The sequence below is a fragment of the Adiantum capillus-veneris genome, chromosome 20 (assembly GCF_014529385.1).
Source record: "Adiantum capillus-veneris isolate H3 chromosome 20, ASM1452938v2, whole genome shotgun sequence".
NCBI lineage: Eukaryota > Viridiplantae > Streptophyta > Polypodiopsida > Polypodiales > Pteridaceae > Adiantum > Adiantum capillus-veneris.
In genome coordinates this window covers 53710755-53834862 of record NC_140950.1, presented here as the reverse complement: position 1 = coordinate 53834862, position 124108 = coordinate 53710755, and the positions used below count along the sequence as shown (strand labels likewise).

General features: G+C 45.4%; 1 protein-coding gene and 3 pseudogenes across 1 annotated transcript; 2 read left to right on the top strand and 2 right to left on the bottom strand.

Annotated features, from left to right (window-relative positions):
- Nucleotides 1–66: 66 nt before the first annotated feature.
- LOC147432528 (uncharacterized) lies at nucleotides 67–911 on the top strand. Its single transcript, XM_086491597.1, has one exon. The coding sequence runs from the start codon at nucleotides 407–409 to the stop codon at nucleotides 752–754; it is 348 nt and encodes a 115-aa protein (XP_086347723.1). The 5' UTR covers nucleotides 67–406; the 3' UTR covers nucleotides 755–911.
- Nucleotides 912–10986: 10075 nt separating this feature from the next.
- LOC147432527 (uncharacterized) lies at nucleotides 10987–12733 on the top strand (annotated as a pseudogene).
- Nucleotides 12734–26942: 14209 nt separating this feature from the next.
- Nucleotides 26943–27634, bottom strand: LOC147432526 (red chlorophyll catabolite reductase, chloroplastic-like; annotated as a pseudogene).
- Nucleotides 27635–28626: 992 nt separating this feature from the next.
- Nucleotides 28627–88591, bottom strand: LOC147432525 (uncharacterized; annotated as a pseudogene).
- Between the last annotated feature and the right edge of the window lie 35517 nt (nucleotides 88592–124108).

The window sequence follows — 124108 nt, the reverse complement described above, 5'->3', positions numbered from 1 at the left end:
AAGAGAGAGAGGTGAACAATGCGTGTAAATGTGCAGAGGGGAAAGAGGCCTAGTTTCAAGCAGAGGCGTGGGTTTTTGCTATAGGTGGTTTCTTTGATGAGGATATCGGGCACATTCAGCAAGCAGAAGTGTATGATCCTGACGAAGATGAATGGTCCAGCTTGCCTGACATGCCCGTACACATCCTCATTGACATGTACTTTGTTCACAAGGGGGTGCTCTATGTACGCGGCTGTGAGCCGGTGGAAAAACTCTCGGATTATGATTTGATGATGCTCTCATACAACCCATCATCGAAGGAATGGACGGACGAGCATTGGATGCTAGGCACCATATTTGAAAATGTGGGGCTTTAACCACAAACAGACTTACAGCCTTGCCGGAGAAAGGGGATGAAACCCTTTACATGCTTGAGGTTAAAGGAGAACCATATGATTACTATAGTGGAGAGTTTCCAGCATGTGTGAAGATTTTGAAGCTTGCACCAGATGCATTGGAGTGGGAGACTCTGTTTGAGAAGTTGGATGTGGCGCACAGGTTTATGGAGTGGCCTTGCTCTGAGGCATTTGAAACACACCGGGATGTGTGTTTTGCAAGCATGGGGAAGAAGGTGATAGCTATGGGCCATTTGCCGAGTGATTGTGATTATGAGGAGAAGGGTGAAGTGGAATTAAAAGCAACGGAGTCTAATGAGGTTTTCCACCTCTCTTTGAACTGCCCTGCAAATTGGGATGCCGTGGTGGTCAATGCCTAGTTTTTTACTCCAATCGTAACTCAATGTGGGTGTAATGGATGCAGGTTTGTTCAAACCCATAGCTTTTGATTGTCTAAAACACTTGCAACGTTTAGTCTTGGAATGTGCTCCTGTTTCCTTCTTCTTGACAATGTGCAGGATATGTTTTTCTTAGAAATGTTACTCTTGTGGGTCTTTAATCTGTCTGCACTTAAGTCTCTATGATGGGTAGTTCTGTGTTGCTTTATGGTGGTAACAATAATAGTTTCACACCACAGTGTTGTATGTCATTAACGTTAGTGTCCATAAATTTAATGCTCTTGCAAACATCCAACATTCAGATTTGTGCGAGAATTGTCCTTCGGTGATTCTGAGTGCGATTGGCAAGCAGGTTTATCTTCTAAATTATTGGCCTCCAAAGGAGATTGGTGTGTGTTATGAGAGAGAGAGAGAGAGAGAGAGAGAGAGAGAGAGAGAGAGAGAGTGATTGTGATTATTGTCTTTCAAAGGCTAATATGGCCATGGGACCGACCCATTGTTAACTGCTGATGGTGGCATCTCATATATGAAGTGTTTGAATAATAGTCTTTAGCTTGCTGAACCTGATTTCCTCAAGGATCCTCTTGGAAGCGGTTGAGTTGCTGTAGTGTAGTAAACAAGCCAAGTACCAAGTGCTATCCCACAAAGCACCGAAAAGCGGAGATGCTACGGGCCTGTCGGCTAGCCCTCAGCCATGTCCAAAACTCGGAAAGAAACTTCCTCGTGAGGCCACCGAACGGCGCCGTCACTGCTCTATAGCAATTGGAATGACTATGTCTGCTGGCTATCAAGATGTGTCTGCCTTGCCAGCAAGAGGTCGAGCCTTGTATGCCCATTTGTGTTAATCACCATCAATCGCTCTAGTATCTAGATCCATGAGCGACTTCCCGGCTGCAGTAATTGGAATGACTGTATGTCTGGCTATCAAGATGTGTCTGCCTTGCTATCAAGAGGTCGAGCCTTGTATGCCCATTTGTGTTAATCACCATCAATCAATCCGAATCTGCTGAAAGATACATCCCGAGACCAGAAGGAACGACTCCTCCACTCTGAAGAGTAGACCCTCCTCTAACCTCAATCCCTAACTGCAATCAAGATCTCAAGCTGTACGAACGCACCCATCCAAGTCAGATCAGCCTAGGGCTCAAAAGGGGTCTACCAAGACTAGATCGCTCATGCTAAGCCTCCTTCGGCAATTCAGAGAGCTCTAGCCAATCCCCATAACTACGAGCGGGATCAGATCTTGTTTGTGCGGATGAATGGTTACGACATTAGTGGCTTTCGGAGGCACTTCTCCATCCTCGGGACTATTTGCCTGTGATGGTAACAAGCCCATTTGATGGCATCAATGGTGCGTGAGTCGGGTGCGGAGAGCGAGGGCATCTCGGTCGGACACATGATGAGTCGCATGGCGGTGCAAGAGAGAGAGGGAGAGTATATATATATATATATATATATATATATAGAGATAGAGAGAGAGAGAGAGAGAGAGAGAGAGAGAGAGAAGGGAGAAGGGAGAAAGCTCCCTCCAAAAGCTCTCTCTTCTCAAACCTTTCTAAGCGAGCTTTTTATTATTATTGCTACTGCAAGTAAAAATCAGGAAAAGAGCTCCCTAAAAAGCTAAAGCTGCTTGGATTGAGCCAAAACGAAAACATGTTCATACATCAACCTATGCTAGGAAAGTAGATGTCTATATTGCTCTTAGCAATGAATGCACATATCCAAACTTAGAGTAAATCCCCATGATTGGATAATTTTGTGACACATTTTTCGCCATGTATTGAAGCTGGTGAGTTGAAATGGATTGGTATTGGACCTTTGACGAAGATTATCTTGGTTTATAAATAATTTTGTTTCTCTTTCGTTAGCATTAATTTTGATGTAAAATGATTTAGGTGTATACTTTCCCTTGTGTGTGGCATAGAGAGAGAGAGAGAGAGAGAGAGAGAGAGAGAGAGAGAGAGGGGGGTCACATCAGTAAAAAAAGTAATGAATAATAAATTAATAGTCTCCCAAATGCTATAAAATTGATAGTGCTTTCAGTTATTTTGTGTAAGCATTGAACAACTATCCTAGAGAGCTTCTCTATCTTGCTATAATGTCCAACGATCTTGAGAATAGCATCAAGGCTGCTTGAGATGTTATGGAGGCCATCCCAATGGAGACGCAACATATATAGCCGAATGGTTTAAAGAGGCTCACAAGGCAACGTTGGAGGTGTATCGTCTTTATTGATGCCGCAGAGAACTCAACATACGCTTGTTGATGACCTTGAACGAGAAGGGACAATTTGCATTCTCTTGTTGGAAAAGGGTTGGAATCATCACAGAGGACGACGAGGGGAGATATAAGGTGCATCTAGAGTGTGTGGTGAATCATCTCTTGCTTATAGAGGGCAACACTCCTACAAAGCCGAGGCTTCCAAAAAATGAATGTGGCCGCACTATATCAAGTGTTGCCTTATGTACTGCAAGCAACATAAATGTAATGTTCTTTATCAGTAATGGAAGCAACATAAATGTAATATTCTCTATCAAAAAAATAAAAGGTATTCTGTAATGTTCTTTATCAGTAATGGAAGCAACATAAATGTAATATTCTCTATCAGAAAAATAAAAAGGTATTCCTAATGGCTTCAAAATAAAATAAAAGGTATTTCTAATTCAAAGATCATCTCAAAAACAACAAAAACGATGTGTTACTCTATAGCACGTAGCAATGGGCAATGGCGAAGCACGTAGATTTGCAACAGTAAGCTGGGAAGGACGAATTCAACATTGAGAGAGAGAGAGAGAGAGAGAGAGAGAGAGAGGACACTTTGAAGAGAAGAAAACGCTAAAGGAAAAATAAAAGAGAAGAGAAACACCTCTCTATATGGACACAAAAGGTCTTTTGACTTTCCACTTTCTTCTGTCTTTTCATTTCCTAAACTCACCGTTTACTTATGCGCTTAATATGTTTTGGAATTTTTATTTTTTCTGAGATTGGGGAGACTTAATGGATGTTTGTCTTTTAAATAGCTTTGTTTTCAATGTCTTTGAAGCACTTTGAAAGTTGATATCTCTCTCTCTCTCTCTCTCTCTCTCTCTCTCTCTCTCTAAATCGTGCACACACATCTTCTCTCTCTTCCTCTATGTTTCTATCCGGGTTGCCACGATGTTATGTGTACTTCTCGGCATGCACCAAATTGTGTGTTGGTGGATATGACGAAGAGAGTAGGAGATCGAGAGAGAGAGAGAGAGAGAGAGAGAGAGAGAGAGAGAGAGAAGAAGAAGAATAAGAGAATTTTAACATCGTAGGAAACTATCCCAAGAGACCTTAAAGATCTATCCGACGAGCAGAGTTGAACTCAAGACTTGCTATTCAAGAGGGAAATGGCATAACCAATCTACCACACTTGGGTGATGAGAGAGAGAGAGAGAGAGAGAGAGAGAGAGAGAGAGAGCCTCCATAAGGAAAAGATGGTTTTGGATTATCTTGGATTAGAAATCATTCAGTCTCTCCATTTGTTAGCGTTAATCTTGGTGTTTAATGATTTAGGTATATACTTGTCCTTGTGTGTGTGTGTGTGTGTGTGTGTGTGTGTGTGTGTGTGTGTGTGTGTGCACGAGAGAGAGAGAGAGAGAGAGAGAGAGAGAGAGAGTCCATAAGAGAAAGGTGGTTTTGGATTATCTTGGATTAAAAATCATTCTGTCTCTCCACTTGTTAGCGTTAATCTCGGTGTTTAATGATTTAGGTGTGTACTTATCCGTGTGTGTGTGTGTGTGTGTGTGTGTGAGAGAGAGAGAGAGAGAGAGAGAGAGAGAGAGAGAGAGGGAGAGAGCGATGATGGTTGATCGAGGTGTGTTCACCAAGGGAAAAAATCTATGAGAGAGTGAGAGAGAGCCTCCATAAGGGAAAGGTGGTTTTGGGTTATCTTGGATTAAAAATCATTCTATATGTGTGTGTGTGTGTGTGTGTTTGTGTGTGTGTGTGAGAGAGAGAGAGAGAGAGAGAGATAGATAGATAGATAGATAGTTCTATTATCGTCCTGGGAGGTCAAATATGACCTATGGGACCAAATGAACATGTCACGTGGTGTGAGTGGAGTTCATAAGTGACTCTCGATGCTCAAAAATGGCTGAAATGAGCGTCGCAATAGAGAGTCCACATCGTGGTTGGGAGAGGAAGGTATGTAGGGAGAGATCATGGCTAAATATATGGGAAAAAGAGGACCTAATGTGGTCAAAAGCTGAGCACTCAAGTAGTGTGTGGTACTCACTCTCTCGCACTTGACGAGGACATAAGGTGCAAAGTCGATGACACTCCTCGCCAGTGCCCCAACGTCCTGTCTCGCAGCGTAGAGAATGGGAGCTAAGACGAATGGAGGCAATGGTGCGGATCGCACTCAACGGGATGGGCTCAAGGATGTAGGAATGGGTTCGGTTACCTCGTTCCGAGAAGAAGAGAGATTTGTAGTTTGGGGCAACGTGTGTGGTGTAATGGCTGAAGCGAGAACCTCCCGATTTCTCTCAAGCCGTGATACATTGGCGTTGTAAGAAGGCCTCATTAACTTGGGAGTCGATCGACGCATCCTTGACCAAGTGACATGCATCCCATCTTCCAAACCATTTCTTGATATCAAGCATCCACCCCGAACTTAGTATTTTGCTCTTGCATGTCTTTTGAACCATTTGACTTGTTTCATATGCGATTCTAGGAAGTCGATGCAAAGGGATACGTTGTGTCTTACGCATGTACTCCACAACCCTTTGCATGCCCAAGACCTCAATGGGAAGCAATCCGGACTCAAGAAGTAAGAGCATGTAGGGTGTTTGTGTCTTGACTTGGAGAAAGTTGGTGAGAAAACGCTTTTGGACATTCTCAAACTCTTTCCAAGTAGACTTCCCGATGCTTCCACCCCACACCTCCACTCCATAAAGAAGCACATGTGTCACCAATGTGTCAAAGAGGTACTTTTTGAGAGCCCAACACTTGATCTCTCCTGCATTGCACATGTTCTCAAATGCATAATAGGCCCTCTTTCCGGCTTCCAAGCGACGCATTGCACAATCCTTCCATTTATGATTGGATGGAACCTCAAGGCCAAGGTACTTGAAGTGATCTACCACTTCAAGTTTCTCATTGTTATTTACAATGCATGGATTTTCATCATTGAGGGTCTTTACAAGCATAACCTTGGTTTTGGATCCATTCACGATCAGCCCGCTATGTAGGCAAAAGCGTTCCAAGACACTCATAAGCTTTTGTGCATCTTCTAAGGTATGTGCCAAGAGCACTACATCATCGACATAAAGCAAAAGCATGATCACCGCATTTCCAATCTTAACCTCTTCTATGCCTTCTTGCTGCATAAAGTCAAGAACCATGCATTCCAATTCATCAATGAGTAGCCCAAAGAGGGTTGGGGAAAGTGGGCATCCTTGTTTGACACCAAATTGCTTGCAAAAAATTCTGAAATTCCATCTCCCATACGTAATCGACATATCACTTTTTGGTAGATGCGAAAGACTGCATACATAAATTCTCTCGGCACTTGAAGGCTTTGCATACGTCTCCAAAGATTTCCTCGCGGTACCATGTCAAAAGCTTTCTTGAAATCCACAAAGCAACAATACAACTTTTTTCCTTTCAATCGAGACGCTTCCATAAGAACTCGAAGAGTGACAAGGTGATCAATAGTGCTATGATGCTTTCGAAAACCTGTTTGGCCAAGTGCACGTTTGCCATTCTTTTCAGTCCATTCACTTATCTTCATCTCCATGATACATCCAAATAACTTTGCCATTAAAGAACCAACCATTATAGTGCGATGGTTGTTCACATTGTTTACATCTCCTCCTTTGTGCAAAGGTTTGATCCAATTTGCACTCCAATCATAAAGCATGCCATACTGAAGTGCAAGGTTAAACATATCGCATATCCAATATCGTGTTTTCTTGCTTGTCCATTTAATCATTTCAGCCTTGACACCTTGAAGGTCACCTGCCTTACGAGTAGCAAGTTTCTCAAACGCGCGGCATACATCTTCAATGGTAAAGAAGGGAGACATAAACGGAAGGGAGCTACAACACTCCATCTTATCAACATTGGGTTGCTCATAGAGATTCTTACAATGCATATACATATCCTCAAGAGTCAAGTCACCAAAGCTCTCAACGCGCTTGCCTTTTAGATTTTGCCAAAACTTGCCACATGCATGTGCTTTCTCTTGTGCTAAAAGAAGTTGTTTTTCGACTTCCCACCTTCTCCTCTTCTTTTGAACAAGTGCTTTGTATGTGTGTGAACATTCCAAGTAAACTTCCTTGTCTTTATAGCATGGAAACACCCCAATCTCTTGCAGTTGCTATTGAAGAGTTTTTTGCTACACACTTTGGCATGTCAGGAATCATGGCTTAGGTGCACATTGAGTTGGAAAACAAGGAGTCCCTCGCTCGGGAGAAAGACCTATTGTATGTACCATGGCTGATGAGGTAAAGAGAAAGATCATCCTTGACAATGGTTGGATCTACCTCAAAGGAACAGGTTGTAATGTATATGAGGATCGCACTATTATGCAACAAAATGTACGTCGCAAAGCATATGAGGAAAGAAGCAAGAAGGTTAAGGTATCACCTCAAGAAGAAAAGCCACTTAAGGAGGATGCAAGTCCACCCAACAAATAGGGACACATGATCTATGAGACCAACTCACGCTTGCGAATAAGCTTTTGGAATTGTAACGGGTATCCATGGAATGCGGGAATTGGCATTGATGAGCTTACCAATGACTCCGATGTGATACTTCTTGTCGAAACATGGGAGCATGATGCGCAACGAATTCTTGGATTTGACAAATACGATGTGCATTCTTTGATGTGGGCCAAAAATGCAAAGCAACGAAGAGACCAAGGAGGCGTAGCATGTATGACCAAAAAGGGTTTGAAAGATGTTTCCATTGTCAAAGAAGATAAGTATAAACGCTACTTATGACTGAAAATCAGCCCACCAAATGGAGAGAGAGAGAGAGAGAGAGAGAGAGAGAGAGAGAGAGAGAGAGAGAGAGAGGATGAGGCCGACGGAGGATCAAGAGAGAGAAAAAAAGAGCGGATCCTCAACTATGAAGGCTTGAGAGAGAAAGAAAATCTTTTTGGAATTTGATCGCCGGATTCCAAAAAGCACTTGTTGAAAAATGCTCACCAAAAAATATTCCCCGTTATACCTATAAGAGAGAGAGATTGACAAGGACCTAGAATTCACTTAAGAGCTACTAGCAACAACTCAATCTCTTTGAGATCACATTGAGGCCATGTTTTCTTGAGTGTATGCTAAAGAGCAGAAAAACTAGGTAGTGGTAAAATATGGCGGTATGTTCTAATGGAGTCAGTTTTAAGGCACGAGGAAGGTCATCTTGGTATAACGATGCCATCAATTTTGGAGAGCCTTGTGAAATTGAATGATCTTCACAAGCAAAATCACCTCCTCCCAATAATCAACAAAATAAAAATTCATTTGGTGAAATCAATAGTAATAAAAAATAGAGAGCTGGATGATGACTTGTTGCATGCACCTCAGTGAGTCTTCTTGGGCAAAGCTACTGTCTATAGATTTCTTCCGATTCAATCATGACTCTCATGAAACAATTGAGATGTTGGATTACCATGTGGCCCGGAGATAAGTGGAGCAGATTGTGAATGTTCCTCAAAGAGACTAAGGGGGCCAATACTATGATAGCCCCCAATCGTAGCCATAATAAAGTCTAATAGTAAGTCAATTTCCTAAGTGCTACATGAGTAATAGGCTAGCGTGTTGTTATCATGGCGCTCTTTGATAGGAGAGTAGTGTTCAAATCTCCTTTAGGACTGGCCCTGATGCCATATTACTCTTTTGGAAAGGTATTGCCATCGCACACCATGGATGAATCAAAAAACAATACGACATTTTTTGTACACATTAAAACAAAGTTCGCGAAGAGGATGAAGCTGGCAAAATGTGATGTATATAGCGGGAGCTAAGTCCATGAATTCACTACTCAATTACTCAAGGGGGATCTTTCAATCACACAGATACTCCTTGTAGAGAAGAGAGAGAGTCTCTAGAGAGAGAGCGTGTACAAACACACTATTTTGCACTCTCTCTCTACAGACACATTCCAACCTGCTTCCCCCTTTTCTATTTTTATCGGCTTCTTGTATCTAACCCTCTCCCTCACGTTGCAACTTCACACTCTTTACCTTTTGGCTGCTTCATTTGTTCTTCAGCGTGATTTCTATTTGCAATTTGTGTCTCCATTTGGCCTGTGCAGGCAGGCATCCGTTTGTGAGACAAAGGTTGTGCTTTCAATCCTCGCAGGTCTGCTCGTGCTACATTTATTGATTTTTTATTATTATCTCTCTTGTAGGAGGCTAGGATTCTTGTTTTCCTTCAGTTCTTAGTTTTGTTGGCCTAGTGTTATAAGTGTGGAGCCTATGAAATGTTTGCACATAATTTTAGGTTTTTTGAAGCTATTCTAAGATGCTGCTTCTGAGCCATGCTTGTAATAAAAATACTGCCTGCGTAAAAGAAAGCATAGCCGATAGCAAAGGAGACTCGCACTCTGGGCAAGAAGGAGCGCAAGGTATTATCTCTCTCTCTCTCTCTCTCTCTCTCTCTCTCTCTCTCTCTCTCTCTCTCTCTCTCTCTCTCTCTCTCTCTCTCTCTCTCTCTCTCGCTACGCTTGAATGCAAAAAAATGATTTTCTCTCTACGCTCGAACGTAAAAAAAATTGACTCTCTCTCCCCTCGTCGTAATTTCATACAACGTTAAAACAATCTTCTTCTTCTTCTCTCCTCGTTGGCTTTAAGGCCTCTTGAGATAGTTTCCCACGACCTTAAAAATACTCTCTCTCTCTCTCCCCGACGTTAAAATTCTCTTCTTCTTCTTCTTCAATAACCAGTCTTGAGTTCAATTCTTGTCGGATAGATCTTTGAGGTCTCATGGGATAGCTTCTCACAACGTTAAAATTCTCCTCTCTCTCTCTCTCTCTCTCTCTCTCTCTCTCTCTCTCTCTCTCTCTCTCTCTCTTAAAAAAAGAGAAAAATGGTATAACCTTTCTATCACCCAAGTGTGGTAGATTGGTTATGACATTTCCCTCTTGAATAACAAGTCTTGGGTTCAACTCCTCGTCGGCTAGATCTATAAGGTCTCTTGGGATAGTTTCCTACGACGTTAAAACTCTCTTCTTCTCAGGTGTGTGGGTGGGTGTGTGTGCGCGCTAACAAGGAGGAAAATGGTATAACCTTTCTATCACCGAAGTGTGGTAGATTGGTTATGCCATTTCCCTCTTGAATAACAGGTCTTGGGTTCAACTCCTCGTCGGCTAGATCTTTAAGGTCTCTTAGGATAGTTTTCTACGACATTAAAACTCTCTTCTTCTTCTTCTTCTCTACGCTCGAATGCAAAAAAATGACTCTCTCTCTCTCTCTCTCTCTCTCTCTCTCTCATCCTCATCCTTGCTGGGCATCTACAAGGAAGCTTCTCTCTCTCTCTCTCTCTCTCTCTCTCTCTCTCTCTCTCTCTCTCTCTCATCCTTGCTCGGCATCTACAAGGAAGCTTCTGTCTTTTTAATTAAAGAAGACAATCAAGTGATTACACACCAGTAAATGGGTCAACAAGAGAGTGGACAACAGAGACACGGCTTGCAACCAATAGCTACCTTTCAACAGGAAAAGAACCTATCGAATTCGGTACCTTGTGAAGCACAACACATACTGTCATACCAGGCCGGATGTTGAGAGAGCTCAATGGAGAAAGTACAAGGACTACCTTATAGGGGCAAAGATGGGCCAATCATGCAGTTTTGGGCGGCCCATCAACATGATTTTTTCCCATACTTGTGCACCTGCTTTCCCTTTTCTTCAAGTGAGTCAGGTTTACATATTTACTTTCAACACCACCATTACGTGTGTGTGTGTGTGTGTGTGTGTGTGTGTGTGTGTGTGTGTGTGTGTGTGTGTGTGTGTGTGTGTGTGTGTGTGTGTGTGTGTGTGTGTGTGTGTGTGTGTGTGTGTGTGTGTGTATATATAACTTGAATATTGTACTTGTCAGCATTAACTTTCTTGTTCAACCATAACTTTAAAAAAAAGACCTAGCAAATAAGAATCACATTAGATTGTACCTGTCAGCACCAATTCTCACTCAGCTCAAAGTTAAAAAAGAAGTCCGAGCTAGCAAGAATCACATTGGTTAGGTGGGGTGATGTGCACAAAGAAGTCCAAGTAAGTTTAGAGGGTCTGCTTAGAGACCTTGTCTTGTAGGCAAGCCTATAATATGTTTGCTTCATCTATCACAATTGTGGGAAGCATATCTTCTTGATGCTCCTGTAGATAGTTTGCAGCCACCTCTGCACATGAGGCTGGACACGTTTTTAAAATGTGAGATTTGCTTTGAGCCCTGTTTTGAGATGAATAATACCTATTGTAGTGCTAACCCTTTTCAAAGCCTTTTTGAAACACTTTCGAAGCCGACCAAATGTATCTGGAGCAATGAGCTCCCATTTGACTTCTTCTAGAAGACATGCTGCACTCGTGGTGTAAACTATGTAGAGGTTCAACATCACAACTCTCTCTTGCTTCTCCTTAGCAAACTGCTCAAGAATGACAGACTTCCCACAGTTGCGTGCTCCCACCAACAAAAGAAGAAGACCTCTTTTATGGACAAACCGTTTCAAGAAGGCCAGCTCTTTGTAGCGGTCAAGCACTGGCCTTCTTGAAACGGTTTATCCATAAAAGAGGTCTTCTTTTGTTGGTGGGAACACACAACTAAGGGAAGTCTACCATTCTTGAGCAGTTAGCTAATGAGGAGAACGAGAGAGTTGTGATGCTAAACCTCTACACAGTTTACATCACGAGTGCAGCAGGCCTTCTAAAAGAAGTCAGATGGGGGTTCATTGCTCCAGATGCATCTGGTTGGCTTCGAAAGTGTTTCAAAAAGGCTTTGAAAAGGGTTAGCACTACAATAGGTATTAATCATCTCAAAACAGGGCTCAAAGCAAATTTCACATTTTAAAAACGTGTCCAGCCTCATGTGCAGAGGTGGCTGGGAACTATCTATAGGAGCATCAAGAAGATATGCTCCCCACAATTGTGATAGATGAGCAAACAGATTACAAGCTTGACTACAAGACAAGGTCTCTAAGCAGACCCTCTAAACTTACTTGGACTTCTTTGTGCACATCACTACGGAAGCCCACCTAACCAATGTGATTCTTGTTAGCTCGGACTTCTTTTTTAACTTCTCGCTGAGTGAGAAAATTGGTGCGGACAAGTACAATCTAATGTGATTCTTATTAGCTAGGTCTTTTTTTTTAAGTTCTGGTTGAACGAGAAAATTAATGTTGACAAGTACAATATTCAAGTTATTGGTGATCTTCTTGAGCAAGAGGTGCGGGGCAAGCTTCTTTGAGTTTGCATTAGGACAGCCTTGACAAGATGAGCCTTAAGACTGCTTATACAATGTGTATAGAGTAGTGCTTTCCCTGCTTCAGATTGCGGAATCTATGCGATTACATGAATTAGGCTAGAAGGAAGAAGTTCTTCGTTTTATTTTCAGATGGAAGATCATACCAGCATGGGGCTTTTGCTAGAGCCAATGGATCCGCGGGTGCTTCTTGCTTGCTATATAGAGACGAGTATGTTGGCATTTTGACCAAAAAGACCGAGTATGAAAATGGTGTCACGCCATGGAATGCGATGTGGCAGAAGTTTGACCCACAGATTTTGAAGACCCTAATATGTTACAACCTTGTCCAATACCAGAGCAAGTCAATCGTGGCAAGGGATATTGCATAGCATAGTACAAGGGTTTTTGGCAGGTTGTGATGCCCCTATCACACATGCATTGGCTTGTTATGAAACAATTGGTAGCAAGGGAGAAAGATGAAAATCGACATGAGCATGCAGAGGAATTCGAGTGCAAGCAACTGATGCAGCTAGCTGGTGGTTAGACGACCAAAGTATATGGAGGTCAGTTATGATGCAGTCTATAGAGAGAACTTTCTTTCAGTGTGTGAATAGTTGCTTCTGGGTAAAGGCTGTGTGAAGCTTGATGTTAATGAGCTTAAAGACCGGAATTTACTTTTCTGGAGACTATGTTGAATATGTTTTGCAGTCTGCATGTAAAAATGTATATTAGCTAGCTTTTCTTGCTAGGTGTCCCTTGTGTCCATTTTTGTCAATACTTGTTACATTTACCATCTGTTGGTCCCCATTTTGTCTTCGTTGGTATGTTATTTGCTTCTTCGTAGAAGAGTGCAAGTGTTGCAAGTTGTGAAAAATCTATTTTAAACTTGAGTGAGAGCAAGTGTATAATGAGAAGCTACATAATAGGAAGTCTCTTGCTAAAGTATGAAGGGGGTTGAATGTGTCGCATCTTACGAGGTTTGGTTGTGCAACATACTTCAAGATGAGGATGTGTCACAAAACAGGAGCATACATGAGCACTTAGAAAATCTGAAAATTATAATTCTTTGAAAACATGAGAGAAGGGAGAAGATCGACACAGTATTGGGGACCAGAAGATGGGCTGGTCCCCCCCCGTTAAGAGTATTCTTTTATTCAGGGAGAACTCTTATACAAGCACGAGAACCCGAGGAAACCCCTCCATTCTGTAATCTTAGACCCGAAGGTCGTGCTTTCCCGTAAAGGGCTTGGACACAAGGCCGTTCCTTCCCGTAAGGGACTTAGGCGCGAAGCCGTACTTTCCCGTAAGGGACTTAGGCGTGAAGCCGTACTTCCCTTGAAGGGCCTTCTCGTAAGACAGGAGATTCCTGAAAAACAAACCACACAAACACGTGACAACAATTCGTATGGCGAATCCACAATAGATACCTGTCGCTCTTGCGCGGGAAAAGCGACTTCCGTGCTTCGTAGTCTCGCGATCTCTTGCGGCAAAGTCTTCTCTTGCTGACGTTGGTACCCCCTTTGAGTGAGGGCATGTGGTGCTTTTATAGCTCCCTGGCCACGGCACGAATAGCTACTCGCATAGAGATCGCGGCCGTTTTTTTTTTTTTTTTTTTTTTGCGTTGTTCTACCCGAAATAGGGAGAGAGAATTCGATGGCTGGTTTTGTTGCTTTATCTTCTAAGTGACTGCCCACTTATTAAGTGGGCAGCCGGCATATTTTAAAATTGGTCTAAACCTGCCCAAAAACTCAATAAAACCTTATAAGTTAAAACCAATGCATTTCACAACACTTCCCAGGCGTCCCTGGATGCAACCACATGCACGAATGCAATGCAAACATAGATTCCTCGCGGGAAAGCGTCTGCCTTCCCGCGATTGTTCCTGCTTTTCGTAAAAAGCTTCATTGAACCCATCTTTATTCTTGTGCTTGCGTTCTTACGCGTATTTTCTTACTCAGTTCGGATTTCCTCCTTAGCCTACGGGATGCCCCCTTACTGATGCACCCGTCACCCATCATGTGACGCATCAGGGGCACCAGTAACCCGACCCTTTCCACCGAACTTACGGAAACTCCTTCGCGATGTTTACCGTCACCCATCAAATGACACATCAGAGTTGTCCGTTCCTGATGGCATTTCCTGTAGCTACAATCTTTTAACAGTTCTTAGTGTACACATTAAAATACCCTAATTTCATAAAAAGAAATTAATCATTAAAAATAAGAGATAGTCCAATTAGCAACATCCCTCTGGCTTCTAAACAGTTGACCTCAACTGTAGTGCTTGGACATATACCTCCAGTATCTTGGGATAAGCTGCTAATTCCTCCTGCGTCATCCACTGAGCATCTAGATTCGAATAGTTCTTAAACTTAACCAAATACTTCCGTGTTATCTTTCCGGATTTGAGAGACCACTCCTGATGACTTACTATCTGCTCCGGTGGGAGTATTTCTTCTGTTTCCTCAACCTCAGGAGGTTCCTCAGCACTAGGCTGGCTTGGAGGCAGTCCCACATACGGCCGGAGTAAACTGACATGGAAAGCATTATGGATCTTCCAATTAGGCGGTAGCGCTAATCGGAACGTGACATCATTTACTCGCTCAGTGATCTTAAACGGCCCATAATAACGGGTAGAAAGTTTTACCACCTTCCCCTTATGAGACGCTTGTTTCTTAAGTCTTGCCTTCTCAAACTTGAGTAAGACTAACTGTCCGACTGTTAAGTATAGATTCCTTCTGTGCTTGTCTGCAGCTTTCTTATGCTTTTCCTGAGAGCGTAGAATAGCTCTCCTAACTTGCCCGTAGGCGGTGTCCAAATCCCGGACAAACTCATCTACTGCAAAGATCTTATCCTTAGTTAAAAGGATGGGTGGAAGCAAAGGCTTACCATAGAGAATCTCAAAAGGTGCTTTCCCCGTCGATGAGTGTATGGTATTGTTATACGCATACTCGACAAGAGGCAAATATTTCTCCCAGTCAGATTGCCGGTCTAACACATAAGCTTTTAACATATCCAATACTGTGGAATTGGCTATCTCACTTTGCCCGTCCGTTTGAGGATGGTAGGCAGATGAAAAATTCAGCTTCGTACCAAGATTATCCATCAAGGCACGCCAAAAATTTCCTGTCATGCGAGGATCTCGATCGCTCACAATAGACTTAGGCATTCCATGATGCTTAAAGATCTGTGCTAGAAAGACCCTAGCCATATGATCTGCTTTGATCGTTTTCTTGACTGGTATAAAGTGTGCTTGCTTGCTAAACCTGTCCACAATGGTCCAGATTGCGTCATTTCCAGTCTGAGTTCTAGGGAGGTCCATGATGAAGTCCATGGCAATACTTTCCCAAGGTTCATTACGCACAGGCAAAGGTTGTAGCAACCCAAGCGTCTTATGCCGATCATACTTCACTTTTTGGCAAACCAAGCATTCCCTGACATACTTATCAATGTCTGCTTTAAGGCTAGGCCAAAAGAAATATCTTTCCATTGCTAAGGTTGTAGGGAGAATACCCCGATGACCCGCATAAGGCGAAGCGTGTGCTTCATCCATGATCTTCTTTCTTAATGGTTCCGCCACACATATGGCCTGATGGTGGTAGAGATAACCGTCCCGAATGGAATAGGGAAACTCATTCTCTCCACGATGTAGCTTTTCCCAAATGGTGGAGAAGTTTGGATCATTCGGATACAAATCCGGTAGTGCTTCTAATTCTTGGTGATACACCGAAGTGATAGTGTTCACCCTTGGCCGCCTAGACAATGCGTCTGCGACCACATTCTTACTCCCAGCCGTGTGAAGGATCTGGAAGTGAAACATAGACAAAAAGTTTGCCCACCTCATCTGCTTCTCAGATAGTTTCCTTTGCGTAAGAAAATACCGCAAACTCTGGTGATCAGTATTGATCACAAAATCCGCTCCTAGAAGATAGTGCTTCCAGTTGGATAAGGCGTGAATCACAGCCGTGAGTTCCTTTTCGTAGATTGATGCATGCAACTCTGCATCCTTAAGCAGTCTGCTTTCGTAGGCCACTGCATGGCCTTCTTGGTTTAACACTGCTCCGATGCAATCGCCTGAAGCATCGCAGTGAACCTCAAATGGTTTCCTTAAGTCAGGCACTATTAAAATAGGTCCATGGCTTAGCAAGTACTTGAGCCGATCAAAAGCTCCTTGTTGTCTCCATCCCAATCTGAAAGGAATCTTCTTCTTTGTCAAATCATGAAGTGGTCCTACTACATGAGCAAATCCTCGGACAAACCTTCGATAGTATGAATATAATCCCAGGAAGCTACGTACATCATGTACCGTAGTGGGAATAGGCCAATCTTCGACCACTCAGATCTGGGCAGGATCCATACTCACTTGATTGTGAGAGACTATATGGCCAAGATAGTGTATCTCAGAGAGAAAGAACTCGCTCTTCTTTGCATTCACATGCAACTCATGCTTTCGCAATTCTTGAAACACTAAGTCCAAGTGCTTCCGATGTTCCTCTTCTGACTTAGAGAAGATGAGTATGTCGTCAAAGAATACTCCCGTAAAAGCTCGATACAGGCTGAAAATGCGGTCCATCATGCGATTGAACGTCGCAGGAGCATTGGTCAAGCCAAAAGGCATTACCAAAAATTCATACAATCCAAAGGTTGTGCGGAAAGCAGTCTTATGGACATCCTCAGGGGCGATCCATATCTGATGATACCCACTCTTTAAGTCTATGCGACTAAAGACACTTGCACCCTACAACTTATCAAGTATATCATCAATCCGAGGGATCGGAAAGCGATTCTTGATTGTGATCTTGTTTAAAGACCGATAGTCTATGCACATTCGAAACATGCCATCTTTCTTCTGCACCAGTAGAACTGGAGAGCAGTAGGGTGAAGCACTTGGCCGTACTAACCCTTTCTCTAGAAGCTCGTTGACTTGCTTCAAAATTTCCTCTTGCTGAACAAGACTTACCCGATAAGGGGGTTGATTGGGAGGCGAGCTACCCGGTATGAGATCTATGGGGTGATCTTCCGGGCGTACCGGAGGGAGTTCATCAGGAAGTGTTTCCGTGAAACAATCCTTGTACTTTTCAATAAATTGAAGACGCTTAATTTCCAGACTAGAGGGAGAGTCCCTACTAGTTTTATCCTTCTCACGTGCAAAAATCAAGTAAGCAGAAACACACTTCTTCATTTCTTTCTTAACGGAGATATGGCTTACAATTGGGAACTGCCAATCTCCTGCATTAGCATGAATCTTTATCTTCTTACCCCCATGATCAAAAGTGAGGGTCTTTTCCACATAATCGGGAATAGGTGTTGTGTGGAAGTGCCATGGCATACCCAAGATGATATCACATCCCTCGATGGGTGCCATCAAAAATGATTCGCGGTCCTTGTACTTGCCAATCCGAAGATTGAGTTGTCCTTGCACGGGAGTTGCATTGGTTGTCAACCCCTCGAATGCCAATCCGGATGTAACCGGTGTGCCAAGTTGAGTCGGTGTAAGGCACAAACGTTCTACAGTATCCAGGGAGATGAAGTTATCCATGGATCCTGGATCATAAAGAATTAGTACTCGCTGGTTGTTCAAAGACCCCCAGCCCTTCAGAAGTTGACACTTCCCTTTCTCTGTTCTATGTTTCCTTGAACATCTGGAATTGAGTTCGAGCTTGGTGGTGCGGGTTCCTTCCTTGCTTTCTCTTGCCTCGTAGAGGCTTGTTCTTGTCGTTGCTGCTTTAGCGGGTAGTCCGGTTTCATATGTCCTTTCTCGCCAAAGTAGAAGCATCTTCCTTCCTCTCTGAAAGTTTGAAGTTGAGTAGGAGAAAGATACTTAGTTCGCTTGCCAGTGCCCTCTGGCTTCTTAGAATGATCATCGTCCCTAGATGGAGGACGTTTTCTTCCTTGGCCCCCATGGTCATCGTAGACCCCTCTTTGTCTTGCACGGTAAGTGCTATGCTCCATCTTTCTGGGCGTCCCAGTTGAGTGCAAATCCTCAGCAATGATTGCTGACTCCATCATCCTCTTAAGAGTATCATGCGGATACACCTTCATACTCTTTCGGAGCTGCGGTTGGAGACCCGCTTCGAACTTTCGTTTCTTTTCCTCGTCGGCAATCTTCATGAAGGGAGTGACCTTCAGAAGAACCGACCAATACTTGTCCACATAGGTCGTTACTCTTTCATGTTCCTTCTGGGTAAGCTAGTATCATTCCTTCCGTATGTCCTGCTCGAAGTCAGGCGGAAGAAATTGTTCATAAAATTCAGATTTGAAGCTCTCCCAAGTTCTGGCCTGAGAACCTTCCAGAATCTTGGCTAGCCACCAATTACTTGCCGTTTCCTTGAGGTGCATCCCCACATGGCGTAATTTGGATCTTTTTGTGAAGTGCCCATTGGTAAAGGCGACTTCAAACTGTCTGATGAAGGACAATGCTTTGGAGATGTCTCTCCGTCCATTGTAGGTTTCGAACTTGATGTCCTTGTCGCCAGATTTGAAGACTCTCATGCGATGTTGAGACTTGCGACCATGCTTCTTGAATCGAGGCTTATCTTTAGGTTGATGAGGAGTAGTAGTAGTAGTAGCGGCTTCCTCCTTCTGACGAGATGATCGAGAAGTAGAAGTATAATCAAGAGAGTAAGATGGAGATGAGATAGAGATGTCCTTGCTCTCGTCTAGCAAAGAGAGCGCCTTTTCCTGGCCTTTCCTTGGAGTAGGCCGTTCATTACGATCCGAAGATCCTTTGTGCACCTCGGCACGTTCTTCTTCTCTTGCCTCCTGTGGTCTCAAGCCAACAGTGTTGTTTGGATGCTTGACTGCATCAGTTCCATTCGTTTTCTTCATTCCGCCCAAAAGCTTTTGGACATCTGGCAACAGTAAGATTTGTTGCAACTCCGCAAGCTGAGCTTGCACTTGTTGAAGCTCCTCTTCAACGCTTCTCCCTTGGCTCGACATGGTTCTTCCCGTTCTTCCCGGAATCGTCCTTCTTTGCAAAGAAAGAGAGGAGTACGAGCTCTGATACCACTGTCACGAAACGGGAGCGTACACTAGCACTTAGAAAATCTGAAAATTATAATTCTTTGAAAACATGAGAGAAGGGAGAAGATCGACACAATATTGGGGACCAGAAGATGGGCTGGTCCCCCCCCGTTAAGAGTATTCTTTTATTCAGGGAGAATTCTTATACAAGCACGAGAACCCGAGGAAACCCCTCCGTTCTGTAATCTTAGACCCGAAGGTCGTGCTTTCCCGTAAAGGGCTTGGGCACAAGGCCGTTCCTTCCCGTAAGGGACTTAGGCGCGAAGCCGTACTTTCCCGTAAGGGACTTAGGCGTGAAGCCGTACTTCCCGTGAAGGGCCTTCCCGTAAGACGGGAGATTCCTGCAAAACAAACCACACAAATACGTGACAACAATTCGTATGGCGAATCCACAATAGATACCTGTCGCTCTTGCGCGGGAAAAGCGACTTCCGTGCTTCGTAGTCTCGCGATCTCTTGCGGCATAGTCTTCTCTTGCTGACATTGGTACCCCCTTTGACTGAGGGCATGTGGTGCTTTCCCTGGCCACGGCACGAATAGCTGCTCGCGTAGAGATCGCGGCCGTTTTTTTTTTTCCTTTATTTTTTTTTTTTGCGTTGTTCTACCCGAAATAGGGAGAGAGAATTCGCTGGCTGGTTTTGTTGCTTTATCTTCTAAGTGGCTGCCCACTTATTAAGTGGGCGGCCGGCATATTTTAAAATTGGTCTAAACCTACCCAAAAACTCAATAAAACCTTATAAGTTAAAACCAATGCATTTCACAACACTTCCCAGGCGTCCCTGGATGCAACCACATGCACGAATGCAATCCAAACATAGATTCCTCGCGGAAAAGCGTCTGCCTTCCCGCGATTGTTCCTGCTTTTCGTAAAAAGCTTCATTGAACCCATCTTTATTCTTGTGCTTGCGTTCTTACGCGTATTTTCTTACTCAGTTCGGATTTCCTCCTTAGCCTACGGGATGCCCCCTTACTGATGCACCCGTCACCCATCATGTGACGCATCAGGGGCACCCGTAACCCGACCCTTTCCACCGAACTTACGGAAACTCCTTCGCGATGTTTACCGTCACCCATCAAATGACACATCAGAGTTGTCTGTTCCTGATGGCATTTCCTGTAGCTACAATCTTTTAACAGTTCTTAGTGTACACATTAAAATATCCTAATTTCATAAAAAGAAATTAATCATTAAAAATAAGAAATAGTCCAATTAGCAACAGGATGTATCTTCATTATTCTGTCTGTGGGAATGGGATCCTACAAGAGAAAGCACCAAGGGTGTTGCCCTATAGGAGGATGGTCCCATGGATGAGCAGCCAGTCCACTATGTGGCTATAATGGCATCCATGTAGCCATTTTTAATTGCACTGTGTGTTTGTTTGTACCAAGGATTGATAGATTCAATATGATTTTATTTCCCAATCTGAGACTCCAAGGTCTTCTTGGTGTCTAAAGTGTAAGTCTGTGACCCTAACAAATAGCACATTTCAGAAGCTTACACTCTTGTTCTCACATACTAGCCACATTAACACCCGATAGTTGCTTCTCCACAAAGTGTTGATCCCACGTTATGGCCCCCCACGGGCTATGAGTCCTCCAAGCCTCGGAAATCAAAATTGCATCAAGGGGCCGAGAGGTAGTGGAGGTCCCGAGTGTTAAGAGTTTTGGCATCTCAAGTGCACTCTCTCTCTCTCTCTCTCTCTCTCTCTCTCTCTCTCTCTCCTTGGTCTCTACGAATCCGCGTCGTCGACTTTGACATGGTATCAAAGCCCTTGGTGGAGCTTTGTGCTTGAAGAGCCCATGGTGGCGGAGGAGCAAGTTGAGAAGAAGACCGTGAAGAAAATCACCTCCCTTGTTGCTGTCGTTCAACCCATTGATAGCCGCATTCGCTAGCGTTTCAAAACGCTAACATTTGCTAGCATCTGTAGATGAAGTTCCCTTGGTCGGCGCCTGACACATGTTCCTACCATTACCCCTTTGTGCTTTAAAAACGCACCAGAAGGCAGCGCTTGGTGACCCGCCCATGTCCCATGACCTATAGCGTCGGTGTGGAGCGGCTTGGAAGAGGCGAGAAACATGGATGCTATAGAGAGCCCTCTTTTGGCACGGCTTGAGGACGAGTTTGGAGAACTTCTTGGAGATTTACTGTGTGGCCACCCTTGGAGTGCGAGAAGGATTGTCAGATTTCCCGATCTTGCAACTGCAAAATGGCCCCCCCTTGCTCGAGCGCCAAGGAAAAATTGAACGGCAATAAGTACACCGATTGGAACTTGATTATGAGACTCTAGTTCTCACGGAAAGGATTATGGGACATTGTCGATGGTTCGGAGTCCCGTCCTATGAGGGTCCCAACAACAGGTACACTCGCCTTCAAGATGACGAGTATCTCAAATTGTGTGTCGATTGGGATGGTCCTAAAGCGAATGTCCGCCATTGTGGAATCTCTTACAAAGGACATTTCTCCGGTCATTCAGACTTTGAAGACTGCCAACGAAATGTGGTTCAAGTTCGTTGGAATGTTTAATCGAGATTCTAGGATGCGAATAGCCACCCTTCTTGGACAGTTAATTGCCATCCAGTTTGCACGAGGAAGTTCCATGCAATCATTTCTTATGAAGGCTAAAGTTATTCATGATCGACTATCGGCTATGAAAAGTGCACTGAAGAGTACTCAATTAGTTGCTTTGGTTCTCACGAAGTTGCATGACGCGTATGAAATGGTGTCTAGGACACTTCGGCTACAAATCAAGAAGGAAAAGATGGAATTGATGATCTTAGCTCTTTTCTCATTGAGGAGGAAGCCGTGTTGATAACTCAAGGCAAAGTTCAAATTTTTGAGGAAGGTGGAGAAGCACTTGCTGCTTCCGATTCCATAAAGAAGACCAAGAACCGTGGTTACAATTGTGGAAAGTGTGGTCATTTGGCCAAAGATTCCAAATCCAAAGGCAAAGACGGAGATTGTATGAAGGACAAAGGTAAAGGCAAGCAACATGAGGAAAGCAATGATAGTGACGTAGGGAAGGACAACAAAGAGGGTACTGGTGTAGTGGAGACTACACTCGCACAGGCTCTCACCTTCTAGTCACATGGAGATTGACGGCATAGTAACATGGAGATCGGTGCCGCCACCAACTTCAGTGAGAGAGAGGCTTGTGAGTGGCAAAGAGGGGCAAGAAGTGCTCCATATAAATTGCTCCCTTGTGTTGGAGTTCAAGTTATTGGTGTTTGAACCCGTGGGTCGGAGTTCAAGGCACATGCATCTGGCAGGGAGCCAATCAGGCATATCTAAAACACTATGGATGATTGTACCAATCCATTGTTGTTGGTCAGATTATGGACAGGATGTGTTCCACAATTCATTATCTTTAAGTATTTTTGACATGATGTGTTCACAGTTCACGAATGGGGATTCTTGGACGTAGTGTGGTCTACATTTCAAATTTTCCAAAAGGCAACCGATGCTCAAGATGACATTCTTCTAAGGAACAAAGTTGAGGGTAGCAAATCCACCCAACAGTGGAAGGTACCTCTAATGGGGTGTCCATGGTAGCTTCTTCATCGACTTGGTTTCACTATTTATGTTCACTTTGAGTTGCAGAGAAGGTGTTAGAGTTTTGGCATCTCAAGTAAACTGCCCACAGTGATCGCATTATTTATTTTGGCTTTTAGGTATTTATTTTACTTATTTGTCAAAGTCTGGGTAGGGCAATTTACTAAGGTTGGTATATATGCAACCCCCTTGCCCCCATTGTATACACATTCAATTATTCATTGCCAAGGTTGATTGGTTTAGGAGACTCTCTCTCTCTCTCTCTCTCTCTCTCTCTCTCTCTCTCTCTCTCTCTCTCTCTCTCTCTCTCTCTCTCTCTCTCTCCGCGCAGGGGATCTCTACGCGTCTGCATCGTCGACTTTGGCACTGAGAAGTCCTCTGAGAAAGGGACCCGTAACACTCTCCCCTCCCCAAAAAAAAACATCGAGCACATCTATGCTATCCAACAACCAAAAGGGCTCATCCTGCAAAAGAGTTGTACCCTGTCTATTACCAACCCTATGCATATACCTCAAACCAACCTCGGACTCACTATAGATCCAGTCATAATAAACATATTGCTCATACGCTGCCTCTCGGCCATACAGCCAGCAGTCCCATATGACCCAGCCTCGTCGAGCAGTCGTGCACGTAAAAATTTCTTCTTGCCAAGGCGTCTAATTTTGATTACCATACTGTTTATTTGCAGTCTCGCATCCGAGAGTCCCATTGTCACAAAGTGATAACGTGGCATGACCAACTGGAAGAGAAATGGCCAAGCGGACAAGAGAAATCGAACCAACCAACCTGAAGAACTTAGAGCACTGGCGGTGAGGCCAGTAACCCTGAAAGACGGAAGCTTGCACTCTGAAAGAGTTTTTTTGTAAATCGCGCTGACATGCTGACAGATTGTACGGATGCTGATGTAGCAGGGCTATACGGATTTTTTGTGTTTTGCGTTGGTTGTGCCACGTGGCATGCGAGACTGATTTGCAATTTTTGCTAGATTTTGGAAGCAGATGCTTTTGGGGTTTAGTGCTTTTTAACTGATTGCTTTTGGGCATCCCTCGTAATGTTTATAAGGACCCTTGGGGCCTCACTCTTCAGAGCATCTGGACCTAGAGTCTAAGAGCAGAGGACCCTCGGGAGTTGTACTTATTGTGAGCAATAATAAAGAAATACCGAAAGGGGCGCTAGTCTTTGGGCCAGTGCTTCTGGGCGCAGAACTCCGTCGTGCCGTGTCGATTCTCTCTCTCTCTCTCTCTCTCTCTCTCTCTCTCTCTCTCTCTCTCTCTCTCTCTCTCTCTCTAAGTAAATTTTGAAGTTTCTGTTCGTGTGTTGCTATTGATTCTTGCTTGGAGTGTCCAAGCTTGTAATAGTGGTATCAAAGCTCAGAAAGATTCTTGTTCTACAGAGGATCCGATCCCTTCTGCAACACACATTGATTCTCGAGGAGAATCTTATCGACCAGACAAGCTGTTTTTTTCCTTAAAGAATATTCATTTCGCAACCCCGGACTTACTAGCCACTCCCACGCTTTGTCCATCGCGCATTGGGCGCACTCCCGTCTTCGTCGTCGCTCTGTCTTAAAGGGCATAAGCCATAATGAACCAAAGAGTACACATGGGTTCCTGCAGAGAATCTGACAAAGATAACATCTTCTCGATTGGGAGGGCAAAGAAAAGTTGAAATCCGGCGCGAGAATTGAAGAAAAGAATGAAGAATTGGGCAAATTTTTGGTGGGGAAGTTTGCGAGAGCGGAGTACAAACGTCAACTGCAGGTGGACACGTGTGTGAAAGATTAATGAAGTACTCCGAGAATCGAAATGTGAAGTAACTAAAGACTTATCCGATGGATGAGATTCACGCGAGATGGCGAGAGGCAATTAATTCTCCTCTCAGGTCGGGGAGAAAGTGGAAGTTCTACTCGCAGAAAGAGCTGGACAGAGCTCTTGAAAAGTAGAAGAACCAGATAATGAAAGACTTAAGCACTCTCGGAAGAAGAGGAAATCGGTGGATTTCCCCGGTCGAGTTTTGAGGTGGCAAGCAAATCGAAGAAGCATGCTTGTTTCAAGGATGACTCAGATTTTTCTTTGTCCTAAGAGAGTTCCGACAGTTCATCGTCATCTAGTTCCAGAGAGGATGAAAAAAGACGGAAGAAGCAGATAAAGAGCAAGAAAAGCAGATTTCTGAAAAAGTCTAGAAGGCATGAGAGACCATCTAGCAGTTCGGAGGAGAAGAGCTCGTCCTCTTCTGACAGTGAACAAATGAATAAGAAGACCAAGGAGTTCATGGAAGGAGGTCAAGCCGTTAGTGTTTTCAGGCTACCAGGACATCCATTGAGCCCTTGAGTTTGTACAACAGTTTGACACCGCCTTCTCTGGAGGTTGGTTTACAGAACACTCCAAGGTGCGAAGGGCGGCATCTTACTTAAAAAGGAAATACACAAACATGGTGGTCACAGTGGTCTACTCTGTTGTTACGCAGAGAAGCACCCATCAAAGCGAGCACCTTCTAGCTCGGCAAATCCAGCATCCTCGGCCCTGCAAGGCTTCCTGTAGGGCCCTCATCCTCAACCATGTACCTCTGCGCATACACGAGCGTCTGCTCTTTTTCGCTACTCATTATCTCCATCACAAACGACCTCGATGGGTCAGCATCAAGCATCTTCCTTTGGTCATACATTTTCTTTAACGCCACCGGTGACACCTACAGCCTCGCTTCCATAGCAGCATTTCGATTCTCTACCCGGCTCTCATCACAGCCGCTATCAGCCATACCATGAACATCGTCGGCTAATGTATCGGCATCACATCCGGCCCCCCACCTAGAAACATCTTTCTCAAAATACATCCGTTGAAGGGCCTTTGAAGTTTGTTGACCTATGTCCCACACATCCTGTACATCTCCTAACTCAATTGTATCTACACAAAACTCCAGCTTAGCATGGGAGGCCTCTAATGCCTCAACCTCGGCACACACTAACTGGCAATTCACCGCCTTGCACAAAAAAAATTCACTGTTGCCACTAGTTTCCTTCTGTTTCCCCATCAAATCTGATAGCAAAGGGGGCCTCCTGAGCATCGCATACAGTAGGCACCTCGCCAGGCACCTCCAAAATCTCTTCAAAAATTCAAATACGGTTAGATAGCTCACCCCGAACCTCCTCTGTCTCATTCATTTCTGGCCATACACCTGGTCCGGCCACTGCTTCCAAAAGTCCATGTTCTTCCTCTATTCTCCGAGTCATTTCCTCCAGACTAACCCCACGTCATGCGTAATCGAATCGGCGTCCTTCGGGCGAGGCATTCCCATATACAACTGCACTTCCCCAACACAAGGGGAATAAGGGACGACAAGGCCCACCTGATGTTCATCATTATAGCTCCCACTCGAGCAATCCTCAAAAACCACATCGGGTTCGCAGCCCTCGAATCCCTCATCCCGGGAAGCACAAGTATTACCACATGCGGTGACATTAGCTTGTCCGCCATCATCAGAAGCATCACATTCACTCGGAGCCATTACCTTGTTAGAACATATTCATCCATTTTCGTCATGCAAGACGCATTAACATCTCCTCATTCTTCCTCCAAACTACTTATCTTGCATCCAGACTATCTCCTAGTCTTGTCAACGAAATTCATCCTCCATGATCGCTTTCTTCCTTTCGAGCTCCTTCCTTCTCTTTTTACTTTCCCTTCACATTGCATTCACATACTTGTTAAAGACTTCCATAGTCCTTTGATGCATCTGAGTCAACTGCATAGCTTCCTGAACCGTAATCCAATCGCATGTGTGTGTGTGTGTGTGTGTGTGTGTGTGTGTGTGTGTGTGTGTGTGTGTGTGTGTGTGTGTGTGTGTGTGCGTGCGTGCGTGTGTGCGTGTGTGTGTGTGTAACATTACTACAATTGACAAAACAAATCTTCATTGCAAGTGATGTCGACATTAACCAATGGCATGACTCTTATTGGTGCTTGAAGGTGGTTTTGCACGTGTGTCATCACATTCCTAAGACCTTGCACAACCTCAAGAGATGTGTACTTCTCTCCTCATGGGAGAGAGAGCATTAAATATCCTCCTTTCATGAAGCACACTCATGTCTTAAGACCACCTCTGATGCTACAAAAGTGTATTGTCCTATCTGACTGTAGAGCATCACCCAACATTCAAACAAACACAGAATTATGAGACGGTTTCCCTTATGCAATTCTTGTTCTCAGAGGTATTAATTATATACCACCTACCCACTCTCTCAAAATATACAATTTGACACTGTCCTTTTGAATACAATGGCCCATTTAATAGTCATGCTTATGCTTACATGTATGTACATATGTGTGTCTGTGGGCGTACGTGCATGGTACAACTACTCCCCTTGTCTAAAGGCATCGATGACTCAATCGACTTTTTCTTGCCTAAAGAGTCTTGGCATGGTGGAACTAACATCCACCTCCAGAACCTGGGTCTTCATCATGGTGTTGTCACATCCCAAGAGCGGAATCACAGCTGCTTTGGGCACCTACTTTCCCAAAGACAGAACACCCTCTATCCAGACCTCGACCACTTTCTTTGCTTCCAAGGATACTGCCAATGCAGTCAATTGATCCAAGGGATTTTCTGCATTTCCATCGAACTCACACCTACTTCATGTGTGGTGATGTCAAAAACCGGATGTAGAGAGTGGGAGGCTCGTAACATTATGCCCAAAAGCCTTTTGAAGCTCTTGCTTGATGGACTCCAGAACCGTGCCTTCATAGAAGTAGTTCAGATACTGGTGTATCCACAACCAGATCCCTCCTTGGAAGGAGGTCCAACACGAGCACCAAGTTATTTGCACCCTTTGGATGAGCACAAATGACAGATGCGGGGCATCCGTCTCGAGGCTTCTCATCCCATTAGTGTTGCTATGTTTAGGGCTGCAAAGGCAGATTGCAATGCAGTCAGGATCCAAACACAAAATCAATCTATAAATGTCTAGTACAATAGTGCAACCTTCTAGAATGTTCTATCTATTAGGGTCACAGACTAATCAATTAGACACCAAGAAGACCTTGCAGTCTCAGATTTGGAAAAATCATTCGAAATCTATCAGAATCCAAGAACTCTTCGTCATAGTCCTTGGTACAAACATATCCACACAATGCAATTAAAAATGTCTACATGGATGCCATTATAGCCACATAGTGGACTGGTACAAACAAACATATCCACACAGTGCAATTAAAAATGGCTACAGTGGATTGTGCAGCTCATCCATGGAAACATCCTATAGGGCACTGCACATAGCACCCTTGGTGCTTTCTCTGGCAAGACACCATTCCCGCAGACAAAATAACAGAGATACATCCTCATCTTGAAGAATATTGCACAACCAAACCTCGTAAGATGCCACACATTCAAGCCCTCCATACATCACTCCTGCCTAAACTAGCCTACATGTCAGTTTTTAGAATCAAAACACCTTTAAAAGGAGACTTCCTGTCATGTAGCTTCTCATTACGCACTTGCTCTCATTCAAGTTTAAAATAGTTATGTCACGACTTGCAACACTAGCACTCTTCTGCGAAGAAGCAGATGACATTACCATCAAAGACAAAATGGGGCCCAATAGATGGTCGCGCAAATGCAACAGGTATTGACAAAAATGGATACAAGAGACACATAGCAAAAAAAGCTAGCTAATATACATTTTTACATGTAGACTGTAAAACGTATCTAGCATAGTCTTCCAAAAAGTAAATTCTGGTTCTTAAGCTCATTAACATCAGACAGCCTTTACTCAATAGCAGCTATTTACACAGTGAAAGAAAGCTCACTTTCTAGACTCCATCATAACTGACCTCCAGATAATTTGGTTGTCTGATCACCACTATTTTGCATCAGCTAATTCTAGTCGAATTTCTCAGCATGCTCATGTTGATTTTCAGCTTTCTCCCTTGTTACCATCTGTTTCAGAGCAAGCCAACGCATGAGTGATAGGGACATCACAACAGGCCAAGGGCCCTTGTACCATGCAATATCCCTTGCCATGATTGACTCGGTCTAGTATTGGACAAGGTTTTAACATATTAGGGCCTTCAAAACTTGTGTGTCAAACTTCTGCTGCATTGCATTCCATGGCACGACACCATTCTGATACTCGGTCATTTTAGTCAAAATGTCAACATATTGGTCTCTTGTCTAAAAAGCAGGAAGCACCTATGGATCCATAGACTTTGGCGAAAGCCCCATGCTGGTATGATCTTCCATGTGAAAATATGATTGAAGAACTTCTTCCTTCCAGTCCAACTCATGTAATTGCATAGATTCTGCAATCGGAAGCAACGGAAGCACTGCTCCTCCATACACACTGTATAAGCAATTCCAAAGCTCATCTTGGCAAGGATGCCCTAATGCAAACTCAAAGAAGCCCCTCGCCTCTAGCTCAGGAATATCACCAATTACTTAAGCATTGTCCTTTTCCGCACGAACTTTCTCGTTCAACCAGAACTTAAAAAAGAAGTCCTAGCTAGCAAGGATCACATTGGATTGTACCTGCCACCACCAATTTTCTCATTCAGCCAGAACTTCAAAAGGAAGTTCGAGCTAACAAGAATTACATTGGATAGGCAAGGTTCCTTAGTGATGTGCACAAAGAAGTCCAAGTATAGAGGGTCTGCTTAGAAACCTTGTCTTGTAGCCAAGACTATAATTTGTTTCCCACATCTATCACAATTGTTGGGGGCATATCTTCTTGATGCTCCTATAGATATTTCCCAACCACCTTTTGCAAATCAACATGAGAGAGAGTTGTGATGCTGAACCTCTGGAACAACAAACCTTCAAGGAGGTTGATGACAAGGAAGACCAAAAGGACCTGAAAACCACCAAACTTCGTACAAATGGAATTAGGGTAAACTTTTAGACGTGATGCAACCAGATTTCTTAGCCATTGCATGAAAAAGCCATGCAGTAGAACATGTTGAGAATGACCACATTATGCAGAAATTCGTCAAATTTGATTTTTAACGATAGTTAAAGGGCCACACATTGAGAAGCCAACACAAAACAAAAGGAAAACAAGAATCCTGGCAGACCTACGAGAGCACGAGCAGACTTGTGAGGATTGAAAGCACAACCCTTGCCTCACAGACGGATGCCTGCTTGCTTAGACCGAATGGAGACGCAGATTGCAAACAGAAATCAGGCTAAAGAAAAGAGGACGCTGCACACGAGAGAGAGAGGGTTAGACAAAAGAAGCCAGTAAAAAAATAAAACAAGCGGGATAAAAATAGAGAGTGCAAAATAGTGTGTTTGTACACACTCTCTCAAGATTGTGTATGTGTGTCTCTCTCTCCTCTACAAGGAGTGTCTCTGTGATTAAAATCCCCCTTCACTAACGAAGTAGTGAGTCCATGGACTTAGCTCCTGCTGTATCCATCACATTTCGCCAAGTTCATCTTCTTCGCGAACTTTGTTTTAATGTATACAAAAACATGTCGTAGAGTTTTCAAATTCGTCCATGGTGTGCGATGGAAATACCTTTCAAAAAGTGTCACGTGTACATCTAACCCTATATGCATGTGGACAAGCTATCTCAGGTCTAGGGTTCAGGTCAGCTTAGGAAGTGTTTTGGCACCTTTGTGAGCCTGTGCGCAGGTCGTGCATGTCCAGGCACTAGGTTAGTTGCATATTCTCGGGTTGCACACAACATGATTATCAGCATGACATTCAGTAACCATCATGAGCATTTTTCAGAGCATTAAGCCCTTTTTGATAAAGTACACATCTTTCACTTATTATGTAATAAGTGACTTTTGTTGGAAAAGTGAGTAGGGCAAATTGCTAAGGCACTATAAAAGAAACCTAGCGCTAGGCTCTAGCATTTTTAGCAGAAGAGACAGAAGAAGTTCCAACAACTTGCAGTGTTCTCTCCTTAAACCGGCCGAAGACAACCTAGCGTTTTCAGCCAACAGAAGCAGATAGCGTTTTTGGATGCAGATCCCTTAGCATTTCTGCTACAGATCAGCCTAGCGTTTTCAATTTGCAGATCTAGCCTAGCGTTTACAAATTCCGGCGCCAAATCAGCCCAGCACATCAGTCTTTTCAGTTTTCAGCACTTAGCCACAGCAGATCCAGCCCCTAGCCTCACAAATCTCACCTACCCGCAGCAGATCCTCACCGTACTATCGAGTCGGCCAGCATTTTCAGTTTCAGCCTGCTGTTTTCAGTTTTCAGCGCATCGTCGTCCAGTCGTCGTCGTCGCCGTCCTTGCCAACACAGTGTCAGAGATCAGCAGAAAGTCAGCATTTTGCAGATTTCAACATTTCAGCCCATCCTCGTCATCGTCATCATTGTCGTCGACATCGTCGGCAAGTCCATTGCATCTAGACCATTGTACCAGATTTGTGCAATCTATAGCATAGACCTCTCTCGCCATAGAGAGGGGGGCCCTTGGAGGGAGGGTTTGAGAACCGTCTGGTGTCGTATTCTTCTCTCTCTCTCTCTCTCTCTCTCTCTCTCTCTCTCTCTCTCTCTCTCTCTCTCTCTCTCTCTCTCTCTCAGCACCTTCATTCACAATAGCATTCACTTTGTTTGTGATTATTACACTCTCTCACTAAAGGAACGGAAGGCTCTCTCTTCCGTAAGTAAAAGGAACCCTTGAGCACAATTTGGAGCACTCATCTTGAGCAATATCAGCATTCACTTCCTCTGCACCTTAGATTGGTATTAGAGATTTGGCAGTGTTCTGTATCACTCAAGGAAAGAACCACAAGAAATTTTTTATTTGTTGCGTCGCACCTAACCCAAGTCCACGTGGGCGTGTCAATTCCTAGTCATGTTTTTGAAGAGTGACAGGTAACCCAAGAAAGAAGGGCTTGTCTAGCCTCCCCTTGTTCCTCTTTTCACTCATTGAGAGCGGACCGTGCACTTAGTGGCCGGCCAATCAACGTGAGGTGGAAAAAAGCAACTTTGGTGTGAGCGCAAGGCCGCCTAGGGATGCGCCCGCAGGGAAGAATCGAGCTCAGTAAGAGAAAAGCCTTCTCAAACACCGATTGCAAGCTACAGAACCTCAAGAACTCAAGAACCTCAAGAACCCAAGAACCTCAAGATCTCAAGTTCCTCGAGAACTTAAGTACCCAAGATCTCAGTGTATGGTCATCACCTGAAGTGGAATGGATACTTTGCGTCAAGGTGATGAGAGTGGAGGTGGTGACGAAGAATTTTCCCCACCAGGAGGATTTTTTTCCGACCCTCGCTCTTCCCCATCTACACCACGGGTTGCACCAAATCATATGGAGGCTTTGGTCAAGTCGATGATAGACATGATGCTACAACAAGAGGCGCAACGCGCCGCCTTGGATCGCGAGTGCGAAGAAAGAAAGACCACCTTGGAGCGTGAGCGTGAGCAAGCGCGCTTGGCGGCCGAAGAAAGAAGGGCAGCTATGGATCTTGAGTGTGAGCAAGCACGCGAAGTCCAATGCATAGCGGCCAAAGAAAGGTGAACGGCTTTGGAATTAGAGCATGAGGCGCAGAGCGACCAACGCATGCAAGAGTTGGTCCTACAGATACTCACCTCGAAATCCGAGCCGATCAAAGATGTGGGCAGTTCATCCGGTAGCACAAGTAGAGGTGCCGACTCCAACAATCCAGTCAGTGAGAAGTTGACATTCAGTAAGTATGACGGTAAGATGGATGTTAATGTTATTCATTCTTGGCTGCATCAATTTATTGCTTACTTTGCAACAACTAAGAAAACAAGAAATAGCAAAGTATTGACGGCAGCCATGCTTACCGGTGATGCCATTAATTGGTATCACGCATGGCAAGAGGCACAGTTGGCCACGCACCTAGAGGAAGCTGAAGAAGGCGTGCCCCTTTCTTTTAATTGGGCCGACTTCCAAGACAAGCTCAAGGCGCAGTTTATGCCAGCTTAGTACCTAGCGTGGTTGAAAGACGATTGGCGCAGTCTCAAGCAAAATGGTACGCCAGTTATGTCTTTCTCTAATTGTGTTTTTGTCACAAACTGGTGACGTGGCTGCCCGATACACACACATTCTCCCCTCAATGTAAATGTTGGCGTGGCTGTACATCACCCCCGGAAATTGCGGAATGGATGACACATGGCAGCTGTACGGACGCCTACAAATCACGGCACAATTTGCGGAAGCTTTTGGACTTGCTTTTGGCTGCTTTTTTTACCACGCGAGGAGATAGATAGATAGAGAGAGAGAGAGAGAGAGAGAGAGAGAGAGAGAGAGAGAGAGAGAGAGAGAGAGCGCTTTAATTTTTAAGCTTGCTTTTTTTTACCAAGAATGCCTTGAGAGAGAAACCCCTTTTTGCTTTATGAAGAGCTTTTGATTTTCAGCTTTTGGGCTCTGCTTTTAGCATCCCTTGTAATCTTTAAATATGCGGGCAGGGCCTCACAACTCAGAGCATCTAGACATAGAGTCTGAGAGTGAGCGCCTGCCTACACTCTTGTACTTTGAACACAGATTAATACAAAAAGAAATACCGGAAGGGGCACCAATCTTTGGGGCCAATATCTCTAGGCACGGAACTCCGTAAGGCCAGTGTCGAATCAATTGTGAACTGTGAACTGTTTTGAAGTGATTATTTGTGGTGTTGTGGTAGATTCTCGACTTGGAGTGTCCAAGTCTGTTATAGTGGTATCAGAGCGCGGCCGATTTCTCTCCTACGGGAAATTCGATCCTTTTTACGCGCCACCTATGGCTTCAAGCAAAGATCAGTCAACTTCCTCTGCATCCGAAGATGCGGAAAGAGATCATAACGAAGATTCATGCGAGAAGTACGGCCCACCTCGGTCTACTCGGGCAGAGCGTCAAGAGATGGAGCGTCGACAATTGATCGGCGATGCAACAAAGATGATGCTTAATTTTGCGAAGAATCCAAAATTTGCAAAATATATGAGCCAAACTTCTTTCGAAGAGGTGCACACTCAGTGGCGGAAGACCACAACCACCCCGCAAACCCGCTCTCAAGAAACCTCCTACTCCCAGGAAGTATACAGAGCAAGAATTAGAAGAGGTGGTTGATGCACGAAAATTGCTCAGCAATGAAATCTGTTCGCGTCATTATCTCCGGAATGACAAGGGGAACATTTTAGGACTATGCCGCAAAGTCAACTGGGCAACCAGTCAGGAGATTTTTACGCGGCAACCCCGAAACGGGAAATGGCATGTAAACGCACCAAGTGGCACATTTCTGTACACTTTCCTCATGCAAGAAGAAGTGGCGCTGAATTTGTAGCTAAGAGGCCTCATTTTGCCAAAAAGGTCACAGGTTAAGAGCTTTAGAGTACATACTTTCCACTCTATGCAGTGTGGTGCTAGGAGTAATGACCTACACACTACACATTGCTCTCTCTCTCCCCTATGTGCAGTTATGTGATGCCCCACAAGAGGGCTCTTCATTTGACTGATATACAGTTGTGTGGTTTCATGCTTTTGTGTTGAGGCAAGAGCCTCTTTGAGCAGGAACAGGAATAGCTAATTGCTACTCCAAAGCAAACACCAATGAGGGTCATAACCTCACCAAACAAGTGCGTTTTCAACGCTGTGTACGAGCTGTTTTAGGACTGTTTTGCAGCCGCAATGATACCAGAATCATTGGGAACCGTGCCCCATCGTTAGACGACAATTCGGAGGCTGTTTAGGGCTGAAAACAGATGAAAAACCAGTAATTACAACGTGCTGTAATTACTGTTTTTGCGCAGGAAACAGGGGGTTTATGCTATTGGAAACAAGTCGAAGCTTGGGAAACTATCCAGGGCAAGTTTTGGGGTCGTTATGCTGCCGAAATTTTGCCTGCACAGGTGTCATCTAGGTGGATGCAGGTGTAGGTCTCAAGGACTCTGGTTTTGTAGCTTATTCCTCATTCCTGAAAAGTAATAAAGAAATACCAAAAGGGGTGCCAATTTTGGGGCCTACAGGTTGTCAGTGTTTGCTCGAAGCATTCTAGCTTCCGAGCCATGTGTGTATCTAAGTGTTGATTCCCATCGCAGGTTCCCTTTACAAAGTACTCTCTCTCTGTGTGTGTCTAAAGCAAAGTAAAGAATTTCGGGTGAAAGCCAAAGCCTACCGCCCCACGGGCCGGTTTCAAGGTTTCATTGCCGGGATATCAATCACTTTTTCCTCAAGAATTGATCCTCTGTTGTTTTGGGTAAAGACACATAGTACAAGAACGCGGGATTACACTATGGCAGACAAAGGGAAGGGCATTATGGAAGAGGGTTCCTCTCCGAAGGATAGATAGGAAACTCCTATGGTGTTCGAGGTTGGCAAGAGCTCACGGCCACGTCAGTCAGTACCTCCTGTTGATGTGAATGTCCCTCCAGTACAGGGCTTTATGACTGGGCAACTTGAGGATGATGCGTTCATGACTCAGTTAGTTGCCGCGGTAAATGTGTTTTCGCAACTGGTGCAAAACTGGGCAACTTGAGGATGATGCGTTCAGGACTCAGTTAGTTGCCGCGGTGAATGTGTTTTCACAACTGGTGCAAAACCTTCTTGCAAGCGCCACCAGTGCTACAGCAAAATAGGCAACCTACACCGCAAACAGAGCTTGTTGAGGCTCAAGCCCAAGTACTTCATGCAACGCAGCACAATAGGGAACATTCGCATGTTGCGGAGTCAGGGGCTCCAAAACAAGTTCCTCCCGTCCTTGAACAGGTGGCTAGAATGCCTATTTCACAGGCTATGCCAGTTCAGCCCGCCACCTTTCAGAGCCCGCATGCTATCTTAAATGGACAGGGAGCTGGATACTAGGCAATGCACCCAGTTTTTCCACCACCCACAGTACATTCTGGGTATTTCGGAGGTGGATCTGTGTTCCAGAGTATGGTTAGTTATGCGCCTGAAAGTCAGCCGTACATGCCAGGAACAGTGTTTGGGGGTATACAAGGCATGATGCCAAACCCCATGTATGGTAGCATCGGCATGCAGCAAGGGTTTTAGAGCAACCAGGGCCAATTTGGGGTGCTATAGGCTCATTTTGGCATGGCTGGTTTTTCTAGACAGCAGCCAGATATGGCACCTCTGACGCAAAATGTTAATGGCCAAGATGTGCCGATGATGCCTACTACAGTGCCTATGTTGTAGACTATTCCTTATGACAATTTGGGGGCACTGGAAAAGCCGAAAGCTTACAAAGAAGGTGGTGCAGCCGTAAAGTTTACCACTTTCAGTGGCTTCGAGGATAAAGCAAAGACTGTGACTTTCCTCCAACAGTTTGATACAGCCTATGCAGGAGGGAATTTTACAGAGGCCTCTAAGGTCAGGAAAGCTGCCACTTTCTTCAAGGACAATGCACTTACATGGTGGACAACATTGTTAACGCAAGGACAGGCACCCGCCACTTGGGTCTACTTCAAGCAAATGTTTGCATCTGGGCTGTCAAAATAATTTGAAGCCCACATCATGACAGATTGGCACCAGCTTACTTTGGCTACATGCAAGAGCTTACTGGAGTACAATCGGAGGTTTTGTAAAGCGTTACTCTCAGTGACCTCCTACAGATTTGTGCCATTGACAGAGCAGACAGAGAAGTACTGTTGTGGGCTGCCTAAAGGGCTTCGGGACTATTGTACCAAGAACAGAGTGGCTACCCTTACCAAGCTCATGGAAGTTGCTAACACTGGTCTTGCCTTTTTGAAAGGAGAGGACATTGGGTTTCCCAGCAATGAAAAAGGAGGGCAGCAAAAGAAAAATTCAGCGAAGAAGCCCTTTGTGAAAACAGCTCCTGAAGCGTCACAGGGGTCAGAAAAGGCCACCAAAGACAAGGATTCAGCCGGGACTTCTGGAGTGCAGGCAAAGAAACAAAAAAGAAATCCTTTTGTGCGTAAGTCACTCGAGGAAAAGAAGGTCCTAATGGCTGAAAACAAATGCTTTATATACGAGCAGCCTGCTCACTTTGCTACCAATTGCCCACAAAGGAAAAGACCAGCTGTCTCAGATGATACAAAGGACCAGAAAGGCAAGAAGCCTAAACCCACGGCAGGTTTGGTGCCAGATATGGTGGGTGATAGGCCCAGTACAGATGCCAGCGAGTTATGCAGAGCATGGGGTAAGGTTAGAGATCAGACAACACTCATCTTCTTTGATCCAGGTGCCAAAGCAAACTTTATCTCACCACAGTCAGCTATGAAGCTAGGCATCAGAGCTGAAGAGATGGGGTACACAGTAGAGGCAGGGTTGGCATGTCCTGGCTAGTCAAAGTGTGTTACTCCCACCATTAAAAAGCTGCGTCTGCATATTCAATCGTATGTGGACACAGAAGAGTTTTATATCATGCCATTGGAAGGGTGTGATGCGCTACTTGGAATTCCGTGGATGTTCAGAGTACATGGCGTGCTGGATGCCTTCGGCAAGACGATCACCCTTCAACATAGGGGCAAAACTCATGTTTTGGATGTAAAGCTCAAAGGGAAGTCTGTCCCTATTGTATCTGCTTCCGCTATCACTTCTGTAATGGAAATGGCCTATGAACTTTAAAAGTAGCGGAATTAGGAAATTAAATGAAGCACTTTTGTGAGACTACTTGTGAGCATAGCGGGTGAACTTAATTAATGGTAGCAACATAAACATGGTACTTAGTTAACTTGGCATGAATAATACTTTTGCAAGAGAGAGAGTTTAGAGAACATGACAACAATTGAGTACCGGATTCATATGGAGCCGGGCCCCCCTCCAATAGGCAATTGTATTATAGTTTCTCCCATCAAGAGAGACTTGGTACAATACAATCTTTGTGTTCCTTGTGACCTAGGTGATGCGATGAAGATGGAAAGCTTCATGTATCACAAGCATAACATAAACTTTGTAGAAAGCATTAACTATCCAAGCCTCGGTCCCAAGGCCTCAAACCTCTTCGAAGGTGGAGAGAGCTAGCGGGGAATGAGGATAGGGAAGAGGAAGAAGAAACATTCCATAGGAGAAAGAAAAGTTCCTCACTTATCATCACTCTTCTTGCTAGCATACATAATAGCATATTAATGAAGATGGAGAAGATGGCAAGCTTAAGCATTGAAGCATGACTCTTGGTTGGATTTGCATTCCGTAGCCAAGAGTGTTGGTGTAGGCTCTCACTTCTCACAAGCTTGGAGAAGGAGGTGGAGTTCCTCAACTTTCACCAACTGAGAATGATCCACAAAATGAGTGTGTGTGTGGTGTATACCTCCCCAGCACCCCCCTTGCTTGCTTGGGGCAAGTTCTGGCCTTTCCACATGCTTCAAGCCCATTGGACTCCTCTCCCCCTAGCCAATCACATGCAGCATGCATTCAAGTACATGGGTAGTCTTTGGACAAGTGTCCTCCTTACCCCTTAGAGAGAGAGAGCTTGAAAATATCTAGATATTTGTTGGATGGAACTAGAAGCTCATTAGACCCCTCTTTAGCCCAACCAATAGCATTCAAGCACACCATGTGGCTAAGCATAGGGAGAGTCTGACATGTGTCCCATGTGCCCCTTGAGGAAAGGGGTGCCCTTTGGGTGAGTGGGAGGTTAAGTCAAAGATTCCCCTAACTTTGGGACTTTCCCCCTTCTATGTAGGGTCTCTTTTTGACTCAAGCACCTTAGCTCCCATGCATGGGAAGCTTCTCAAGCACCTTCCTCATTAAGTTTGTAGGGTCTCTTTTTGACTCAAGCATCTTACCCCCATGCATGGGAAGCTTCTCAAGCACCTTCCTCATTAAGTATGACAAGCACCTCAAGTACCTTAGTCATCAAGCATGACAAGAACCTCAAGCACCTTAGTCATCAAGCACGACAAGCACCTCAAGCACCTTAGTCATCAAGCACGACAAGCACCTCAAGCTTAGGTCGGGTTCCCACCTCAAGCTCAGCCCTAGCTTGCCTAAGGTCAAAGGACTTTTAACACTAACCATTGGAGGTCTTTAATGAAGCTAACCCTAAGGTCTTTTAAGCTCCATTAGTTAACCTTGCTCTTTGACAAACCATCTCTCATTTGGACCCCTTTACCATTGGCCCTGTGTTGAGATAGATTCGTAAGCACATGTCTATATTCTAACCCTTGTTCCCGTTTATTATCCCACATTAAATGATCAGTTTAATATGAGAAATCATTTGGGTTGGTTAGATATTAAATTTTATGACAACTTCTGTAATAAACAATCATCTTTCTATGTACTTGATTTTTACACGTGATGTCTTAGATAATTGTTAGTCAAATTTATCTATGTTAGATTAAAGAAAGGTCAGCATTTTTGCAAGAGTTTAGTGACTGTTTTTCTGATTCATTACCGTCACAATTGCCGCCAGAGAGACCTGATCGAATAGATTTGGTGCCAGGGTGTAGCCCACCAAATAGACCTCCCTACAGAGTTAGCGCGGTGCACCTGAAAGAGATTATGGGCTAGGTTGAGGAGTTACTAGAGAAGGAACTGATTCAGCCTAGTTCTTCACCCTTTTGCTCCCCATTGCTCCTAGCGCAGAAGAAGGATGACTCATGGCGCATGTGTATTGATTACCGTGCGTTGAATAAGAATACCATCAAGAATATGTTTCCTATTCCTAGGATTGATGATATTCTCAATCGTTTAGAGGGTGTTGCAATTTTCAGCAGGATAGACCTTAAGAGTGGGTACCATCAGATTTGTGTAAGGCCAGAGGATGTGCACAAGACTGCATTTATAACAATATTTGGTCTTTATGAGTTTCCAGTGATGCCGTTTGGGCTAACAAATGCTCTTGCCACGTTCAATAGAACGATGGACCAGATTTTTCGCTCGCATCAACAATTTCTTGGGACGTTGTTCAATGACATGATAGTCTATTCGAAGAATGAAGAGGAGCATAGGCATCACTTGACCATTATGTTAGAAGAGCTGCACAGTCACAGGTTACTTGTCAATCCTAAGAAAAGGGAATTCTTCTTGGAAGAGATCCACTTTCTTGGCCACATAGTCTCAAAGGATGGTGTCAGAATGGATCCTGCAAAGGTTGAAGCTATCAAGACATGGCCAAACATGAAGACTGTGCACGATGTCAGAAGCTTCTTGGGATTGTGTTCCTACTATAGAGGGTTTATCAAAAATTTTGCAAAGATAGCATCACCTCTTCACGCTTTGCAAAAGAAAGAGGTCACTTTCAGATGGACCCAAAAAGAGATTTCAACTTTTAGTCTTTTAAAGGAAAAATTGACTTCAGATCCAATTAGTGTTTTGCCAGATCCCAAGAAGTCATTTGTGGTCCAGTGTGACGCATGTGGCAGTAGCATCGGAGCAGTGCTAATGCAAGATGGACGGGTAGTAGCTTATGAAAGCCGAATTTTGCAAGGGCCAGAGAAGACTATACAAGTCTATGCGAAAGAGCTCTTGGCCGTGATTTATGCGCTTTCTAGCTAGAAGGACTACCTTTTAGGTGCTGATTTTGTTGTCCAAACAGATCATCAGACCTTGCGATACTTCTTGACACAGTCAAAGCTATCCGAAAAGCATATACGATGGGCAAACATTCTTTCTATGTTCCACTTCCAGATTATGCATATGGAAGGCAAGAAGAATGTTGTGGCTGATGTGTTATCAAGGAAGACAAAAATTTCAGCTATGTCAATTCCTTATCATCATGAGTTGGATGACATGAAGGAACAGTATTCTACTGATGAAGATTTTGCAAGGATCTTTGAACAGTTGCAAGAGGAGCAACATCATGAGCACAACCTCCTTAGAGATGGCTTTATGATGATGCATGGCAGACTTTGTGTCACTAGGCCATTGCGACATAAGGTCATGGAAGAGAGTCATGTCCCACCGTATGCAGGGCATCGTGGTATTGATGCGACCGTTAATGCAGTAGAGACATTCTTCTATTGGCCTACCTTGAGGAGAGATGTGGATGCCTTTGTGCGAGCATGCCTGATTTGCCAAAAGGTCAAGTTTGACAAGCAAAAGGCACAAGGGTTGTTACAACCACTACCGATTCTGGATAAGCCATGGGAAAGCATTGTTATGGACTTTAACTTTGATCTTCCAAGAATGCCGACAGGGAATGATGGTATATGGACCATTATCTGCAGGTTTAGCAAGCAGGCCCATTTTATCCCTGTCAGGAGGAAGATAAAATCTGATGAGATAACACGTTTGTCCATGTACAATGTGTTTAAGCACCATGGTATGCCACAATCGATTATCAGTAATCGTGATCCTCGCATGACCAATCTGTTATGGAGAGGATTGTTTGAGAACATGGGCACTACGCTCAAGTTCTCGTCTTCGTTTCATCCACAAAGTAATGGACAGTCAGAAGAGGCTAATTCTACTGTCTTAGATCTGTTGAATGCAATGTGTCAGATAATAAGAGCAAGTGGGAACAGTATTTGCCTATGCTTGAGTATGCGTACAATAATACGATGCATTTGTCGACTGGCAAAGCACCTTTTGAGATTGTTGAAGGCGGCAAAAAAGTTCCTCCCATTTTGCATACAAAGGACAAGATCTTTGAGACAGATCGATATGTTGAGAACATGGATGAAATGTACAAGAAAATTAAAGTTGCCTTGGAGAAGACTCAGGCAAAACAGAAAAAAGCTGCTAATCGTCACCGTCGTGAATTGCTACTATCACCTGGTGATTGGGTTCTCTTAAGGTTCGAAAAGGCAAGATTAAAGAAGATGAAGGGCAAGGAACGGCTATTTCCTAAGCTCAGCATGCATTACTACGGGCTTTTCAAGTGCTTGACAAGATCAGCGATGTGGCTTATAGGCTGAAATTGCGTGATGCGTGGAAGGTTCATAATGTGTTTCACGTGAGTCTTCTAAGACCCTTCGTGGGTGATTTGCCAAAAGATATGCCAGATGAGGATCAACCAGAAGTTGAGGAACTAGATGAGATCCTAGTACCTGAGCAAGTTTTGGCACATAAGGACAAAAAAATTAAAGGACAGGTTGCAAGACGCTACTTGGTGAAGTTCAAGAACTATCCACCTATGGATGCAAAGTGGATGGAAGAGCATGAACTGTCAGAGTCACCAAATGTATTGCAGCTTTACCTTGAAGTCTTTGGGTTACAACCTACTTATGCCCCAACCCAACGTGTAGAAAGGAGGGGTAATGATAGGGCTAGCACATCAAATGTACATATGAATTCAGAGTAATAGATGGAAATGACAAAAGTATGAAGGTCTCATTAAGTCATTTGTATCTATGTGTTGCGACCTTTCTTGCGGATACATGCGATCATAAAAGAGTGTTAACAACACAAGATCATCAGTGGCGTGTATTTATGGTATGCAATCGAGGACGTTTGCGATTTCAAGAGGGGGGTATGTCACGAGGACGTGGCAATTGCTAACCTTAGTTGTTGGTTTCTTTCCAATGATTTTTATTTTATTTTTCAGACCCTCTTTTTGATTTTGCAAATGGTCGGACATTGTATGGCCAATGTGAACGGTAGTTTCATCCGTAGGCGGGAAGTGGATCGGCACTGGAATTCGTATAGTAAGAGGATGTCTAGGCTCAATTCAAGATCATGTAGGTCCCCCCGTCGTACTTAACAAGTTGGTGGATACTAGGAAGTGAACTCAATAAAGGCATAAAGCCAAGGTGGGGTCACCAAAGGAAAGTACCTGACAGTTGGGCCACATTGCATTTTTTGGATGCGGTCCCAATGGGGATAGATGGTCAGAAGACCAGTGGGAGCCTAACGGAAGCATCTCCTAAAAATTAGGAAACTGCTATTTTGGGCCATGAAATCTGTTCGCGTCATAATCTCCAGAATGACAAGGGGAACATTTTAGGACTGTGCCGCAAAGTCCACTGGGCAACCAGTCGGAAAATTTTTAGGCGACAACCCCGAAACGAGAATGACCTGTAAACGCACCAAGTGGTACATTTCTGTGTACTTTCCTCATGCAAGACGAAGTGGCACTGAATTTGTAGCTGAGAGGCCTCATTCTGCAAAAAGGGTCATAGGTTAAGAGCTATGGAGTGCATACTTTCCACTCTATGCCCGTGTGAGATAGTGAGAAGGGGCTGCAGAGAACAAACCATAACTCCAAAACCCCGACTCCAAAAGACATGATTTCAAACTTCAAAAAATCTCTGCGAACTCTGGAACAAAAGTGCTGAAATCCTTCAAATCAAACCCATGCACAACTATGTGCAAAATCAACACGAACGGGATGCTGTAGCAGGAAGACTAGGTGTAGAGAAGCTAGTCGAGGGCAAAAAACTGCATCCAAAGGCACCAAGAAGCCAGAACGTTGCAAAATTCTGGAGTTTGGCTGAACTTTTTTTAGTTTGTACATGAGTTTAAGTTATATACAAGTCTCACTTCAAAAAACTCACTCACGGGCACTTATAGTAGTCTGACAGGTGTCACTAAACTAGCGACTTGCAATGCATGTACATGTGCTTGCTAAAGCAAGCTAAAAAACCCACAAAAAGAAAGCCCAAACACCCTTTTGACATCGGGCTTCATGTCCGTATGTACAACTTTACAAAAAATGGGGTGTCAGAAATGCGCCCAATAGCATTTTCAGATTTCAGTCCGTCTCGTCGTCGTCCTCATCGTCGTCGACATCATCGTTAAGTCCATTGCATTGTAGAGATTTATGCAATCAATAGTAGACCGTAGAGAGTGGGGCCTTCGGAGGAGGGTTTGACAACATTTTGGTGTTGTATTCTTCTCTCTCTATCTCTTAGTCTCAGCACCTTCATTCACAGTGTTTACCACTTTGTTTGTGATCATTTGCACTCTCTCACTAAAGGAACGGAAGGCTCTCCCTTCTGCAAGAAAAAGGAACCCTTGAGCACAATTCGGAGCACTCACCTTGAGCAAAGTTCAACATTCATTTCTGTTGCACCTTACATAATAGGCTCACACGAAACACATTGTGAATCTTCCAAGTATTTAGTAACTTCAATTTGAAGGATACTTCACTTCATTTATCTTTTTCTGTACCTGGAAGGGTCCATAGTATCTCATACTTAGCTTTGGAAAAAGGCTCTCCTTATCCTTCCGCTTTTGTAAGCATGCTTTCTCAAACTTAAGTAACACTCAATCATTTTCCAAATGGTTGAGTGTTACTTGAAACTTTTCCAAATCTTATACTGTGCTTGAAACTTTTCCAAATCTTTCTATACCTTGGCAAAAGCAATGCCTTGATCTTGTGTATACTGATCTGCTTCAAAAATCTTGTCTTTGGTGCTCAGAATCGGTGGAACGTTCTTGACAATCTCAAATGGTGCCTTCCTCGTAGACGTATGAGCTATGTTGTTGTAAGCAAACTCCACTAGGGGCAAAAACTTTTCCCACTAAGTCTTATGATGAGATATATGGCTTCAGCAAGTCTAAAACCACTAAGTGGGCTATCTTTAACTGTCCATTTGTCTATGGATGAAACGAGGACTAGAATTTAAGCCGTGTGTCTATATTCTCCCATATTGCTCTCCAAAACAAACTCGTAAATTGGGGATCTCTATCTGACACGATAGATTCAGACATACCATGTAATTGGAAGATCGTGAGAGAGAAAATCTTGGCCAAAATAAAGTGAGCCTGTTTGCTAAACTGGTCGATGGTTGCCCACTTTGAGTCTTCGAAAGATAAAAAATAAAGTCCATTGCTTTACTCTCCCAGATGCCATCATGCCCACTTTGAGTCTTAAGATAAAAAATAAAGTCCATTGCTTTACTCTCCCAAGGTCAGCTAGGAATTGTGTAGCAAGGCTACAGTGTCACTGGCATGGGACAAGCAGTTAGTTGCAGTTGAGCTTGAGTTCACACTAGGTGGACTCTCGCATGGGTTGTGACACGTGGCAAGTGTTACGGATGGTGGTTGTCACGTGACACATCCAACCCTATGTGTCCGTGGACAAGCTACAGCATGACCAGGGTTCAGTTCAATCAAGTCAGTCTAGAATAGGAAGTGATCTGGCACTTTTGTGAGTCTGTTCGCAGACCGTGCATGTCCAGACACTTAGAGTAGATGCATATCCTCTGGTTACACACAGCATGATCATCAGATTTCCATCAGATACCATCGGGAGTATTTTTACAGTGCATATTTTCCCTATTTTGGACATTTTTCACTTATTATTTTTAAGTGACTTTTTTTGGGAACTGAGTAGGGCAAATTGGGTAAGATAATATATAAGCAAACCTAAGCTAGCACTATCTGGCAGAAGAAGAAGGAGAGCATCAGGCACTCAAGTGCAACAGGCCTCTGGAGACACTTCTCAGCAAGACGATCCCCCCCCCGCCCCGCAAAACAGAGCTCGTCGCTATGTCCCAACCGCCTGTTTACAAGCCTAAGAAGACGTAGTAATGATCAGCTCGCTGCTGCTGTTCGACTTCCCTTGCTGCCCCATCGCTAATCCCCCCCCCCCCCCTCCTGCCCCAGCGCAGCCTCCTGCCCCCCCCCCCCCCCCCCCCCCCTTCGCGCTGCCCACCTGCTGCCCCTGTTCGCCCTTCTCTGCCGCCCCGCTGTCCCTGTTCGCCGGCCCGCTGCCTCCTACCCCCCCCCGTCTTCTTTCCTTTTTTCCCCGAAGCTTTCTGCAATTTGGCTAGTGCTGCACTGACTTCTTTGGGCAGTGCTCGGCGAACTTATTTGCAGATTCTCCCCGCCGCCAGTTCTTTCACCATAGCAGTAGACACAGATGGAGGCTCCAGCTCTGCCACAGAGGGACTCGTCTGAAGCCCCTCGCCCAACCCTGCTGAGCCCACCATTCAACTCGCTCTTTCGCCAACAGAGCAAGCGAGCCTAGCCGCAGAGGTAGAGCGATTGCAGGCGTCATCTGCAAGATTCTCAACACCCGGCCTAGCAGAGGAGAGCTGCGTGACCTTCTCCAGGGCCGCCTTCTCGCAGAGGTGGACAAGATCTTGGACGTACAGATACTCGGACGAGGTTACTATAAGATCGAGTTTAAGACCTCCGAGATGGCGTCCAAGGTCATCGCCACGAGTCCACTGACCATCCGAGCAGCACGTGTCCACTTTTTTTTTTTCCGAGAAATAGATCCTTCTATTAGTTAATGAAAACTGCCCATAGGGCTACATCCACCTCTGCGAGAGAGGGCTACAACAAGCATGATGGGGAGACTCTCCCAATGAAAAAACAGCATATATATAATGAGGCTAAATCAAGAGATGGGAGGAGGGAAGAGCCACACAGGTGGACAGTAGTGCCATCTGCGCACCCCCTGGACTATGGTGTAGAAAGGCCCAGGGCGCCAGAGTCGAAGAAAAGCCTCGCGGCGATAAACAGTCTCTGCTGGTGGCACAGGACGAGCCTCAAAGATGCGGAAACAGCGGGCCCGCCAGATAAACCAGAGAGCTAGGCCGCTGATGAGCTCCCAACACTCCTCTCTCTCACTGCACCACTCTTGTGGAGTAAGCTCTGTAGCAGGCTGGAGTGTAGGTCGCCCCCCCCTGTATCACTATCATCCTGCTGGTGGAAGATAGCTCAAACTGAAGTGCTGGGCCCGTGAGGGTGGACCAAGCCGCTGCCCCCCAAGTGTACTGTCGAGCCGTGGAGAGGGCAGGCATCAGCCGAAGAACACGTAGCCACACCTGCTGGGCCAAGGGACAGTCCCACAGACAGTGACGCTGACTCTCCACCAACTGGTCACAGGCTGCACATGCGGCCGAGAGACCACTATGCACAAGCCAGCTCCCTACTGCTGTGGCTCTCTGTGCAACCAGCCACTGGAACAAAGTGACGCGCCTCGGCTGTCTGGAGTCCCACAGCCTCTGCCAAAAAGCTGCCAAGAACTCGACTGTGAGGCCCTCCTCCTGCCAATGACGTGCTGCAGCGGGGCGGGCCTCTCTCTGTGCTGCAAGTATATGGCGTCCAAGCCGAACAGTGTACTGAAAGAAGGGGACTCCTGGGCGGTCTGCAGAAGAGAAGGGGTCCCTCCATAGCAACTCACCAGGATCCCACTGTACTCGTGCCAGTGGACAACACTCCCAAGCCCATAGCCTCCAGTGTCGAGTCTCAAGAGCTGTTGGGTCAGGGTCTATGACGCAAGTCCTCCCACAGATGCCCACAACTCGGATCCTCTGGAAACAGCACTCTGCTACCTGCGGGGCCTCTACTGCAACTCGCTGTAATCGTCCCCCACCCAGAAGCTCGAAGAACAGGGCTGGGACAGTCTCTGAGCAAGCCCTGACTGAAATGAGAACCTCCAGTCGTGTGAAGGCTCCCATCCACCGGGGTGCTACTGGCTCGAGAGGCGTGAGCCACTCGGCTGCAACTGACTCTGAGATGTCCTGACACATGCTCTGCACCCCTCTCATGCCTTGTAGCTGGACAGCCTGTACCTCCTCTGACAAACCTGTGAACTCTAGCCAGTCACCTAGAGAACGCGCTGGACCTGCCGCCATGGGACCCCAAGAAACATGAGGCCGACTCCCAACCAAGTGGCCTCTCTGAGTGCTAACCATGGGGTTCCAGACGAGGGGCTGCCGTAGGCGCTCCTCTGTGCACGTCGGCTGTCTCTGCTCTAGGCCACGCCGTAAGAGCTCCCAAGATAGAAGCAAACTCACAGCGAATCTGTCCTCCAGTCTCCTGCTCAAACCAACTCCGCGCAACTCTGTAAAGATCCATCTGGTCGAAGGTTGCCAAGGGCCTCCTGACTGAGGCACCCTGGCACGAAGCCTCTGCAACAAGAATTCCTTCCAGGGCTCCTCGCCTGGAAGAAGTCCTCTGACGACAAACTTCCCAAGAAGGGCTCTGCTCTGCTGTACAGGATCAATGATCCCAAGCCCTCCCTGAGAACAAGGAAGTGTGATGACCGACCAAGCCACCTTGGCTCGGGCAATCTGAGTATCGCGACCTGACCAAAGGAAGTTCCTGATCAGCATCTCTACCTGGCTCATACAAGAACTCGAGAAGATCCAGCAAGAAGTGATGTACCACATAGTTGCCAACAACACCTGGTTGGCAACTACTACTCTACCAGCCAGCGAAAGTCGTGCTGAGCTCCAATGTAACAGCTTTCTCCTGATGGACAGGAGAAGAGGAGCAATCTGCTGCTCAGGGGACAAGTCCAAACCAACCTGACAACCCAAGTACCGAGCTGCAGTCCCTGGAGGAATCCACCTGAAATCCTCTCCTGGCATCCAATCTGGCACAGGAGCACTGCCAACCGAGAAAGCCACTGTCTTTCTCCAGTTGATCAATGCGCCCGATGCACAGCAGAAGGTCTCCAAACCCTGCTCACATCTGTGTAGATTGGCCTCCTGGCCCTCTAAGTACAAGGCTGAGTCGTCGGCAAACTCAGCGTCCAGAAGCTCATCTCCCCGTATAGGGAGTGCTAAGCCTCTCAGACCAACCTGCTGTGACACCAAAAATCTGCTCATCGCCTCCGCATAGAACAGAAAGAGAAAAGGGGCAAGAGGACAACCCTGTCTGACCGATCGTGTGAGCATGAAGCGCTCACCTCTACCTCCTGCCAAAAGCACCTGACTGTGAGCCTGTCTGTACAAAGCTGACACCCCTCTGATCCAACCATCTGAGAAGCCCATCCTGCGTAGCGTGCCCTCTAAAAAGTCCCAGTCAACTCTGTCGTATGCCTTCTCAAAATCGAGAAGAAGAATCACAAGGTCCTCCCCACGGAGCCGTGCAAGGGCAGAAGCCTCCCAAAAAGTGAAGATGTTGTCAAGGATACTGCGTTCCTTGACAAAACCTGTCTGAGTCCCATGTATAAGGCTCTCCAAGAGTGGCTGAATCCTCAAACTCAGAGCCTTGGCAAGAATTTTGTAGGCTGAGTTGAGGATGGTGATGGGACGCCACTGTCGAATCTCATCCAAGGAGCCACCCTCCTTTGGAATAAGGTAAATCATGCCCTCAGTCATGCTATCCGGCATCACTCCTGTGTGCAGAATGTACTGAAAGGCACTACAAAGATCTGGGCCAAGCAGGTCCCAGTACTCCAAGAAGAAGCTGGAAGTCAGTCCATCCTCACCAGGACAGCTACCACGAGGGAGGGCCCTAGGAGCCGTGTGCAGCTCCTCAAGCTGAAGAGGCATCTCTAGCCTCTGGCGCATCTCCTCAGTAACAAGACAAGGCATCTGTGCCCAAACCTGCTCCCTGCATGCATCTTGTCGCTCTGACTGGGGCTCAGCCGACAGTAACTCACGGTAAAAGTCAGTAGCAATTGTACGCATATCCTCGGGCTCACAAGCAACTGACCCATCGGGTCTCCTCAACTAATTGACCTTGGCATGTGAGTGTCGAGGTCCCACTGTCTCAAAAAAGGCACCTGTAACTCTGTCACCCACCTGAGTCCACTGAGATGCCTGTCGGTGAAAGGCAAACTCATGACGCCTCTCCTCTGTGCAAGCAAGCTCCTGTCGAGCCTGCTGTAACTGCTCCTCCAACCATGGACTGTCTGGATGCTGCTCCTACATCCTCTGTAGTGAAGCAATGCCTCGTCTGAGACGCTGCTCCTCCTCTATCGCTGCAGCCCGTCGAGCCAGAGACTCCTGGAGAAAAAAGTGGCTAAGCTGAGCTAGGCCTAAGGCCACTCTGTCTGCAGGTAGAGCCTGGCTGTCCATGCCCTCTGTCCAGAGAGCCTCTACCCTCTCTCTGAGTGCTGTGTCCAACAAGACCCGCTCTGGGATACGAAGCATCATGCTCCCACTCCTCTGCCTGTCTGCCACTGTGAGGATCACTGGTGCATGGTCCGAGAAGGAAGTCCTTGCTAGGATGCCCACGGATCCCCCCAGGTCACTGAAGTGGTCACTAGTGTAGAAGCGATCTATCCGCGATAGATTCACTCCTCCCACTCTGCGGTCCGATCTAGAGAAGGCAAGACTCTCTGGAGGCCTCACAAAGCCAGAATGCTGCCATGTCTCCGAGACCCTCAAAGTCATACACAACCTCTCCCAAGCTGCTAACTCGACTCCATGCACAGTAGCATGGCTGCCTCCGATCCAGTCAAAAGGGTCCTCCAACATGTTGAAGTCGCCTCCTACACACCAATGGTGAACCTGTGGTAAGGACTCAACAATCTGTGACCAAAACTCTGCACGAGTACTCGCCACATTGGGCGCATAGATGTTCAGGAAGCCCACAAGACGGGCTATCTTCGAGGCTGGCTTGGATGGGGAGTAATCCGTATCCGAGCGTCCTCTAGATAACCGAGACTGCAGTGAGTGCCTGGCCCAAGCCCAAGCAGAGAGAGCCGTGCGTAGAGCAACCTCCTCTGTCCAGGAGTCCTCATGAATGTATACATAGCAAGGCAAACACTGCGTATCAGCAAAAAAGTACACCACAATGTGCCTACATCCTGCTGAATCTGGGGGTGTCACCGCAAACTTGGCCAATGGCCACAAAATCTGCAGCAAATCTGTAACTCCAAGTTCTCCCATGTGGTCAGAGAACTCGAGAACCTGTGTATGCAACCATCCCACCACTGAGTCGAGGGACCACTCTGTCTCGGTCCTACCACAGAGGGGGAAAGAGAAACCAACTGCTGAGTCCAAGGCCTCTGTCCCCCTAGCGGCGAGGAACAAAGCATGGACCCTGAAGCAGGCTGCCTCGTGGTCTGCTGCGGAATTGCCGAGAAAGCGAGTGAACCCGTAATCGAAGAAATACCAGCGGCGTCGGAGGTCAATGATTGTCAGACCCCGAGGGATAGCTGCAAGGGAAGATGTCTGAATCTGCAAAGGGGGCCGCAAGAAAGGCTGGCCCTCTCTCGCTGGGCGACTCGTGGCAAAAGCGCTGCCAAGAGATCTCCTAGCCGCCGGCGAGGGACCAGTCTCCTGAGTCGACTGTGGTACTGAAGCAGGAGGAGGGGGAGAAGGAGCTGGGGGGGGGGGGGGGGGGGCAAAGGAGAAGAGAAGCGGGGTGGGGCGACAGAGGCAGGGGGGGCAGGTGGGGAGTGGACGGGAGCAGAAGGCGGGGGGGGGATGAGGAGGAGGAGGGGAACTCTGAAGGGGGGGCGGCTGGCGAGGGTGAAGCGGAGGTGGATGCTGGTGTAGGGGGCTCCTCCTGCTCAAGAGGACCAAAGCGGTTCCCCGTGGGAACCCACTGCTGCTGAGTAGGCACTTGAGGGCCACTCTGAGTGTCAGGCTGTCGCTGTGGCCCTTGGCGTCGACGGCCACGGGCCTGCTGCCACCCCTCCTCCGCTGGAGCCCCAGGCTCGGAGGATGGCTCTGAATCTGTGCGCTGTGCCGCTCGCTGTGGCTGCGGCCCATCCTTGGCAGGCTGGGGCTGAGGCTGGGGTGCAGGTCGTGGCCTCCTCTGTGGACAGGCCTTCGCTAGGTGGCCCATCTGTCTGCAAATGAAGCACTGGTTCGGGAGACCCGAGTACTCCACACTCTGTCTAAACCAACCCCCACTCACCCGAGGCAGAAGGATGACCTTCGGGAGCGTGTTGGTATCTCTAACCAAAACTCGAACTGAAGGGATGCCGGCCGCCTTGGCAGCTACTGATGCTGCCGTACGAGGTGTCTCCAGGATTGTCCCGATGGCGGAACCAATCCTGGAGAGAAGTGGAAGGTACTCCCTCCGTAAACCCGGAAAGCAGACTGAGATGGGAATGTCTGCCTCCTCTACTAGCACATCCGAAGTCGGGTCAAAACCATGTCGCCACTGTCGAAAGTGGGCGCGTGATGCTCGGATGGCCAGTGGACTCATAGCTATGACCTTGGAGGCCATCTCGGAAGTCTCGAACTCGATTCCCCGTCCGAGAATCTGGACATCCAGGATCTTGCCCACCTCTGCGAGAAGGCGGGCCTGGAGAGGTATCGCAGCTCTCCTCTGCTAGGTCGGGTGCCGAGAACCTTGCAGATGACCGAAGTCGCCTACAAGCGCTCTACCTCTGCGGCAAGTCTCGCTTGCTCTGTCGGCGAAAGAGCAAGTCGAATGGTGGGCTCAGCGAGGTCGGGCGAGGGGGCTTCAGGCGAGTCCGTCTGTGGCGAAGCTGGAGCCTCCATCTGTGTCTACTGCTATGGCGTAAGAAGAGAATGGCGGGCGGAATCTGCAACTTGACACGCCAGGCACTGCCCCAAAACGGAGTCAATGCTGAAAGTACTGATGTGCAGGATGAAACAGTGAGGAGAAAAAAAACGGGCGGGTCGGGGGGGGGGGGCAGCGGGTCGGGACGGCTACTGTGAGAGCGCGAGCAGCAACGGGCGGGGGCAATGGTGGAAGAGGCGCAACAGGGGGGGTCGGCAGCGGCAACAGGGGCGGCAGTGGCGGGTGGGGCTGCAGCAGCGGCAGTGCCGCGAACTGCCACAGCTGAGGAGGGGCAGCGCGCGGACACGCAGGGCAGCAAGGGGGCAGCGAGGGCTGGCGGGGGGGGGCAGAGAGAGGGCAGGCGGGCAGCGATGGGGGGGGGGGGGGGGGGGGGGGGGGGGGGGGGGGGGGGGGGGGCGCAGCGGGGGGGATACAGCAGCAGCGAGCACCTATCGCATGTGTGTTGTTAGAGAACATGTCCACTTTCAACAGTGGAGACATGGTTTCGGCCTACTTCGGATGTTCTAGTAGAGGAGGCAGACATCCCCATCTCTGTCTGCTTTCCATGTTTGCGGAGGGAGTACTTACCACTTCTGTCCAGGATAGGCTCAGCCATTGGGACTGTCCTGGAGACACCTCGCACGGCAGCCTCAATAGCTGCCAAGGCGGCTGGCATTCCCTCAGTTCGCATTTTGGTCAAAGACACTCACACGCTCCCGAAGGTTATTCTTCTGCCTCGAGTGAGTGGGGGTTGGTTCAGACAGGGTGTGGAGTATTCGGGCCTCCTGAACCAGTGCTTCATTTGTCGACAGATGAGCCATCTAGCGAAGGCCTGTCCACGGAGGAGGCCTCGACCTACACCACAACCTCAGCCCCAGCGTGCAAGGGCTGGCCAACAGACACAGCCAGAGACACAGCGCACACAGGCAGAGCCACCCTCTGAGCCTGGGGCTCCAGCGGAGAAGGGATGGCAGTAGGCCCGTGGTAGATGACGACAGGGGCCACAGCGTCAGCCTGGCTCTCAGAGTGGTCCTCAAGCGCCTAGTCAGTAGCAATGGGTTCCCACGGGGAACCGTTTTGGTCCTCTAGAGCAGGATGAGGTCCCTGCCCCAGCCCCCACCCCAGCTTCACCCTCGACAGCCCCTCCCCCCCCAGAGTTCCCTCCCTCTTCCCCGTCTCCTGCTCCCGCCGCATCTTCCCCCCGCCCCTCTACCTCTGTCGTTCCCTCCCACCCCTCTTCTCCACCGCTCCCCCCAACTCCCTCCCCCCCCCCCCTCCTACTTCAATTCCACAGTCGACCCAGGGGGCAGGGCCTTCTCCTGCGCGGCTAGGAGATCTCTTGGCAGCGCCTTTGCCACGAGTCACTTAGTGAGAGAGGGACAGCCTTTCTTGCGGCCCTTTCTGCAGGTACAGACATCTTCCCTTGTAGCTATCCCTCGTGGTCTGACGAGCATTGACATCCGGCGCTGATGGGACTTCTTCGACTACGCTTCACTCGTTTTCTCGGCGACCCCTCAGCAGACCATGAGGCAGCCTGCTTCAGGGTCCACGTTTTGTTTTTTTTTATTTTCCAAGAAAAAGATCCTTCTATTAGTTAATGAAAACTGCCCATAGGGCTACATCCACCTCTGCAAGAGAGGGCTACAACAAGCATGATGGGGAGACTCTCCCGATGAAAAAAACAGCATATATACAATGGGGCTAGATCAAGAAATGGGAGGAGGGAAGAGCCACACAGGTGGACAGTAGTGCCATCTGAGCTGAGTGTCAGGCTGTCGCTGTGGCCCTTGGCGTCGACGGCCACGGGCCTGCTGCCACCCCTGCTCCGCTGGAGCCCCGGGCTCGGAGGGTGGCTCAGAATCTGTGCACTGTGTCGCTAGCTGAGGCTACGGCCCAGCCTCGGCAGGCTGGGGCTGAGGCTGAGGTGCAGGTCGTGGTCTCCTCCGTGGACAGGCCTTCGCTAGGTGGCCCATCTGTCTGCAAATGAAGCACTGGTTCGGGAGAACCGAGTACTCCACACTCTGCCTAAACCAACCCCCACTCACCCGAGGCAAAAGGATGACCTTCGGGAGCGTGTGGGTATCTCTGACCAAAACTCGAACTGAAGGGATGCCGGCCGCCTTGGCAGCTACTGATGCTGCCGTACGAGGTGTCTCCAGAACAGTCCCGATGGCGGAGCTAATCCTGGAGAGCAGTGGAAGGTACTCCCTCCGTAAAGCCGGAAAGCAGACTGAGATGGGGATGTCTGCCTCCTCTACGAGTACATCCGAAGTCGGGTCAAAACCGTGTCGCCACTGTCGAAAGTGGGCGCGTGATGCTCAGATAGCCAGTGGACTCATAGCTATGACCTTGGAGGCCATCTCGGAAGTCTCGAACTCGATCTGGTAGTACCCCCGTCCGAGGATCTGGACATCCAAAATCTTGCCCACGTCTGCGAGAAGGCGGGCCTGGAGAAGGTCACGCAGCTCTCCTCTGCTGGGTCGGGTGCCGAGAATCTTGCAAATGACCAAGGTCGCCTGCAGACGCTCTACCTCATCGGCTAGGCTCGCTTGCTCTGTCGGTGAGAGAGCAAGTCGAATGGTGGGCTCAGCGGTGTCGGGCGAGGGGGCTTCGGAGGAGTCCCTCTGAGGTGGAGCATGAGCCTCCATTAGTGTCTGCTGCTCTGAAGGAGAAGGGCGGACGAGAAGGCCAACGCTTGAGAGCTCGGCAAGGAGAAACCAACTGAGAATCCACTGCCAGGCAATTCAAACGAGGCCTTCGGAGGAGGGCGGGGGGCGTGGGGATAAGGGGCTGGAGCGGCGAGGCAGCGGGCAGCGAACAACAGGGGGGGCAGCGGGCGGGGCTGCACTCTAGCTGGGCTGCGCGCAGGCTGGGTGTAAGCTCAGCAGCGCGCGTGGACAGACAGCGCGCAAGCAGGGGCAGCGCGAGGGCGAGGGGGAAGGGGGGGCTATGGCGCCGGGGAGCAGGAGCAGGCGGGGGGGGGAGGGGAACGCGCAGGAGCAGCAGCGAGCATCGATTGATGGACACAATTAGATCAATTGCCCAACTTCCGCAAAGCTCTGGGTCCATGTTTTGTTCCTTGCCGCTCGTGGGACAGAGGCCTTGGACTCGGCAGTTAGCTTCTCCTTCCCCCTCTGCGTCAGAGACCAGACAGAGGACTCTCGACTCAGTGTTGGGATGGTTACACACACAGGTCCTAGAGTTCTCTCACCACATGGGAGAACTAGGAGTCACAGACATGCTCCAGACTTTGTGGCCATTGGCCAAGTTTGCGGTGACACCTCCAGACTCAGTAGGATGTAGACACATTGTGGTCTACTTCTTTGCCGATACACAGTGCTTGCCATGCTATGTATACATTCATGAGGACTCCTGGACAAAGGAGGTTGCTTTACGTACGGCTCCCTCTGCTTGGGCTTGGACCAGGCATTCGTTGCAGTCACGCCTATCTAGAGGACGCTCGGATACGGATTACTCCACATCCAAGCCAGCCTCGAAGATAGCCCGTCTAGCTGCTGCGGCAGCATCTGTTCTCTCTCGCTCCCCATGAGGATCGTCTCATGGAACGTGCAGGGACTAGGTGGGCCCCAGTTTCAACGTCAGTGGGGCCGACTGCGTCAGGAGCTTCAGCGTTGCCTTGTGGGAGGAGAGATTGATCTCCTTATGCTTCAGGAGCACCATCTGTGTGAGAGCCGCATTAGACGTTGTGGTCAGCTCTTGCATGGACAATATAATACTTTTAGGTCAACTGCTTTTGGACCTGGAGGCATCCAGGGTGGGGTATGTATGACTATTGCGGACTCTTTGCAGCAGGCCATTGTGGGCAGAGGGATTATTGTGCCAGGCAGGGCTCAGTGGATTACTATGCAGGTTCACGGTGGCCTAGTGGGTTTCCTGAAGGTCTATGCGCCCAATGTGGCGAGTGCTCGTGCAGAGTTTTGGTCACAGATAGTTGAGTCTCTGCCGTAGGCAAAACATTGGTGCATAGGAGGGGACTTCAACATGCTGGAGGACCCTTCTGACAGGATTGGTGGTAGCCATGCTATTGTGCATGGAGTTGAGTTGGCAACTTGGGAGAGGTTTTGTATGACTTTGAGGGTCTCGGATGTTTGGCAACACTCTGGTTTTGTGAGGCCCCCAGGCAGCCTTGCCTTCTCTCGATCGGACCGCAGAGTGGGAGGAGTGAATCTATCGCGGATAGATCGGTTCTACACTAGTGACCACTTCAATGACTTGGGAGGGACAGTGGGCATCCTGGTAGGGACCTCCTTCTCGGACCATGCACCAGTGATCCTCACAGTAGCAGGCAGGCAGAGGAATGGGAGCACGATGCTTTGCATCCCAGAGAGGGTCTTGTTGGACTCAGCACTCAGAGAGAGGGTAGAGGCTCTCTGGACAGAGGGCTTGGACAGGCAGGACTCTCCTGCTGACAAAGTGGCCTCAGGCCTAGCTCAGATTAGTCGTTTTTTTCCTCCAAGAGTCTCTGGCTCACAGGGCTGCAGCGAGAGAGAAGGAGAGGCGTCTTAGACGGGGCATTGCTTCATTACAGAGGATGCAGGAGCAGCATCCAGACAGTCCTTGGTTGGAGGAGCAGTTACAGCAGGCTCGACAGGAGCTTGCTAGCACAGAGGAGAGGCGACATGAGTTTGCTTTCCACCGACAGGCATCTCAGTGGACCCAGGTGCCACTGGCATAGTTACCCGGAACGAGAACGGGGAACGGGAACGGGAGGGTCCGGAACGGGACGGGAACGGGGAGGAGGAGGGGGGGCGGAACGGGAACGGGGCTGGAACGGTCCACCTAAAGTAAGAATTGAATTACCTCCATTCACCTTAGTCTCAAATAAACTCCTAAACAACCCCAAAACTACCCCCAAATCTGCCCCCTAACCTGCTCTCAAACTGCACCAAATATGTTCCCCGAACAGCCCTAAATCTACCCCCAAAAGCCCACTTTTTTTCCCAAATGCATACTTTTTCCCGTTCTGCCCCGCGTATCGCCGTTCCGCCTCATGTTTCGCCCATTCCGGAACACCGTTCCGGTTACACCCCGTTCCGGAACGGCGTTCCATTCCCATCTCCGTTTCGAGAACGGGACTCGTCCGGAACGCCGTTTCAGAACGTTTGGACTGTGTTCCCCCCGTTCCCTGTTACAGTGCCAGGTGGGCGACAGAGTGACTGGTGCTTTCTTTGAGGCAGTGGGACCTCGGCACTCGCGTGCAAGGGTCAGTCAGTTGAGGAGGCCCGACGGGTCAGTTGCTTTTGAGCCCAAGGCTATGCGTGCAGTTGCTACTGACTTCTACCGTGAGTTACTGTCTGCAGAGTCCTAGTTAGAGCGTCAGGATGCATGCAGGGAGCACGTTTGGGCACAGATGCCTTGTCTTGTGACTGAGGAGATGCGTCAGAGGCTTGAGCTGCCACTTCAGCTTGAGGAGCTGCACACGGCTCTTAGGGCCCTCCCTCGTGGTAGTTGTCCAGGTAAGGATGGGTTGACTCCCAATTTTTTCTTGGAGTACTAGGACCTGCTTGGCCCAGATCTCTGTAGTGCTTTTCAGTACATTTTACACACAGGAGTGATGCCCAGACCTGCTTGGCCCAGACCTGCTTGACAGCATGAGTAAGGGCCTGATCTACCTCATTCCCAAGGAGGGTGGCTCCTTGGATGAGATTCGACAGTGGCGCCCCATCACCATCCTCAACTCAGCCTACAAAATTCTTGCCAAGGCTTTGAGTTTGAGGATTCAGTCACTGCTAGAGAGCCTTATACATGGGACTCAGACAGGTTTTGTTAAGGAAAGCAGTATCCTTGACAGCATCTTTACTTTTTGGGAGGCTTCTGCCCTGGCACGGCTCCGTGGTGAGGACCTCGTGATTCTTCTTCTCGATTTTGAGAAGGCATACGACAGAGTTGACTGGGACTTTCTAGAGGACAAAGTTGACTGGGACTTTCTAGAGGGCACTCTACGCGGGATGGGCTTCTCAGATGCTTGGATCAGAGGGGTGTCAGCTTTGTAGAGACAGGCTCATAGTCAGGTACTCTTGGCAGGAGGTAGAGGTGATCGCTTCATGCTTACACGCTCGGTTAGACAGGGCTGTCCTCTTGCCCCCTTCCTCTTTCTGTTCTATGCGGAGGCGATGAGCAAGTTTTTGGTGTCGCAGCAGGTTGGTCTACGGGGCTTAGCACTCCCTATTCGGGGAGATGAGCTACTAGACGCTGAGTTTGCCGACGACTCATCCTTGTACTTAGATGGCCAGGAGGCCAACCTTCACAGGTGTGAGTAGGCTCTGGAGACCTTCTGTTGTGCATCGGGCGCGCTGATCAACTGCACGCACAATGTCCATTCACTTTGTTTGTGTCCATTGCACTCTCTCATTAAGAACGGAAGGCTCTCCCTTCCATAAGTAAAAGGAACCTTAAGCACAGTTCGGAGAACTCATATTGAGCAAAGTTCAAACATTCATTCCGCTGCACCTTACAGTGGTCCAGTGGACACCGTGGCCAGCTCACCACCACCTCAGTTAGGAGTTAGGCTTAGCTGGATTGGGATATTTGCCAGTTGTTGGTGGCTCTTAGGAGATACATACGAGTGGTTGGTTCCAGTCGTAGGTACGCATCATCTACTTTTGTGTGGTCCATCGTCTAGAGTCTCTCATTTTGAGTTGTACACAGCACGTCTGCACCATTCCTACACAGTTGAGCCTCAACACCCCCACTATAACTATGAGATCTGGGCTGGAGCTGAGTGTGTTGCCATGCCAAAGTCTGTATCGGTTTCTTTGAGTTTGTCGATGTTCGTACTGTTCATGATCTGTTGAGTCGTGTTGTTGCTCTGATGTTCTTGTCGTCTGTGTTTTCGTTCCGTGGAGTGAGATATCACGCACATTGCACTGAGGAGCACCCACTATAGAGGGCACGACACATTATCTCCGCTACAGGTGCTCTCATATTTGGCACGCCCGGTGGGACCTCAACAGAAATCTCACTCCGTTGAAAGTCGAGTCGAGGAGCTACCCGGTTTCAACTCTCTGTATCACTTGGTTTGTTCGCAAAGGTATGAGCTTGGTCCCCTCTGGTTTTCCCTCAACCTGCTTAGTTTTCAATGTGCTCGTCTAGACCTGCTTGTCTCCCAAGTGGTCCAGTCACTCGCCTTGGTCTAGTCTCTCTCGTTGAAACCGGCCCGTAGGGCGGTAGGCGTTGGCTTTCACCCGAAATTCTTTACTTTATACACACACACAGAGCACTTTGCAAAGAGAACCTGTAATGGGAATTAACACTTAATCACACACACAGCTCGGAAGCTAGAATGCTCCGAGCAGACGCCGACAACCTGTAGGCCCCAAAATTGGCGCCCCTTTCGGTATTTCTTTATTCTTTAGGAGGGTAAATTACAAGGTAAGGTCCTGGGAATCCTTCACGTGTATCCACCTAGATACCATTTGATTTGGCCAAATTTCGGCAGCATAACAGCCCCAAAACTTGCGCGAAACCAATTCCCCTGCTGGAACTCGCTTGCACTGACGTATACCCTCTGATTCCTGTCCAAAAACAGTAAATTCAGCACGCTGTATTTACTGGTTTTTGCCCTGTTTTCAGCCCCAAACAGTCCCCTAACTGTCCTTTGCCAGTGGGGCACGATTCCCAATGATCCTGGCGTCCGTATGGCTGAAAAACAGTCAAATTACAGCGCATACACAGCGCTGATTTTGCACCTGTACGGTGAGGTTATGACCCTCACCAGTGCTTGCTTTGGAGCAGCAGTTAGCTACCCCTGTTCCTGCTCAAGGAGGCTCTTGCCTCAGCACAAAAGCATGAACCCACACAACTGTACATCAGTCAAATGAGTAGCCCTCTTGTGGGGCATCACATAACTGCACGTAGGGGAGAAAGAGAGCAGTATGTAGCGTGCGGGGCATCACTCCCGTCACCATACTGTGCATAGAGGGCAAGGTAAGCATTCCATAGCTTCTGTACCTGTTGCAATCCGCCTGTGGCTGAAAATGGCGCCCCCTTTGTTGATATGCAGCTCGTTTTTGCCTCCCAGAGTGGCAGAATCGCTCACAAGCTGACACGTCGCCCAGTTTCCGAGTTTGGGCTTTCCCTGCTAAAAATATCTCAACTGGTGCGTCAGTTGACTTCGCGGCAGAGTTGTAAAGTGTTCCCCTAGTCATACCGAAGGTAATGACGCGAACACATTTCGTGGCCCAAAATAGTAGTTCCCTAAATTTTAGGAGATGCTTCCGTTGGGCTCCCACTGGTCTTCTGACCATCTATCCTCATTGGGACCGCATCCAAAAGTGCAATGTGGCCCAACTGTTGGATACTTTTTGTTGGTAGTCCCACCTTGACTTTATGCCTTAATTGAGTTCACTTCCTAGTATCCACCAACTTGCTAAGTGCGACGGGGGGACCTATATGATCTTGCTCTGAGCCTAGACATCCTCTTACCATACGAATTCCAGTGCCGACCACTTCCCGTCTGCGGGTGAATCTACCGTTCACATTGGCCATACAATGTCCGACCGTTTGCTACTTCAAAAAGAGGGTCTTAAACAAATAAAATAAACCCCATTGGAAAGAAACCAACAACCAAGGTTAGCAGTTGCCACATCTCTGTGACATGGTTAATAACTGCCACGTCCTCGTGACATACCCCCCTCTTGAAATCGCAAACGTCCTCGATTGCATACCATTCATACACGCCACTGATGATCTTGTGCTATTAACACTCTTTTATCATCGCATGTATCCGCAAGAAAGGTCGTAACATACATAGATACAAATGACTTAATGAGGCCTTCATACTTTTGCCATTTCCATCTATGGCACTGAATTCATATGTACATTTGATGTACTAGCTCTATCATTACCCCTCCTTTGCACACGTTGGGTTGGGGCATAAGTAGGCTGTAACCCAAAGGCTTCAAGGTAAAGCTGCAATACATTTGGTGACTCTGACAGTTCATGCTCTTCCATCCACTTTGCATCCATAGGCGGATAGTTCTTGAACTTCACCAAATAGCGTCTTGCAACTTGTCCTTCAACTTTTCTGTCCTTATGTGCCAAAACTTGCTCAGGTACCAGGATCTCATCAAGTTCCTCAACTTCTGGCTGATCCTCAACTGGCATATCTTCTGGCACATCACCCACGAAGGGTCTTAGAAGACTCACGTGAAACGCATTATGAATCTTCCACGCATCAGGCAATTTCAGCCTGTAAGCCACATCGCTGATCTTGTCAAGCACTTGAAAAGGCCCATAGTAACGCATGTTGAGCTTAGGAAACAGCCGTTCCTTGCCCTTCATCTTCTTTAATCTTGCCTTTTCGAACCTTAAGAGAACCCAATCACCAGGTGATAGTAGCAATTCACGACGGTGACGATTAGCAGCTTTTTTCTGTTTTGCCTGAGTCTTCTCCAAGGCAACTTTAATCTTCTTATACATCTCATCCATGTTCTCAACATATCGATCTGCCTCAAGGATCTTGTCCTTTGTGTGCAAAATGGGAGGAACCTTTTTGCCGCCTTCAACAATTTCAAAAGGTGCTTTGCCAGTAGACGAATGCACCGTATTATTGTACGCATACTCAAGCATAAGCAAATACTGTTCCCATTTGCCCTTATTATCTGACACATAGCATTTCAGCAGATCTAAGACAGTAGAATTGGCCTCTTCTGACTGTCCATCAGTTTGTGGATGAAACGAAGACGAGAACTTGAGCGTAGTACCCATGTTCTCAAACAATCCTCTCCAGAACAAACTGGTCATGCGAGGATCACGATCACTGATAATCGATTGTGGCATACCATGGTACTTAAACACATTGTACATGAACAAGCGTGCCATCTGATCAGATTTTATCTTCTTCCTGACAGGGATAAAATGGGCCTGCTTGCTGAACCTGCAGATAATGGTCCATATACCATCATTCCCTGTTGGCGTCCTTGGAAGATCAAAGATAAAGTCCATAGCAATGCTTTCCCATGGCTTATCCGGAATCGGCAGTGGTTGTAACAACCCTGGTGCCTTTTGCCTGTCAAACTTGACCTTTTGGCAAACTATGCATGCTCGCACAAAGGCATCCACATCTCTCCTCAAGGTAGGCCAATAGAAGAACGTCTCTACCGCTTTAACTGTTGCATCAATGCCACGATGCCCTGCATACGGTGGGACATGACTCTCTTCCATGACCTTATGTCGCAGTGGCCTAGTGACACAAAGTCTGCCATGCATCATCATAAAACCATCTCTGAGGAGGTAGTGCTCGTGATGTTGCCCCTCTTGTAACTGTTCAAAGATCCTTGCAAAATCTTCATCAGCAGTATACTGTTCCTTCATGTCATCTAACTCATGATGATAAGAAATTGACACAGCTGAAATTTGTGGCTTTCTTGATAACGCATCAGCCACAACATTCTTCTTGCCTTCCACATGCATAATCTGGAAGTGGAACATGGAAAGAATGTTTGCCCATCGCATATGCTTTTCGGATAACTTTGACTGTGTCAAGAAGTATCGCAAGGTCTGATGATCTGTTTGGACAACAAAATCAGCACCTAAGAGGTAGTGCTTCCAGCTAGAAAGCGCATGAATCACGGCCAAGAGCTCTTTCTCATAGACTTGCATAGTCCTCTCGGGCCCTTGCAAAATTCGGCTTTCATAGGCTACTACCCGTCCATCTTGCATTAGCACTGCTCCGATGCTACTGCCACACGCGTCACATTGGACCACAAATGACTTCCTGAGATCTGGCAAAACAATAACTGGATCTGAAGTCAACTTTTCCTTTAAGAGACTAAAAGCTGAAATCTCTTTTTGGGTCCATCTGAAAGTGACCTCTTTCTTTTGCAATGCGTGAAGAGGCGATGCTATCTCTGCAAAATTTCTGATAAACCTTCTATAGTAGGAACACAATCCCAAGAAGCTTCTGACATCGTGCACAGTCTTCAAGTCTGGCCATGTCTTGATAGCTTCGACCTTTGCGGGATCCGTTCTAACACCATCCTTTGAGACTATGTGGCCCAGAAAGTGGATCTCTTCAAGGAAGAATTCACTTTTCTTAGGATTGACAAGTAACCTGTGATTGCGCAGCTCTTCGAACACAATGGTCAAGTGACGCCTATGCTCCTCTTCATTCTTCGAATACACAATCATGTCATCGAAGAATGTTCCAACAAACTGTTGATGCGAGCGGAAAATCCGGTCCATCATTCTGTTGAACGTGGCAGGAGCATTTGTTAGCCCAAACGGCATCACTAGAAACTCATAAATACCAAATGTCGTTCTAAACGCAGTCTTGTGCACATCCTCTGGGCTTATACGAATCTGATGGTACCCACTCTTCAGGTCTATCCTGCTGAAAATTGCAGCACCCTCTAAACGATCGAGAATATCATCAATGCGAGGAATAGGAAACCTATTCTTGATGGTATTCTTATTCAACGCACGGTAATCAATACACATGCGCCATGAGCCATCCTTCTTCTGCACTAGGAGCACTGGGGAGCAAAAGGGTGAAGAACTAGGCTGAATCAGCCCCTTCTCTAATAACTCCTCAACCTGGCCCATAATCTCTTTCTGCTGCGCCGCACTAACCCTGTAGGGAGGTCTATTTGGTGGGCTACACCCTGGCACCAAATCTATCCGATGGTCCTCAGGTCTCTCTGGCGGTAATTGCGACGGTAATGAATCAGAAAAACAGTCACTAAACTTTTGCAAAAATGCTGACCTTTCTTTATCTAACACAGATAAATTTGACTGATCCCTATCTGAGACATCACGTGCAAAAATCAAGTACACAGAAAGATGATTCTTTATTACAGAAGTGATAGCAGAAGCAGATACAATAGGGACGGACTCTCCTTTAAGCTTTACATCCAAGATGTGAGTTTTGCCCCTATGCTGTACAGTGATCTTTTTGTTGTAGGCATCCAAGACTCCATGCACTCGGAACATCCACGGGATCCCCAACAAGGCGTCACAACCTTCCAGCGGCATGATGTAAAACTCTTCAGTGTCCACATACGACTGAATATGCAGACGCAGTTTTCCAATGATGGGAGTAACACACTCTGAGTGGCCAGGACATGCCAACCCTGCCTCTGCTGTGTACCCCATTTCTTCAGCTTTGATGCCGAGCTTCATAGCTAACTCTGGTGAGATAAAGTTGGCTTTGGCACCTGGATCAAAGAAGATGAGTGCCGTCTGATCTCTAACTTTACCCCATGCCCTGCATAACTCACTGGCATCTGTGCTGGGCCTGTCACCCACCATGTCTGGCACTAAACCTGCCGTGGGTTTAGGCTTCTTGCCTTTCTGGTCTTCTTTATCCTCTGAGTCAACTGGCCTTTTCCTTTGTGGACAATTGATAGAAAAGTGACCAGGCTGCTCGCATATAAAGCATTTGTTCTCAGCCATTAGGACCTTCTTTTCCTCGAGCGACTTGCGCACAAAAGGCTTCCTTTTCTGTTTCTTTGCCTGCGCTCCAGAAGTCCCAGCTGAATCCTTGTCTTTGGTGGCTTGTTCAGACCCGTGTGACGCATCAGGAGCCGTCTTCACAAAGGGCTTCTTCGCTGAATTTTTCTTTTGCTGCCCTCCTTTATCACTACTCAGAAATCCACTGTCCTCTCCTTTCAACAGGGCAAGACCAGTGTTCGCAACTTCCATAAGCTGAGTAAGGGTAGCCACTCTGTTCTTTGTACAGTAATCGCGAAGCCCTTTAGGCAGCCCACAACAATACTTCTCTATCTGCTCTGTCAGTGGCACAAATCTGTAGGAGGTCACTGAGAGTAATGCTTTACAAAACCTCCTATTGTACTCCAGCAAGCTCTTGCACGAAGCTGCCGTAAGCTGGTGCCAATCTGTCAGGACATCGGCTTCAAATTCATTTGATAGCCAAGCAGATGCAAACATTTGCTTGAAGTAAACCCAAGTGGCGGGTGCCTGTCCTTGCATTAACAATGTCGTCCACCATGTAAGCGCATTGTCCTTTAAGAAAGTGGCAGCTTTCCTGACCTTCGAGGCCTCTGTAAAATTCCCTCCCGCATAAGCTGTATCAAACTGCTGGAGGAAAGTGAGTGCCTTGGTCTTGTCCTCGAAACCACTGAAGGTACTGAACTTTACCGTTGCACCACCTTCTTTGTAAGCCTTCGGCTTCTCTAGTGCCCCCAAATTGTCATACGGAATGGTCTGCAACATGGGCACTGTACTAGGCATGATTGGCACGTGTTGGCCATTCACATTTTGCGTCAGAGGTGCGATATCTGGCTGCTGTCCAGAAAAACCAGCCATGCCAAAATGACCCTGTGGCACCCCAAACTGGCCCTGGTTGCCGTGGAAACCTTGCTGCATGCCGATAGTACCATACATGGGGTTTGGCATGATGCCTTGCATACCCCCGAACATTGTTCCTGGCATGTACGGCTGACTTCCAGACGCATAACCAGCCATACTTTGGAACACTGATCCACCCCCGAAATACCCAGGATGTACCGTGGGTGGTGGAAAAACTGAGTGCATAGCCTGGTATCCAGCTCCCTGTCCATTCAAGGCAGCATGCTGGCTCTGAAAGGTGGCGGGCTGAACTGACATAACCTGTGGAATAGGCGTTCTAGCCACCTGTTCAAGCACGGGAGGAACCTGCTTTGGAGCCCCCGACTCCGCAACATGCGAGTGTTCCCTTTCCTCCTGCGCCTCATGAAGTACCTGGGCTTGAGCTTCAACAAGCTCCGTACGCGGCGTAGGTTGCCTATTTTGCTGTTGCACTGGTGACACTTGCAAGAATTCCATAAACCTCGGATTCTGCACCAGCTGCGAAAAGACATTCACCGCGGCAACTAACTGAGTCTTAAACGCATCATCCTCGAGTTGCCCTGTCATAAAGCCCTGTACTACTGGAGGGACATTCACGTTGACAGGAGGTACAGACTGACGTGGCCGTGAGCTCTCGCCAATCTCAAAAACCATAGGAATCTCCTGCCTGTCCTTTGGAGAGGAACCCTCTTCCATAATTCCCTTCCCCTTGTCGGCCATAGAGTAATCCCCGCGTTCTTGCACTGTGTGTCTTTACCCTGAACAATCCAGGCTCACTCTTTGAGGAAAAAGTGATTGATATCCCGGCAATGGAACCATGAAACCGGCCCGTAGGGCGGTAGGCGTTGGCTTTCACCCGAAATTCTTTACTTTATACACACACACAGAGCACTTTGCAAAGAGAACCTGTAATGGGAATTAACACTTAATCACACACACAGCTCGGAAGCTAGAATGCTCCGAGCAGACGCCGACAACCTGTAGGCCCCAAAATTGGCGCCCCTTTCGGTATTTCTTTATTCTTTAGGAGGGTAAATTACAAGGTAAGGTCCTGGGAATCCTTCACGTGTATCCACCTAGATACCATTTGATTTGGCCAAATTTCGGCAGCATAACAGCCCCAAAACTTGCGCGAAACCAATTCCCCTGCTGGAACTCGCTTGCACTGACGTATACCCTCTGATTCCTGTCCAAAAACAGTAAATTCAGCACGCTGTATTTACTGGTTTTTGCCCTGTTTTCAGCCCCAAACAGTCCCCTAACTGTCCTTTGCCAGTGGGGCACGATTCCCAATGATCCTGGCGTCCGTATGGCTGAAAAACAGTCAAATTACAGCGCATACACAGCGCTGATTTTGCACCTGTACGGTGAGGTTATGACCCTCACCAGTGCTTGCTTTGGAGCAGCAGTTAGCTACCCCTGTTCCTGCTCAAGGAGGCTCTTGCCTCAGCACAAAAGCATGAACCCACACAACTGTACATCAGTCAAATGAGTAGCCCTCTTGTGGGGCATCACATAACTGCACGTAGGGGAGAAAGAGAGCAGTATGTAGCGTGCGGGGCATCACTCCCGTCACCATACTGTGCATAGAGGGCAAGGTAAGCATTCCATAGCTTCTGTACCTGTTGCAATCCGCCTGTGGCTGAAAATGGCGCCCCCTTTGTTGATATGCAGCTCGTTTTTGCCTCCCAGAGTGGCAGACTCGCTCACAAGCTGACACGTCGCCCAGTTTCCGAGTTTGGGCTTTCCCTGCTAAAAATATCTCAACTGGTGCGTCAGTTGACTTCGCGGCAGAGTTGTAAAGTGTTCCCCTAGTCATACCGAAGGTAATGACGCGAACACATTTCGTGGCCCAAAATAGTAGTTCCCTAAATTTTAGGAGATGCTTCCGTTGGGCTCCCACTGGTCTTCTGACCATCTATCCTCATTGGGACCGCATCCAAAAGTGCAATGTGGCCCAACTGTTGGATACTTTTTGTTGGTAGTCCCACCTTGACTTTATGCCTTAATTGAGTTCACTTCCTAGTATCCACCAACTTGCTAAGTGCGACGGGGGGACCTATATGATCTTGCTCTGAGCCTAGACATCCTCTTACCATACGAATTCCAGTGCCGACCACTTCCCGTCTGCGGGTGAATCTACCGTTCACATTGGCCATACAATGTCCGACCGTTTGCTACTTCAAAAAGAGGGTCTTAAACAAATAAAATAAACCCCATTGGAAAGAAACCAACAACCAAGGTTAGCAGTTGCCACATCTCTGTGACATGGTTAATAACTGCCACGTCCTCGTGACACTCGTCCAGGTCCGGTCAAGTGGTATAATCTCTCTCGCCTTGGTCTAGTGGCGATTGGACCAGTTTAAGGTCTTCGTGCCCAAAGCTTGGGTGGGCTTTTGGTTACTGCATGACACATACAAGGCAGTCAAAAGAGCGATAAAGCCCACTATTAAGTCCTCTGAAGTATTACCACAGGAAGCATCAACCCTTCGTGCCAAGTAGAACTCCACCAGCCCCATTACCCCTATCTTCCTGACCTTCCCCTACAACTACCTCCAGTCCCTCAACCAGTTCTACTGTCACAAGGCAGGCACCACGTGCCAATAGAAAAGAACAGACTGAACAGACTTTTAGCACTTCATTAACAACTGAACTGAAAGCGAGAGACTACACGCTACACGGAGTAGCGGAATTCCACCCCAGAGAGTATTGGCCCCAAACCTTGGCGCCCCTTTCGGTATTTCTTTATATTGCATCATCAAAATACAAGCCGGTACTCCAGACTCTACACCTTCTCCAGGAAGCATGCCAAAGAACGAGCCCTAGCCTCATGTTTAAAGGCCCTTGGCCTGAAAAACAGTTACATTAAAAAGCCTTTAAAACTCAAAAGCTTCTGGTCCAAAAAGCAATGCCAAAAGCTGCCAACGTAATTTACGGAAATCCGTACAACCTGCCACGTCATCAGCCAACGCAAAATGCGGAATTCTGTACAGCTTACCACGTCATCATGACAGCGCATTTTTTGGAAATCTCTCTGCTACCCTTAGGGTTAGGGTAGGTTTCTGCAGTTTTAGGGTTTCTAGCAACAGAATTAGGGTTTGCACGTTTTAGGGTTAGGGTTTCCAGAATAAAGGTTTGTAGGTTTTAGGGTTAGGGTTTTCAGAATTAGGGTTTCTGGCAAAAATTGGGTTAGGGTTTCTGCTCTCGGGCAGCCACGTCATCACTTTGTGACACTTCTTCTGTTACTTGTTCTTCTTAGGGTTTAGGCCCCTCGGCTGGTAGCTCCATTCTTCAGTAGGTCGACACGTCAGCAGTTTGTTACATCTACACCTCCCCAGTCACCCTATCAATAAACTTCTCATCCCCTATGATACAGCAAGCTCCAATGCAACAAGCTCTTGCACAAATAGCCATGGAAGAGCTCACAAGCGTTCTAGCTAAGGTGAATATTAAGTTTCCGACTTTCAAGGGTCTCTCCACAGAGGATACTGACCACCATGCCCGGAGGTTTGTTTCCCTCTGCAAAGGTCGTGGCCTCAACCGAGAAGATGTCTACTTAGTACTCTTCCCATCTACCTTGGATGGCTTAGCAGACAAGTGCTACAGCCAGTTTGCAGAGAACCACTTTGCGACTTGGGCCACTTTACGACAACAGTTTTGTGAAGCTTTCAGACCAGGGGACTTTCAAGAGAAGGTCCTGGATGAGTTGGCAAACCTGATGCTCCAGCCAAATGAGACTTTTGCAGAGCTCATGACTAGAACAAAGTCTCTAGTGGCCAAGCTTCCTCAGCAATCGGGTGAATTTATGGTTAAGAAGTGGGTGGAGAAGGCTCTTCCCAAAACTTCCCAGCAAAAACTCCAAGAATGTCTCCGACCTGACGCCACTCTGGAGGAGTTTGTCGCGACTGTTACTAGGATAGGAGTTAGGAAGTTGTTCACCAACTCCCCTCAGGTAGAGACCCCCTCACTAGTTTTGGAAAGTCCTTATCCATTAACTTCTTTACGTAGGGAACTGGAAGCCCTATAGTTACAGCGAGCTCTTCAAGAGGAGAGGTCCTTCTCTCTTAGATAGGAGAAGCCTCCACATCACGAGGCATTGGAACAAATCAAGCGCGAGCTAGAAGAGCTCGGTCTCAGCAGGAGACTAAGGCTATGTTTGGTGTAGCTCATGACGCTCTTGAGGGCACCCTCCGCATGAATGCCCCCTTCGGGTTTACTGCCACTTCTGTGAAAAGTCGGGACACAACAAGAATTGTTACTACCTCAAGGGATTGCGACAAATACAACAAATTCTTGGTCCTACTCTTCAACAAGGGCCACCACCTGCATCCAACATGGTTTCCCCATATGGCCATCCAAACCACATGCCACCTTTGTTGACAGCCCCTCTTATGCAAGGTATGCAGAACACTTTTCCCTCTCATAGCTTTTATCATACCCATGCTCCCTCATCACCTCAAAGCTTCTATGCTTCCACCTCCAACTCCATGCACCAGGAGCAAGGACCACCTTGCCCTTCGACTCGCCCATTGAATCGGCCCATTTTGTGCTACAGATGCGAAGCGAGGAATATGGTCATTACCAAAGCAAATGTCCCTACTCGAAGGGTCCCCTCCTTGCCGACATTGCCCTGAAACGAAGGATCACTACAGTAAGGATTGCCCTAAACTTCCTGCATCCACGGCTTCAAACCCAAGTCAAGGCTAGAATGAGTTTACCTTTCCCAAGCTCAATTTGATAGCGGTTAGCACCATTCCTCAGCCACCCCCTTCTGCCCATGTGGTTACCCCTCAAGATAAGCTGCAATTGGTAGAGGAGCTAGCGGATGTCCTCACTCGGGCCCAGAGAGCCGCTCTCGATCTTAGCATTCCAGCATGTTTAACTCCCCCACCCATTCTCACAACAGTGGATACCTTGCCTTCAGGTGTTGACAAGCCATCACCCAGTGACAAGCAAAAATCCAAATCTTTGCTCTCCGATATTGATGAAGCCTTCTTGGAAGCAGTTTTCGATCTACAAAAGATCAAGGTCCCAAAGAAACCACTGGTAGAACAAGAAAAGCTTACAGTAGAGACAATCTTGAAGAACACCTTCCAACAAGTGTCCCTCTATGACATGTTGCGGCTAGATGCAAGTTTGAGAAGTGACACCCTTGCAGTTATTCAATCACTTTACCCCGGAGTAGGTCCTAGTGGTGGGCACCTCCCAGTGCAACCATCAAAGTCCTATATGATATCCCATCCCGCTGCTCCCCTCACTGATTATAGAAGCCCTCGTCTCACCGTGTCCGTTTTGGGACGGCAATTCTCATGAGTAATAGTGGATGGTGGATCTAGCATCAACCTGATGCCTGAGTTCACTATATTAGCTCTAGGTCTACAGCCTAATCGCCCTGCTCCCTTCACAGTTACATTGGCTGACCAGCGGACAGTCTACCACAGCCTACTCCACCTGACGCGTTAGACGAAGATCTGTTGGAGTGGTTGGACGCTACCAAATCTATGCCTTGTTATGGAGTCTCTATTCAAACTTTTCCTGAGGGTCCACCCTCTTCCAATGTTTCCACAGTAACTAAACCCAATGAGCCTCTTGAGTCAACTCAAAGGGTGGAGGTCGTAGCACCTACTCACCATGCAGCCTTGGTGGAAGCCTTTGGATTGGGTGAGCCTACATAGATTCATAGTAGCGGAAACAGATCTCCTCTACAAGAGTTCAAGTCCCCCCTCATTATCAGCCCCATTGGTTCTGCTTCTCCGACCAAGAATAAGCTCTCCTCTGTGTCTAGCGAATTCCCCTTCTCCGAGCTTCAAGGCGGGATACAACAAAATAATGTTGATTTCAAGCTTGATAAGTTCCCTACTCATGATGTCTCTCTAACCCTTGACGCAGCAACCTCTTCACCTACAGGGAATTCTATAGCAGTGCCATCTCAAGACCCAGTAAAAGGAAGACATTTCTACGACTCTTGTACCCACCCCGCGCTGCTAGCCAAGATGCAGAGCAGATTGCTACAGTCTGTGTCGCAGAAGATAAGGTTAGCCTCATTCAAGGTTACAGAGGCATCAAGCAATACTGATTTTGGACGAGACTGGTTTGAAAAACTAATGGGAAGACCAAATAGTATACTGCTCTGTGGATCTTCTGTCAGGAATCAAACCACCACAAAATCCAGCTTTGGATGGGAGGCTATCTGTGCATGTGCATGTGCATGTGCATCCACCCCTTCACAAAGCCCCTAGACCCTACCCCCTACTCGTCCCTATCCACCCTCCTTCCCCCTCTAGCCTATCTAGCCCCCCCTCGCCCCTACCCACCCCCTTCCCCCCCTCGCCCCTATCTTCTCCCCCTCACCCCTACCCACCCTTCCTCCCCGTCTCGCCCCTATCTAGTCCCCCCCTCGCCCCTATATAGCCTAACCCCCCTGCCCCCTCTCGACCCTATCCCCTCTCCCCTCACCCCTACCCACCCCTTCCCTACCTACTCCTTCCCCTCTAGCCAACTGTAACTAACTGCAAATTCCTCCACTTCGGGTGCTTTGTGGAAATTGTTAATCTTGGCAGTCTTCTGTTTCTACTTTTTGGTCAGCTTACCTTATTGAGCCGGGGTCATTACTTCTTCAGCATATCTTGCAAATATCGACATTGCTTCATTGGTACTTCTTCCTAGGAACTCAAAATCTTCTCCAAACATCACCTTCTTCAAACAGAGTGTACTGCGTTTTTTTTGGTTTTTCACTATTCTCTCTAGTTTCACTGTTCTCTCTCACCGGGACGGTGAGTGGTCTTGTGGCGGGCAACCTGTAGCAGGGCTACAGTGTCACTGGCATGGGACAAGCAGGAGCTCAACCCGTACGCCAAAAGCTAAGGAGAATGGGACATGTACAACTTAATGCTTTAAAGGAAGAAGTAGACAAGCTTCTTTAGGCAAGTTTCATATGTCCTGTGAGTACTGCAAAATGGGTGAGTCTTGTTGTCACACCCAACAAGGATGGAAAGTGAAGGATATGTGTTGATTTTAAGCCTTTAAACGCAGCCATGAAGAGAGATCCATACCCTCTTCCTTTCATAGATGACATACTTGATTCTATTGCAGGGCATGAGAGGTATGGTGTATGTGATGGATTCTTTGGATATTTTCAGCTCACCTTGGCTTTAGAAGATCGAGAGAAGACCACATTTATCACACCATGGGAATGCTTTTGTTATTGTGTGCTTCCTTTTGGTTTCATGAATGGTTGTGCGTGGTATCAAAAGCGCGTCAATAAGATGTTCTCTCCTTTTCTTGGCAAGTTTGTGAAGGATCTTATGGATGACTTTTGTGTTTATAGCTCTAGAAAGGATCATTGTGTAAAGCTTGGGATGGCATTGAAGCAATATGATGAAAGTGGAGGTCAACTCAACCCAAAGAAGTGTCATCTTGCTCAACCAAGAGTGAAGTTTTTGGGGCATATGATCTCAAAGAATGGGATTGAAGTAGATCCTGACAAAGTGAAGGCTTTGGTGCTCCTCCCATCACCTAAGGATACAAAGCAGCTTGCTACTTTCATTCAAAAGGTGAAGTATATGGTAAGGTTCATTCCTTTGTCCTCTCAATTTCTTTATCCTCTACAGCAAGTAGCAAGGTTGGATCCTCTACAATGGACAAATGAATGTGAAGAGGTGTTTCAAGGTCTCAAATCTTGATTCTCTTCCTGCTATGCAAGCTCCTAATTGGGATAAGGAGTTTTATGTGAATCCATTAGTAGGTGAGGATGCTATTGGAGCTATGCTTCTTCAAAGAGGTAACTCCCACTACATGAAGCCTATCTATTGTGCTAGCAAGGTGAAGCTAGAGGTGGAAAGAGGCTATATTGAGGTGGAGCTCATCATTGGTGAGTGATTTATGCATGTAGAAGGTTTAGGCACTACCTTCTCCCTAAACCATTCACATTCCTCACTAGCTACACTCTTCTATCTCAGTTGGTGAATAGCCCTACTTTGTCACAGAGGCTCATGAAGTGGATTGTGGAGCTACAGAAATTCCAAGTCTCTTTTCTTGTTGAGGAGAGTACAAGAGCTACATTGGCTGATTTGCTTACTTATAAGGAAAGCCCTCTTCTTCTTAAGGAGGACGCGGTGAAGAAGCAACACATGGAAGCTCCTTACACAGACAATGGCTATCTATTGTTTTTTGATGGCTCTTACAGGAAAGCGCATGGTGAAGGCTCAGGAAGTGTGGTAATTTATGATCCTCAAGGTGCTTTGGTAACTAAAAGGAGTTTGAAGCTTACAGCACAAAGCAACAATGAAGCTGAGTATGCTACTATGGAGAAAGGTCTCAACCTTTGCCTTGAGCTTGGCATCCATCGTGTGAAGGTAAGAGGTGATGCTCTTTTGGTGGTTAAGCAAGTACTTAGGTGCGGCAAAGTAAGAATCCAAGGCTGAAAAATATGTGTTTTCAGTGATGAATCTGCTTAAGCATTTTGAAGCTTGGAGTTTAAGGCATGTGGACAGGTCTCAAAATGAAGAAGCACATGGTGCAGCGCAAGCTTCAATTGGGCAATTGTATGTGATAAGGGCTGATTCTCCTCATTATTTGGGAAGGGAAGCTTTAGAGAGGGAGGAAGGGTTTCTACAAACAGGTATGCTTCCATCAGAGTTGGAGAAGTCAAAAAAGTATGCCTTTCTACGCCGTGCCAAAAGGTATGTGCTACTTGGTGATGCCTTGTATATGAAGGGGACTGATCTTGTGATGAGAAAAGTTCCTTGGAAAGAGGAAAATTACAAAATATTAGAGGAGAATCATGAGGGTTCTTGTGGTGGTCACTTTGCATAAAGTCTTACAGGAGGGGTATGTGTGGCCAAGCATTCAACGTGATATTCATCATTGGTACAAGTCTTGTAAAGAGTGTCAAAGCATGGCAACTAGGGTTCTCAAATCAAAAATTAGAGGCACCATTGTGGCTTATGATGTATTTGAGAAGTGGGGTATTGATGCAATAGGTCCTCTACCTATGACAGCTAGAGGCAAATGTTACATACTTACTGCTGTTGACTATCTATCCAGGTAGGCCGAAGCCAAAGCTGTTAAGCACATACGAGTAAAGATGTTTCTTTATTTATATATGAAGATATTTGCGGCAAATTTGGCATGCCATTGGAGTTGCTTTCTGACAAGGGTCCAGGTTTCAAGGAAGAGCTGGTGGCTTAATGTCACAAAGTGATGACGTGGCGGACAGCAGAAACCCTAATTTCTGCCAGAAACCCTAAAATTCCTGCAAACCCTAATTTTTGCCAAAAACCCTAAATTCCGGAAATCGCGGAGGCGGATTATTTTTATTAAAAAAAAAAAAAATTTTGGAAAATGATGAGCGACGCGAATTTTGCTTTTGCTTTTTTTTTATTAAAAAAAAAAGAGAAAAGACTCTCTAAGAGAGAGAGAGAATTGATGCTTTTGATTTTAAAAGCTTTTGGGGCTCTGCTTTTGGGCATCCCTTGTAACCTTTAAATTAGTGGTGAGGGCCTCACTTCTCAGAGCATCTAGACGCAGAGTCTGAGAGTGAAACCCTAACCGCTCTCTTGTACTTTGATGATTGATTAATACAAAAAGAAATACCGAAAGGGGCGCCAGTCTTTGGGGCCAATATCTCTAGGCACGGAACTCCGTCGGGCCAGTGCAAATCTATTGTGATCTGTGAATTGTTTTGAAGTGGTTATTTGGTGCTGTCGCGGTTGATTCTTGACTTGGAGTGTCCAAGTCTGTTACAGTGGTATCAGAGCACGGCCGATTTCTCTTCTACGGGAAATCCGATCGCCGAATTTTTTTTTCCGCCGCACCTATGGCTTCAGGCAATGATCAGTCGACTCCCTCTGCATCTAGAGATGCGGGCTGGGATCACAACGAAGATTCAGACAGAGAGTATGGCCCGCCTCGGCCTACTCAGGCGGAGCAAACAGAGATGGAGCGTCGTCAATTGATTGGCGATGCAACAAAGATGATGCTCAATTTTGCCAAGGACCCGAAGATGGTAAAATATATGAACCATACCTCTTTGAAAGAGGTACAGATGGAGTGGCAGAGAACCACAACACCACTCCCGAAACCCGCTCTCAAGAAACCTTCTGCCTCCAAGAAATATACGGAGAAGGAACTGGAGAACGTGGTTGATGCACGGATTGCTCAGCTTTTCGACGTGCAAAAGCAAGGCAAAAAGCACGGCAAAAAGCAGAACAAAGGTACTGACTTCCCGGGATATTTGGGTCGTCAGTCGACATTCGACAAAGCAAAGAAACGGAAGAAGCGTGTTCGATTTGAAGGAGTACCCAGTTCTTCTTCTTCTTCTTCTGACAGTTCTTCTAGCTCCTCGGATTAGAGCGAAGAAGACAGAAAAAAAAAGCAAAAAGCGAAGCAAGACACAAAGCTTCGGAACGGGCAAGAAAAAGGCAAAGAAGGCTACATCTCGCCCAGAGACTGACAGTTCTACTGAGGACTCGTCTACAGACAGCTCAGATTCCGATGACGGAAAGTTTTATGCGAACAAGAAGAATTTTTACAAAGCCAACCAATATGACTTTCTCGAAGATAACAGCAAGAAAGTCCGAGAGTTTAAGGAAGGTGGCCACTCGATCAAGTTTGATACTTTTCAGGATACTCAGATGCTTCGAAGGCTTTGTCTTTTATACAGCAGTTTAACATCGCTTTCGCGGGAGGACGCTATTCAGAGCACTCCAAGATTCGGAGAGCTGCCTCTTACTCTGAGGGGAATGCTCGTACTTGGTGGTCCACGCTTCTATTAAGCAAGACTGTGCCAGTTACATGGCTGAAATTCAAGAGGATTTTTATTTCTTCTTGGTTGACTCAAGAGTTTGAGCGAGATATACGAGCTGCTTGGAACCATCTCCGGATTCTGGAGCTCTTTTCTACCCGCCTCTTCATTCAAGAAGATCTCGTTCAGAGAACAGATTGAGCGGTTTACCTTGGGTCTACCTACAGAGATCCGAGATCACTGCTTGGAACAGAAGTCGGCTTCTATTTAGGAGTTGATGAGTCGTGCGAAGCGGGGCTTTGCCATTCACTCTGGTAGTCTGACCTACCCCACAGATGAGGCCATGACACAACGAGCCGAACAGACTTCTGGGAATGAAAGTAGAATGAAAGAGAGCAACCCAGAGAAAAAAAAAAAAGGATGCACGACCCAAGCTTACTCCTGAGGAGAGAGCTCGCTTCATCAGAGAGGGGAAGTGCTTTGGATGCGGGGAACATGGACATATTTCCGCGAAGTGCCCTGATAAGGCACAGAGAGAACAGAATGATAAAGACGACGACAGGTCTGAGAGTTCGAGAGCAGCTGAGGAATGTGGCAGAAAAGGCAGATAGAAAAGTAGAAATGGTACCACATGGCGTGGGACTTGCACCGAATCAAATGAATGAAAGTACAAACTTTGCCGTTTTTTTTGGGGCAAAGCGAAGGATCAGGAAGCTCTTTTGAAGGAGCCAAGGCCAACTTCTTTTCACTTGGAATTGGCGGCTCGATTTGGAACTACGCCCGACAGACTGACGCCACATGCGGAGGTAGTTCGACTGGCACCCGGATGGGATGTTGCCATTACACCGAGCATTGGCAAACTTCGTTTGCAATGACAGGGGTGTTCAGGGCACGTGAGTGACGTTCTACTCGGGATCCCTTGGTACCACAAGAACTACGCCGTGGTTGACTACCGGGCCGAGAAAGCGACTTTGATAAATGAAGGGCTTAGAGATTGTACTTGATGAACTTCAGTTTTCTTACTCATTCTTTTGGGAGAACTGAACGATGGATAAAAGTTGAATATGTTTTGACCTGAAGAAAAGAACGCCAAGATTTTTTTTCTCCACGCTCATGCCGATTGCTTTTGAGAGGGCCTGAAGATCATACCATTGATCTGATATCTGGAAGCACGCCACCGAATCGGCCACCTTATCGTGTGAGCCGAGTACAGAATGAAAAGATTATGAACTCAGTGAAAGACCTCTTGGAAAAAGGTCTTGTCCAGCTTAGTACTTCACCGTATTGCTCTCCAGTGTTGTTGGTTTTGAAGAAAGACAGATCTTGGAGAATGTGCATCGATTATAGCACTCTCAACGAAATCACCATCAAGAACAGATTTCCGATTCCTAGGATCGATGATATACTCGACAGGTTACAGGGATCCTCGTGCTTTAGCAGGATTGACTTGAAGAGTGGATATCATCAGATCAGGATAGCACCAGGAGATGTCTACAAGACAGCTTTTCGGACGACTTTTGGGTTATTTGAGTTTTTGGTGATGCCTTTTGGCTTAACCAATGCTCCTGCGACATTTAACCGGATGATGGACAGGATTTTTCGAGAGTACAGGCTATTTGTTGGCACTTTCTTTGACGACATCATTGTTTTCTCGAAGAATGAGGCAGAACACAGAGATCATCTGCTTCAAGTCTTTTAGGCATTACGAGATCACACGCTAGTGATTAATGCAAAGAAAAGTGAATTTTTTTCCTACCATGGATACACTTTTTGGGACACATTGTGTCAGCAGCACAACAGGAGTGAGAATGGACCCGGCCAAGATAGAGACTATCCGTGATTGGCCCGATTTGAGGAATGTCCATGAAGTTAGAAGCTTCTTGGGACTGTGTTCGTACTACAGGCGGTTCATACGAAAGTTTGCAGAGGTTGCTTCCCCTTTGCATATCTTGACACAGAAAGGAGTACCTTTTTCGTGGGGACCCACAGAGGTGACTGCCTTTCAGACATTGAAAGAGAAATTGACTACGGGACCTATTTTGACTTTGCCGGACTTGCAGAAGTCATTCGAAGTATATTGTGATGCTTGTGGTCGTAGTCTGGGTACGGTCTTGATGCAAGAAGGCCATGTCATAGCTTACGAGAGCCGTTTGTTCTCTAGGGCGGAGATGACAGCACAGATCTATGGGAAAGAGCTTTTGGCGGTTATCCACGCTCTTACTCAGTGGCGGCATTACCTACTCGGAGCGGATTTCATTGTCTTTACAGACCATCAGAGTTTGCGCTACTTCTTGTCACAGAAGCAGCTTTCGGAAAAGCAGATGCGGTGGGCGAACATCTTGTCACAGTTTCACTTCCAGATTGTCCATGTGCAGGGTCAGAAGAATGTGGTGGCAGATGCTTTGTCTCGGAAACCGTTGGTTCTGGCTATTTCCGCGATACATCATAGGAGCTTCGAGGATATGGTCGATCAGTATGCCACAGATACAGGTTTTGCAGGTATTTTCACACGGATACGGGATGGGGAGACAGTAGCTGGATACTCCCTTCGGGAAGGCTACTTGATGAAAAAGACTATGTTGTGCGTTACACAACCGTTGAGGGAAAAGCTTATGACTGATTGCCACTGTCCACCTTTTACGGGTCACCGCGGCATTGCTACCACCATGAAAGGGGTAGAGAGAGATTTCTTTTGGCGGAGACTGAAGAAGGATGTGGAAGAGTTTGTGCGCAATTGCTTGGTATGCCAGAAGGTCAAGTTTGACAGGCATAAGGCACAGGGATTGTTACAGCCTTTACCCATACCCACCCGCCCCTGGGAAAGTATTGAAATGGATTTCATTTTTTTTTATCTCCCGAGAATACAGAATGATCACGATGATTTTCCGATTACATGGCACGCCTGAGACGATTGTCTCCGACAGAGACCCTAGATTTATGAGTTTGTTTTGGAAGGCAATTTGGGAGAACATTGGCACGCGGTTGCAGTTCTCGTCATCGTTCCACTTGCAGACTGACGGGCAATCTGAGATTGCCAATTGAGTGATTTTAGATTTATTGAAGTCTTGTATCTCGCATCAGAAGACTCAATGGGAAAAGAACTTACCTTTGGTGGAATTTGCCTACAATAACACGATACACTCTTCGACGGGGAAGACGCCATGAGAGATTGTTGAAACTGCTACGAAGGTTCCATCCTTCCTGAGCATGAAAGATTAGAAATTTGAAGCGGATGAATATTCGCGAGATTTGGATACGGTTTTTGCCAAGGTTCGCGAGACTATACAGAAGTCTCAAGAACGACAGAAAAAGGCAGCGGATCGCCATCGTAGCGACTGGAAACTGAAGGAGGATGATTGGGTGCTCTTACTTTTGAGAAGGCACGCCTAAGAAAAAAAAAGGGAAAGGAGAGGCTTTTTCCAAAGCTTAGTATGTGATACTACGGACCTTTCCAGATTACTGACAAGATAAATGATGTCTCCTTCCGATTGGAACTGCCAGATACTTGGAGGATTCATAATGCATTGCATGTGAGTCTCTTGAACCCTGTTAAGGGTGATGTGCCTGATGATGGGGAGCCTGATGAGCAACCCGAAGTGGAAGAAAACGAGGAGATCCTTGTTCCTGAACAGATTTTGGCACATAATGATACGAAGAAAGGTAAAGTCCGAAGGCGGTTCTTGGTTAAGTTCAAGAACTTTCCTGCATTTGATGCGAAGTGGATGGAGGAGGAGGACCTAGCAGATACTCCTCGAATTGTGAAACTTTACCTCGATGTTTTGGTTTAGCATAGTCTACTCCAAACGGAACCCAGAAACTCAGCTTGGCCGAAGATCTGGTGCAGTGGGATGCACAAGAGGGGAGTTACTCCGCTCCTTTGTCAACAGATGCCTCGATTTTGATACTGAAGTCACTGATGTCTCTTTGAGCTTCAGGGATACTGAGAGCTGACAGTATTCTGCTGGATGACTTTATGAAATGGAATTCCTGATTATGATATTGATTTGTTCTTGACTTCTTGTGAGTGCAGGAACTGATAGCCGAAATGACTGCAGCATTTTGGTCTGATTGATCTCGAATAGACATGGTTGCAATAGGGGTTAGTCAATCGGACATCGATGAGGTCCCGATTGGACCTAGATGTGATTGCTAGCTACATTGCCGATAAATCATGGTCTAAGATCCGAATGAATGTTGAATGTCATGTGATGTCCTGTGATGTCTGGTGATGTCCTGTGATGTCGTGTGATGTGACTGTCGATTCTGTACATGTGCTAGATGTGCGTTCCTACTACGTAGGTACTAACAGTCAGTGTCTGCTAAGACGGTTTATGGCTTTTGTCGGTTTTGCAGGCGTAATCGCGGTCGATTACAATGCTTTCAAGAGGGGGGTATGTCACAAAGTGATGACGTGGCGGACAGCAGAAACCCTAATTTCTGCCAGAAACCCTAAAATTCCTGCAAACCCTAATTTTTGCCAAAAACCCTAAATTCCGGAAATCGCGGAGGCGGATTATTAATTTTTTTTTTAAAAAAATGGAAAATGATGAGCGACGCGAATTTTGCTTTTGCTTTTTTTTAATTAAAAAAAAAAGAGAAAAGACTCTCTAAGAGAGAGAGAGAATTGATGCTTTTGATTTTAAAAGCTTTTGGGGCTCTGCTTTTGGGCATCCCTTGTAACCTTTAAATTAGTGGTGAGGGCCTCACTTCTCAGAGCATCTGGACGCAGAGTCTGAGAGTGAAACCCTAACCGCTCTCTTGTACTTTGATGATTGATTAATACAAAAAGAAATACCGAAAGGGGCGCCAGTCTTTGGGGCCAATATCTCTAGGCACGGAACTCCGCCGGGCCAGTGCAAATCTATTGTGATCTGTGAATTGTTTTGAAGTGGTTATTTGGTGCTGTCGCGGTTGATTCTTGACTTGGAGTGTCCAAGTCTGTTACAGCTTATCTATGTGAGAAGCTTCATGTTCATCGTCACAGGTTTACTACTCCATATTATCCCCAATGCAATGGCATGAATGAAAGGTTTAATGGAGAACTCATAAAGGATGCTTACAAAGATGACAAGAAACAATGTGAAGACTTGGGATTTAGAGCTACCTATGGGCTTACAGAACTGCCATCAAATCAAGTACTGGTTTCTCTCTCTTCCATCTAGTTTTTGGCAAAGAGGCTTTACTTCCTATTGAGGTGGAGATACCAGCTTTGAAAATGATGCTAAAGCTTGAAGAAGATCCCAATGATGCACTCAAGGAAAGGCTTCTATATTTGCAATGTGTACACTTGGATAGGTTGTTGGCTTTTGAGCATTATGAGCAGGTCTTGAAGAACAATCAAGCAAAGGCAAATGAGAAGGTGAAGGACAAAGACATCAAGAAGGGTGACATGGTGCTTCGTTACAATAGTAAGCTTAATAGCACTTTCTACAAGAAATTTCAAATCAAGTAGCAAGGTCCTTTCTTGGTCTTAAACACGTTTCCAAATGGCACATATCAACTTGCTGACTTGGATGGTACCCCACATAAGGCACGTGTGAATGGCTACAGGTTAAAGAAGTATATTGCAAGGTTGATGACTGTGATTGAGGATGAGCCTTCTTTTGAAGGATTTTCTGATCATGTGGCTAAGGGTGATGATGAAGTGAAGACTCCCTCATGTGGTTTACAGGATCTCTTTTGTGTTGCTGATCATGAATGATCTAGCAGGCTGGGGTGTGGCAAACTATGTTGGCGCATTTCTGACACCCCGTTTTTTGTAAAGTTGTACATACGGACAGGACGCCCGATGTCAAAAAGGTGTGTGGGCTTTCTTTTGTGGGTTTTTTAGCTTGCTTTAGCAAGCACATGTACATGCACTGCAAGTCGCTAGTCTAGTGACAGCTGTCGGGCTACCATAAGTGCCCGTGAGTGAGTTTTTTGAAGTGAGACTTGTATATAACTTAAACTCATGTACAAACTAAAAAAAGTTCACCCAAAATCCAGAATTTTGCAGGTTTGAGCTCATTCTGGCTTCTTGATGCCTTTGGATGCAGTTTTTTGCCCTCTACTCATAATTACCAGGAACGGGAAACCGGAACGGGGAACGCGGAACGGAAACTGTCACAAAATGCCATTCCCTGTTACAGGTACTCACGTTTGAAACATTGAACGGGGATTCGAAACGGGAACTTAGAATGAAAACGGGGAACGGAGACCTAAAAACGGCCATTCCCTGTTACCATGCCTCGACTAGCTCTCTCTACACGTAGTCTTCCTGCTACAGCATCCTGTTCGCGTTGATTTTGCACATAGTTGTGCATGGGTTTGATTTAAAGGATTTCAACACTTTTGTTGTAGAGTTTGCAGAGATTTTTTGAAGTTTGAAATCATGTCTTTTGGAGTTGGGGTTTTGGAGTTATGGTCTGTTCTCGGCAGAGTACAGTGTATGGCAGCTTTGGGGCAAAACTATGTAGGTTGAATTGTGGAACCCCATACGTCTTGTGGGTGATGTATGCTTTGAAGGGGGAGTTTTCAAGTGCTTTTTGATGAAGGGGAAAGCTTTGTTTTCAAGAGCATTGATAGGCGACGTCCGTAATTCCGTGCCTAAACAGATTTCTTTCTTCTTTGCGACATAGTCTCTTGGGTGGGCGACTGCCAGTAAATTCCCAAGGGGACTACTTTTGTTGGATTTGTGGTGTTTCAGAGGGGTTTCCCAAAGCTTTTGGTGTTCTTGTAGTGCTCTTTCAACGCTCTTGGGTAACATCGCTATAGAGGTGTTCCAGTTTGTTTGTTTCCCAAAAACGCTAATGGTTGAAACCTGCAAAGCTTTATCTGCTGAATTTTGACTCTATGTCGGTGACGACAGCAATGACGACAATGCGACGACGACATGCTGAAAATGCAGATGCTGAAATCTGCGTTTTTCGGGCTGAACCTGCAATCGCTTGCTAATCTGACCGTGTGGCGAGGATCTACTGCGGGAAGGTGAGATCTGCGAGGTTTGGGACTTGAGGTGCGGAGTCTAGACGCTGAAAACTGAAAACACTGATGTAGAGAAGGTCTTCACGCCGGAATCTGCAAAAACGCTAGGCTGAAAATCTGGTCCAAAAACGCTGGGCTGAATTGAGGCCTGATGCAAAGACGCTATGGTCTTGTTGTGTCCTGCTGTCGCCAGGTGGATCTGCAAATGCAAAACGCTCGGGCTGATCTGCACTTGGAAAAAACGCCGGCTGTCTTGGTAGCTTGAAAATGCTAGGTCTTCAGGCTGGTCTTGCTGAGAAGGTGCACTCTGACTGTGGTCTCCTGCCTCTTCTGCCAGAAAGTGCTAGCACTGGGTTTTCTTATATACTTGCTTACTAAGTTTGCCGTACCCAGTTTCCCAACAAAAGTCACTTAATAATTATAAGTGAAAAATGGCTAAAATACGGAAATTAGATCTGTGCACTGTAAAAATGCTCCTGATGGGTTCTGATAGTAATTTGATGATCATGTTGTGTGCAACCAGAGGATATAAATCTACTCTAAGTGCCTGGAATGCACGGTTTGCGAGCAGACTCACAAAAGTGTCAGAATACTCCTAAGCTAGGCTAACTGAACCTTTGTCATGAAGTAGCTTGTCCACGTACACATAGGGTAAGATGTGCCCGTGACATCCCCTCCTTTTCAAAGTGAGGTACTGGTACCAAACTGTATGACGTCGAGGGAGATCGCCAACAGTGTCTGGATGAATTCTTGGAAGGACTCTTCACCGGCCCACTCTGATGTGTGGGTCGTGCGATACTTGAACTTCATAAAGGTCTGCAATGCTTGCTTCTTTGGGCCACGCCGAAAGCGACACAAAGTCATATGTGGCTCCTTCAATGCTTCAACTTCGTCTATAGTCATGCGTCTACCTTCTTCAAGAATCTCTGAGGATGAAAATTCCTAAAACCACTTTCAACACAAAAACATGAACATACCCATTCCATGTAAATTGACTGGAAAAATTCTAGTCTTTTTTAAAGACTGTGCATGCAATGTAGATGACCATAGAGACGGAGTGCCAAACCGTTCATCAAACACACGCAAACAATGGAATCGAAACTTGTCTTTTTGATCTAAATCTATCAACTGTGGCAAATCACAATGGAAATGCCGATGCTTGATGCTCAATCCTTCTTGTGCTCTTTCGGATATTGTGTCATGCCAAGGAAGAGACATGAAATGTGAATTCCTTGAATGGAAACATTCATCTTTTCACGAGTAATCCGCATACATCCGTGCTCATTCATGAGTGAATCGTGTTCATCGTACAATATGGCATGCCTATGAAAAGGGATCACATAAAGACGGTGACTAAAATACAGGAAACCATTACGAATGAAACACTCGAACAATGCGTACTGACTAATCATGAGCACACATAATACTTCCTGTGGGGGTTCTTGGGACCTCGACTCGACAACCAAGATCGGTTCTTCGTGATTGATCGAATCTGCAATGAGGTTAGCTCCACGAGACAAAGTATCAACTAAACCATCATCCTTGTGAACAATCACGTCTTTGTCCTGCAAATCATCATGCTCGTGAATAATCACCTCTTGATCATGGAAATCATCATGCTTATCATTATCATGCAAATTATGTGTCTCGTGCTTTGGAGAAGAGAAGACTAAGAGAGTCTCCTTTCCTAATTCTTTTCAATCTTCGCCTACACATTAGAAATGAGAGATGAAGAATGAACAACTTGCTCCCCATGAATGACAATGGGAGAGTCACTCTTGGCATTGAAAGTGAAAGTATTAGCTCCCCAATAATAGAGGGTTATGCTCACGAAACCATCAAATGCCTAAAAGCATATCACATCTTGAAAGAGGAGAGACTATAAATTTTCTGCGGAAGGACGCTTGTTGAACAGTGAACAAAACATCAAGGCACTCTTGCGTGATGAGAGAGTCCATACCGAGAGCGAAGCCAGACTCAACAATGGGAGAATCGTGAGAAACTTGGGTCACTCGTGTTCTCATTTATTGCATTGACTGTCACAAACTGCAGACGTGCCAAAGCCCTGAAGAAGGGAGCCAACTTGCAAATGTTGGTCGAGGGGCCTAAACCCTAAGAAGAACAAGTAACAGAAGAAGAAGTACTACCAACTTATGGGGACCCCGTTCGATGGGGCCCCAAGTGACATAAAGGATTAAAATAAAGCAGGACCCACAAAGAGCCGAAAACTGATGACGTGGCAGATTTTTAAAAATTCCGTTGATTGCTGACGTGACAGAACTGTACGAATTTCCGCTTTTTACGCTGGGCAGTGCTGACGTGGCAGGACTGTACGGATTTCCATGATTTACGCTGGCAGCTTTTTGGCATTGCTTTTGGACCAGAAGCTTTTGAGTTTTGAAGGCTTTTCACTGTAGCTGCTTTTTAGGCCAAGGGCCTTTAAATATGAGGCTAGGGCTCATTCTTTAATATGCTTCCTGGAGAAGGTGCAGAGTCTAGAGTACCGGCTTGTACTGTGTTGATGCAATATAAAGAAATACCGAAAGGGGCGCCAAGGTTTGGGGCCAATACTCTCCGGGGTGGAATACCGCCACTCTCTCTCTCTCTCTCTCTCTCTCTCTCTCTCTCTCTCTCTCTCTCTCTCTCTCTCTCTCTCTCTCAGTTCGGTTGTTCTTGAAGTGATGTTCTTTTCTATTGGCGCATGGTGCCCGTCTTGTGACAGTGGTATCAGAGCATCAGGCGTGTGCTTTTCTGAAAGCATATCGGTCCTACAAAAGAGCAGACAGAGCTATTGGAATTTTACTTGAAGTATCTTTGGGTCCCAACCCCGAACTTATTAGCCACTCCCACCCTTACTTCATCGCGCATCGGGCGCCCTCCCGTCTTCATCGCTCTGTCTTACAGGGCATAAGCCATAAAGAACCCAAGACATGGATTCAATAGAATATTTGCAATTTATGCTCAACGAACTCCACGACATTCTTTCGCGGCATCCTCAGCAGAATCTTCCGATGCTGCAAAATTTTCAACAATTTTTGAACTACATATTACCCCCTCCCCAGATGGTACCTCCTTCGCCATCAGAAAGTACGAGAGCTTCCAACCGTCAAACTTCTCAACCGTCTTTTCCGATCGGGGGAGTCTTCAGGAATATGGTGCAACCATCTGACCCTCATCCAGTGCAACCGCCCTTGCCACCGCCATTACTCCCACCTCCACCACCACCACCGCCACCAGACTACAATGGTTGGAGCCCATATGGATACCCTTATTATCCATACCCGGGACATGCGCCTAACCAACCCAAAGATTTCAAAGATGGTGGCACGATAGTCAAATTTTTCACTTTTTCCGAGGTGAAAGATCGCAAGAAAGCATTGCAGTCCTACAGCAATTCGACAATATCTATGCTTTAAGGAACTATACAAAAGAATCCAAGATTTCTCGAGCAGCGGGATTTCTTAAAGATAATGCTATGCAATGGTGGAGTTCAATCGCGACACAACCGCATGCTCCAAGGACCTGGCAAGCTTTCAAGACAGTCTTCGCAAGTAGTTACATGACTTCTATGTTTGAAGTCCGGATTTTGGCAGAGTGGGGTAACTTGAAAATACTTGCCACCGAAACCATGGACGAATATAACCAAAGGTTTCTCGACGTGTACCTTCCGGTGTTCTTCTTTAGATCTGTTCCCTTGGAGGCCCAATGCGAGCGATACACCATTGGACTACCATCACCATTGTAGGAATAGTGTTGTTTTTACTCATGGCCCGGACCTTGGTGGTTATTTACAGGGGGAGTATTGTTGTTGTTACTCGTGGCCTGGACCTGCATGGTTATTTACGAGGGGAGTATTAAGAAGTCTGAGCAATGGTTACTCTCAGCACCTCCAAACGATGCAGGCTGCGGTCTAGGCGGCGTTTGGTTGTAAAAGGCCTCTATATCTCATGGCCCGGACCTTTTTAGGCTATTTGCGTGAGGAGTGATGAAGGAGTCGTTGAATAGCTCATGGCCCAGACCTGGATGGTTATTTGCGGGGGGAGTGTTCATCGATGGCTTTATGTTTCTATGTCTTGTAACATGCATATGTGAGCATTTGGTGTTGCATTGTGATGTGCCAACCACTGAATATTCCTGATTAGATGAGATTGTCTGGGTATATAATTTTAGTGCATCAAGACACCCATGGAAGATCAGTACGGTTTGGGTGTGATGGCTAATTTTACTACGCCGGAATATCAAGAGTTCCGATCTGGATGAAAGGAGAAGCCAACTCCTTCAAAAGAGCCGAAAGGAGAAGCTAACTCCTTAACAAACAGAGCAAACTGATTGTCCCTCGCAATGACCCTCGAAAATTTTTTAGCTAACTTGAGTTGTTTTGCAGATATGCCGTAATCGCGGACGATTACTCTCTTTCAAGAAGGAGAGATGTCACAAACTGCTCACGTGTCAAAGTCCTGAAGAAGGGAGCCAACTTGCAGATGTCTAAGAAGAACAAGTAACAGAAGAAGAAGTCCTACCAGCTTATGGGGACCCCGTCCGATGGGGCCCCAAGTGACATAAAGGATTAATATAAAGCAGGACCCACAAAGAGCCAAAAATTGATGACGTGGTAGATTTTCGAAAATTTCGTTGACTGCTGACATGGCAGAACTGTACGGATTTCCGCTTTTTACGCTGGCAGTGCTGACGTGGTAGGACTGTACGGATTTATGCTGGAAACTTTTTGTCATTGCTTTTGGACTAGAAGCTTTTGAGTTTTAAAGACTTTTCACTATAACTGCTTTTTAGGCCAAGGTTCATTCTTTAATATGCTTCCTGGAGAAGGTGCAGAGTCTCGACTACCGCTTGTACTGTGTTGATGCAATATAAAGAAATACCGAAAGGGGCACCAAGGTTTGGGGCCAATACTCTCTGGGGTGGAATACCACCACTCCATGTCTCGTGTCCTCTCTCTCTCTCTCTCTCTCTCTCTCTCTCTCTCTCTCAGTTCAGTTGTTATTGAAGTGCTAAAAGTCTGTTCAGTCTGTTCTTTTCTATTGGCACGTGGTGCCTGTCTTGTGACATTGACAGAGGAAGTGGGTTCTGTGGGTTCTTTAGATTCATTAGAGTCAAGCTTAGCACATGTTCTTTTTATGTGACCCTTGATGTGACAATGATAATATCGACCTTCATTAGAATAAATGCTTTGTTCTTCCGACGTAATATATCCTCCTAAAAATCCTTTTTCTGCCTTTTCATTTGGGGTGAGCTTAGGTTTAGCAATTGTGTTAGCTTTACCCTTAGATTCATTCGGAGAGTTCTTTTCTGAGAGCAAGATTGGTTAGAAGTGTTACCATTCTTACCGTTCTTATCATTCTGAGGGTTTTGAGAAGTCTGGGAGGTGCTTTGAGATGACTTGTTCTCCTTAGGCTCTCCCTTGTTGTGCTTCATCTCTTGGGAGAGAGCAATTGCTACCGCCTTGTTGAGATCTGCAGGGTCGAAGACTTCTACATCAAACTTGATATATTCGTCCAACCCAAAAAGGAAAGCCTCTTTGCGCTCATCATCAGGTTTGCGTAATTGGGTGTCGAGCTCCAGTTAGAAAAAGACATGACTGGCATACCATTCTGCTTGAGCTTACGCCAATCTTTTTTCAACCGTGCTAGGTACTGTGGTGGCATAAACCGCGCCTTGAGCTTGTCTTGGACGTCGACCAAATTGAAAGAAAGGGGCACGCCTTCCTCGGCTTCCTCTAGGTGCGTGGTCAACTGTGCCTCTTGCCATGCGTGGTACCAATTAATGACATCACCGGGAAGGTACATGGCTGCCATGAGAACCTTGCTATTCCTTGTCTTCTTAGTTGTCACAAAATAAGCATTAAATTGATGCAACTAAGAATGAACAATAGTAGCATCCACCTTACCGTCATACTTACTGAACGTCAGCTTCTCTGTGACGGGGTTGTTGGAGTCCGAATCTTTGCTTGTGCTACTTAATGAACTACCAACTTCTTTGACCGGATTGGACTTCGACGTGAGTACTTGTCGGACCAACTCTTGCATGCGTTGGTCTCTCTGCGCCTCACGCTCTGACTCCAAGGCCGCTCGTCTCTCTTCGGCCGCCTCCTTTCTTTCTTCGGCCACCAAGCGCGCTTGCTCACGCTCATGCTCAATAGCTACCTTTCTTTCATCGGCCACCACGCTCAATAGCTGCCTTTCTTTCTGCTTTTCTTTCTTTTTGTTCCTCGGCCGCCAAGGGCACTTGTTCACGCTCGCGAGCCATTCGTTTCTCGGCCGCCAAGCGCGCTTGGTCACGCTCGCAATCCAAGGATGCCTGTATTTCTTGGCGCTCCTGATCCATGGATTCCTGTCTTTCTTGGCGCTCGCGCTCCAAGGTAACGCGTTGCACTTCTTGGTGTAACATCATGTCCATCATTGACTTGACCAAAGCCTCCATAGGATTTGGTGCAATCCTGGAAGGGGGAGAATCAGAAAAATCTCCTGGTGAGGAAAATTCTTCTTCGCCACTGCCATGCTCATCACCTCTATGCGAAGTATCCATTCCGCTTCGGGTAATGACTATACACTAAAGTCTTGGGTTTTTAAGTTCACGAGGAACTTGGGTTCTTGTGGGTCTTGGGTTCTTGGGTTCTTGAGTCTTGAGGTTCTTGAGGTTCTTGAGGTTCTGGAGTCTTGAGGTTCTTGAGGTTCTTCTTTAGCTTGCAATTTGTGTTAGAGAAGGATCTTCTCTTACCCAAGCTCTTCTCTTTCCCGCAGGCACACTCCTTGGCGGCCTTGCGCTCACACCAAGGTTAGTTTTTCCCACCTCACGTCGATTGGCCGGCCGCTAAGTGCATAGTCCGCTCTCAATGAGTGAAAAGAGAAACAAGGGGAGCCTGGACAAGCCCTTCTTTCTTGGGATTCCTGTCACTCTTCAAAAACACGATTAGGAATCGACACGCCCAAGAGGACTTGGGTTGCGTGCAACCGCAACAAGCAAAAAAAAAATCTTGTGGTTCTTTCCTTGAGTGATACAGAACACTGTCAAAGCTCTGATACCAATGTAAGGTGCAGCGGAAATGAATGTTGAACTTTGCTCAAGATGAGTGCTCCGAACTGTGCTCAAGGGTTCCTTTTACTTACTTACGGAAGGAAGAGCCTTCCGTTCCTTTAGTGCAAATGATCACAACAAAGTGGTAAACACTATGAATGAAGTGTTAAGACTGAGAGGTAGAGAGAGAAGAATACGACACCAGAATGTTGTCAAACCCTCCTCCGAAGGCCCCACTCTCTATGGCGAGAGCGGTCTACTATTGATAGCACAAATCTCTACAATGCAATGGACTTGCCGACGATGTCGACGACGATGAGGACGATGACGAGACGGGCTGAAATCTGAAAACGCTAATGGCTGAAACCTGCAAAGCTTTATCTGCTGAATTCTGACTCTATGTCGGTGACAACAGCGATGACGACAACACGCTGAAAATGCAAATGCTGAAATCTGCAATTTTCGGGCTGAACCTGCAAACGCTTGCTAATCTGACCGTGCGGCGAGGATCTGCTGCGGGAAGGTGAGATCTGCGAGGTTTGGGACTTGAGGTGTGGAGTCTAGACGCTGAAAACTGAAAACACTGATGTAGAGAAGGTCTTCACGCCGGAATCTGCAAAAACGCTAGGCTGAAAATCTGGTCCAAAAACGTTGGGCTGAATTGAGGCCTGATGCAAAAACACTATGGTCCTGCTGTGTCCTACTGTCGACAGGTGGATCTGCAAATGCAAAATGCACTTGGGAAAAACGCCGGCTGTCTTGGTAGCTTAAAAACGTTAGGTCTTCAGGCTACTCTGACTGTGGTCTCCTACCTCTTCTGCCAGAAAGTGCTAGCGCTGGGTTTTCTTAAATACTTGCTTACTAAGTTTGCCCTACCCAGTTTCCCAACAAAAGTCACTTAATAATTATAGGTAAAAAATGGCTAAAATAGGGAAATTAGGTATGTGCACTGTAAAAATGCTCCTGATGGGTTATGATAGTAATCTGATGATCATGTTGTGTGCAACCAGAGGATATGAATCTACTCTAAGTGCCTGGACATGCACGGTCTGCGAATAGACTTACAAAAGTGTCAGAACACTTCCTAAGCTAGGCTAACTGAACCCCTGTCATGAAGTAGCTTGTCCACGTACACATAGGGTTACATGTGCAAGTGACATATTAAGATCTTTCAAAGGTGAGATGCTAGTGGACAAGGAGCTGGACGAGCAACCAAAAGTGAAAGAGACGGAAGAGATACTCATTCCAGAACAGGTCCTAGCTCACAAGGAAAAGAAAGTGAAAGGTAAGCGGACACAGCGATATTTGGTCCAGTTGAGGAATTACTTGGCTCTTGATGCCAAGTGGATGGTGGAGGACGAGTTACCCCTCAGATACTAGAGCTTTACTCGAAGCTTTTGGTTTAGCAACGACTATTCCAAGAGTTACCAATTAATCAACTGGTTAAATCCGTTACGGTGCGGATTGCAAAGGAGGGGAGTCACTCCGCTCCTTTGTCATAGGTTACCTCTATAAGAATAAAGTCACTGATTTCTTTTGAAATTTCAAGGATACTGACAGGCTGACAGTATTCTGCTGAATGACTTTATGAAAAGATGTACATTTCAAATGGAATTCCTAAAATGAATATGTTACATGGGCTCTCTCATGTGCATATTGTTTGAGTATATGTCAGAAAGATGAAATGACCCAGCATTTTATCTTAGTCACTGAGGGGTGATGGATCATCATTCTCACACATTCCCGCAATCCAGTCAAGCGACTACACAGGTAATTAAAAACTCAATAACCAACGTTATTATATTTTAAAAAAATTAAAAAGAGTGCAGTTCAAAGAGAAAAGGATCAGAATTGGTCGGCTATCGGATAACTAGACCCAAACCATTGTAGAGGAAGATGAGTATACAACAAATAGTGAAACATGGAGACCAAAACTGAAGAAGGTAGTTCCTTTTGAGGGCATTGGAGCTCCAATATTCATTGTAGTGAAAGGTATACAGGCAGCAGTCCATTATGATGCTATGAAGGAGAAGATAGCAGTCATGATGCTGACGAAATCACTTCAAGGAACTATGGTATGGATATCAGACAAACTAACTCCCACATAGCTTGAAAACAGAGCTCATGAACGGCAAAGGTTAGAGAAGCAAGGAAAGAAGGGAAGTGGGCAATTTATCGAGGAGGAAAGCAATCATCAAAGACTTCAAGAACCCCATACCCACAGAGTAGACGTATGCTACCTCTTCTTGATTCTAGATGTAAACATATGTATTATTACCACTTTTGAAAATGAGCTTTTGTGAGTCATAAAAGCCATTGAGCCATTGTAACAGTAAGATCATGACCATCCAGCTCTGAGCTACTACTTTTTTAGTTTTGTTTTCTCTATTTCTTTTGATGAAGTGGAAGACCACCCAAAGATGTAATTGCTTTGTCCTATAGTCAAGTCTGGGCTCTGTGGATGTTACGATGTCTTTCTTTCTTTCTCTCTAGGATGCCATCTCAAAATTCAGTCAACAGTATATGATCCTTCGGGAAGATAAAATCAACAGCCATTGTAAATGCTGATTATTACTATGTCCCATTCTTCCATGCTATATGGAAAAAGCTCAACAAGTACCAGAATCAAATTGCTTTCTTAACAAATATACTGGACCAATTTAAAAAAGCTGAGTGTAACAAGAGGCTAACATAATAAAAACTATTTGAATCTGAGAAAAGGAGCTGTCAATTCTTCTAATTCAGGCTTTGAACCTCAAGTGGAGACCAAACCAAGCTAGAAGTTAAAAAGGCCATTCGCACATAAAGCCAGACAAGTGAGAAAGAAACAAATCAAGAAACAGAATCAAATTGGAAAGAAAATTACAGAGCAAATAATGCATACATACTCTTAAAAAGACCCACATAATCCTGACTCATGAAATTCATATTCCTTCTCTCCACAAGCACACTGTCCACTACCAGGCAGCTCTCGGTGCTTCAGCTTCAGCTTGCCTCACTTGGCTCTGCTTGGATTACAGGAGAGGGACATTCCATGATGTAACGCTTTGATGCTTTCGAGTTTTCTTCTTTAAAATTACAGTGATTGCTTGATTCTTCTTGCTGTAATTTGTTTCTCTACCTTCATATTGCCTGTAATGTTTTTTATAAGTTGCCAGATTGGAATCGGTCCCTTGAAATCGGTCCAATAAACAACCTCGAGCCGTGTCATGTAATTGTTGGCAAAAGTGCCAACAAAAATTCCACAGATAAAAGGCACAAGATGCTCCTCTCAGGGGACTAGGCCAGGGAAGGATGGCCGAAACGACGAGAAAATGAGCAACTCTTGTGAATTGATCCAGAAGAAGGGCAAAAGAAACCAACAATCATGCATTAGATCATAGGCAAGAGGACGCAAGTATCTCTTAGGGGCACCCATGTATCCACTCGACTTGTCATCGACATGTTTGTGGTATTCCCCTGTCATGCATATCATGGTGCTGCTGTAAAGGAAGCGTGGTGGATCTAGCAACTCATACCAAAATGAAAAGGTTGAGGGAGTCCTGGCCACTTCTACCCAGGAATACATCGGATGAAGCTTAGCTTGAGTGTGGGAAGCATCAGACCATTCTTGCAACTCCCACACAGAAAACCCATGAAGGGTGCGCCTTCTTGAAAATGGGTCATCTGTGGATAGATGCACAGCCATGAGGATCCTTGGTCCAGTCAATTTCATCACAGTTGGCTCAAATGCATAGCATTCTGAAGGAAATGGATCTGTAAATGTGACCTTGCTCCATTCATCAGTTTCCACGCGGTAGGCGAATAGCACATTCTTAGAAACCACTGCAAAAAAGAGATCGCCTTTGAAAATATCATGGCCATCGTAAGCCCTCAGAGGTACCGAGAGTAGCTCCCAATGGCGATGCCGAATACTATTTACTGCTCTCCAAGAACTAGGACACCTAGAGTCATAGACATACAATTTCAACAAATCGGAAGGAAGCTGTATCACCAGAGAACTTGGACACCTCGAGGAACAAGCGTGTAGCTCCGATCATCATCCTCAAATCCACGAAAAAGGATAAAGCTACCAACACTCATACCTCCTTGTTGGGAGTACACTCTTTATTAGCTCTAGTATTGGGAGAAAAGCAATTGGTAAGGTTTTGCTACAACAAGATCCCACCAGGATGCGGTCCATCTACTTTGTTAGTAAGGTCATGAATGCATTGGAGAAAGGCTACACAGAAGCAAAACTCATGATTCTTTCTCTCATGTTTGCGGTGAGAAAGTTTAGATCCTACTTGCTACCAAAACCTTTTGTAATTCTCATTGCAGAAAATTTGTTCCTTTGGGTGTCATCTCAAATGAATCTTAGTACTAAGATCTCAAAGTGGATTATAAAGTTGCAAGAGTTTCAATACTCTTTTAAGGTAGAAGATAGTGTGCGTGCACAATTGGAAGGGACTCTCACTTATAGGGTACATGAGAAGGAGATTAAGGTGCCAGAAGTAAAGACCCTGCCATTGCCACCACAAAAAAGTATTCCTAATGTCTTTACCTTGTTCTTTGATGGAGCTTTTTAACGAGCCACATGAAAAGTAGGGGGAGGGCTAGTGTTGCTCAACCCCAATTAGAGGGAGCAGACTTACAGGTGGAGCGTGAGGGAGTGGGTAGTTGGCGGGAGGAGCCAATGAGGACATTGAAGACACGGGTGAGGGGGGTATATTCTATTGGTGAATGTGAGGTGTATTTGCTGCAGTAGAAGGCAAGTTCTGCAACAAGGCTGCCGCCTCCACCACCAAGGTACCTCGTGTAAGGAACGCTGCAAGTAACAACTCCTTTCCACTCAGGGTCAATGACATCTGTTAGTGTGCGAGGACTGAAATGGTCACGGGATAAAGGAATAAAGCTCTGCTGTTGCGTATTCATGCAAAGGTAGAGCAGGAGAAGCTCGTGCTGAGCATATTGACAACAGAGGCGCCAGAGACGATCATGATCCTCCCTCAAGACGTGATCAGGGAGGTCGGTATGGCGAGAGGGAGGCGGGAGGTAGGGGTAATGTCAGACACTCAGTGTGAGCCAATAGACGTGATGGGCAGCCCACGACGAAGAGGAAGGCGGGGGAGGAAAGGAGGAGGTTCCAGGAGTGACAGACGAGGCGAAGGCGAAGGACATCCAAAAGAGGCAATTTGAGAAGGATGAGCTGCGCCACCTCGCTTGGTCTCTGAGCCCTCTCCATTCGCAACGCGCTGCACAGGCCTTTGCTTTTGTGCTTGCCCTTCGACTTTCGAACTTCCAAATCTTCAATCCATTATCCCACCACCAAATTTGTAGGCTAGGTGGGACAAGCTACAACTAGAGTGCATCGTTAGCCTGCATAACCGGAAGTGGATAACAAACTGGTGTAAGGGTACAAGCCTTCAAAGCGATTGCAATTAGAGAGAGCTTCCCTTTGGTACCTGCATGCGTATGGAAATGGATGGAGAGCAAGGGCACTATTGTAATTACTATTTAGTTCTCATCAAAGCATTGAAGAAGAGTTTACATGAGTAAAAAGAACATAGAAGTGAAAGCTGAGAGAGAGACAGAGTGCGTGCACTTATTATTTTTTTCGACATATATAGGAATGTATATACTATTTTGTTCTCATGGAAGCACTGAACAAGAGTAAACATCGTAAAGAAGAATGTAGAAATGAAAGGGGAGAGAGAGAGAGAGAGAGAGAGAGAGAGAGCTTATTATTTGTTTTGCACAAATCTTGTTACTACAAGTGAGTGTAAGCCACTGAAACAATTTGATGTAAAGAGTATGCAAAAAAGTTGATTAATTAAGAACGGAACTAAGCAAACGAGAGTAGGAAAGACTTTGAATGTAGCATGCAATGACTGCTTTACAATGAAATGGACAAAACTTTTATAGAGAAGAGGAGGAGGACTAGGTAACAACACATATGAGTGGGAGTTTTAGATGCAGGAAGAAAGGGGTATATCGGTAAGATGCTCTTCAAAGTTGCACGTGTGGCTAACTGGTTGACAGAAAAGTAGCGCGAAACGAATTGTTTAGCTGACTGAAGGTGGTTGGGGACCACATTAGAGTAAATTAATTCTATAGTCTCAAGTAGGCCGAGCACGTCCACAATCTGCACGAACAACATACAATAGTGTTTTGTGGAGCAACTAGCCAACACGGTGATGTCGATGGTGATTTGTTGACCGAGTGTATTCCAAGTGATGTAATGTGGATGCCATGGGGTAGGTGGTTGAGCTGGCCATGGAATGAACTCACTCCATTTATGCATGTAGTATTTGAGTACCCGCTCTTGCAAATTTGGGTAAAGACAGTATTGCAACTTGTACATTGCAGTCTCATATTCTGGTTGCTGCTCAATGAGATCAACTGGAATTGGCCTACCCATTCTAAACTGAAAAGAGAAAGCATTTAAATCAAAGCAGTTGATAACTTGTTATGTCTGTCATAGTTTGAATGGAAACAAAAAGACATTGTTGTAGCCAATAATCAAAGTTATGTGACAAAGACAATGAACAAAACAATGAAATAAAGACGGCAGAACTATATTTTCTTGTGTTTTTTTTATAAATAATATTTTCTCAACCTTGGTGGATGTCCATAACAAACATTATAACCTAATGCAGTTGTTGTTTTGTGTTGTTTAATATAGAAATGTTCTAAGTTTCTAGCTTTATGTATATTGGTACTGGTTGCTAAAGTGGTAATTTCAAAATTGTCCTCAAAAGGACTATGTACCTGCATGTCCGCTTGCATTCTCTTCGAAGGATTGCGCTTGTGCTGGCCAACGCGTTTATGGATGTTATTCGTAACTCCGATATATCTCCTATCGTTTTTTGTGCATCGTATACTGTAGCCTATGTATTTTTCCCGCGACGTTGCTTTTTCTGGGGTGGAAGTTTGATGCTTGTCTCTGGTTGTTGATGAGTGTCTAAATTTGCAATCCATGCAGATTGGTTAGGTCAATAAAAAAATGACGGTGCTACGGAGAAATGAATGGAAGCTAGTGATACTTGTTATCCATACTTGCCTTGGTGTGTTGCAACTGGCTCGTATGGGGAGGCTGGTTGGCCATAATTTACTGCCTTGCGTTCGTTGTAATGCCATGCTACCTTCTGGATTGTGATAGGTGGATTAGTTGAGTCGTGCGTGTGGTTTGCTGAAGTCATGAAATTTGCCAAGTTGGCGGCACAGTTTTCTTGAGTAGCTTTTGAAAGTTCAAACAAATCAATGTTGTAACCAAACCGCAGCTGCTCCATCGTGTACAATGTAATTCCTCTAGTTTTTGTGTTGAGGAGTTGTTGTGCTTCAACATTACGCAACATACTCTCATCATCCTCGTACTGGATATCAAGCTCTTCAAGTATTTGCTTCATGAGACCTGCAGGATGTAGGAGCAAGCTGGTTAGCACAACAGACAGAAGGAATTATATTTTTCTTTTCTAATAGTATCTGTTGTCATCCTGTTTGTGTTTGGTGTGGCCATTGTTTGGTTTAGAGATTTATATCTTGCGTCGCACTTATTCATGAAAATGCGACGCTCTTGAAAAGTATGGAATCCCTCACTATACGCATGGGGTTTCTCGCCTGCTGAGTTAGCCAATCTCATATGCTTAGTCGTGAGGTAAAATCTCTTAGGTTGTATCATTGGTTGCGTTTCCTTTGCATTGTTCGTGTATTGCTTGAAGAGCTGCACAGCAAGATGAGTGATTGATTTGCATGTGTATACGTAGGCAGATGCAAGATCAGACAAGCGTGCAAAATGTATCGTGTTGTGATTAATTGCTTGATACAGTTTCCTACACGTAAAAATAATTATTTTGATGATCTGTTACAGTATGTCTGAAGCATAAGATCCAACAAACGTTTAAACACAAATGAATGAAGTGAGGAAAGGAAGAGCAGTAAATTTACAAAAGGTGGATGAGAGTGAGCAGGGGTGATAGGGAAGATGTCTCAGCAATGCAACATATTGAACATGACAAGTCGACAGAAGAGAAGATGAGCAGTTGAAAAAAAAAATATGCTTTGTATACAAGGCAGTTACAAGGCGATTCAATCAATTTAATAGAAAGAGGAATTGATACTGAAGAGGGGGAAGGAAACTTTCACGTTTAGATGGTCAAAAATCTAGATGGTGTGAACATCTCTGGCGTAGGGAGCTCTAGTAAATGTAGCCGGGTTTGCTCAGTGACGCGTGATAGCATCACGCATAGAAGGCCGGGGGCGAAACTTCTTTTACAATGAGCAAGACGTTGGTGTTGATTGTTGCACCTTGGGACTTGTGTCCAGTCATAGCATAGGCAAGAGCTACTGGGAATGTGGATTTATGGTACCAGTGCCCATTGAATGTCCGCCTGCTATGCTTTGACCATTGAAGTGTAAGTTCTTGTTTGGATGTGTCCAGTGTGACTTTGATTGCTTTGACACAGCCATCTTCATCTTGGAGGATTTCGTCTACGCGACATAATGATCCATTGGCTGCTCCAATTGTTAAGTCTATGTTCTCTGTTATCGCACCTTTGCTCCTTTTGCTATTCTGTCAATTGCAAGGAAGTCGGGATCTTCAAGCCATGCTTGGAGCTTAGGGACGTTGTGTGCATTCATCTTGAGGCCGATTTGGATGATGTGACTATGCCGATGGAAGCGTTCCAAGAGCAGGTTATTATAATATTGAACGTCACTCTTGTGTGTGCAAATGATTGTCATGTTCCTATCTATGTGTTGCTCTATTTGATCCTGCTTTATGATGCGATCACTGAGCGCATCGTGGATCTCTTTCTTTGTCGGGAGCCTGACTCTTATTGTATTGAGGAACTCTATGAAAGAGATATCTTTTGCATGGCGCACTGAGAAAGACATAATGTACGTAGTAGCAGTGGACCAATAAGTGAAGCTTGTGATGTGGCATGAGTAGCACTGATCACTTTGATGCCTGCATACTAGCGGCAACTGTGCTAAATCACCGAACAAGAAGACCTTTTTATCTTTGAATGGGTCTAGCAGTGTGCCGTTGGTGACATTCACAATTTGTCGTACTATGAGATCAAAAGTTTGCTTCGTTAACATAGAAATCTCCTCTATGATAATCGTGTCTGGTTCTTTAATACTGACGTATTTGTCATCAGTTTCGAAGATTGACAGGGGATACTGTTGTGTGCGCACTGGTATCTTGAATTGGTAATGGACAGTTGTTGCGATGCTGCTTAACCTCGTGGCTGCTGCACCAGTCGAAGCAACGAGTGTGACAGTTTTCCCTTGCATTATGAGTTGGCTTGTGATGTATCTTATGAGGAAGCTTTTGCCACTCCCAAGAGTACCTGTGATCACATGCAGTCCACCCTTTGCTGCTGTGAGCTTCTTGTAGATCTCTGCTTGTTCAGATGTCAATGACGCGTTTTGGACGTTTTGAAGCTCATTTAGAAGGGCAGAGATACGAGATGACGTGTCCTGTTGCTCGTAGTCTGTTTGCACATCTGGAGATTGAAATGAGGCAGCCTTTGTTGAGGATTTCTTCTGTAGTATCATGTTGTGAAATTGGTGTGTTTGATATGTCGTGAGCATATTTCGTTGTGTGTACTCTGTGATGTACATCTCAAGGTCCTCATCTGTCAGTATCAAATTTCTAAATTTGCACTCAAGATAGTATGACCTGGACGTGTTCTCTGGTGAGAGCAGCCGGGATTCGTTTCTGAAGGTGATGCTCTTTAGCAGCACGCTGTAAAAGAAAGCCTTCGGATGATGCCGTGGGTGAAAGTCTGTAAAACGGACTAGTCGGTGTTGCCGCTACAGCGATTGACCGTAGGTATTCTCCTCTGAAATACTTTTTTTCCTTTCTTTTCCCTTCGTCACTATGTAATTCTTGTGGAAGTCGTAGAATGTTAGCTTCTCCAGAGTTTGTGGTCATGTGCAATACAGATCAACAGGGTGCAGCACGACATCATTGTTGTGAGAAATGATTCGTTGTCATACTGCCGAGGGTAATGAGTCGACATATTGGACGTATCGCTCTTTGAAATGATTGGGATTTGCAAACAATTTAATGCCACTTCTGTTGCTGAGATAGGTTTCGACAGTAAAGAGGTTAAGATCAGCTTCAATTTTACAGTGTCAAGGCCACCTAGGCCTAAGCGCTCTGCATCTTCTGAGCGGATGTTGAGATGGCCCATTGGTTCAGTTTTGAGTGCAACTTCAAGAGGTAGTAGGACAGCGATGAATTGGTGACCTATTGTATATTCATATGTGCACCCCATAGCAAAGAGCAGTGCAGGGTGGTACAGTACGACATTTATGTCTTCATGCCCAAGCCTGAAGTATTGCCATTTGTGATTTTGTTCGTTGAAGACTGGGTTTGGATTTGGTTGCACATGAAATGGAAACCCGTGTTTACATACTCCATCTCTTTGACCGTGGTAACAACTTGTACGGCACTTGTGAAGTTGTTTCCTGAGTACGAGTTCTCGGAGCCGGCTTACTTCTGGCAAAACCACAAAGCCAGTTTCTATCGGGATGTATGCAGCTATTTCAGCAGATAGTTGCTCTTTGTCTTCTTCATGCATCCACAATATGACATGAGCATGCAATGATCCTCTATTTTGGACCTCATATCTAACCAAGTGGTGTTGTACACGGCTCAACACACCTTTTGCAAGTATATATTTGGACATAAGCATTTGGAACTTAGAGTGGAAGGTGAGGGCGCATTCGACTGGGCAGTCTGTCCAAGTGAAGGAGGCATTTAATTGACGTGCAATTAGCTTGATCGTGTCAATCTGAGGCCATCTTGTGTCTGTGACCTCATTGGCAGTGAAAGTCAAGAAGAAATCAGGCATTCCCCATTCGTCCACCATTGCTATCAAGTCCTTTAGGCTCTTGTGATGCCACGAGAAGGAACCTAGGATGCTGGAAGGGGTGCTGTATGGAAGCACATGTCTCACAGTATCTTCGTCATTTGCTGTACGATTGGCCCTCTTGTAGTTGTCAATGTCCTTTTGCAACAAGCTCGTGTTGTATTGTTAGCCAACATAAGTCCTGCTTTAGTTGGTACACTATGACCAGGTATGGCTTGTACAAGGTGTAAACGGAGAACATAGTTGATGCATGTATCTTTACATATATACTGAAGTTGATTTTACCATCATACTGGCCTTTCCCAAAAGGGAACAGGAATGGAAACGCTGTCGTCTCTATTGTGATGTCGTTCACAGAGCTTGATGTGGCAGGCATGCCATTGGGCTTGAAAGTAACTGTTCTCTCAAGCAACTGTTGACGGCCACGGAGCTCCAGAGAAGCAAATTCGTAAGTACCGCTAGCGGTGAATGCTCTTCTCCCGGCTGGTTCAACGATGTTTTCGATGATACCAAACATCAAATTTGTGTCCAGCTGCGCCATCAGTGCAAATGGTGCGTTGTCTTGTTGTTGTTGAATGATCTTGCTCACACTATCTTGACTTAGTATCCGGAGGCCAAGCTTCTTATTCGGTCGTTTAGCCATCGACATGTACTTCTGTAGTACGAAGTTGTTCTTAAGATTGAATGCAAGTATCTCTGCCACATGTGATGTAGGTAGGTCTTGCTCTGTGAAGGTTGTTCTATGCTCTTTACTCCATGTAGCATCTAGGGTTATCTAATATTGAACATCTGTCTAGTGTACCTCGTGCAATTTTTTTCACTGTTGAGATGGCATTGACAGATATGTCAATGACGCTCAGTAGTTGTATGTGAAGCTGATTTCCGTTCAATATTCTTCTTGTGTAGTCTAGAAGTAAGGGCACACAATATCTGCGACGTGCACTTGAGTTCTCACAAGTGGAGCACTGCACCCATTGCGTTTCTATGTGTGTAGCCTCTAAGCTGGATACCAATAGACTGCTAGCAAACATTGCAATCGATGTCTCGTCTGGAGCTCGAGTACAATCAAAAGAGGCACTTCTTTGGATGAAAACTACACCACAAACAAAGCATATGCTTAAAGGTCTGAATATTGCTGCCACGTCTGAACTCCATCGGTATACTAAATTGAAGATATCAATCCATGATTGTGAGCATGGTAGAAATCTAGCCTTCTTCATGATTGAAGTGCGATGTCTCGCTTTCTATCTACTGAGGTGTACATCCTACGCTTTCGGTGCTGGTCCATTGAAGGCTTAAGTCGGACTCAATCTTAATGATTCAATGCGATGAGAACCTTGTGATATTTACTTACTAGTCACGTCTAAGCAACGAACAGTTCAAGTGTTTGAAACAACCATGTACTTGGTGTTGGATTGTGTTGTTGTGGGGTTTTGAGCTGGGAAGAGGCAAGCGATATTTGATTTCCTGAATGTCCCTTGCAAAGAATAAGTACGAAGCGTTAGAAAAGTAATAGCACAATGTTGAAGGTTCTGAGAGTAATCTCATTATTTGTAAGTGTTCTTTACTTCTTATGTTATAGAAAAAAAAGAAAACGTGTTGGTGTCCCTGCACGGGGGAGTTTGCACAGTCCTCCCCAATTTTTATAATACGAGGGAGCGTGCCATTCCCACGGCAGCATGCAATTTTCGGTGTGTTCCTTTTTACTATGTCCTCAGCGTTCAAGATTAAAATGTGGCACTTCTTACTCACCGCACGCTGGAATATGTCGTTGTTGCAAATGAAGAGGAGATGTGTCCAAGTTTCTCTTGATTTGTTTGCAATGAAACATGGTAGAGTTAGGCCATAACTAGTTGCGCCTGCAGAAACAAGCTGATTAAAGTAGTTGAAGGTGGACATACTATTCAACTAGCCACTGGGTCTTGTTACACACAAAGCTGCTATGATTGCTACGTCGCGAAGGCGCAGAGGCTTTACTGCAGATGAAAGTCAATTTCAATATGCTGACGAGGCAAACATTGACATTGTCAACCTTCTACTACTGGAATGAATACGGAGGAGCTGTTACCATATACATGTGGTAGTGATGTGTGTGAACACACTAGGACCGACGAGGCATTTTTTCCCTCTTCAGGAGGTTTTTTTCCCCCGTGCATTGTATATACGCCCATCACTCTAGGGCTATCTATCTTTCCATTGCACACTAAGTAATACACTCTCTATTGTGTGCCTAGAGCTTCCTTCGTCTTCTCCAAGCTGTGTGTGTTTCTCTGCAACCCTAATTCCAACAATTGGTATCAGAGCAGGTCACGTCCTCCCGGGCTTAGTCGCCAGCTGCTCCAGCACAAGCCTGCTCACTTTCTCCGATTTCAGTGAGCTTTGGCGAGCGTTCGCAGGTCCGTTTCCACTACAGGCAGTTCTGCACAGGCTATTTCGTCATTTTGTGCAGAATTTCTGTCAGTTCCATTTTCTGCATAACAGGTACCTTATAGTCTTCTACAGTTTGTGCTATATAGCACAGGTTGTTCCCGCTCCGTTTCTCCTATTTTCGGGCAGTTTTCACATCAGGTGCAGCATTTACCATGGCTGACAACAACAACACAGATGTGTTCAAGATGTTTGCTGCTGAGGACAGGTTGGATGGGGACAACTACCCTATGTGGGCTTATATGATGCAACATGTTCTTGTGTCAAAGGGTGTCTCGAACATTGTGTAGGGCATTGATGTACGTCATGGTTCTAAGGATGTAGGCGATGTTGAGGATGTTGCAGGTCTTGCTGCAAGGATTGTAGCTGTTAGAGTTGTTTTGCCTACGGCAGAACAAGCTCGTTGGGATGTTAAGGATGCGCAGGCTCATGCATTGATTGCGTTGTCTGTGAAGCGCACCATTGTTCCTCACATCCGTTCAGCAAAATCTGCAAAACAGGCTTGGGATATTTTAGCAGGTCTTTATGCAAGCTGCAATGAGGCTAAACTTGCTTTGCTGCGTAAAGAGCTGGAGTTGAAGATTATGCATGAGGAAGATGATATGGACACTTTCCTTGCTAGTGTCAAGGATATCAATGAGCAGCTTATTTTTGCAGGTGAAGTCATTTCAGACAGTTCCCTTGTGCAGACTGTTCTTGATGCCTTACCAGATTCCTACCAGACTTTTGCTAGTACTTGGAGACTGATGACCCAAGGAAATCCTGAAGTTGTCAAGTTTGATGCATTATGCACATTGCTGTTGCAAGAGTCACTTTCTAGAAAAAACAGGACTAGGCAGCGTGCAGTTGAACAGGCTTTTATTTCTTCTCAAAGAAAGGGTGGTAACAGTAATGCAGCCACTTCTTATGGTTCTGCTGCGAGTGGCAAAAATTTTGTTCCTAATGCTTCTACTGGCAGCACTTTGTCTGGCAATTCTGGTGATAAGGGCAAAAAGAAGATGCGTTGCCATTATTGTAAAGCCAATGATCACTTGATCAAGTTGTGTCCTAAGTTGAAAGCCAAAGAGGCTAAGAAGAAAGAGGGTGGTTCCACTGCAAATGCTGGTTCCACTACAAATGCAGCCATTTTTGAGTCTTCTGTGAAAGGAGCTTTGTTGCTGATGTTGATGCAGAATGGGCTTTTAGCGCAGAGTGCACTTACAATCCTGCTGTCACATGTGTGGTATTTCGACAGTGGTGCTACAAAGCACATTACCTCACATCGTGAATTGTTTACCTCTCTCGAGTCTGTCCCTCATGGGAATTCAGTCACTTGTGCCAACAACGCCTCTTATCCAGTTCAGGGAGTTGGAAAGATTGTGCTCACTGCTGCTAATGACAGTTCCTTCACACTTGTTGATGCACTTTATGTACCTGGGATCAAGAACAATCTCTTGTCTGTATCCGCACTTGCTAGACTTGGACTTGTAGTCAAATTTGTGGATGACAGATGTACAATTCATGATCTCAGTTTTGGTGATGAAATTGTTGCATTTGGGCTTTTGTGCCGTGGGCTGTATAAGCTCACTTTGTATGACAAGTGTGGACAAAATATTGCAAATGCTGTTGCAGATTCAAGGGCTATTTCAGATGCAAAACTTTGCCATGCACGTTTTGGTCATCTGAATTTTGCCAGTTTGCTGTGTTTGCAGAAATCTGATATGGTTGCTTCTTTGCCGCCTCTTGAAGCACCTGTCAAACATGTTTGTGAAGGCTGTATTTTGGGTAAGATGCAGCGTTCTAAATTTCCAAAGGATGGTTCAGTTCGGGCCACATGCAGGTTGCAGCTTGTGCATAGTGATGTTTGTGGGCCCATGCAAACTCTGTCCTTGGGCAATTACCTCTACTTCGTGACTTTCATTGATGATTACTCCAGGCATGCATGGGTATTTCCGCTTAAAGCAAAGTCCGAAGTTTTTATGTGCTTCAAACAATTTCTGGCTATGGCTGAAAATGTCTCGAAATGTACTATGGGCACCCTCCGTTCTGATCGAGGGGGGAAGTATATGTCTCATGAATTTAATGCATTTCTGGCTAGTCGTGGGATAAAACACCAATGTACAGTGCCTTATACACCTTAGCAAAATGGTGTTGCTGAGAGGAAAAACAGGTCACTGACGGACATGGCACGATGTATGGTGAAAAGTCAAGCTTTGCCGCATTCTTTTTGGCTTGAGGCCATTATGTGTGCCACTTATGTACTTAATAGGTGTCCTACGAAAGCTTTGCAGTCTATTACTCCATATGAAGCATGGCATGATAGAAAGCCTTCTATTGAGCACATGCGTGTTTTTAGCTGTTTGGCATATGGTTTGGTGCCACAAGTGCAGCGCAAAAAATCGGATGATAAGGCTGTCAAATGTATTTTTGTTGGTTATAGTGCTGAAAGCAAAGGTTACAGGTTGTATCATCCGCAAACAAAACGTATTCTGGTTTCTCGGGATGTAGTGTTTGTGGAAGATTCTGTTCAGCCCTTGCTATCATGTACTAGAGACAGTAATGTAAGCTCACATGACATTTATGACACTTTGTTGCCTCTTTTCAGTGGTGGAAATACGAATGTAAGTTCCAATGAGGCAAATGTACAGCCTATGGGGGTTTCTAAAAATGTTTTAGATCAGCCTATTACTGATGCAGATGTACATGATGTACTTGATGAGGAAAGGGCTAAAAATGAGCAGGCTAGAAGTATGCCAAAATGGCTGGTGCACACTTTGTGTGACAGTAAATTGGATGCACCTTTGTCTAGTCGTACTCGTTCAGGCTCTCGCCATGCATCTTATGCATCAGATTGTTATGCTTTGGCTGTGTCTAGCTTACATGATGTTGAGGAGCCTCTAACTTTTGATGAAGCACAAAATTCAGAAAATTGGATGGCTGCCATGCAATCAGAATATGATGCACTTATAGAAAATGACACATGGACTTTATGTGATTTGCCTCTTGGCAAAAAGGCCATTGGTACGAAGTGGGTTTACAAGTTGAAACGCAAGCTGGATGGTGAGATCGATCGCCATAAGGCTCGACTTGTTGCAAAAGGTTATGCACAGCAAAAAGGCATAGACTATGAAGAGACTTTTGTTCCCACTTGCCGTATGACTACTGTACGTTTTCTATGTGCATTGGCAGCTCATTTTGGTTGGGATGTACATCAATCAGACATTGTTACTACTTTCTTGAATGGTGACATATTTGAGGAAGTTTATGTAACGCAGCCTCGCGGTTTTGTCATAAAAGGACAAGAGGACAAAGTGTGCAAATGTAACAAGGCTTTGTATGGGTTGAAGCAATCTCCTCGTGCTTGGTATGAGAAAGATGACACTCATTTGCTCAAACAAGGCTTTCGTAACAGTCCAACGGAAAGCACATTGTATGTAAAGCGTGAGGGTGATGTACTTCTCATTGTGGTTCTTTATGTTGATGATTTGCTGATCACTGGACCAAATGAGAGACATATTGCTGAATTTAAGGCTGATTTGAATGCTACTTTCAAGATGAAAGATTTGGGGCTGTTGCATCATTATTTGGGTATACAGTTTAAGCAGTGTGATGGTGGTATTGCCTTGTGTCAAAAAAGTTACATAGAAACATTGCTATGTAAGTTTGGACTTGAGGATTGCAAACCTATTTCCACTCCCATGGAAACAGGGTTGAAGTTGAGTCTACATGATGCTGGCGATCTTGCTGATGTCACTCTTTACCAAACTGCTGTTGGCTGCCTCATTTATGTATGCAACACAAGGCCGGATATTCAGTTTGTAGTCTCACAAGTCAGTAGATTTATGCATAGCCCAGGGTCTAAGCATTGGCAGGCTGTCAAGAGGATTTTTCGCTACCTTAGTGGCACTTTACATCCTTGCTTGTTTTATCCCAAGGGGGGATCATTGCCGCCAGACTTACATGCTTTTTCGGACTCAGATTGGGCTCGTTGTTTTGACACACGAGTGTCCACAAGTGGTTTTTGTTTCATGCTTGGCAGTTCATGTATATCATGGTTGAGCAAGAAGCAACCTACTGTGGCCACTTCGAGTTGTGAGGCTGAGTACAGGGCAGTCTTCACAGCTACGGTTGAGTGTGTCTGGCTCAGACGCCTTATGGCTGATTTGGGTGTTGGACAGGACACTGCCAACACTATCTACACTGACAGTCAGAGCGCATTGGCAGTTGCAAGGAACCCAGTTTTTCATGCTCACACAAAGCACATTGAGGTGCATTACCACTATGTCAGGGAGAGGCTCTCAGCAGGAGAGATCAGCTTGGCTTATGTGCCAACACATGACAACCTTGCAGATCTTTTCACAAAGGCATTGTCTCGTGAGAAGCTTGAAGCTTTCCGCAAAGCTTTGGGCTTACTCCCCTTTGTGGACTGATCCTGTTCTTAGGGCATGGCACTTCCCTTTACTCATGTGTCGGCTCTCGTTCACCGCATCACTCCAGGGGGGATTTGTTACCATATACATGTGGTAGTGATGTGTGTGAACACACTAGGACCGCCGGGGCATTTTTTCCCTCTTTAGGAGGTTTTTTTCCCCCGTGCATTGTATATACGCCCATCACTCTAGGGCTATCTATCTTTCCATTGCACACTAAGTAATACACTCTCTATTGTGTGCCTAGAGCTTCCTCGTCTTCTCCAAGCTGTGTGTGTTTCTCTGCAACCCTAATTCCAACAGGAGCTTGGTCTACAATATCTATGATATTGAAGAAATGCTCTCGCCATGTCAACGAGGTAGGCTTTTTCTCATGGCTTTTTTCTTAATGCATAAAAACCTCACTAAACAGTTCATTACAAAGGGGCCTCGTGCAAAACCTTCTCTAACAATTTCAGGGCCTCGTCATTGTAGTAGACATGTCACAGCTTCTTTGTAAAGACAATGCTCTACGTATCCTAAAATAAGTACAGTCTAAGAGATCTTATTTTGATTAGGCATAGATATCGCGGCCTTATTACTTGGTTAGGCAAAGGCTCTTTTTCGTTATCAAGATGCACAAGCCACCACGTGGCAATTGCATTAAATTAAAATTAAAAAGAAACATTGCAACGTCGTAAGTAATCAACGTGCAAAAGTAACGTGGAAGAAAAACAGCGCCATGAAAATCTTCTGCGCTCGGAAGCAATAGTTCGGACTTTTGCAGGTTTGTCTCTGGCCAAGATTTTCTTATTAAGGTCGTAGGACAATCTCCAAAGTCTTGCTGAGAGAGAGCTGTTACAAATGCCATGATCAGAGAGAGAGAGAGAGAGAGAGAGAGAGAGAGAGAGAGAGAGAGAGAGAGAGAGAGAGAGAGAGAGAGAGAGAGAGAGAGAGAGAGAAAGAGAGAGAGAAGCAACGGGTTCGAAAGCAACATACAGGAGGTTGTTTTGTTCAAACTTCTGTAGGTTTTTCTCTGGCCAAGATTTTCTTATTAAGGTCGTAGGAACAATCTCAAGAGTCTTGCTGAGCGAGAGCTGTTACAAATGCCATGATCACACAAAGAGAGAGAGAGAGAGAGAGAGAGAGAGAGAGAGAGAGAGAGAGAGAGAGAGAGAGAGAGAGAGAGAGAGAGAGAGAGAGAGAGAGAGAGAGAGAGAGAGAGAGAAGCAACGGGTTCGGCAGCAACATACAGGAGGTTTTTTTGTTCGAACTTTTGCAGGTTTGTCTCTGGCCAAGATTTTCTTATTGAGGTCGTAGGAACAATCTCAAGAGTCTTGCTGAGAGAGAGGTGTTTTACAAATGCCATGATCACACACACACACACACACACACACACACACACACACACACACACACACACACACACACACACACAGAGAGAACCTGCGAACTGCTTGTCAAGAAGGTGGTATGGCCAATCGAGGGAGCTGCTTCTGTTGCGAGCTGCTTTTGCCGGTTTTAAATCATAAGCAAATTGGTTCAAAATGTGAATGCAGTTCAAAGCAGCTTTTACTGCAATGTCTTACTAATTAAGCAATCGTCCAGTCCCACTCCCACATGCCCAATCTAGCACTGTTTGCAGTTGTGTTGTATCCGCGTTTGAATTGGCCTAACAATATGAGCCTATTTGCAATTGTCTCCCGGTTTTAATTTGACAGCGTAGCTTTTGGTCATAGTTTAGATGGCGCAGCTTTTATTTTTAGAGCGTTTCAGCGCTGTGTAGTTTTCTTTAGAGCTGGTAAGCACTGCCCACGTTGCCTAATGAGAGGCCAAGTTTGTTGAAATGACTACTACGCTAACGAAGTAAAAAATTAGTGTGCAAATTTTTAAATATGAGTCAATTTACCTCTAAAATTTCCAATTTTGAGTAAAAAGTTTATTAGGAGCACTATTCGGAAAATCTTAATTTCTTTCCCAAAGATTTTGTCCATTTTAAACTTACATTAAACCAAGTGCATGCATCGTTCCATTCATATCAAAACATGTGCCTCCTCATGATCGCAAGGGAAAATTATGTAATTTCTTAACACTATTGAGACTTGGAGGCATGTGCTAAAGCAATGAGGGAATGCTTTTTCTCAAAATTCCACTCGCCCTAATTATATGTTTTTCCTCTTCTATACAAGTAGTGTCTTCTTCTTCTAAACCCCTTGTTGAAATTCAAGTGCTATGTTAATTGTGCTTGCATCAAGTCACAATTAAGCTTGAAGTGAAAGAAAGGAGCATAATCAACCTAAGTTTTATCCAAAAAATAGAGTGGATAAAGAAGTATGTCCAGTGTTAGTATTTAAAGTCAAGATATTGAGATCTTTACACCTAGGAGGATTTCAAATTTGCACATGTCATATATGCCATTGATGTTTGTTATGTTGTTCCCAAATGGAAATTTTGTATGGCATATAGTGATTCCTCTCTGCGGAGGAGATACGAGGCATATAATCACTTCGTGTGAGTTTTATGTGTTTAGGCTTCAAGTGCAAGAAGATAGCCACAAATGGATTTTTCATGGAGGAAGGTTGCTACAAAAACATATAGTAGATGCTTATAGTAGCATTAACAAGTGTAGATTGGTATGGGTACGGGATCATCAATCAATACTATGTATTAACCAAGGTCTTGCTGACATGCTTAGTATTCACGATGTGTCAAGAAAAGCATTTGGTAGAGAGCTAGAAAGAAGAGTTGTTTTGCCCTCTTCTTACACTAGAGGTCCGAAATTTATGCATTAACTTTGTCAAGACCAAATGGAAATTGTTAAAAGAATGGGAAAGTTGATCTATTTATAACATTCACTCCAATCCAAACTGGGATGAAATCACTTGAGAAATCACAGATGCATTTTTGTCAAGGCAAACTGCTCAAGATCGACCATATTTGACTACACGTGTCTTTTATGCACAATTTGAAGACCTTATAGCATTGTTAATCAAGAGGTCCTTCTTTGGAAAGTTAGATGGATGGATATGTATATATAATTGAATAAGAGAGGGCTTCCTATTACCATATATGTGGTAGTGATGTGTGTGGACACATTTAGGACTGCTGAGGTACTTTTTCCCTCACTAGGAGGTTTTTCCCCCCATGCATTGTACACACGCCCATCACTTTAGAGCTAACTTATCTTTATATTTGTGCACTAAGGAATACACTCTTTGTTGTAAGCCTTGAGCTTCTTCATCTTCTCCAAGTTTGGTACGCATCCTTGCAACCCTAATTCCAACAATTGGTATTAGAGTAGGTTGCTTCCTCCCGAGAATAGTCGTCGTGTCACCAACATCCCCTGCTGAGACTTGGTGAGCACTAGCAGGTCAGGTAATTCTTTGAGAACTCTTATAGAAGTCAACATGCTCAGAATTTTGATTCGGACTCATTCCAACCTCCATTTCCATTACAAGCAGTACTACACAATCAATTTTGTTAGCACTTGTTAGTCCTAGTTTGTTTTTCCTCTTTCAAAGCATTCTTTACATAAGGTGTAGTCACTCGCCATGGCTAACAACAACACAGATGTTTTCAAGATGTTTTATGTTGAGGAAAAATTGGATGAAGATAAGTACCCAATGTGGGCTTGCATGATGATGCATGTTCTTGTGTCAAATGACACTTGGAATGTTATGCATGGCATTGATGTATGTCTACCTTTTGTGGATGCAGGCATTGTTGAGGATGTTGCAAGTTCTAACATTAGAGATACCCCTCCCCGGGGGTCTATGCACAAAATATACAATTTACACCTTTATACAATTTTCAATATACATCAGAGTTATGGAAGCATTTTCATAGGGGAGGAGTTCTCAGCGCCCGACCAAGCATGGAGTTTAGGCCATGAGCCGGATTGCATCCAAAGGTACCTAGCGACTAGTGTTATCCCTGAATGGGTGTTATGAATGAAAGCGTACTTAAGAAAAATATAGCATTGTGGAGGGTGAATATATGTGTACACCGCGTTGCGGAGAGGGAGAGAGAGAGAGAGAGAGAGAGAGAGAGAGAGAGAGAGAGAGAGAGAGAGAGAGAGTGGAGGGTGAAATAGAGTGCACAGAGACACACGAAAATGACAACAATGGATCTTTAAATGCCCATTTAAATGGAACAGGCAACCAGGTATCAATGCAATGACAAAATCTGGGTATACCTTAACATCAAAAAGTTTATGATAAAATAACTAGCAGAGCACCGAACCCTGTGTAGGGATCGACCGGTCCACCCATCCACTTCCGCTCTACCATGGACAGAGATAATTACACGCCGAGAGCGAGCCAGAACACTTCCAACCTATCTAAGCCAGACATAGGCTGAGTCCGCTTCGCCTCCCTCCATGAACCCAAGATTTGAAAGGATCCCAAATACCAGCAAGTGGTAGGGTATCAACACCAACGATACTAGTTTAGGCACCACACCTCTTCGATGCCCAGCATCGAGTGTTTAGGCAAAGCCAACGCAAAATCCCCTACTCGTTAGCCGTGTAGGTCATTCAACCCCCGATGCACTAACCATGTAGATGAGCCAAACAAAAAAGAAGAAGACCTAAGCAATACCCCTGATCCAGCAAAGCCCCAGGTCAACGACCCTGTAGTCTAAGGCTAAGCAATGTAGATGATCCTAATCTTGTAGCGACGCTGTTGTGAGAAACATAACACGTGAGTCAAATCACAATAGCACTTTCCATATGCACAAACAGTCCTTTTCCAAACAGGTAGACTGTAGAGGGTCTCTACCCTTACACGTTTAACGTAAACCATCTTGATCACTTCATGATCCAATCCAAAAACCATAAACCATAATCCAATCACATCACACGGGTGAGCACTCCACCCTACTTGGGTGAGGCACGACCAATCCTACATAACTACTTTAGAACATAACATGGCTGCAAAAATTTCGCAGCATAACCAAATCCAGGAAAAAAAACCATAAGCCACACTGGCTTCCACCATAAAATTTTAGCCATAATTCATGAGGGAATCTCAACCCTTAACCATAAATCATAATCACATTGAACCAACTCCCACACTTGGAGTTTTGACACATTCCCTGCAATCAATCGAAGTCCACACACATGTGACCCTTAAGACGTGATTATTTCATGCATCTGACCAGTAAGTAATCATGATATTAAAATCCAATTTTGACAACATCTAACCATGCAAGTTGATGCATCACATCTACACTTCACCTCTCTAGCACATAAAGCTAACCTAAAAAGGTGAAAAGTAGTCATAACCATGCATATGAGGTATCCACATCAATCCATGAGTTCCCATACATCATATGATAACATTCCAACACCATAAGCATGATGCAAAACAACTCTGACCTTTAGGTCAACCATAAACCATAACTTCACACATGCAAAAATAAATTTTTTGACATTTTCGGGAGCATGCAAAACATGAAAATGAAAGTATTTGATCTCAAACCAATGCATCAAGTTCAACTCCATAATATAGACTACACTCTATCACATCACTTCGATCATATGGTAATTGTTAAGGCGGTTACGCCGCTAGCGGAAGCTAAATAGCGAGAACTCAACCAACAACAGAATTTGTCAGACGAGAACGAAGCTTGATCCGCAGGCGCATGGAAACAACTAGGTGGGTGTCACATCACCTATTCGACCTTCTAATGACAATCACTACTAAGGAAATCAAATCTAAGTTCTAAAATACGCAAGTGACTGAAATCCTTACTACGAACGAATGCTATACGAAACAAGATCTAGAATCATTGAATCGATCTCAAACTCAAGGGGAAGTCTATGCACTAGGTAAGAACAACACCCTAAAGACTTGAACTGCAAAATCAACCTATAACCACTCCGTGCGGCAAACGCGTATGAAGACAGGCCGAAAAATACAGGTGACCGAAACTTGACCCCGATGGTACTAATGCGTAGCTCTACTCGTTCTGGTTCTATAGATATGCTGCACGTTCTATTCCGACATACGAGTTGGAAGAAAACTCACACCGAAGCTCGTAGAAACTTACCACACATAGAAGCCGATAGCGCGCACTCTTGGTATCTGTGCGTAGCTCTCACCGTTGCTAACACAATGGCGGTGTCGCTTCTCCAATGGCGGCCCCGTAGCTCGCGTAGCAAGAAGATAAGACTCTCTCTCTCTCTCTCTCTCTCTCTCTCTCTCTCTCTCTCTCTCTCTCTCAGACACAGTCACGGCGCTCAAAAACTCACTTTGATTAATAATTGAATCCCCTTTAGGTTACAAAACCTTGGCTTATATACCTCAGCCTTGGAGGTGACAACATCTCTAATTATTTACATCAACAGGTGAAATTACTTCGGGATTACAAGCTGGAAACTCAATTGAGTCCCGTTACTTAATGAATGGCTCAAATCAAAATTAATGTCGGAAAGATATTTATTACAATCAATGGTTACAAAATGATGGGTGTGAGCAAAAATGTGGGTGTGATCCTCTGCTGGCTCAACACTCCCCCCCTCCGCGTTCATGTCGTCCCTGACATGACTTTTAGGCTTGGTCAATAGAGTCCTGTCGTCTTGAGCATCTGCAAATGTGATTCGTAGCGTAGGTTGCCGATGGTCAAGGTTGGGCCGAATATTTTGCTTTCGTGAGTGAAAAAGCCGGTGTAGAAAGCTTCTTCGAATGTTTGCATGTGGAAGCTAGGCAAAAACATAATTCTTTGGTATAAGAGATGTAACACCTTTGGTGATGGCTGCAATGAAAGATCATACATCATATCCGTCACTGTGTCGGCCGTTGATAGTAGACTCGAGGTCGTGGATTTATCTGGCACGAACACTTCAATGCATGCTAAGAGAGTCCTGTAGATTTTCTTTAGCATCTGACACGAAAGGTCGGGAGAGCCAGTAAAGAGTTTGATGGTGCCCGTTAGGGTTTTCACCATGTAGGCTTTACCTATTCTCTCTCCTGCCTTTGGTCCTGGCATCCTTGGGTAATTAAGCCAATTTGGCTTCTTTTCTGCAATCCTGCCATGCTCTTTCCAGCTTCTGACTCTTGGCACCGGGCAGAAGGTTGCATCCTCCCGAATCTCCTTTGGAGCCTCTACCAAGTAGATGAGGTAGGCTGGGTATTTGTTCAGCCAACCTTTCCTCCATCTAGGTTGAGAATCTACAATCTTCTTTGATTGTTCATCCTTTGTGATGTCGCCTTCGTAAAGAGCGACATACTGCTCCTCCTCTATTCTCTTTTTCGTCTTTATCACTTCAAATTTCATCAGAGGGAAAGGCAGGCTGGGTTGCATCCACTCTTCATGGAGCACTTTTGTGTCTAATCCTTGAAGTCTAATGGAGATGAGGAGTCTCCTTTCCCATTCCATTTCCGCCTTGGCACTTTCCTCTGTTGACTTTTCTATTTGGTCCTGGAGCCTTTGATCTTCTTCTTCAGTATAAGGCTCGACAGGTTGTTGCTCCAGTATGGCCTCCGACTCCTCATAAGCTCTAATATATTGATCATATTGATCAACATGTGGCTTGGCAGAGCTGGTTCCGACTTAAGTGGGGTCTGGCACCCACATTTCTTCAAAGTCCCCCTTTAGAGCTCTTTCTGCTCTAAACTGCTCCACCAGCCTTTCCATTCTTGCGGCTTTTTGACTTTTGGTTTGCTTGGGATCAGCCTTCTTCTTCGCTTTCTTCTTGAGCGGCTCGTCCACAGCCTCTTCAGGTTCTGAAACTATTTCTAGTTTTCGGCGTGCTCTTGTGGACGCCCTCTTGGATACTTCTTGCTGTTCTTTCTCTTCATCGGCTTCTCTAAGCCACTCATTCTGGGAGGGAACCCGTGGCCCTTGATCCCTAGCTCCAATAGCTTCATAAGCTATTCTTGTTAGGATTTCTCCTCCTCCTATGTACTTTGGCTTCTGGTTGTGCATGGCGATTACTTGCTCGTGGATGTATTGAGCATAATTCACCTCTTTTGGCATGTTGCTCTTCAGTGCCCATGTGATGGTTGTCGCAATGGCATGGGGTGGTGTAGTATACTTCTGCGGCCTTTTACTGCACACATGGAAAAACTGGTTGTATAATCGGCAAAGGGTTGCCGCTCGTTGATCTGCCATATCTCCGTAGGTTGTATTTTGTTTCTTTGATCCATAGACCTCTATGGCCTCCCTTCTTTCTCTGACAGAACTCCCTTTGTTGTGCAGCTTCAATGCATCTACAATGAGCTGTGGAGTGATCTGTACTTCAACTGTTTCTCCATCCATGGCTGTCAACATGGCTTTCCCATCCTTCTGAATGGATGTTGCCAACTCATACACTCTTCTTGTGTCTACACCTGATGGTCTCGAGGTGAAGAACCTGTGTAAGTCAGCCTTTTCCAGGTATCTGTTGATGTTCTCTGATCTGCTATAATCCACTAATTCTCGTGGGATCATAGGTACATCGACCGATTGCCCTTGAGGATCTCTGAAAGTCCCCTGGTAGATCTTTATTCCCTCTTTTTCTAGTACTGCTTCCTCCACCCAAGTCTTGGTTGGCTTGAGGGTTTCTGTTGGAATATCAAAAGGTTCTGCTTCTGCAAGAGCATCCTTGATGGTTGGTCTTTTTCTCTTAGTTGCCGATGACTTCGCGGAATCCATGGATCCTTTAACTCCAATTTCAGAAGTTAGCGTCTTTTTAGTACTGAAAGCCGAAATGAAGCTTCTAACTATTCAAATGACTTGAAAATTGAAACATGAGCTATTCAGGGCCTAAGGATGCAATGTAGGTGAAAAAATATGCAAACTGGGCTCAAAATCATGCTGGAGACATCATACGCGTATGATGTCTTTTGTGTCAAAATGACTTCATATTGGTTGTGCTTGTAGCTGATAGTGTATACATGAGTATCATATGCTTGGATTTGAGTTTGGATACCATTTAGTCAAGTTTTGGCCAGTTTAGTCCAGTTCAGGCTCTTGGCAAAATTTTGAAAGGGAAATGGATTTTATGATCCAAATTGGATAAAACTTGGTGGTTCACCTTCAAATGGCATGTAGATCACTTCTGTTTGGTGGTTGAATCCCTGAGGTGCCAAAATCACATAGTGAGACATCATACGCGTATGATGTCTTTTAGTGCATTTTTGGACCAAAATTCTCTATAGGCTTGGTTTTGGCTTTAGATAGGCTTATTCAGTGGATTTATCAAGTTTGGATAGAATTTGGACTAAAAATGGCTCTGGAGACATCATACGCGTATGATGTCTTTTTCATCAATTTTTCATGGGATTGGTTCTGTGGACTCTTCATGTGCTAGTGAAGGACTGTTTATACTCAAATCTTGGTTTGGACTTGAATATGTTGGATTTGGGACAAAAATAGGCTTTGTATGAAGGATTTTCTCTTAATTGGGCTAATGGGGTGATCCACCTGACCAAATGGTTCCAAACTTCATATGTAGCATGTATTAGATATATATAATGGATGTATGATGACAAATGAGCATTTTTTGCTCTGTAAGTGCAAATAGACATCATACGCGTATTATGTCTTTTGTGTCAAAATGGTGCTTTTTGGTTCCAGATAGCTTGTAGATGTGTTAATCAACAATCCTACAAAGTTTCAATGAGTTTGGAGTTATTTTGACAAAATTAGGACCAAAAATCAATTTGATGGCCTACTTTGCGTCTTTTTGGTTTTCCTTGGATTTTCTAACTCCAAATCTCATGATACTTGGTTCATAGGATGTGATTAACATGTGGAATGAGGCTATGCACTCAAATGTTGAAATGGATGTGAAAATCATGCTGTGAGACATCATACGCGTATGATGTCTTTTCTTGAAATGTTGGTTTTTTTGTGCAAAGAATGCTTTGTGCTAGTGGCCTAAGCCCTGCTAACTAGTTTTCAACTAAAAAAGTCATCAGTTTAGCTAAAAAGCCCCCTTATAGGTATTTCAGTCTCTGAAGTCGTCTTTTTGCCTTGGAGTTGAATTTCTTCAACTTTTCTTCTCGAGAGTTGCATTTCCAGCTCATTGGATATGTTGTGAAGCCACCTATTTGGTTGAACTTGACTTTGGCTCCCCGTTCTCCATCTTTCTCCATTTGGTTGCCCGAAAGCGTCTTTTTCACCATCGGTAAGTGAATCAGCTTTCTTTTGGGTTTTGCTTGCAAACATAAGTCATCCATGTATAGTTGAAACTGCTCGTGAAGTTTCATCTCATTCGGTCGTCAATTTCAGCCGTTATGCCAAAATGACGCTTTGTGTGTCCGCCGCCGAATCGGTTGTTCCGACCTACTTTTGGTGATCCAAACCCGGAGATACTCCATGGTTGCATTGCCCTCGATGTTGTTAAGCTTCCTGAGAAGTTTTGTGTCGTTCCGACAGCTTTTTTCTGTTTGCCTCTTGCAGGCTCTGTTGACCTAGGGTTTTTTCAGTCGTTATTTCTCGAGCTTTGAGTGCTAGAAAATCATCTCCTATACTAGGGTAACCCACCTCTAAGTTCTTGCAAGGTTTGGTTAGGCGGTTGTGCCCCTACCTAGCTTTCCTCCCCATTCCCCGTCTGCTCTTGTTTCTTGGTTTTGGTGAGTTTTCGCGACAAAAGTTAACGATAAGCATCAAAAGCTTATGGCAACGAGTCTACCTCTCATTTCTGGTGTCCTCTGAGCTCTCGTAGCAGTCGTAGAAGGCGGTAGAAGGTCGGATGCTCCTGTGTGCTCTTTGCTCTCTCCAAGAAGGTAATAGTGGAAATGAGCTTGATAGTGAAGTGAAAAATACTTAACTTCGGGCTTCCCGGATCACTTGTTACCAATTTTGACATGTGCTCCTATCTCGTCGTGAAATGCACTTTAGGATTTGAAATTTCTCAATTTGGACTCCATTTGACCTGTTTCTGAGAAATCTGTCCACTTTGCCAAAATTCTGTCATTTCGGGCTTTCCGCAACTTTTTCAGAATTGTACCCAATTTTTATCCTGGGTTGCCCTTGTCATTAGGACCATCACCGTCTATTCTTTTCTTTTTTCCGATCTCATTTCACCTGCTTTTTTATTTTTATTTTATTTTTATTAAGAAAATCATAAAAAATAAAGGAAAATAGCAAATTGAAGCCAAAAAATTCCAAACATACACGATAAATAGCTGGTAACCCTATGTATATGAATATACACTTCTTGTGATTTCTGGACTTGGATTACCACTTTTTTCCACTTTTTAGCTCCAAAAACACTCTTATTTAGTGATATTTACACATCTAGAGACCCAAATTCATCATTTGATCTCTTCTTGTTGCAAAACAAGGTATATAAGGGCATAAATATTATCAATATCCGCAATCAAACATAAAAAATTGCAAAATCATGTAAGACACTGCCCTTGTAATATAATTTTTGTTTTTCTTTGTTTTTTTCCGCTTGTAGCTGCTTTGTAGCTCCTGTATACCTCCCCCCCTCCTAGTCTGAGTCCTCCCGGACGACTATGAAGTGTTTGTGGGTGAAGCATTGTAGTTGTTTTGGTCATAAGTTCCCAATGCAATTGTAGAGCGACGATACAACATTCTTTCCAATAAAGCTGCTCTTTGTTTGATTGAAGGATTGGTGGTCGGGTTTTGGGTTGGTTTTGGCACTTCGGTAGTAGAATCAGTAGATGGATTCTTCGTTACCTTGTTGTCTTTTTTCACAATCCAAATCTGCTTCCGCTTTGCTTGTGCTTGCCACAAACTCTTTGCGACCCAAACCTGCTTTGTTCTGTGTGTTGATTTCCTCGCCTTGAAATACCTAGGAGTTTCCGTTGATTGTATTGAAGGGAGTTCCTGTTTACAAATCTTTGGGATCCAAATTTGCTTGCTATAGCTTTGTGCCGTCATGAACTTCTTTGGAATCCAGATCTGTTTCACTGTCCTTGATTGTCGGGGATCACTCTGTTGTCTGGTATTGAAGACTCTGTTTGTGTTTTCTGGCACCACCTTTTTTGGTCTCCATACCAACGTTGACTCCGTTTTATCCCAAGGTTGAGCTGTTATATTATTGCTTGTCTTCCTTATCCAATGTTGAGAGTTTCTCGTCGACGAGCAATCCAGTTGTGTAGAAACTTTTGGTTGCCATTGCTTCTTCTTTTTCTCTGTTTGTTGTTTGCCCTTGTCCGTGGATACTTCCTTTGGAGTTGGCTCTGCTCCTTTGGTGAACTTAACTGATTGACTTTCACCTTCGTATTTGATAAGCACTGATTTAGAACTCCAGTCAATCATTGCATTGTATTGCTTCTGCCATGGTTGTCCTAGCAATAATGGATGTTGTGTAGCTTGGTCTTCAACCACGTAAAACATATGAGGATACACATACTGGTTAATCTGTATATGTAAAACTGTGCATCCGACAGTTTTGATTGAGTTCTCAGAGTAACTTTTTAACTCTTGCTTGGCAGTTTTTAATTTCGTGTCATTTGTCAATTGTCTATACAAACTGAGTGAAAGTAGGTTAGCTTGAGCTCCTGAATCCAATAGTGCTCTGGCTTTAATTTGGTTGGTCCCTACTTTGCATTCAATGATGGGTTCTTCTTTGTCATTCCCCATTTCTGTTATACTAACTGCGTTTATTCGTCTTGCTCCTTCATTGCGCTGTTTCTGACGCAGTAGTCTTCTTTTCTCCATTCTTTCCTTCGCCTCAGCTTGCGCTTCCTCTACAATCTTTTTCTTTTTTTGGACACGCAGCTTTTCTTGATGTATTTTGAGAAGCATGTCTTGTGTTAGCGGCAACAGATACTTTTTCACTCTGCATCCACTAATCCAATTGGGCATTTCTTCTCCGTCTAATGTAGCAAGCTTGACGGCTCCACTTGGTGATAGATCTTTAATCACCAGAGGTCCCATCCCTCGCTTTTTAAGCTTCTTAGCATGCTGTTTCAGAGTGTAAACTAGGACATAGTCCCCAACCTTAAACTCTTTAGTCCGCACATGCTTATCAAAAAATTCCTTTTGTCGCCTTTTTTGAGCGTAGATAGAAGCTACTGCTTTTAGGCGAAGCTCGTCTAGCTTTTCCAGGTCATCTATTCTATCAGAAAGCTCGTGCCCTGTCCACTCTAGGTCCTTAGCCACCCTTAAGGTTGAAATCAAGAATTCTATTGGTAAGATAGCATTTAGCCCAAAAACCATGTTATATGGGGTCGTTCCTATTGATGTTTTATATGCTACCCTATATGCCCATAATGTTGAATGCAACTTCTGGTCCCAGTCAGTTCTCGCCTCAGATACAATCTTCGTAACGACCGTGCATATGGTTTTGTTTGTTGCTTCAGCTTGTCCGTTTGCTTGTGGATGATACGGGGCTGATTTCCTATGGATTACCATGAATTCATCTAGAAGGATCTCTATCACTTCATTTATGAAATGTGTGCCTCGATCACTCACAATTTCTATTGGCAATCCATATCGTACGAAGTCGACGTATTCATACAGAAATTTTGCTGTGGTCCTGGCATCTGCTTTTTGAGTTGCCTTTGCTTCGACCCACTTTGTTAGATAGTTTGTAGCCACAATGATGTATTGTGCATGAGTCTTATATGCAGGAGGTGAAATGGGTCCGACATAATCAATCCCCCATTTTGCAAATGCTCTTGCCCCCATCATTGGTCTAAGCGGCATATCATCTCTTTTAAGTGGTACTTTGGTCCGTTGACAGTCATCACACCGTTTAACGTATTCCTCAGCGTCCATATGTAATGTTGGCCACCATATTCCTGCGGCTAAGACAAGTTTTGCTGTCTTATCACCTGAGAAATGGCCTCCACCTACTCCTCCATGAGCTTGCTCCAGGATTATCACATACTCAGACTCTGATGCGCAAATCCTAAGCTGGTTGTCTTTACCTCTCTTATAGAGTTGATCTCCTATTAAAGCGTAATCTCTAGCTTCTGTCTCTACAGATTTCTGACGAGCTTTTGACGTTCCTTCTGGGAAAGTTCTATTTGTGAGATATTCAACAATATACTGACTCCATTCTGGAGCGATCATTATCTGATATAATGTCGAATACTCAGCTGGCGGTTTTGATGAACATACAATACATACAGTGACATATTCATGTACGCTTTCTTTCATTCCTGGCCAATAGACTCCCAATTGTAACAAATTCCTATATGTGTTCCTTCTTGAACAATGAAATGCACATTCCTAAACATGTGCTTCGCGCAGATATATATTATATTCCTCAGGATTGATGCATAGTCGTAAAACATGATCATTTCCCAATTGATACAACCTTCCTGCAACCAATTGAAGATTCTTGGATTGCTGAATAGCAATATGTTTCAGGTTGTATTCTCTTCTATCGAACTCTCCTCCATAGGTTAATAGGTTAACGACATTTTGAGACCACCTCGGTATCATTTCTATGTTGAACAAGTACGCGTCTGGCATGTCGTCATCTACTCCTATAGGGTCTTCTCCATTCGTCAATCGCGAAAGATGATCAGCTCTAAGATGTGTTTTTCCTTTCTTTACTACTACCGTGAAGTCGAATTCCAGTAAGATAATGAACCATCTCACTATTCTCCCGGTATTGCATGGTTTATTCACTAGGTAGAGCAAGGCTTGGTGATCCGTAAAAAACACAAACTTGTTGGCTAGAAGATAATGCCGAAATTTCTTCACAGCATAGATCATTCCTAATCCTTCTCGCTCTGTTGTGGTGTAATTCTTCTCTGCATTGTTGAGCTGTCGACTGGCGTAACAGATAGAAAAATCCATGTTTCCTTCTTCTGGCTGAGCCAGAATGCATCATATTGCATATGCCGAAGCATCTATGTGCACATGGAATATCTTCTCCCAATCTGGTGATTTCAAGACTGGAGCAGTAATGAGTGCCTCTTTCAATTTCTTGAATGATTCCTCACACTCCTCTGTCCATTCAAAGTTCACTATTAGCCTGTAAAGTGGTTGGCCTATTATAGCGTACATGTAAATGAATCGTCTATAATATCCGCAATGTCCCATAAAGCTCTGTACTTGTTTCGCATTGGTTGGTCTAGGCATATCCACTATAACTTTTATCTTCTCTAAATCCGTGGATATTCCGTTTTGTGAGACAATATGTCCCAGAATTCTGCCCTGTCGGACCATAAACACACATTTCTCAGGATTGAGACAAATGCGATATGTCCTACATTTCTCAAATACTTTTCTTAGGTGTTCTAGATGCTCATCTCTCAGTAGAGAATGTACACATAAGTCATCCATGTATATTTCGAGAAACAGCCTTAAGTATTCTTTGAAAGCATGCGTCATCAGCCTCTGGAAGGTTGCGGGAGCATTGGTTAGACCAAAAGGCATAACCCGATAAGCATAAATTCCCCACTCCGTTGCAAAAGCTGTTTTATGTTGATCTTCCAGTGCTATGGCTAGCTGGTTATATCCTGAAAAACCATCAAGAAAGGAGTATGCTGTTTTCCCTGATACGCGCTCTAGAACATGATCAGTTATCGGCAGGGGATAATTGTCCCTGATTGTTGCAGCATTCACTTTCTTTAAGTTGACACACACTCGGAGTTTTCCGTTCTTCTTAGGTACTACCACAATCGGAGATACCCAATCGGTGTGTTCAATTTCGTATATGAATTCAGCTTCCATTAGCTTATCTATCTCCTCCTTGATTCGCTTAGCAAAAGTATCATTATATGTGTATGGTCTCTGTCTGCTAGGCTTTGCGTCTTGTTTCAGTGGGATTGAGTGTTGGCATATCGATGGGTCAACTCCCTTTAAGTCCTTATAAGACCATGCAAACACATCCCTGTACTCTCTGAGAAGACTCAAAAGTCTCTCTTCCTCGCTTAGAGACAAATCTGTGGCTATGTACACCGGTCTAGGCGTCTCACCTGGAGCTGCTAAATCAACTTTTTTTGCATCCTCTGGTCCGTCATAAGATTCGTTCTCCTTCCTCTCTCGAATAGGTGGGGTTAATATCACCTTCCTATCCTCTATTGTGAATTTCCTATAGTGAGAGGGAACATCCATGTTTTCCTTGATTTTGACGTTTTCGTCCTCTCCACTCTCAATTTCTGTCGTCCAAACTTCCTTCAAAGTTTTCTTGAGCTCTCTGTACTTGTTTCTACGTTCTAACTTGGACTCCGTGTATTCTCTGTTGCGCTTGTTCTTTTCTGATTTTTCTGTTTCAGTTTTCGTTCCATTCTTTTGAACTTGATTTCTTGAGCCTCTTTTGTCTTTTCGTAAGCTCTTTTGATCATTGTCTCTCATTCTTCCAGAAATCTTATCCTTAACACAATCTTCAGCCTTTACTAGCATTAGGAATTGATTTTTTCCTCTTATTCTAGGCATCAGATTGGTTCTAACCCCTTTTGTTTTTTTTCTTTGCTCTACAATGTTTCTGGAGTTGTTTAGTTTGGTTCGAAAAATCATAAAATCGGACATCCGTTATAAATTCTTCGTTTCCGCTTGAATTGTCCGTTGACTCGTTGTCTGCTTCATTTCCCCACTCTGGATGATTGGGAATGTCGTGAAACACCTCTTCTTCATCCTTCTTTTCCAGTGTATTGTTCTTTTCAGTTTCTTTTTTGAGTATAGTTCGCAACATGAAATACGGAACCACGTCGTACCCGTCCTTATCGCAAAATTGCGTTGTGGGACCATCTGGAATTGCACAAACATCTAGGGTTGCTAGAATGTGTGTCCATTCTAATGGTTCAAACGTGTCCTTTGGAAAGGGTTCTCCTACATAAGTTTCGTCTTCGATAG

Bases quoted from the DNA above. Each gene is read 5' to 3' on its own strand.
- LOC147432528 (XM_086491597.1), top strand. From the start codon at position 407: ATGCTTGAGGTTAAAGGAGAACCATATGATTACTATAGTGGAGAGTTT.